This window comes from Ochotona princeps, chromosome 23 (assembly GCF_030435755.1).
Source record: "Ochotona princeps isolate mOchPri1 chromosome 23, mOchPri1.hap1, whole genome shotgun sequence".
Lineage (NCBI taxonomy): Eukaryota > Metazoa > Chordata > Mammalia > Lagomorpha > Ochotonidae > Ochotona > Ochotona princeps.
The window spans coordinates 38,960,347-39,098,211 of NC_080854.1; the positions used below are offsets into that span (position 1 = coordinate 38,960,347).

Consider the following 137,865-nt stretch of genomic DNA (forward strand, 5'->3'; position numbering starts at 1 on the left):
ATTCCTGGACTTAGGGTCCCCTGCAGCATCCCTGCCAGCCTCTGCCCCGGCCCCCACAGCCCTGGACAGATGACCCTACCCTTGAGTCCCAAGAGGAGGGTCCTGGTGTGATCCAGCCCATGCGGGCAGGGCCCTGGCCTCTTCCTGGGTCCTGCACTGGCTGCAGATGGCCCAATTGCCCAGCGAGCTGGACAAGAGCCCTGGAGGCCGCCCAGCCCTTGGCGTTCATACCAGCCCCCCTCTGCCCAGCAGCCTCCTTTGCTCCTGAGGTCAGAGGCTGGGCCCTCCCTGCTCTGCCCAGTCCAGGCCCCTGAACTGGCATACTCCCATGCAGTATGCCTGGTCATGGGCAGGCTGGTCACCATACTTGCCCTCCATGCCAGCATGCAGGGTGGCCAGGCCATGGCCTCCCTCTGTTCAGTGCACCCCGGCCACCTGGCTTTGGAAGCCCTGAGAGTGACCAGGAAGTACAGTCCTGCAGAAGCCAGGGGCCCGGCAGGAGGTCCACCCCCGTGCCCTGGCAGGCCTGCCAGCTGGGTGGCAGGGACTCTCATACCTGGACCGCCAGCCACTGCTTCCGCAGGTACGCGTGAGCAGGGAGCTGGAGCTGGGCAGCCTGGGACTGCCGAGGACTACTGAGGACTGCCAAGGTCTGCCGAGGACTACCGCGCAGGCCATGTGGTTTCCGTATCCTGTGGATGATATCCCTGGAGCAGCACACCCACTCCTAACATGGTCCCCAATACCTCTGTGATGGCCACGCTGGGACCCACAGCCTGGGGAGGCAAGGGGACTCCCTCGTCTGCGGGGGGCCTGGGTGCCGTGCCTGTGGGCTGCAGCTATTTTACCTCCCAGCCACAAGGCCAGCGGTCTGGGTGCCCACACACAGGGCAGCTCTGATGCTGGCCAGCACAGGACAGGCAGTGCCATGATCTCGCCCTGCACCCATCAGCCCTGTCACCCACCCCTGCTCCCCCACAGTGGTGGCTGTCCCTGGGACACTGAGGTGGACAGGCTCCTCCCACATTCTCTGGAAACAGGACCCGCCATGTGGGGTTTACTTCTGGGCATGGTCATGATGCCATTGCTTCCACTGCCTCCCAGGGACCCCCAGGGGATGCCCCTGCTGAGGGGGCATCTTGGATGCGGCCTCCTTTGTCGTTGGTGTGACCACTGTTGTTCGGCTTCAAGAACCCTGGCAGGTCTCTGGCCACCTCCACCGTCCATCAGATGAGCACCTCTGTGCGCCCTGCACCATGGCTCCATCCACCGGGGCAACCATGGTGCCTACAGAGGGGACCCTGTACCCAGCCTGGGATGCCTGTCAGGCTGGGGCAGGGGAGTGGTGTGGGGACAGGCTGGGGCCGGAGGAAATCCCGTGACCCAGAGATCATTAACTTAGTGGGCTGGGCGGGACAGTTATCAGACATCCGACGCCCTCAGGCCCGGATTAGTGAGCCAGGCCCAGCTAAGCCCCGGATCAACTTCCCCGGCCTTGGTCTGCCCCCTGTGTGCAGGTGGGTGGGGAGTCAGGGAGAGGGGTCAGGAACAGAGGGAATAGGAGTGGGAGGGGGTGGGTGGTGGCTTCCAATCCTGACCCTTGACCCTGGCACCAGCAGGTGTTTCTGTGGGAAGTAGGCGCCCCATCAGGTGCTGGCCATTTGAGGCCATGTTCCCAGGGGGGTTTGCTTGGAGCAGTCAGGAGAGCCAAGGGTTGAGGGGGCAGGGTGGGGATTCCCCCCGAGTCCTGCTGGCCATGTGCTGGTCCTTAGTGGAACGCACAGTGCCTCTATCCTCAGGGATGGTGGCAGCGGTTGGCAGTGGTCTTTCCCTGGAAGCCACTGTGCATGTCTGTGTCTTGCTAAGGTGTGGTTAGAAAGTGATGTATTGATGTAGCATACTTGCTACGCACACACATGTACACACGTGTGCAAGTACACACACTCAACAGATGGGGGCCCAGGGCGGCAGCCATGTGGGGGAGGGGTCTTCCTGTCTGTGGACCTGCCCAGCTGCTCCAAAGCGGACGTGGGATTAACCATCAACCCGGCATGGTTCTCGCCAGCCCCAGGAAGCCAGAGCTCTTCCTGGTGGGGCCACACCCCACTGAGCATCCACAGGCACAGCCCACAGCGGCCAAGCCTTCGGGGAGCTCTGGACTTGCTTGGGGTGGGGATGGGCCCCCAGGGATGTGCGTTGGCCTGTACGCTGTCAGAGGGGGCTGCACCTCTTGTCCCCCCCACCTGTGGGTAGGCTATGAGCATGTTCCCAGAGCCTATGTCTGCTCTGTTTCTTTCCATGCTGTGTCTGCACCCCGCATGGGGCGGGGGGAGGTTCCTGGGAATTGGCCACCATTATCACAGACACAGTCACAGCCTGGCAGGAGCGGCTCCTGCTGACTCCCACAGTACAAGCCGCCAGGCAGAGCCCCCAGCCCAGCGTAGGACTCTGACCCTGACAGTGCCATCCCAGCCCGCCCCTGCCCTGGAGTGGCCAGGTGTGGGAGCAGGCACCCTCTGGCTCAGTGTGAGGAGACCCCAGACAGGAATGAGACCCTGAAGTGCAGGGAGAGGGCCAGAGGTCAGCGCCCAGCATTGTCTGCGGGAGCCAGGTTGCAGGCATCTATGGAGGTGCCAGGTGGGGGGCAGGGGCCCTGCTCCCAGAGGCCATCCAGGGTCCATCAGCCCTGCCTACTGGCCACCAAGGCCCCAGGACACAAATCCCACTGCTGGACAGATGGGTCCTGTAGCCCCAGAGTCCCCGTGTGGTGGGGTGGGGGCCAGGCAAGAGGTGGGCGACAATGTTGGGGAGATCCCTGGCCCGGGGAGAAGCTCTGGAGGACATCGAGGGGACCTGAGACCAACAGGCCTGCTGGGCCCAGCAGACTGGAGATTCCCCCTCCTCAGGTCCAGAATTCCCCAGCTCCTCTGTGCAGACATGAGCATGTCCCCGCTCCAGGGAGCCGTGGGTGGGCTGTGAGTGGGTCCCTGACCGCTGAGGGCCCTTGGAGCCATGGCAGGCATCCATGGGTAGCACAAGTGGGCCCTGAGGGCAGAGCAAGAATGAGATTCCAGGAATCCTGGGCTGTACCCCAGCATAGCTGGGAACTGCTGAGTCAGCTGCAACGGCTGCAAAAAGCTGTGGGGCCGATTCCCGGCCAAGCGGCCGGTCAAGGTCAGCAGTGGCCTTGGGAGATCCTCCCTAGGTTCCTGGAGTGGCGGGGAGCCCTCAAGTCCTCTGGCAATGCCCAGGCCCCGGGGGTAAGAGCCCTGTCCCCTCGCCAGCTGTGTAGGACCCTCTCCGCTCAGTCTGCTGGGAATAGGGATAACTGGACTCCCTGTCCCCTTCCCTTTCTGCCTCCCTTCTCTTCCAATTGCTATCCCAGTCGGGTGTGGCCTGCTGTCCCAGTCTGGAACTCTGTCTTCCAGTTCACCTTGGCCCCCGGGGCGAGGCCAGCCCTTCCCCCTGGACCCTTAGTCAGCACCACAGTGCCTGGGGCCTGCCCATGGTGCACAGCTCAGGAAAACAGCCACCCACAGAGCCAAGCTTCTGGGCGGTTGCCAGCCAGCCAGTAAGACCAGGGTGCGGGAACCTACAGAAGGGGACTGGGGCCCCCCACCCTGTTCACAGTGAAGGGCAGAGAGAGGAGAGCCAGCAGAGGGTGCAGCTGAGCTGGCTCCACAGAGCGGCTGACAGAGGCGTAGGGTGGGATACAGTCTGCTGGGAGCTACCAGGCTTCTATGGAAGTAAAGCTGGAGGCAAGCCCTTGGTGAGACCTTGTGGTCCTTGAGGGCCACAGGGTCCCATTCCAGAGTGGAACCTCTTGTGTGTCCCTCAATTCTGAGCCAGGAGAAATCATCAGACATGGAGATGACCCAGTGCAGCACTTGCTGGATGAGCCAGGGGTTGGATGGACAACTGGTGGGTGGATGGGTTGATGCATGGATGAGTGAGTGGATGGGTGCATGGATTGCTGGCTGGCTGGATAGGTGGATGGGTGGATGAGAGACAGGTAGGTTAGTGAATGGGTGGATGGGTGGGTGGATAGGTGGATGAGTGGGTGAGGGACAGGTAGGTTAGTGAATGGGTGGATGGGTGGGTGGGTGGGTGGATGGGTGAGGGACAGGTAGGTTAGTGAATGGGTGGATGGGTGGGTGGATAGGTGGATGAGTGGGTGAGGGACAGGTAGGTTAGTGAATGGGTGGATGGGTGGGTGGATAGGTGGATGAGTGGGTGAGGGACAGGTAGGTTAGTGAATGGGTGGATGGGTGGGTGGGTGGGTGGATGGGTGAGGGACAGGTAGGTTAGTGAATGGGTGGATGGGTGGGTGAGTGGACAGGTAGGTTAGTGAATGGGTGGATGGATGGGTGAGGGACAGGTAGGTTAGTGAATGGGTGGATGGGTGGGTGAGGGACAGGTAGGTTAGTGAATGGGTGGATGGGTGGGTGGGTGGGTGGATGGGTGAGGGACAGGTAGGTTAGTGAATGGGTGGATGGGTGGGTGAGTGGACAGGTAGGTTAGTGAATGGGTGGATGGATGGGTGAGGGACAGGTAGGTTAGTGAATGGGTGGATGGGTGGGTGAGTGGACAGGTAGGTTAGTGAATGGGTGGATGGATGGCTGGATAGGTGGATGGGTGGGTAGGTGGATGGATGGGTGAGTGGACAGGTAGGTTAGTGAATGGGTGGATGGATGGCTGGATAGGTGGATGGGTGGGTAGGTGGATGGATGGGTGAGTGGACAGGTAGGTTAGTGAATGGGTGGATGGGTGGGTGGATAGGTGGATGGGTGGATGGACGGGTGAGTGGATGAGTGGGTGGATGGACGGGTGAGTGGATGAGTGGGTAGTCGGGCGGGTTAGTGACTGGGTAGAGTGGGACACACAGAAATACAGAGCATGTGTGTGCAGAGGCCCTGGGTGGTGACACCAACTTTGTAGCCTGAATGTGGCCTGTGGAGAAGGCAGGTCAGGGCTGCAGACCACCAGCTGTCTGTCCATGCCCTGCTTCCCCACCACCATCTCTGAGGAGGGAACAGTTGGAGTGTCCCCTCTGAGGTGGAGGGGCCGGACAGGCCCTGGTTGAATAGTGTGTCCCTCCCAGGTGCTGGTGTGGCCCCCGCCCCCTCCACCCACCTGCGGGCTCCAGGAGCATGGGCACTACCTTCCTCCCAAGGCCGGCAGTGAAGCAGGATGGTGCCTGCTGGCATGAGGAAAGGACATGGTGGACGAGTGAGTGCAGCCTAGTGGGTGCAGGGCTATGAGGACTGCAGGTCTATGCAGACCCTGGGTGGCCCTAGGCACCAGAGGGGACTTCCTGACCCTGGATGGGGAGCAAAAGGTTGGCTCCATGATCAAGGGCACCCTGTGCAACCCCTGGTGCCCACTGAGCAGAAGGTGCAGCCCTGCACAGAGGGTTTGAGGCATGGACAGAGGACCCGCCAGGGACAGGCAGACGGGCTGCTGCAGTGCAGGGCTTGGTCAACAGGGGGCACTCATGCACCAAGAGCAGGGCCCAGGCTGGGTGGCATTAGCCACCTGTGTGCGCTGGCAGGTGGCTACCAGGTAGGAAACAGGGTGCTGGCAACTACGTTGGCTGCCGCTAAGTTTGCACTGAGGGGTGTGTGCACCAAGGACCCCTGTGCCTGCAAATGCAAGTCAGGACTCCCTGCCCACACTTGGGTTCTTCCTGGGAGCTGTGCCCAGCCCTGGCCCCTCTGTCCTTGGACAGCCCCGGAGTGGCCTCTGTGTCTTGGGGAGGGACGGAGGTGCAGCCCTGGCAGTGAGCCTCAGACAGTTCGCTGGCCTCCGGCCTCTCAGCCTCTCCTTCCACGAGGCTCTGGCCCCACTGCACTCCACACGGGATCCTGGGGCAGAGCTGAGGCCCCTTGCTGGCTCCAATACTGAGTGGTCTGTGGCATCCACACCTGGTTCTCCTATGAGGGTCAGTGAAACGTGAGAGCAAATCTGTGTGTGACTGCGTGTGTCTCCATGTGTGCCTGTGTAGCGCTGTGTGTGGCTGTGTGAGACCACGTGTAGCGCTGTGTCTGGCTCTGTGTGGCTGTGCGGGGGTGTCTGAGTGGCTGTGTGTCTGGAATGGTGTGTCCCTATCTGTGGATGTCACACAGTACAGGAGAGGCAGGGTATTATGTATCTGGCTGGCTGGAGACCTGATGTCCCCATGGACTCAGCGAATCATTCCTGGGCCCAGGACTGCCGCTCAAGCTCCCATCGCATCCCTACGCTGCACCCTCTGGCCTCACTCTTGTGTGCTCCACTTGTGGGAAGGACTGTGCGCCCTGGGCTGCATGGTCCTACTGGTGGGAGTGAGGCCAGGGGGCTCTGGGCCCAAGAGGAAGCCCCCGGCTCATCCTGAACGACAGTCATTGCTCAGGGGGCTGCTACTGCAGGGCGAAGTTCTGCCTGGGGTGGAGGCTCAGGGCACACACTGCCCTGGTCCTGACACCCAGGAAACCTGACTCCATGCACAGCAGGCCTGCCACCTGGCCCAAGTTTCCACATTCACACAGGTGGGGGCCCTCGCCAGAGCTGACCAGGAGGCTGGGAACAGCCATGTGTGGGGTGCAGGACACATAACCTGGGATCTCCCACAACCCTGACCTTACGGCCAATGCCACCTGCAGGTCACAGGGTCACGGCCTGCTCCTACTGCATTGACACAGGGTGGACCTTGTGTGGTTGATGCAGCACCAGGCTCAGAGGCCTCATCAGGCCCTGATCACCCTTCACCCCGGCCTGTGGGACCCTGGATGCTCCCTCCTGTCCTGCCCCTCTGTCCACTGCTCCAGTCCTCAGGGACAGACTTTGGCTGAACCCACCCAAGGTACCTGTTGTGGGAAGGCCAATGGGGGGAGCAGGGACACTGTCTGTGGGACCCTGTGGAACCTGAAGGAGCCTGGAGTGGGCCCCTATAGCCTCAGGATCTAAGCTCCCTTAAAGCCCCAGGGAGCTAAGCTCCCCCATAACTCAGGAGCTGAGACCCCTTGGAGCTCCAGGAGTTAAGGCCCCTCCATGGCCCAGGATCTAAGCCCTCACAACCCCAGGAGCTAAGCCTCCCCCCCACAACCCCAGGAGCTAGGCCCCAGACCCCAGGCAGCCTGGCTCTGAACCTGCCCTTCCCCTTTGGAGAGGGAGCACCCTCCTTGGGCCTCAGTTTCCTCATTTATGAAATGGGACAGTCTGGCCCTTCCAAGGATTCAGCTTGCCTATGAGGGCAGCAGTGCAAGCTGGGCTGACAGCACCTGGCAGAATGCCCCAGCCCCAGGGGACCCTGCCTGCTTAGGCTGAGGAAGACGGGAGGGGTCCCCCAGGCTGAGGCAGGAGGAGGAGGGTCCCCAAGGCTGAGGGGGGGAGGGTCCTAAGGCTGAGGGAGGTGAGAGGAGTCCCCCAGGTTGAGAGAGAAGGAGGGGTCCCCAAGGCTGAGGGAGGAGAAGGAGGGTCCCACAGGCTGAGGGAAAGGAGAGGGTCCCCCAGGCTGAGGGTTAGGAGTGTCCTCCAGGCTGAGGAAGGAGGGGGAGGGTTCCCCAGGCTGAGGGAAGCAGGAGGGTCCTCCAGGCTGAGGGTTAGGAAGGTCTCCCAGGCTGAGAGAGAGGGGGAGGGTCCCACAGGCTGAGGGAAAAGAGAGGGTCCGCCAGGCTGAGAGAGGGGGGAGGGTCCTCCAGGCTGAGAGAGGGGGGAGGGTCCCCCCAGGCTGAGAGAGGGGGGAGGGTCCCCCAGGCTGGGGGGGATGGTCCTCCAGGCTGAGGGTTGGGAGAGTCCCACAGGCTGAGGGAGGAGGGGGATGGTCCCCCAGGTTGAGAAAGGAGGAGGGGTCTCCCAGGCTGAGGGAAGCAGGAGAGTCCCACAGACTGGAAGCAGGGACACAAGGGCAGTCTCAGATCACTCTGGACTGGAAGAACTCCTGCCATACCAGTACACAGTTTTTTACTATTGCCCTGGAACTTCTAGAAAATTCCACAACAGACCAATAGGTATGAAGCTGTGTCTGTGTCCTCAGCACCTGTTAGTGGGGTGCAGGGTCCCCTCTGGCAGCTGTGTGTCCTCAGCACCTGTTAGCGGGGTGCAGGGTCCCCTCTGGCAGCTGCCGGGAAGTGTGCCCAGGCACAAGGCCCTGGGTGAGAAGCCTGTGCTGTGGGTGCATCTTCAGGCACCCTGTGTGCATGGCTGGGGTGTACAGAAGTGACTCCAAGTCCATCCTCAATAGGCACAAACAGCCAGAAAATATGAATGAGTGGGAGGTGGGCGGGGCCGCCCGAGAGCCACCTCCTACCAGGTAGGACCCCCAGAGACCCGGGAGATGTGCAGGTGTCCCCAGCCTTGTGAAGGGAGCAGTGACCATGGAGAACGGACACCTTGGCCTCCACCATAGACCCTTCGAGGCCCCCTACGTGGTGTGGGCTCCTTTCCCAGGCTGCAGGACCCGCAGGGCCGGCCACCTGAAGCATGCTAGCCAGTGGACTCTGGGCTATGCTCCGGCTTCTTCTCTCAGCCAGGACACACGCATGACCAGAACCCGGAGCAGCCATGATGCGCCAGCGGGGAAGTGAGCCAAGGGACGCCACTCAAAACTGACCACGTCATTTTGAAAAATATTTATTTTTTTATTTATTTCAAAGAGTTTCGGGGAGGGTTGAGGAGTCACGAGATGGCTGAAGTCAGGAGCCTGGAGCTTCCTCCGGGTGTCCTACGAGGGTGCAGAGGCCCGAGGACTTGGCCCATCGTCTGCTGCCTTCCCAGTCCTTAAGCTGGGAGCCGGATCGGACGTGGCACACCTGGGACTCGAACCGTGCCCATGCGGGATAGACACGCTACCGAAGCTGGTCCCCGGTCCTAATCGAGGATTCACAAGCGCTTCCATAATTTGCGCCCGTCTAGCACGCGGACGCCAAGGACAGCGATGCCTGGCTTTGTCTTTCCTGGTGCTAGGAAGCGCCCAGAAAGGCGAGCAGGACTGTGTCGACTCTGTGCCCAGCGGCTGCTGCTGACAAGGGCGCGTCTGGGGCCCGGGATCCGCAGCCCTCCTGGGCCTGCCAAGCTCTCCAGGACCGCTGCACCGGCAGCCCACCTGGATGACTCCTAGACCCGCCTGTGGGACGCTGCGGGCACCGCCAGAGCCCCCAGCCACCTGTTCGCAGTCAGTTCTGCTCAAGGCGACCCTGGCGCGGGGCCGGAGGGACCGTCCGCGGCCGCTGGACACAGGCGCGGGGCCCGAGGGACCGTCCGCCGCCACGCTGCCCCGCCCCGCCCCGCCCGCCCGCCCGTGCCGCGCACACCCGCCCGGCGCCCGCAGCCGTCGCGCGCCGAGCCGCGGTCACCATGTCCCTGCGCTTCGTGGTGATGCCCGCGGGGCCCGGCCCCCACGATGCCGACAGCCGGTGCCCCGGGCCGCTCCCGGACCCCGACCCCGGCTTCCACCCGGCCACCGGGCCCGAGCCGCCCGGGATGGACTCCCTGCCCATCTTGCGCTACTGCCGTGAGCCCAGCCGCTACGGTAGGAGCACGGCCGCGTTGTCCCAGGGGCGGGAGGCGGCTGGCAGCGGGCGCCCCTTACCGTGCGTGCTGACCCCAGCCATAAGGGACCCTGCAGCCCCAGCTGGAGGCGGGCAGGACTTGCTGCTTCCTTGCTGCTGAGGCCTTGAATGAGGTGGAGACCCACCTCCGGGGGTCCAGTGCCCCTCCCGTGGGTGGCCGGCCTGGTGTTAGATCAGGACCTCCCGACTTACTTTCCCTCCTCTTCCCTGCTGGGCCTGTTTGCTGGCTCCCCCGTTGTGATGTCCACCCTGGACAGGCACCTGGGGTGGGCAGTGGACTCCTTGACAGAGCTCTGGCTTGATGGTATAGACGTGGAGGCCTGTGGCATGCTCTCCAGGGGACAGGGAATCCAGTGATTCCCATAACCCCCAAATTGAAACAATTCTGTATGGTCTTCCCATGGTCCTCCATGGCCCTTGTGGTCCTGGGTGTCCAGCAGCACTGGTGAGTGTCCTGTAGGACAGGCTGCGTGTCCTGGGCAACGTGGTCTCCACCTTGATCCGTTGAGAGGAAGGCTGGAAGCAGAGCTGAGCTCAGAGTCACTGGCAGGGATGGGGCTGTGTGAGCTACAACTGTTTTGGGCATGGTCGGGTCCACCACCACCCCAGGGCTGGTGTCTGGCAGGCTGAGGGCCCCTCGGGGCTGGTGAGGTCCAACTTCTCCCAGGAAGCAGGTGCCCAGGGACTTGGCCAGACCTGCTGGCCAGATATAGGACACCCAGGTGTGGCCAGCAGGGCCAGGGTCATGGCTGGGCCTCTTGGAGTCCATTAGAGGCCCCTGTGGATGGGGCAGGGAAGAGGAGCAGGTCTCTGCCTCACTCCCTTTCCCCTGCAGTGGGGCATTGCCCTTTTTGACATGAGGGAAGCATGGCCTGAGGACTGGCTGCGCTGACAGGTGATGGGGTTGATGGAGGCAAGGGTCCTGTGAGTCCAAGACCCTTGCCTGGCCCCTCTGTGACAGGTATCCTGGGATGGGGATGGGGGCCTGAGCAACAGCCACCCTTGTGGGCAGCAGAACAGACAGGGCCAGGGCCAGCCTGTCCCTACCCCCTTTTGGCCCTGGGGCAGGCTGCTGCATGACTGGGCTGCCAGATGCTGTCGATAAGGGATGAAAGAGTGGCTGCCACCGAGGTCAATGAAATGGGTGGTTGTGCGCTGTCCTCCCTGTGAGCAGAGGCCGGTCCATTGGTGCTGCCATTAGAGTGGATGGAGCTTAGAAAGCAAACACACATCTCTCCGGGTGCCAAGCCAGTACACTGAGCCATGTGGCCTCTGTCCCCAGCTGACCTTGCGCTCTCGGGCCTGAGTGGGATGATCAAGACAGACTTCGGTTCCCTAGGACAGCGGGGCTGCTGGCCACAGCCTTGAATGGGTCTGTATCCCTCACGCCTGGTGCCTGTTTGTGGGACCCAGCCCCTGTACAGGGCCTCTGACCACCAGCAGCGTGGTGCCTCATCTTGTGGCAACATGTCCAAGTGTGCATGTGTGGAGAGCATATGTGTGCACGTCCATATGTGTGGAGAGAGCCTGTGTGGAGAATGTGTGTGTACACCGGACCAGATGCAGTGGGGGCTCCCTGCTCTGTGAGCCAGGGTCTGTGTGTTCTGCTGGGGGGCCACCCGTCTCCCAGCTGTGGTCAGTTTTGTGGCCTCATCGCCCATGACTGTGGTCCCTGGGGCCCACATGGATGGACTTTGTGCCACCTGCTGTTGACAGTTGCTGGCTGTGGGTGGGAGTGCTTGCCATAGCCTGGTCCATGGAGGGCTGCCATGAGCTCCAAGGAGGCACAGCTACTGAGGTTCCACAGCTATGGCCAGCCTGGTGCCTTGGGGTGCTGGTGGGAGGCCCCAGGGCCCAGATTTACAACAGATGGACAGTCCCCAGGGTGACATCCAGAAAGAGGGGAATGGGTTTGAGGGAGTCACGGCCCCTGCCCCCACCTGCTGACCTGCTGGGAGGGGCAGGCCCAGCACCGCCCTCCTGTGGTCTGCACCCCACCCCAGGAAAAAGCCCGCTCCTCACTCCTTGGCGCCAATGTGGGGGTGCCCTTTTGTTACTTGAGGTGCTCGCTCTTCCGGTCTTGCTGAAGTCAAACTGTCCCTCTCCCCACACACAGCCCCCAGGCTGGACTGTAGTGGGTACCCTGCCATCACAAGAATGAAGCTCCTTTGTGTGTGGCACCCATGTTGTGTGTCTTTGTGTGCTATGTGTGTTGTTGACCTGTGAGTCTATTGTCTTATGTTTATATATGTTGTATGTCTGCGTGACTATGTGTGTTAAATATATCTATGTTGAGGATCTTTTTATCTTGGGTGGCTTGTGTGTGTTGTGTGTGTCTTCACGTAGCTTGTGTGTATATCACTGTGTCACATGTGACTGTACGTCTATGTGTCACGTGTGTTTGCATGTAGTTTGTGTGTAGGTGGCATGTTGTGCCTCCGTGCGCTGTGTGGGTTTTTGCTGCTTGGGAGAAGAGCGCTTGGTTCTCACCTCAGAAATGCAGCTGGAGCCCAGGAGCCGCATTATGGGAGCTGGGAGCCGTCCTCTGGTGCCAGCCCTGGCCCAGCCTGCAGGGACATGGGGACATACCCCTGTGCATTTGCACTCCCACATGTGTGCACAGTGGGCAGCGTCCTCCACAATTCCCAGCAGGCTAGGCAGGCAGAGAGCCCAATGGAACGAGACCCTGGCTCTGGTGTCTGAGCTGCCACTGCCGACTCTGTTTCCCGTGAATATTTTATGCTGTGGCCACTGCCAGAGCCCACATGGGGCAGACACTCCTGTCACCTTGGGCTGCCAGGTCCTTGCCCCCTGTGTGACTGTACATTTTGACTCAGGCCATTGTTGCCACAGTGTCTCTGGTCACAGGTGCTCCCCTCCCAGAAAATTGGTGGTCCTAGGGCGTGGCTGAGGATTCAGGTCTGAGCTGAGGTGGGGGACTGTGTGGGGTTAGGGTCTGTCTATACAGCAGGCAGGTGCCACAGCCTTGCCTGGTGCCTGGTACTCTCCCTAACTCCTGCCTACCCTGTCATGTAGTCTTTGGGTGTCCCTAGGTCCCCAGGAGGCAACCTGAGGCTAAACGGGTCCTCCCTCTCAGCCAGGAACCCCCCCATGTCCTGCCCTTGCTTCCACGCTGAGGTCTTCACTGTGTTCATGTGGGGTGGGGCCAAGGGCCAGACACAAGTGTGTGGATGTAGGTCATAGCTCCAACGTGAGCCATGAGGAGTACATGCCGCTGAAGTTGGAAACACACAGACTGTCTGCAGGGCCAGGATGGGGTGCTGGGACTGGGAGGGTGCTGGGGGCAGGATGGGGTGCTGGAACTGGGATGGGGGTGCTGGGGATGGGATGGGGTGGGTGCTGGGTCTTGGATGAGGTGGGTGCTGGGACTGGGATGGGGGTGCTGGGGATAGAATGTGGGTGCTGGGACTGGGATGAGGTGGGTGCTGGGACTGGGATGGGATGGGTGCTGGGACTGGGATGGGGTGCTGGGACTGGGATGGGGTGCTAGGGATGGGATGAGGTGGGTGCTGGGACTGGGATGGAGGTGCTGGGACTAGGATGGGGTGCTGGGACTGGGATGGGGTGGGTGCTGGGACTGGGATGGGGGTGCTGGATATAGAATATGGGTGCTGGGACTGGGATGGGGTGGGTGCTGGGATGGGGTGGGTGCTGGGACTGTGATGGCATGCTGGGACTGGGATGGGGTTCTGGGGCTGGGATGGAGGTGCTGGTGATAGAATGTGGGTGCTGGGACTGGGATCGGGTGTTGGGGATAGAATGTGGGTGCTGGGACTGGGATGGAGGTGTTGGGGATAGAATGTAGGTGCTGGGACTGGGATGGGGGTGTTGGGGATAGAATGTGGGTCTGGGACTGGGATGGGGTGCTGGGGACTGGGATGGGGTGCTGGGGATAGAATGTGGGTGCTGGGACTGGGATGGGGTGCTGGGGACAGAATGGAGTGCTGGGGACAAATGCAACCCAAACAACCAGTGTTGTGCGCAGGGCTGATATCCCCTCGGCTGCACATCTTTGCCCAAGAGGAGGTCTTCCATCTTAATTACTCTCAGCGCAGAGCGCCACAGGCCTCCGGGAAGGGATATTTTTGTCCAGAAACCTTCCGGTTTCAGATAACACCTCTGTGACCTGCCTGGCCAGAGAGAGGGCGGGCACAGCCGGATGGCTCCTGCACCCGCCTGCCTTTCATGGCACAAAGCACCCACCTGCACCTGGTTACCCCATGGCTGCACCAGGAGTCAAGGGGCAGTTGCACCCCAGCCTCTGCCTTCCAAGCAATAAGAAATTGAGGGGGGGCTGGTGGCCAGACGCAGCTTTTGGAGCCCCTGCCCTGCCTTGAGGCTGCTGCTGTGTTCTCCCTGGAGATCCCATGTGAGTGGGGGACTTGGCCTCAGCTCCCATGGAAGGCAGGTTCTGCCTGCTGTGTGTGGCTCCCTTGGTGGGCAGCTGTTGAGAATCAGTGGGAATTTCCACCATCAATGTGCGTGTGTGGCTGCGTGCATACATGACTGTGTACACACGTGGCTGTTACACCTGATGCCTTGTGTTTGCATGTCATGTGCACACACGTATATGCACTGTATGCCAGGTGTAGGTTGTATACACACACACATATAGGTCTCTTCCATGCGCCCAAGCATTTCCTGCCTTTGTGTGCATCAATTCTGCAGAGAAACCTGCTGGTGTCTCCTTGGCATCAGCACAGGCTAGATTGGTCTGCTGGGCCACAAACCCCCCAGTGCCGCTGGCCCTGCGTCCACCATGGAGGGCCTGGTACAGTGGACAGCCGCTGGCTCCAGGGACCAGGATGAGTGATAGATCCGTTCATGTTCACAACGGTCCTGGCCACGACCTGCTGTAAGCCCTGCCCAGTCCCCTGCCCAGTCTCCTGGTAGCCTCCCAGGCCGCGGATGCAGGACCAGCACCACTGCCAGTGGGCAGGGGTTATTAGGAAACGTCTGGGCCTTGCCCTGAATCCTAACACTCCAGACAGGAGTGGGGACAGAGAGTGACTAGCCACTGTGAATGAGGGATACAGAGAGGAGAGGGACCCTATTTTCCTCCTCCACCCACTGGACACTCCAGTCTGCAGATAGGGCTGCCCTGTCCCAAGAACACAGAGTGAGGTGGCCCCCAGTAGCCCCAAGGGATGTGGCCATGGCCTCACATGGCTCTGGCAGTGAGAAGGTGCCAGGACAAAGGTGGGGCAGTGGCTGAGCCCAGCTAAGGGGCTCAAGGAGTGACTGCCTCAGCACACTGGATCCACAAAGAATAGCTCCCAGCTGCTAAGGGGACACAGGGACCTGGCTACACCTGGGGGCCCTGTCCTGTCCTGGGTGTACAGGGGCCCTGGCTTGTGCTGGGCGTGCAAGGGGGGGACCTGACCGGGTCCTAAGTGTACCGGGGAGACCTGGCTGGGTCCTGGATGTACTGGGGATACCTGACCAGGTTCTGGGTGTACTGGAGGGACCTGGCCAGGTTCTTGATGTACAGAGGGCCAGACCAGGTCCTGGGTATACTGGGGGAACCTGGTCGGGTCCTGGGCATACTGGAAGGGGACATGGTCAGGTCCTGGGTATACTGGGGCTACCTAGCCGCGTTCTAGGTGTACAGGGCAGCCCTGCCTGGACCAAGTCAGTCCCCCCGAGTGTGTACAGAGATCAGCGGGGAGTGGGCTGGGGCAAATAGGTGGCTGTGACAGTGAGTGACCTAGACATGGGGTGACTGTGACAGCCATGGGTATTGTGGTCAGGGTGGGCTGAGCTAGGTCCTGATGGTGCCCTGTGGGAACTCTTACCCAGGCTGTCTCACAGCATTCCTGATCAGCAGTGGGGTTGAGGGATGGTCATTGGGTGGCTCTGCCCTGCATGTCTGTGCCCATGGAGCAGATGGTGGCGTTCCATACCTGGGGGTTGGGGGAGAGGGAGTTAGACAGACTCCAATGCCTCGGGAGATAACTGGCCCCACCTACACCTGATTGGAGGGGTCAGCCTCCACAGCCATGGGGTAGCGACAGGCAGTGTGGGCGTCTACTGCGGTACCCAGAGCCCGTCTTCATCTGGCTCCCTCTGCCACCGTGAGACCTGGGCAGTGCCTCCCTCCCTCATCTGTCTGCGTCAAGCTTGGCCACCTGAGCCCTCCCCAGGTCCCTGGGCTCCCTGTGGCCTCGTGCCTCGTTGCCTGGCGACTGGAGCCTCCCATTTCCCAGGGCGGCCCACAGCAGGGGCAGCGCCACCCTGCTGGCAGCACTGGGTGAGGTGACTGCCAGCTCCTCTCCTGGCTCGGGCTGCGGCGGGTCTGGGCCACAGCCCGTGGGTGATATTTTGGCCAGCGTCCTGTGTCCAGCAGGCCTGGAGGGGCAGGTGCTCTTGCTGGATAGTTTCCAAGGAAGCTTTGGGTCATCAGTCCCACAACCGGGCCCAGGGTGGCCACCTGCATCTGCTCCTCCCACTGCCTGGCTGAAGTTCAGCTTGGGCACTGCCTCCCCTGGACCTTCTATTCTCAAAGACCAGAAGCAGCCTGCTGGCAGAGCACCCGGGCCGGGCCCTGACTTGGTGACCTCAGAGGCTGTCCAGGCTGAGCCTTCCTGAGGCCCATCAGATCTGCCCTGTAGTAAGCCATGTAGGTGCCCAGGGAGGAGTACAGGTGGCCCCCACCAGCCGGTTTCCAAGGTGACAGGCAAGTTGATGCCCAGCTGGTAGGTTTGGGGGCCAGGCAGGACTTGCCCTGAACTCCCTGCCGTGCTGTCCAGGAGTACCACCCCCACCCCTGCCATCCCAGCCTCCAGGGGGTGTGGGGGGTCTACAGGTGCAGTCAGAGGCAGGCCTCCAGCATGGGCCCCGCCCAGTGGCAGGCTGTGCTGGCTCCATGGCCCCTGACAGGTTGGGGACTCAGCAGGTACATGTGAGCGAGTGGTCCCAGGGCCCTCAGAAGCCAGTTGCAGTGTGGACCTGGCTGTGGAACATCTGTGGGAGCCCCCTCTGCCCAGATCCAGAGCAGACAAAACTGCCCTGGAGGGGCCTCAGCCTCACCCTTGTCCGCTGAGGACCTGTCTGGGCTGTTCACCTGCTAGTTCCAGAGCTGCTAACCCGAAGGCACTGCATGGGGGCCGCCCTGACAGTCTGTTCCCACCACTGCCCGCGACCCCTCCCTCTCTTCTGCCTATGCTATAGGATCTCCCATCCTTGCATTAGGGACACGCCCTGGGAGCAGGGAAGCTTCGCACCACCTGCCCCTGCTGTGGCCAGAGCACCCAGGGACTGGAGGCAGGACTTCGGTCATGTCCTTGTGTCCATGCGAAGTTTCTCAGAATTTGCTCCTCTCACATGGACACACCCACTTAGGACACAGCGAGGGGCCAGCATGTGCCCTCTGGGAGCAGCTGGCTCAAAACACCCCAAGGAAGAGTCCAGCTGAACCAGGAAGTGGCCAGGGACGGGCAGGGGAAGGGCAAGGGATGGGCCTGCGGGGTGGAAGGGGAGGCTGAGCACACCTGGCCCTGCCCGGGCTCGTGCTGGCGTTTCCCAGGGGAGCTTGGGCTGGGTGTCCTGCCGCAGCTGCGGACATTGTGAGCTTCCAGAACTTCCCAGCAGGAGGGACCCTGGCCCTCTGTGTCTGCCTGGAGGTTGTCAGAGCCTGGATGAGGCCCCAAGGCTCCTGGTGTCAGAATGGCAGTAGACAGTGAAGCCAGCAGGGGGCGGGAAGAGCCCAGGAGCTGGGTTTGTCCGGCTACCAGGGCCTCCTTGGCCACCTGCTCCTGGCTGGACTTTGGGGCCATGGACCCACCTGGCCTCGCTGCTCTCCCCAGTGCCCTGGGCCCAGCAGCACTAACTTCTGAGCCTGCCACCACCCTAGACTGGTTGGGTCACTGCCCTACCCCAGCCCCCTCTCACTGCCTCCTAGAAGCCGACAGGGGCCCGACCACCACCCTGGCGCTGGGCTTCCCAGGCAAAGGGAGCCCTGGCCACCCACCCCTCCAGCCCCGCCAAGGCTCTAGGGACAGCTTGTCTTCCAGGTCTGGGTTTCTGGAATGTTCTGGGAGGTTGTGGGCTGCTGTGGCCTTGAGGGTGGTGCCTGGGGGGATGTCTGGTGATTTTCAGTGTGTGCTGAACCATGTCCAGGAAGGAAACGATGAGGTGACAGCCATGGCGTGGCGGGTCCCTAAGCTCCCTTGAGGAGGAGGAGCAGAGCCTCTGTCCTGAGCCCCGGCCTCGGGGTCTCCCTGAGGAGGCGGCCCACATTCTGGAAATGATGCCAGTATAGGCCTCCATCTGGGGCAGTGGACACTCGGCTTCCCCTTTGGAAGGTGGGAGACTCAGACCTGGGGGTGTGCCTGTGTACCTGGGCCCACAGTATGCTCTGGGCCAGGAACAGCCAGAGGTGACACTCAGCTGGGTGGCCCTGGAGGTGCTGCCTTGCGCAAGTGCGCTGGGAGCCAGTCAAGTGTCTGTGTGCATGTGTGTGTGTGCATACCTGCTCTCTTGCAGCCCCTCACTGTCCAGGTGTGAGCTAGAGCTCCTTATTTATCCTTCTGTTTGTTTGCCGTTTGTGGGACGACTAGAGGGAGCTCTCGGCCTCCGGGTCCCTCCGCAAGGCCTGTGCTGGCCAGGGCTGGGTCAGTGCATGCCTAGCCATCACTGTTGCTTCTGCGGGCCACACTACAGGAAGCTGGGGCAGTGGGAGCCCAGTGGGCACTGGACCCAAACAGGTGTGAAGGCTGACCCGTGGCCGCTTTGTCACTGGTGGCCGCCATGCTGGTTCTGGCTCAGCACTGAAACGAGGTGGAGGCGGCACTTCCTGGCTCTGGGAAGTGAGTTCTGGAAGCTTCTGTCAACAGAGGAGGAGGAAAGCCTATGTGTGGTTGCCTCCTCAAACCCTGTAGAGGCAAGATGGAAGGGATGGCACCCCCTGTCCTTTGGGTTCCATGTTGGGGTCCAGAGTCTTTGCTTGGACAGCATGGGTCTGAGGTTCCTCTTGACCTGACCCTGACCAGACCCTGACCTACTGTGGCCCTGATCCTCCCCTGAACCTTGACCCTGTCTAGCTCCGGTTGAAGCTCCACCTCGAGACTTTAGGAACTCGAGTCCAGGCTAACACAGCTCAGAGCAGCCTTAAAACAGCCTGCTGTGTGCCATGTGCCGTGTGCCGTCAGCTCTGTGCTGTTTGCTGTGTCCCGTGTGCTGTCTGCCACCTGCCATTTGGTGTCTCATGGCTACAGCATTAAGCGTCTCAGTGGCTGCCATGGCTGCTCTCTGAACCCAATGGAGTCTGGTCTGGCCATGTTCTCCAGCTGGGCTAAGGCTGAGTGTGTTGTGGGGATCTGAGGCCTGACCTGGCAGCTGTGTGTCCCAGAGAGAAGATAAACATCCCTTAGGTCTGGTTTATAAACATTTACTCAGCGGCATGATGAACAGAAAGAGAGAGACAGAGAGACAGAGACGAGAGAGAGGCCTCACACCTGCTGCTCACTCCACAGGCAGTCACAACAGCCAGGGTTGGTCTAGGCCATGGCCAGGGACCAGGAGTCCACCTATCTGGGGTGTGTGGCCCCAGCACCAGGGCCGTAGTCGGCTGCTCTCTGAGGCCATCAGCAGGGAGCGGATGACGAGCAGCATGGCGGGACAGGGCGTTCTCAGGCGTGGGAGGAGAGCTGGTAAAGCCAGCCCTTGCTTTATTTACCAGAAGGAGGCCTTGAATCACCGTGAGGCCTTGTGGCTGGGACTGTAGTGGCAAGGCCACCCAGGGTGCCTGGCTGCTGCCCAGCTCAGGGGGCAGGGAGGGGACCCTTCCTCCCAACCCAGCCTATCCCTCCTCACACAGCCCCTCCCCTGCTAGAAGATGACCTTGACCTTGCCTTGGCCAGCCACTGCCAAGGCCATGTTCATGGCCACCCGGGGTGAGAAAGAAAGGGTACAATGCCCAGCCCACCTCGTTCCCCATGCAGCCGCTATGTAGCTCTGTTTTCCTGCCCCCTTTTGCCCTGCTGCCTGGGAGTGACCTGACCCCCTCAGCTCTTGGGTGTCCCTGCCAAGGGGTGCAGGTCATAAATACTGGGCCCCCTGGCACGGGCTCTCCTGTGACACTGCGCTGGGAGCCGCACTGTGCTTCACCTCATAGACGGACATGACGCAAACATGCCCAAATGGCCCTGCCTGCTGAGTGCTGGGGCCGTGGGTGGCTCTGTGTCCACAGCTCCCTGAAGGTGGTGCTCAGCTTGGTTCCACTCTTGGGTCAGAATGAGCATGCGAGACAGGGGTCCTGGGGCAGCCTGGACACTGCCCAGCAAACACCCCTCTCCCAGTCCTGAGAAGCCAAGACAAATATGCATTTTCAGTTCAGGTTGACAGGCAAGTATGCGGCCATGGCAGTGGCCAGCTCACACTTGATACCCAGCTCACACGTGTTTGGTCACCTGCAGGCGGGAGCAGCCCAGCCTCCCAGGAGTGTCTCCCTGTGCCCCCAGAGGGGGATATGGGGTGCACTCTGTCAGGGTTGCCTGATACCAGGACTTGGGGGACTCAGGCCAGCAGGGTCCCATCTCTCCCCTCTGTGGCTCCTAGAACCTGCTGCCCCAGCCCCCAGAGCTGTGGAGCAGCCTTGGTACGGCCAGGGGTCACTTATCTGAGCAGAGACAGGGACAGTCACGAGATGGGGACGGCCCCAGGGACCAAAGTGGCCTGCTTATCTCCGGGCGCCGCAGCCGCCCCACTGGGTGGTGGTGAAATAGTTCTGTCTGTGTGACACCACCAGGCTGCATGGCAGCACCCAGCCCCCACCTCAGCAGGAGACCTGACTGCTGGGCCAAGTGCAGCTCTGTGCAAGCGTGTGGCTGCCTGTGTGCAAGCATGTGCATGCATAGCTGTGTGTGAACGTTCGCAGCAGCCATGTGCTGCAAATGCCCTTACTCTACTCTGTGTACTTGTGGATTTTAAAGTTTACAGAAAAATACTTCAGTTTTTTTTAGATGTGTTTATTTACTTGAGAGTCAGGATTACAGAGATGGAAGAAGAGGAAAAGATAGTTCATCTTTTTTTAATATTTATATTTAGTTTTATTGGAAAGGCAGATATACAAAGGGGAGGAAAGACAGAGAGGAAGATCTTCTGTCCGATGATTCACTCCCCAAGCGACCGCAACAGCCAGAGCTGTGCCGATCCAAAGCCAGGAGCCAGAAACTCCCCCCAGGTCTCCCACGCGGGAGCAGGGTCCCAAGGCTTTGGGCTGTCCTCGACTGCTTTCCCAGGCCACAAGCAGGGAGCTGGATGGGAAGTGGGGCTGTCGGAATTAGAACCGACACTCATATGGGATCTGGGCGAGCTGAAGGCGAGGACTCTAGCCGCTAAGCTACCGCACCGGGTCCAAGACAGTTCATCTTGTTTCACTCCCTAGATGGCCATGAATCGGGCTGAAGCCTGGGGCCGGGAGCTTCTTCCAGGTCTCCCACATACATGCAGGTGCCCACGGACTTGGACCATCCTTTGCTGCTTACCCAGGTGCAGGCAGAGACCTGGGTCAAAAGTGGAACAGCTGGGACTTGAACCATCCTGCACTGCTGGGCTCTCAGGGAGAAGGGGGCCAAAGCTGGAGTGCCCGCCACAGCCTGCCCCTCACGGACACCCACCATCCCTCCTCCCCCTGTTCCGTGGTGAGGACCCCAGAGGTCCCCTACCCAGGGTCACACTGCTCACTTTTGACCCTGGGCGGAACCTGCCAGGTGGCTTGCAGTGGGCAGGGTAGGCAGTACTCGTGGTGTCTCCTTGAAGCTGGTGGCTTGGGGTCCCAGAGAATGGGAGACAGAGACAGCCTGCACCTCAGGATTCTTTTCTGGAGTCTTCCAGTCTGTGGTCCTGGTCCTGCATAAGGGCCTGGGGGAATCTCACCCACAGCCCAAGTCCCACATAAGGGCCTGGACCTGCCTGTGCCACCTCTCCATCCCACTGGTCCATCCTGCTTGTCGCCACCCCAGGACACCCCCAGGGTTGTGCAGGTCCCCCATTTTATCTGGGAGGCAAAGAGAGCACTCCACTCCAGGCTTACTCCCCAGATGTCCATAGGGCCAGGCCAGACATCTCCCAGTGGGTGGCAGGGACCCATCTCTCTGGCTTCTGTTGGCCCTGCCTTTGGGCTCTGTCCCTTCTGGGCTAGGGGAAGGTACCTCGTGGCCATGCCTCCCTCAGCCCCCAGCACTTCCCCACTGTGAGCGGGAGGAGAAGGCTATGCTGACACCCCCATTTCTGGAAGGGCTTAGAATCCAGTCAGGTCCCTTAGACCCAGGCCTCTGACCCTACCTGTCCCACCCCCTGGAGCCTGGCTCCAGTCCCATCCCACCTACAGTGGGGCTGGCAGCGATGGCAGAAGCCACAGGGCCCCTGCAGCCCTGTGGGAGGCTGGGATGGGGCTCCTCGCTTTGGGCTGGCACCTTGCCTCCCCACCCCCACGAGCTGGAGCTGGCATTTGAAGGGGGAGCTGGCCATGGGAGGGAGATGTCTCTATAGAATGACACATTAGAGTTCTCCTCACTGTCCTGTTCTGCTCTGAGCAGACTATGGGGAAGCAGGCCCTACTGGGCACACGGGGGTGGGGGTGATGGGAGGACCGGGTCAGCAAGGGCTGGAGCACACTTGGGGGCTGATGGGAGGACCAGGTCAGCAGGGGGCCGGAGCACACATGGGGGGTGATGGGAGGACCAGGCCAGCAGGGGGCTGGAGCACTTACTGCTGAGGCACAGGAGAAGCCAATGTGGATTCATGGACAGGTTCTAGCGGAATGCCAGGGCAGGCAGTAAGGCCTCTGCCTTCAGGACAAAGCTACCTTGGAAGAATTTCCCACAGGTGTGGGCAGAATCCTAGGACATGAAACATGAGACTCTGATGACGGACGCTGTGGCCATCCCCCACACTGGACAAGGGAATGGCAGGCTGTTACGGGTCACGCAAGAAGCTTAGGGACCGGTGTGGTGGTGCTGCGGGTTAATCTGCTGTTTGTAGTGCCAGTGTCTCAGAAAGGCACTGGCAGCTCCACATCCCACCCAGCGCCCTGCTAATGGCCTGGGGAAGCAGCGGAAGATGGTTGCAGCCCTTGGGCCCCTGCACCCACCTAGGAGACTGCTGGCCTGGTCCAGCCCTGATTGATATGGGAACTTGGGGAGTGAACCAATGGACAACCTATTCTCTCTGCCCTTCCAACATGTTATTCTTGTAGGAAGATCTGATTGTTGGCTCAAGTGTATGGAGCCCTTAGTTTAGGGAGTGTTGGTGCACCTGTGTGGCCTGGCTGGCCAGTGGCTGAGCAGGGTCAGCGGACTGTAGTGCCCAGGTGCAAGGTGGACGGCCTCTCATCCCAGAGCCTGGAGCTGCTCCTTGCGGCTCTGCCCTGGGGGTAGGAGCAGGGTGAGAAAGCCAGGGTCCCCAGGGGGGCGGGCCGTCCCCTAGCAGGTGTTTGGGCCTGGGGCACTACCTGCAGGGCTGGGTCCCTAACTTCACAGTGCTCCAGGCCTCAGCGAGCACTGCCCCCGACCCAGGGAGACCTCAGCTCGGCCCGGGCAAGCAGCCCGGAGCCGTGGCGCCAGGGCGGAGGGGGCTGGGCGCAGTGCCGGCCGGAGCCGCCGCGGCGGCGCGGGGCGGGAGCGGAGCCCTGGGGTCCGGGCGGGGCCTGCGGGAAGTCGCCCCGCCCCGCACAAACTTTTCCGGGGCCGGTGGGGGCGGGCAGGTGCGTCACGTGGCCGGCGGGGCGGGCGGGGCGGACCCCGCCCCTGCGCGCGAGCCCCCGCCCCTGCGCGCGAGCCCGGGGCGGCGTCGGCGGGAGCGGCGGAGTCGGCGGGGAGCGGCGCAGCCATGCCCACCAGCTTCACGGTGGTGCCCGTGGAGGGCTGTGCCGACGGCGGGGACGCAGCGGCCGAGCGCGCCGACTCGCCCGGGGACCCCGACGGCTCCGGACCCGACGGCTGCAGCCCGGGTGAGCGCGCGCACCTGCCGCCCGGACAAAGACGGAGGCCGGACGCGGCGGCCGGGAGGGAAGCGGCGGTCGGGGCCGAGGGGGCCGAGCCCAACGGGGTGCGAGCGCCTCGTGCCCGCCGGGCCCCGCGCCCACTGCCGCCTGCACCCGAGTTAGTCCGAGGGACAGAGGGCTGCAGCAGGGGAACCTCGGGCGCCCCCCCAACACACACTGCCGCACTTGCTTGGTGGGCAAGTGGGGGCGGAAACAAGTTCTAACTCCAGGGTGGGACCGGGAGGGGGTGTGACGTTGCCATGGGAATGGCCAGGCATGCGGGTCCCAGCTGGAGACCCCGGCTGTGGGGAGGGGTGGCGGGCAGCCCCCGCGAGGGGCGGGGGGTCTGTAGTCCAGCTCCGCCTGCCCCTGACCTTGGGCCTCGCAGACCTCCAGGAGAGGGCGCGGCCCCGCCCCGTCTGGGCAGTCATCCACACTTTCACTTTCTCTGGAGTAGGGTGGGGTCTGGGTGGGCTGGGGGCTCCCAGCCCGTTCCCTCTAACCCCGGTTGGGGGTCCAGTGCCCCCTACCGTGGGAGGGTCATCTTGGGCCTCTGCCTGCACCAGGCCTGGGGCTGTGGACTCCAGGTCACTGCTCCTGGGCAAGGGACAGGTGGGCTGGAGATGGGGTGGGTCTTTCCTGGGGCCACGGGGCTCCGGTGTGCAGGGGCGTCTTGGCCTTTGCCCCCACCCGTGTTCCAGCATCCTTCCTGGCAGGAGCCTCCCAGGTCTCCAGAGGGTGCAGCTGCTCCTCCACAGCCTGACCCCCCAGCCCTCATGCTGCCCGCCCAGGAGGCGGCTTCCCACAGGCCCAGCAGGTGCAAGGAAGGGGGTTGGGGGCCGGCCTGTGCCTGGCCTGCTGGCCCCAGTTCTGGTGCTTCCCTCAGGATCTCAGGGCAGCCAGGTGTGCCATGGCCCAGCAGTGACTTTGGTCGGGCTCTGGGCTTTTTAGAAGGCTAGAGTCGGGATGCCATCCCCTCATAGTCCCTGGCAGAGACTGGCGGCTCCTTGTCCCCAGGGGAGGACCCTGGGAGCCACGGAGTCCAGGCTGGGGTCCCTCGGGTCAAGTGAGACCTGACTGGTGGTCTAGTGGCCTGAGCACCTGGGGAGTCTCCTGCTGACCCAGCCAGGCCGAGCCAAGGGCCCTGGCGCTGCCCAGTGGGTGGGGCCCGAGCTGCTGCACACCCTGGGGCAGGTCAGTCGAGTAGGGCGGGCAGGGCTGTCTGTCAGCACTGGCCCAGGGCTGCTTCCCCATTCCCACGTCCCCAGGTGATGGGACCTGAGGGAGGCATGGGCTGAGCCCTGGAGTGACGGGATCTGGGTGTGAGGTGGGAGGTGTCCTGGCTGGGCCTGACTGACCCACGGGGGGTGTGGGCCCTGGCTGGCAGCTGTGGGCAGGCCCAACCCTCCTGTGGGGCTTCCTCTTGGAGCCTGGGGCCACGAGCTGGGAGGGGTGGTGATGTCCGTGGAGGGGGGCAGGAAGTTGCAGTGGGGCTATGGCCCTGTCCTTGAAGGTGGCCTTGAGTCATGGTGTCACATGGGGACTGTGGTGTGATGTGTGGGCCCCATGTCCTGTGACCGAATCCCATGTTTAAAGACATGGGGGCTGCTGGAAGCTTGGGCCGAGTTGTCTCCCTGGACTGTGGGAGTCCCAGGTTGTCCCTGTGTGAAGCCCTCACATATGTCTAAGTGTGCATAAGCGTGTATGTGTGTATGCACATGTGTGTGTGTGTGCGCATGGGAGTGGGGAGGGCTGGCCTTCTTCAGTAGGGGGAGGGTGCTCCGGTTCGTCTGGTGGCAGCTAACCCGGCCCGGAGCATTTTGGGTAGTGAGCAGCCACCAGGCCCAGCTCTCTGCTCTTCCTAGCCTGCAGCGCTGGTCAGTGTGAGGAGCCCTGGACCCACCTCTGGGGGTTTCCTCTTCTGGAACATTCCCAGGTTCCTGATGCCCACACTGAGTGCCTGGGGCAGTCACCACAGGGCAGGGCTCCATGAGGCGCAGGTATGGAGTCTTTGCTAGTGTTGCTTTGGGAAGCCTGCCAGGGCTCATGGGGAGGGGTCATGCATGGGGGCTTCTTGCTTGGAGAACCCAAGAGGTTGGGAGCCAGATAGGGGGTGGCATCCCTGCCACAGTGTACCCTACTGGCAGCAGGGTCTAAGAGGCCTAGACTGGGATGTGCCCAGGCTCTGGGCTGACTCCCAAGGGGCTGTGCCCAGGCTTGAGGCTCCTGGTCCCAGGGCCACGTTGCCCGCTGCTGTTGCCGACCCCACATTCCTGGGTTGGCGGTGGTGCCAAATCCCTCACCCTTTGTGTCCAGTTGGGAGGTGTGAGTCCTGGCTGCTGGGTGAAGGTCACTGTCCCAGGCTAAGGATTAACCAGAGCCCACAGCAGTGCTGGTCATGACCTCTGGGCTCCCACTACAGCTGGGGGCGGGCTGGGCCAGGCAGGCGCCTGGGAACAACTCTTCAGGTCCCCAGGGAAGGATATCTGACCTGCGGAGGGCAGTGGCTTCTGTCTCCTCCCTGCCGGTGGCTGGATGGGTCAGGGGATAACCTGAGCGGGGGCGGGGCGTGCCTGCCTCCCGGTGCGAGGGTCTGGGTCTGGGAACCCCTTCCTGTACCCCTGCTCACGGGGTCCCCAGTTGGGGACTGGCCATGCTCATGTGTGCTGGCTCAGGGACCAGCCGTGCATGTGTGTGCTGGCCCGGGGACCGGCCGTGCTCGTGCGTCCTGGCGCAGGGACTAACTGTGCATGTGTGTGATGGACCTGTGGGTAAATGTGTGTGTGCTAGCCTGGGGACCGGCCATGCTCGTGCGTGCTGGCCCAGGGACTAACTGTGCATGTGTGTGCTGGACCTGTGGGTAAATGTGTGTGTGCTGGCCTAGGGACTGGCCGTGCTCGTGCGTACTGGCCCAGGGACTAACTGTGCATGTGTGTGCTGGCCTGGGGACCGGCCGTGCTCATGTGTGCTGGCCTGGGGACTGGCCGTGCTTGTCTGTGGTGGGCCTGTGGGTAAATATGTGTGTGCTAGGCCAGGTGCTAACTGTTGACACCTGGTGAAGCCTTTAGTCTCTGTGTCCTGCCCCCCACGGGGATGGAACTCCTGGCTCCTGACTTCTGCTTGGCCCAACCCCACTGTTGTGGGCACAAAAGCCAATGGGTAGAGAACCTGCCTACATGTGCATTACAGACATGCATAGTCAGTCCCAGGTCACTTAGCCTCCACTCCCAAAGAGCACTGAGCCAGCCGAATTGGCAGTGTAGGAAGATGTGTTTTCATAGGAAAGTATGTCCACAAGGCAGGTTTGCTCACTCACAGGCAGCTGTGCCCACAGAAGGAGTGCCCACAAGGCAGGTTTGCTCACTCACAGGCAGCTGTGCCCACAGAAGGAGTGCCCAGGCAGGAGTGCCCACAAGGCAGGAGTGCTCACTCACAGGCAGGAGTGCTCACTCACAGGCAGGAGTGCTCACTCACAGGTAGCTGTGCCCACAGAAGGAGTGTCCACAAGGCAGGTTTGTTCACTGACAGGCAACTGTGCCCACAGAAGGAGTGCCCATAGACAGGTTTGGCATAGACAGCTGTGCCCACTGAAGGAGTGCCCAGGCAGGAGTGCCCACAAGACAGGCTTGCCCACAGGCCAGAGTGCCTACAAAAGGAGTGCCCACAGGGAGGCACGCCCATAGGCAGGTATGTGCACAGGCTGGCATGCCCAGGGGCATGTTTACATCCCAGGGGAGCAGATCTGTCCTGGCCAGAGTCTGGCTGTCACAAGCATGATTGTTGTTGTCAATGACTTACTGTGGGGTGGGAGGTCTCAGGGGAGAGTCTGGGGTGGGGACCTGAGTATCCAGTTCTGGACTGGACATTGTTTGCCTTTGTGGCCTGGCCCCCAGGGCCAGAGCCATTGACGTTTGGGATCTGGGGCTGGGCCAGCCATCTCAGCTGGTGCCAGCTAGGATTCATGACCTGTCCCTGCTCCTGGGTCTGTCACACTGCCCACCTGAGCCCAGACCACCTTGTCCTCAGGGAATAGGGCCATAGGCAGGTCCTGGGAGTGCCAGCCACTTCAGCAGCCGTGCCATCTAGGTTGGCTGGCCTGTGTGTAGCTGTACTTTCCTTTTGTAGTTCTGTCCCTTCTGGTTGGGGTCCTGCCTGCTGGGGGCTTGTGCTCAGGAGGGGTCACATCACCCATGGACCTTGCTCCTTGGCTCTGCCCTCTGGCCACCGCTCCTGCCTGTCACCCTCACACCTCCCCAGACTCCTCCTGGCCCCTGGGCCCCTGCCCCTCCTCAGCTTCCAGCCTCAGGGTGCCATCCCCTCCCGTGTCCTAGCAGCTTTGCCCAGCACCAGACCACAGAGTGGACCAGGGTGTCCGTGGCTTTGGAGTGCAGGCAGTGGAGGTCTGGCATGGCTGCCATGGGCCCTCAGCTAAGTTACCTCTCCTGACAGGTGATGGCGGTGCACGGGAAAGCAGCCCATTCATGGGGGCCGCGGCATTGGATGGGGACAGCCTCCTGGAAGGCAAGAACATGGCCCTTTTCGAGGTAAGTGGCTTCTCCTCAGGGGCAAATGGAGGGGGGACAGGGAGCAGAGCAGTGTGGCCTGAGGGTGACTGGTGGACATCTGCAGGAGGAGATGGACAGCAACCCCATGGTGTCCTCGCTGCTCAACAAGCTGGCCAACTACACCAATCTCAGTCAGGGCGTGGTGGACCACGAGGAGGCTGAGGAAAGCAGGCCACGCGAGTCCAAGGTACCCCTTTCTCTCCACCCCCAGTTGGGCCCTCAGCCCCCATCCTTCCTACTCCCCTGGGCTGGACCCTAGGCCCCTGTACTCCCCCTCCCCCGTGGGCTGGGTCCTTGTCCTCATCCCCTCTCCCCACAGGGCCCTCAGTCCCTAGCCTCCTTTCCTGTGCTTCCTGTCTCCACTCCCCTACCTGTGTGTGGCCTTTTGTGGCCCCTGCCAGGGAGCTCACAGCCGGTATGTGGCCACCTCTGGGCTGTGTGGAGGGGCCTGGAGCCTGTCAGGGTCGCAGCTGCTCGCCTGGCATGGTAGGGGTGGCACAGGGATGCCTAGCGCTTGGCCTGCAGCTCCTCCCTGCAGCTGTGGGACTTGCACATTAGCAGCCATGGGGTGCGTGACCCATGTGCACACTGGCAGGAGGCACACAGGCTTTCGTGACCCGGGCACACACACACACATGTGGGAAGCAGACAGGTCCCTGTGACCCATGCGCACACATTGGCAGGAGGCAGGCAGGCCACGTGACCCAGGCGCACATGTGTGTAGGAGGTGGGCCAGCCTGGCAGGAGGGGGATCGACTGCTCGTTTGCTCGTTTGGGCTAGGGTACCCCCTGAGATCATGGCCGAATCTGGCTGAGCCTTCTGCCTGGCCCTGCAGGAGTGGGCCTAGCCAAGTCCAGGCAGGTCGGCCTTGTGCCGCTTCCTACTGACTTCCTGTACTCTAAGCCAAACTGCACCCAGCCTAGGGTGGTGCCCTTTGTCCTGCTTCCCCCACCATGTCCCAGGGCTGGGCACTGGGTATGGGCAGGCAACAGCCGGACCGCACCCTTTCCTTCGCGGCCTCTGGGCCACCAGCTTACCATGCCCTGTGCCACCTGGATTGGACTGCGTGACCCGGGGCTACCTGCCCCGGCCTCCTCTCACAACCCTGTCCAGGCCTGGCAGGGAGTGTGGTCACAGGAAACGGCACCTCCACTCAATGCCATTTTCTGGCTGGATGGGTGTAGACAGAGAACATACAGCCCTGCCCAGCCTCTGTGTGCTCCCAGCTGCAGCCCCAGCCCTGTCCCCACAGATCCTCTGTGTGCTCCCAGCTGCAGCCCCAGCCCTGTCCCCACAGACCCTCTGTGTGCTCCCAGCTGCAGCCCCAGCCCTGTTCCCACAGGCCCCCTGCATGGGCACCTTCATTGGCGTCTACCTGCCCTGCCTGCAGAACATACTGGGCGTCATCCTCTTCCTGCGTCTCACCTGGATTGTGGGCGCTGCCGGTGTGCTTGAGTCCTTCCTCATCGTGGCCATGTGCTGTACCTGTGTGAGTGCCCCTTCCCCACCGGAGCTGTCCTGGGGGTGGGCCCTAGCCCCCATGTCTTCACAATTCTGCATCGGAGGGGTCGGCAGCAAAACCTACGGAAGGCTGACCCCAGCTCTGGGCACCCCAGCGTCTTCTATCCAGTGCCCTGGCCTGGCTGGGACCTTTATTGGTACACTCAGCCACGTGAAGGCCCAGCTGTTAGTTGAAGCATCACCCGGCAATGGAGATAACAGGAGACGCTGGCCACATGGTCACCTGCCCAACCCCAGGATGCATAGGCTTCCATGGACCAAGGGCAGCCAGCAGAGGTAGCGGCTAGGCCCTGGTGCCTTGGGCAGAGCTGATCTTCCAAGGCCAGTGGATCCCATGTGCCCTGTGCTGGGTGGGGGTGGAGAACCCAGGGCCGGTGTCATCAAACCTCCTGAGGGCCAGGGGCAAGAGTGGCTGGCCTCTGTGGCCTGGTGGAATAGCCTAGGCCCAGCTCCCCCCACCCAGGAAGCTTCTGGAACCCAGATCTGTGCCTTTGCAGACGATGCTGACAGCCGTCTCCATGAGCGCCATCGCCACCAATGGCGTTGTACCAGGTGAGCGTGTGGCTGAGGTTGCCATGAATGCAATCCCTGCAGGAACCCTATCCCTGGGGTACCCAGGAACAGAGTGGGCTTCTGTGCTCATGGCACCTTAAGGAGAGCCTGGCAGAGGCTACCCAGACCTAAGGAGCCTTGGGCCATCCACTGGCTGTGCTACCTCAGCTCCCACACCTGTCCTGCTCCCCTCACTCTCACACCTGCCCTGCTCTCCTTGTTCCCTCACTGGCTGCCTGCCCTCGGATTCAGGACTGCCTGGGAGGTGTGTGTTGGCCCTCAGGCCTGGATGCCCAGCATGGGGTGGGGAAGCTCTGCCCTCACTGGCTGCCCATGAGGATTTTGTCCATGCGAACAGGAGCAGGAGTTCAGATTAAGAACAGAAAGCTGATAATCTACAATGCAGCCTGTAGTTCTTGGCACTGCATACTGGCCTGGAGAGCTGCTGAGAGAGGCAGGCACCCTTGGGACCCCATGGTGCACTCCCTGCCAAGGGCTGCCGGTCAGCAGGCAGGTCCCTGTGGCCCGGTGGACTCCCATGTGACCTGGACATGCTGGTGGTGCCTGCACCTGCTTTTCTTGGGAGCAGATGTCCTCGGAAGGAGGCGTGTTCCCACATGGCTGTGTTAATCAGTGCCCGTGGGAGGGTGTGTGGGTACCTGAGTGCCCAAGGCATGTATGTGTCCCTGACCCTCATTCCATCTGCAGCTGGGGGCTCCTACTACATGATCTCCCGCTCACTGGGGCCCGAATGTGGTGGCGCTGTCGGCCTCTGCTTCTACCTGGGCACAACCTTCGCCGGGGCCATGTACATCCTAGGCACCATTGAGATCTTCCTGGTGAGTGCATGCCCAGGGGCATGCCACACCCCAAAGGCTCCCCCCAAACACACACCAAGAGTCCCAACTTCACCAAGCATGCCCTGAAGGTCCTGACCCCTGGCTGGCACAGGCAGGTAGCTCTGTTTCCTGGGCATGGGCATGGCTAAACCCCCAGATGGGGCTTCCAGAGGCAGAGAGCTGGGGCAATCAGGGCAGTGGGGCGGCTCCTTGACATTGCCCCGGTCGGCCCCATCCCTGCAGACATACATCTCACCAGGCGCAGCCGTGTTCCAAGCATCCACGCCCGAGGGCGAGGCAGCCGCCTTGCTGCACAACATGCGGCTCTACGGATCCTGCACATTGGCCCTCATGGCCGTGGTGGTCTTTGTGGGTGTCAAGTATGTCAACAAGCTGGCCCTGGTCTTCCTGGCCTGCGTTGTGCTATCCATCCTGGCCATCTATGCTGGTGTCATCAAGACAGCCTTTGATCCCCCTGACATCCCGTGAGTGCCCGGGTCCCCTGGGTCCCAAGTCCTCTAGGCCATACAAGGTGGCCACTAGCAGGCACACACATGAGGACAGGAGCACCCACAGGGCATGCAGGAAGCTCCTCCCACCTCATCCCAGCCCTGTCCCTGCAGGGGGAGGAGGAGGTGGTGAGAAAACTCCTGGCTGGCCCCCACCCTGGGCAGCAGGAGTGTTGGGGAGCCCCAGCTTCAGGCCTCCTGCTGCCCTCAGGGTGTGCCTCCTGGGGAACCGCACACTGGCCCGACGCGGCTTCGATGTCTGCGCCAAGACGCACATGGTTGGCAATGGCTCTGCACCCACAGCCCTCTGGGGCCTCTTCTGTAATGGTTCCAGCCAGTCCCTTGCCTGCAACGAGTACTTCGCTCTCAACAACCTCAGCGAGATCCAAGGCATCCCCGGTGTGGCCAGCGGTGTGCTCCTGGGTAAGTGTAGTGAGGGATGTGGTGCCCGCCTGGCCAAGCCCCTGGGATCGCCTTCAACCACAGGCCGGCCTCCTGGGGCACCTGTGCAGGTCAGCAGCTTTGTGGGAACAGGTCCCTTATCTCACTGGGTAAGGTAGGAAGTGGTCAGCGGATTGACAAGTGGCAACTCTTCCTATTCATCCACAGGTTCCCGTCCCGGGCAGGGGGGATTCCAGGGTATAAGTTTGGGTCCCAGGTCCCCAAGGACCCTGTGTTAGGCAAGGGTCATGGAGTGAGATGGAGCAGGACACAGCCAGATCCTGGAGGTGGCTATGTGCAGAGGTGGGGGTTCTTAGAGACACAGAGGTCTGGAAGGCGGTGCCTTGGGCAGGAGAGGCAGCCTGAGTGGGGCAGGTGCAGGCCAGGGTGACCCTTGGGGGAGGAGGTGCCGTGTGCAGTGGAGGCTGGGTTGGGCTTGTTGGGCACGGTTCCAGCTCAGCAGTGCTGTTTCCACAGACAACCTATGGAGCTCCTACTCAGACCGGGGGGCCTTTGTGGAGAAGAAGGGAGTGGCCTCAGTGCCAGCACCTGAGGCCCGCCGGGCTGGGGCGCTGCCCTACGTGCTGTCGGACATTACTACCTACTTCACCATGCTGGTGGGCATCTACTTCCCCTCCGTGACTGGTGAGCACCTGGCACACCTTGTGGCTGCGCCCCTGCCTAGTGGAGCTCCCCACCAGCCCCCAGACTGCAGGGACTTACTCCTTCAGGTCTTGTTCCCACACAGTGGGGTTGTCCCCAAGACCTTGCCCCCCAAGACCACAGGCCCTGGCCCCTGGAGCCCCATCCCAAGGTCTGCCTACAGCAGCATCTCCTCACAGACTGCATCCCATGACCCCTTGGCCTCTGTCCCTGCCCAGCGGGGCTCTCTGTGGCAAATCTCCATGCACAATGGAGTCTCCCCCTATGCCCCACCTTGTATTCCAAGGCCTGGGTGACCATGGCTAGCTGTGACGTCACTGTGTGTCCACAGGCATCATGGCCGGCTCTAACCGGTCCGGAGACCTCAAGGATGCGCAGAAGTCCATCCCCACAGGCACCATCTTGGCCATCGTGACCACATCCTTCATCTGTATCCTTGGGGGGCCGAGGGGTGGGAGGGGAGGGCCATCAGCCCTGACCCCGGGAGGAGAGGGACACCTGGGTCCCTACTTGCTCCCTGACCAGGCTTTTGTGTCATCCTAGTCTGCAGCGTGAGGGGACACCACACGTGTGTGATGGGTGCTACCCTACCATAGGCATCACATGTACTGTTTACCACGACACGTGTGCTTGCTGTGGCTACTGCCTCCTGTATGTGTCCCTCTAGCCATGCCTCCAGGGACCATGAGGGATGGGCAGGAGAACCCTGCTGGTCTCTGTGCCCTTCTGCCCCCTTCTGTCTGCCACTTCCTTGACAGGAGTTACAGACCTGTCCTGCATTGTGTTGTTTGGGGCCTGCATTGAGGGCGTGGTCCTGCGAGACAAGTATGATACTGCCTTGCTCTGCGCCCAGCAATCTTAGCTCTGCCTCCAGCCAGGCCCCACCCCCATGGGCTCCACCTCCTACCAGGCACCACCCCCAGTCTGTTCCACCTCCAGCCAGGCCACACCCCACCCATGCTCGCCCCCACCGTTTTCCTGAGAAAGATCCTGGCTGCCTCTGGCTGACCTCTGCTGCCTGTCTTCCTAGACTTTGGAGCTGGGAGAAGCTTCCGGCAAACCCTGAGACCCATGGGACGCTCACTTCCTCCCCTCCCCATGACCAGGCCTGCCCATTAGGGTCACTGTGGCAGTACCAGGGCCTGGGCTGTCTTGAAGTAGCCTAGGGGAGCAGGACACTGACAGGCTACCCTTTTGTCTGAAGTCCCTGCACTGAGCAGGGCTGGGGAGGGTCTCCTGCGAGGCCCCCTGTACTGACCCTGCCCCCTCTGCAGGTTTGGGGAGGCTCTGCAGGGGAACCTGGTCATTGGTATGCTGGCCTGGCCGTCCCCCTGGGTTATTGTCATCGGCTCCTTCTTCTCCACCTGTGGTGCTGGACTACAGAGCCTGACCGGGGCACCCCGCCTGCTGCAGGCCATTGCCCGAGACGGCATCATTCCCTTCCTGCAGGTGAGTGTGGCCGGGACGGGGAGCGGATCCTTGGGAGGTCGGCGTTCCAGCCACTGGTCAGACCCCCTTCCTGTTTGCTCATGTTATAGGATTCACCCCAACTTGATTCTCGGGGTCTCCCCTTGCTACTGTTACCTGCTCTGACCTGGACTCTGTCCTCCCAGGCCAGGTCCAGGCTTCCTGCCTGGTAGCATGTATCCATAGGAGCGGTTGGCATTATCCCCTGCACATCGCTGAATGTGACAGCAGGGAGCTTCCCAGAAAATTTGGTGTGACTCCAGCAGTAGCCTATGGGCTTCTGGAAAGTTCTTTGCGCCCTAGGGCTGTGGGGAGAGCACTAGGCCATGAGAGTGCCCTTCTACTCTGGGCCATGCTGGCAGATGCAGCTGTAGGGGTGAGGGCCAGGGTAGGCCAGGTCTCTGGGCTCTGGGAGTTGTCAGGGAGGACGGGCCTTGATGGGGCTGGTGGTGGCCTGGGCACACAGGGCAGGGGCCTGGCGAGCACTAGCCCTATGGAGCTTCTTCAGTGTAGACCAGCTTGGCAGCTCCTGCTGTCTTGGTTTCACATGTCCTGGAGTGGACCTGATGCCTCTTGGCTGCCTCCTGCAGGTCTTTGGCCACGGGAAGGCCAACGGGGAGCCCACCTGGGCGCTGTTGCTCACGGCTCTCATCTGTGAGACTGGCATTCTCATTGCATCCCTGGACAGCGTGGCCCCCATCCTCTCCATGTGAGTGGGCACATCTAGCCTTGTCCCGGGGGGCTACTGACCTACATGGGAACCCGAAGCATGGACAGGAGGATAGAGATTTGGGTGGGGGGACAAAGACCAGGGCACAGGGATCTGGAAGGAGAGGCTGGATGCGGGAGGGGCGGGATCTGGCTCATGTGGCCCCCTGACTTGCTAGGTTCTTCCTCATGTGTTATATGTTCGTGAATCTGGCCTGCGCCCTTCAGACCCTCCTGCGAACACCCAACTGGAGGCCACGCTTCAAGTATTACCACTGGTCAGGACCCTCGCGCTCCAAGGCTGGGACGTTCAGGCTTGCTTTGGGATGTGGCCCTAGGGTCCTGACTGGTGGCTGAAGGTCCGGCATCTTGTGTACCCCAGGACCCTGTCATTCCTGGGTATGAGCCTGTGCCTGGCCCTCATGTTCATCTGCTCCTGGTACTATGCTTTGTCAGCCATGCTCATCGCCGGCTGCATCTATAAGTACATTGAGTATCGTGGGTGAGTGAAGCAGGTGTGATGCTCAGGTGGGGGCCTCCTGTGCAGGGGGCAGGACCTGCCAGTCTGGACCTGTGTGAGTTCAGGTTCAGGGATCCCTGGTGGTACCATGATAAAGGCTGAGCGTCCCCTCACCCCCAGGGCTGAGAAGGAGTGGGGTGATGGCATCCGGGGCCTCTCGCTGAATGCCGCCCGCTACGCCCTTCTGCGTGTGGAGCATGGCCCTCCCCACACCAAGAACTGGAGGTGAGCATGACCCGAGCTGAGGCCTGGCCTGAGACCCGCTGGCTCAGGATCCAGGGTGGCCAGCAGTCCAGCAAGGCCAGTGTTCTGTGCTGATTGCTGCCCACCTGCCCCAGGCCCCAGGTGCTGGTGATGCTGACCCTGGATGATGAGCAGGGTGTGACACACCCACGCCTGCTGTCCTTCACCTCCCAACTGAAGGCCGGCAAGGGCCTGACCATCGTGGGCTCCGTGCTGGAGGGGACCTATCTGGATAAGCACGTGGAGGCCCAGCGGGCCGAGGAGGTGAGCAGGGCCTGGTAGGTCAGTTCTCCAAGGTGGGAGAGGATTTGGGTCAGTAGGTGACAGGCAAGAGTCGTTCTGAAGATCTGCATCTGGGAAGGTGGGGGTCATGGGATGCTGCAACCCTGCCCCACGCCCATACCCTGCAGTGTGAGTCATGGTGCTTGTGGCCCCAAGATCGGAGATGGGGGTGATGCCTGCGTTCTGTGATCCTGTGTTCAGTGTCCCTGTGTCTTCCATGTGCACGGTACATAAGCGTGTGCCTGTCCACCCAGCCCGGGTTGTGCCTCTGACCCCCCACCCCACAGAATATCCGGGCGCTGATGGGGGCCGAGAAGATGAAGGGCTTCTGCCAGCTCGTGGTGTCCTGCAGCCTGCGGGATGGCGCCTCGCACCTCATCCAGGCAGCCGGCCTGGGTGGCATGAAGCACAACACAGTGCTCATGGCCTGGCCCGAGACCTGGAAGCAGCCAGACAGCCCCTACTCCTGGAAGTACTTTGTGGGTGGGTGCAGCTGCCAGTGGGGGGCAGGGTGCTGGCGGGCGGGCACGGCCCCAGCCAGTGGGAAAGTCACTGTGGCCCTTCTCTGGCAGAGACGGTCCGGGACACCACGGCGGCCCAACAGGCCCTGCTGGTGGCCAAGAACATTGACCTGTTTCCACACAACCAGGAGCGGCTGGGCGAGGGCAGCATTGACGTGTGGTGGGTGGTGCACGACGGGGGCATGCTCATGCTGCTACCCTTTCTGCTGCGCCAGCACAAAGTAGGTGGGGCCATGGGATGGCGCGAGCCATAGGGAGGCAGGACCACGGGGCGGGGATGGGGCCGCAGGGTACATGGGGAGCAGCTATTGGCCAGTCTGACCCTTCCTTTCCAGGTGTGGCGCAAGTGCCGGATGCGCATCTTCACAGTCGCACAGGTGGATGACAACAGTGTCCAGATGAAGAAGGACCTTCAGACATTCCTGTACCACCTGCGCATAAGCGCTGAGGTGGAGGTGGTGGAGATGGTGCGTGGGGGGTGGGGCGCTCACCAGTGAGGGGAGAGAGCGGAATGCTACATGCGTGCTTAGCTACAGCACCCAGTGCATGGTCGCCTTAGTGCAGTCTAGTGTTGGAGTTGAGTGGTTATGGCTGTTCCGAGTGTCCACGTCGCTGATGGCTCCCATGTGGTCACCTTGGGTGGCCTCTGTGTGGATTGGGTCCTGCCCCAAGAGAAAACTAACACCTGTTGTTGGAGAGTGCAGTCCCTCAAGGCCACTGCCCTGTCCAGCGCCCCAGGCATGGCCACTCTGTCATCTTCAGAGCTGGATATGGGACAGTGCCCAAGAGGATTGGGGGGCAGAGCTAGTGCTGTCCCAGCTGCTGCTCATGCAGGTTCCACCCATAGCTCCTGGGGGCTGCACTGGGTTGGAGGGACAGAGAGCTAGGACATCTGAGCCCTTCGTGCCATCTGGTCAACTGTGCCCAGGGGAGCAGGGGTGGGATGACAGCACCTTTTGTCCCTCTGGGCCCCAGGTGGAGGACATCTGGGGTCAGGGTGGGATGAACACACTTGCTGTCCTCTGGGCCCCAGGTGGAGAACGACATCTCGGCCTTCACCTATGAGAAGACGCTGCTGATGGAGCAGAGGTCACAGATGCTGAAGCAAATGCAGCTGACAAAGGGCGAGCGGCAGAGGGAGGTGAGGGGGCGGGTCAGGATGACCTCCAAGATGACTGCCTGTTCCTCCCTGGGCTCTTAGGGTGCTGCAGCTGTAAATGAGTCCAAATCATTTTCTGTGATGGATCCCAGGGCGGGTGCAGGGACCTCAGGCATCAGTGCGTTGTTCAGAGTTCAGGCAGTGAGTGTGCAGGTGCACAGGTGTGCTGGGGCAACGTGCAGGTGCACAGGTGTGCTGGGACAACGTGCAGGTGCACAGGTGTGCTGATCTGCCCATCCTTTCTTGTCACCAGTGTCCTCTTTGTGCTTGTGGCTTTCAAGCCTGGGCTTGAGAGGAAAGGCAGGGCAGCTGAAGGATCTAGGGCTTTGGTCAATCCCAGTTGTGGGTGTGGAAGCCAAGGCAGGGGCAAGGGTCACGGGGCAGCTGCTGGCCGCTCAACTCTCTGAGCTCTGTGGGGCAGCCTGACCATGGTGGTCATCTTGTCAATCTGGAGCATCCTGGGAGCTGCTGTTCCCGCTGACCTCTGCCAATGTCTGACTTCCAGGCCCAGCTGATCCATGACAGGAACACAGCATCCCATACTGCGGCTGCCTCCAGGGCACAGGCCCCACCCACACCTGACAAGGTGCAGATGACCTGGACCAAGGAGAAGCTGAGTGCGGAGAAGCACAGGCACAGGGATGCCGGTGGGGCGGGCTTCAGGGAGCTCTTCAGCCTGAAGCCGTAAGTGTTGAGGGTCACCAACAAGGGAAGGGCTGGGCGCCAGTAGTCAGCTGGGTTCTTGGCCCTTTCCATTGGGCAACCCCACAGGGATGGGGGCCAAGGCCAGTCAACACGTCCAGGCTTAGTCTGTGTCCTGGCTGCAGATGAGACAGGGATATTCTGTTTGGGGAGGTAGGGTGTCCTGATAGGTGTGGGGGCTATGGCCAACTGAACCTGTGGGCTGTTCCTGGTTCATCCGGGCAGAGGCCAGGCCTCCTGTCAGTGCCTAGCCTTTAGTGGTGGGGCTAGGCAGCCTGGGATTCATAGAACCTGGCAGGGAGGAACCCCATGTAGGGAGGACCCAGGGACCCTGTCAGGCTGTAGGATGGCTTGGGGCACCCAGCCGTGGCCTGCAGACATACGACTTGTTCACACATGCAATAACATACTCTGTGTTTTTCTCCTCAACGCAGAGAATGGGGAAACCTGTAAGTCCACCTGCTGTGTTTAGGCTGCCCTGGACCAGCTTCTTTACATGCCTGCATGTACATGTTTGTGTATACATCTGTGTGTACATGTATGCATGTGCATGGCCACATGCAGACAGAGCTCCTACATGCATCACCTGTTCCCTCCAGAGACTGGAGCCAGACTAGACTCACTGCCTTAGCCACACCCAGGAGCTATGAGCTGATGGTCCAGGGCATTGCTCTGGAGGCAGGTGTGGCCCTTGGGGACAGGAGTAGGGACAGGGGCAGCACCATGGCAAGGACTGTGTTCCTCTTTGCAATCCTGAGGTCATCACACACAAAGACATCATGGAGGCTCTGCTGGGTGGCTAAAGCCAATGGGCAGCGCCTATGATCACAGCACGTCTCCTCAGGGCTTAGTTGCTGGAAAGCCATTAGATGGGATTAGGGCTCACCTCCTGTGTGGACACAGGAGGAAGAGGAGGAGGTGCACACAAGGACACGCATGCACATACAGGTGTGGCACACAGGACTGGCAGTTGGGTCTCCCAGGGGTGGGCTTGCCAGACAGGGTCTGGTGTAGGGCCAGCCATTTGTCAGAAAGTGAACCCAGTGTGGACTGGAAGGTCAGGTCATCCCTCAGTGTGCACTTGGGTGCTTCTCTGCACGTTACCACATGTGTGCACATGTCAGCATATATAGTGTGTGCATGTTTAATATATGTGCAGCTCTAGGGTATATGTGACTTCACTGTTAGTGTGTGTCTTTGTGCCCTTGTCTGTGTGCCTCTGAATATCCATGCATGTCTGTACAGTGTGCATGTCCCCCTTCCTCTGCATGACTTGGGAAAGGCATTACGGGAGTCATGGGTGTGAATTTCTGTGTTGCTATGTGAACCCCACACAGGACTCCATGTTCCCCAAGGATATTTCCTCATAGGCACTCAGGGAAAGGTCGTGGAAACAGATGCTGTTCCCATGAGTGTCCCGGGGTCCTAAGGCCACATGGGTCTGCTTGATCTGTGCCCTTGACAGATGCCTTGCACTAAAACCCAACACTGCCCTGACCCAGGGTTCTGATGCTAGCACTGTCTCTTAGCTCACACCCCTGCAAACACCACAAATTTGTTCCTGGAGGGGACACTTCTCCCTGACACCTTGGACTGAGGTCCACCAGGCAGCTAGAGTCATGGTCGATGGTGGTGCCACATGTTGGGGCCACATCTGCTGTTTTATCAACATAAAGGAGTTGAGAGGCTTACACCTGTGACTGGTGCTAGCTTTGGGGTTGAATGAGGCTCTATGGAGGTAAGAGTGGTCACATGAGGCTCCATGGTGTTGTACGTGGGCTTGTGGGCTCCATGGTGTTGTACGTGGGCTTGTGGGCTCCATGGTGTTGTACGTGGGCTATGGGTTCCATGTTGGGATGCATGCATTTAAGAGGCTCCATGATAGTAAAAATTAAAAATAAATAAATAAAATTAAAGGTTAAAAAAAAAAGAAGCTCCATGATGCTACATGTAGACATGTGGGCTCCTTGGTGGTACATGTGGACTCATGGGCTACAATGTGGCATGTGAGGACTTGTAGGCTCCATGATGGTACGGCTTCATTATGGCACATGTAGGTTCATGGGCTCCATGTCATACGTATGGAATTATGGGCCCCATGGTGGTATGTGTGGAATAGTGGCCTCCATTGTGGTACATGTAGTCTCATGGGCTCCATGATGGGATGCATGTATTCATGAGGCTTCATGGTGGTACCTGTGGACTGGTGAGGCTCCGTGGTGGTATGTGTGGACTGTTGGGCTCCATGGTTAAACGTGTGCACCTTTTGGCTCCATGGTGGAACATGTGAACATGTGGAATCCATGGTGGTATATGTGGACTGTGGCTCCAGTGTGGTACATGTGGACTCATGGGCTCTATTGTATTACATATGGTCTTATGGGCTCCATGGTGGGATGAATACATTCATGAGGCTCCATGATGGTACCTGTGGACTGAAGAAGTTTCATAGTGGTATGTGTGGACTGGTGTGGCTCCATGGTGGTTCATGTGGACTCGTTAGTTCCATAGTAAAACATGTGGACCTGTTGGCTCCATGGTGAAATGTAGAGACTTGTGGTCTCTATGTTGAGATGCATGCATGAGGCTCCATGGTGGTACCTGTGGACTCGTTTGTACCATGGTGGTACATGTGAACTTGTGGGCTCCATAATGGTATGTTTGTACCATGGTGGTACATGTGAACTTGTGGGCTCCATAATGGTATGTTTGTACCATGGTGGTACATGTGAACTTGTGGGCTCCATAATGGTATGTTTGTACCATGGTGGTACATGTGAACTTGTGGGCTCCATAATGGTATGTTTGTACCATGGTGGTACATGTGAACTTGTGGGCTCCATAATGGTATGTTTGGATTCATGAAGCTCCATGGTGGTACTTAATGAGTTCCCTGATCATACATGTTGATTTGTCGACCTTCTTACTGTTCAGCAACTTTGGACATGGAGAAGTTTAAGCCTCTCTCCACCTTGTGCTCTGTACATGCCTGGGCCAATTTACAGTGCCCCCTTGCTGTGGGGCTCTCAGGGACAGCATGAACTCTCCTATCTACCCCTGTAGCATAGAACTGGGGGCAGTGGAAACATGAGCATTGGCCTGGCGCACCGTGTGCCAGAGCTACTTCCTCCAGGTTTGTGAGGGCACAAGAGACCTCTGATGCGGCTGTCAGGCACCATGAGCACATTGCTGAGTGATCTGTGGTAGCTGAGCCTTGACCTCTCTTGAGGCCTGGATAGCATTGGGATATATGAGGAAGCAATGGCGGCATGTACGGTCAAAAACAGGATTGTGGGGGTAGGATCCAGAGCACCTTGACCAGTGGGTAGCTGCTCTCCTCCCTGCATGGCATAGTGGCTATCATGTCATTGCATGTCATGGGAGGTGCCAGGAGGCACCAGTGCAGCTCTGTGCTGATGGATCCTCCTTGGCTGCTGGGTGTGAATGCTGCGTCACTGCTACCCTCCTCTCACAGGGACCATTCCAATGTCCGGCGGATGCACACAGCCGTGAAACTCAATGGTGTGGTCCTCAGCCGATCCCAGGATGCCCAGCTGGTCCTGCTGAACATGCCCGGCCCCCCCAAGAACCGGCAAGGGGATGAGAACTGTATCCTTCTCAGCTGTAGTGCCATTTCTGTCCCTGCTGGGCTCCCTCCCTGTTCTTGGGGTCACTGCCACCTGAGGAACATGGCAGCAGTGGGTGGGCATGTGATCAAGCCCCTACTTTTCTGCCTCTGGGCAGCCAGGTCACAGTGGGCAGCAATCAGATGATATGGGAGGAGCTAGGCAGGGGTGGCAGTAAGTATGCCAGATATGCTCTGTGCCTAAAGGACACCTGGGAGATTGGGTGACAAGTGGCTGTGCCTTGCTCATCCAGCTTGTAGGTCGCCTCTGTCCCAAGTGTGCACCTGGTAATACCACCTACTGCCCTGGACTGTTTGGGGAAGGGGTTCCCCTCATATTGCTAGTCTGCTTGAGCCTCTAGGACACCCTCTGCATCTCCTGCAGGTGTATGTTTAGAGGCTGTCTGGGCACTTGGCTGAGCCTTACATTGGCTGACTACTGGGCCTGGGGAGCAGCTGCTGCCCGTCCCCAGCAAACCTACTCCCATTTGCCCCACTGCCCCAGTCTGCTCCTGGGCTCATGTTGGATCCACAGCAGCTGTTAGGGCCTTAACCCCGCCTACCTAGACATGGAGTTTCTCGAGGTCCTGACTGAGGGGCTGAACAGAGTCCTCTTGGTGAGGGGTGGTGGCCGGGAGGTGATCACCATCTACTCCTGACACAGGACAGTGAACAAGAAGTGACCACCTGCTCCTAACACAGGACAGTGGCCAAGAGGTGGTCACCATCTACTCCTGACAGAATAGCAGCTGGGAGGTGGTCACCGTTCTGCTCCTGACATGGGTCAGTGGACAGGAGGTAACCACCATCTATGCCTGACACAGAACAGAAGCCAGAGGTTGGTCACTATTTACTCCTAATATGGGACAGTGGCCAAGAAGTGGTCACCATCTATTAGCACAGGACAGTGGACAGGAGGTGACCACCATCTACTCCTAACATAGGACAGCAGCCAGGGGTGACCAGCCGTCTACTCCTGACACAGGACAGCAGCCGGGGGTGGTCACTGTCTACTCCTGACACAAAACAGCAGCCAGGGGGTGACCACCATCTGCTCCCAACACAGGACAGTGGCCAGTAAATCAGCGGTCTAGGGAACAGTGTGGGGATACACCTATTGCTTCGTGAGCTGCGCTGGCTACCCTAGTTTCCTGCAGAAGCTGCCAGGGCCTGTGTTTGGGGCTCCTCCCAAGGCACAGTGACTGGGAGTACCCACCCCTCCCCCCATCCATAACACCCATGAAGCACATGTACCTCCTTGTGGCAAAGGTGCAGTGCAACATCCCCACTGGCCTCTGGTCCTGTCCCTGTCTGGGGCACAAGGAACTGTGGACGTCCTGCCTGCACCCCAGTTGCCTAATGGGTCCAAGATCCACACCACCCCATGTGCATGCCACAGCCCGGAGTCAGTGAGCAAGGAGCCTGGCTTTTCACATCCACCGTTGGGTGGGTATGTGAGGCTGTGCCCACCACCTCTGGTGTGCCCCAGCCCAGGACCACCTGAGGCCTCATGCGCATGTGTGTGCTGGAGCCATGGGGCGCCAGCCAAGCCGTGTGCTTAAGGAGAGTCTTCAGGGCCATCCGTGGCAGCCGTGAGCACACGTGTACATCTCAGCCTGTGAAGTGCACATGGCTCACGGCAGCTGTAAGCATGTGTGCAGGAGCTCAGCCTGTCACAGGTGTGTGTCAACCCTCATTACCTAGGACAGGGCCTCCTGGTCCATCCAGGTGTCCTGAGTGTAAACAGTCTGCCCAGTTGTCTTTGGTGTCCACAGTTTCACAGACACCACCAGGCCCCACTGTCAGGTGTCTCTGTGCCAAGGTCCCCACGCCATGCAGGCGTGGAATGGCATGACGGGATGCGGGGCCACACTTGCTGAATGACGTATTTATTTATTTAAGCCCTTGGTGTCCACAGGCCCTGAGGGCATCCATCTGGGCAGCTGTGCTTCCAGGAGTTAGCTGGGCTCCATCCAGCTGCTGGTTGCTTTCTTTCACAATGCCTCATCTTTGTAGGTTTTGTTAGAGAAATAAAGTCCAGGGCATTTGGTGTCTTGAAGAGCTGTGTATCTTGGTCAGTGGTCAGCAGGCATAGGCACAAGATAGACTCACCCCCTCTCTCACACCTGGAGGGGTTTGGTTCAGACCCTTCAGCCAAACCACCTAAGGCTGAAGAATCATTGTCAAAAGCAGCTGTTGGCCTGAGAGCACCATCCTGTACTAAGGAGGCCTGTGGGGTGCGAAGGGGCAGCCTGGATTCAGCATGCTGCCATGGGCAAGCCCTGCCTCACCCCTGCTTGGCTGAATCCTCAGCCATGGAAAGCTTCCGGCAGTACTAGGAGCTCTGTCGATGGTGACAGCAGACACATCCCTGAGACAATGGAATGTGGTGTGGGCCAGGGCCACGCTGCCAAGCTTGGAACCACTGGCTTGGCCACAGGAAATGACCATAAGGTCACAGAATTTGGTCCTTCAAGCCTGGACACCAGGATGGGCAGAGGCCTGAGATGGCCACCCTATTCTATAACCTCAACTCAAAGTGCTGTCCCCCCAGCCTTGAGACTGCTCTGCAGAGTCCAGGAAGGGTGTCTGCCCCCTGCCGCAGCTGCCTGTGGGGCCAGGCCCAAGGCAACACCTTCAGCTGAATGTAAGCACCCCAGTCCCTCTGCCCCTAGGAACGCATCGATGAGAAGATACACTCCAAGAAACGGGGGACATGACTCTGCCTGTAGGAGCCCACCTGGATGCAGGGTGGTTTGGGGGTCCCTAGAGCAAAGCAGGGGACCTACCACACACACTGGCCTCCTGAGATAGCACAGACCTGACACCCCTCTGTCCCACACTGGGGGTGGGTGCTGACCACATGGCTTGGCTGACTTGTGCCTGACTGCTCACATGTGCTGTGCCTGGAGAAGAGCCTCAGTGACCAACTGACCATCCACAAGGTACCCACTGGGATCCAGCTGACCAGAGTCAGGCAGGCCCCTGGCCTGGTTCCACCTGTGTTCCCCAGAACTCTGCCCCACATCCCACATCCTGCTGTGGTCAGCGCTGCCCCTGTGAAGACAACCAAGCACCAAGGAAAGCCGCCCCCCTGCCGCCGACATGGTGACAACCAAGCACCAGGGACCAGAACTCTCAGGCCCCTTCCCCAGCTAGAGCTCACTGGAGCCAGGAACAATGCAGACATGGGTGATATTCCCACATGGCGGTCACACAGCCACCTGTGCACAAGCTTATGTGCACATAGCTTCAAGGAACAGGCACAGCCCTTCTTGCATGTGCCCTGTGTCCCAATGGTGCTGCCTGTTTGGCTGGAGCCAAGCTGCTTGGATAGGTGCTGGTGGAGGATCATGGGCAGTGTGTAGCCCTTGCCCATCAGCATTAGGGGTCAACTCCTGTGCCATTTTATGGCCTATGGTGGCTGCCCTATGTACAGCCTTGAGTGACAAGTGGCCCTCCCTGCCCTACTACTGGTGCCACTTGTAGCCACAGGACGGTGGTGGGGGCTGCAGAAGGTGGGTGCCACCCTTGGGATCGGCAGGTAGCAACTAGGCCTCTCCTAGGATTGCTGTCACCCACCCAGGTCCTTGGGAGACCTGAGGAGTAACTTCTATGGTGGGGGCTGCACATCCAGTACCTAGGTTCTGTTGGTATGTGTGTTTGACTCTTGTGAGGTCTGCATTGCCGGAGACCCTGAGGTCACAGGGCACAGGGATGCTGGGTTAGAGGATGTAAGAGGGTATCAGAAATGAATTTCAGAAGGCATGAAATCTGTGTCCATATGTGGACCCTCAGCATGCAACCATACTACACCTGTGTGCCCCAACACGTGCCTGTACTGCACAACCTGTGTGCCCTCAGCATGTGTATGTCCTGCACACCTGTGCCCTCAGCATATGTATGTCCTGCACACCTGTGCCCTCAGCATGTGTCTGGACCCTGGACCCCAGACCCCAACCCTTCCCCGGGCCTCCTGACCAAGCTCAGGTTCGAGTAACTGCCCAGCAGGCTCTGTGTTGTTATCCTCAGTTTGTCCTCAGGGCCACAGCTAAGTGCTGGCTTCCTGCCTCGCACAGAGTCAGACAGCCCCAGCCATGGCGTGAGCGAGAGACCAGAAGCTAGTGATGCTGGACCCAGGTAGCCAGATGGGGTATAGCCCCAGATACCCACTCGGTAGGGCACAAGGCATATAGAGAAATGCAGGTATATGCACAGTGAGCATGTGGGCGTGTCCACCCCAGGGCATCCTAGCGGTCCCGGAGCCAAGAGGGTCCCCTGACTCAGCAGAGTATAGCCAAGCCTGGTGTGGGCAGTCCCAGGAGGGCCCCATTCCCTCTGGGGGACGCCAGGCAGGGGAATCGAAGGTCCTGGAGTGTGGGGCCATCTTTCAGGCCCAGGGAGCCTGGAAGACAGGGCTCCCAGTTCCCAGACTGCTCCTGGCATAGCAGTGCAGGCCCCACCCAGGCTGGTCAGTCTGGAGGTACGGGGCAGACCCTGCCCCTTTCATCCTGGTAACGGGCATAATCGTGGCTGCTACCAGAAGATGGGCTGTGAGGATAAGGGAATGTGGGTGACACCAAGCACCTGACTTGGCCATACCTGTGGGGGTGGCAAGGGTGCCCTTGCCCAGGGTTCCGAGCAGGTGTTTGTTTTGTTTGGGACTTTGGAATGAGCAGATGACCAAAAATGGGACCCAAGGGTCTTGCAGGCTGGGTGAACCCTGACCACCTGAGGTGCCAGCTGAGCCAGGCGCCCTCACATAAGGCCTGCAGCCTGGATTCTCCTCCAGAGATGGTGGGGAGCCTTGCCACTGGGACCATCCAGGGACCACAGAGACTCAGCCTCTTGGTCAGCTCTTCCTGGTGATGCCCTCCCTGGCCGCACCTGCCTCGGGTGCCAGGCTGGCCCTGGGCATCTCCGTGAGTATTTTCTGTGGTAGAGGGTACCGGCCAGGCTGCCCCTGTGGAACACAGTGGAGCTCTTCAGTTCCCAAGCAGGGCTGAACTAGAGACCACTGTGAGTTGATCATTTCTAGCCCCAAAATGAGTCAGAAGCACACTCATAGAAGCTCAGGAGGCTTTATTCACCAGCCAGCAGACTGTCCCGTACCATTGCAAGTGGAAGAGGGGAGCAGCCCGAGCGGGCACCGCTGTCAGGAGGCTCCAGGCTCACACTGGCATGAAAAACTATCCAATCACCCAGTTGCCATTGAAGTCGGGCCCAAAGGCTATCCAACGAATGAGGCTAACGCTGGCGCAGTGTGACAAAAGGGAAACTGTCTTCTTTCCTCCCAGAGTCACTCTTGGAGTCTTAACTGGATGCAAAAGAACTCCCAAGATCTGAACCGTAAGGGAGATGATAACTGCACCAAAGAGCTGTGTTTTGGCCTGGGTTGTCGGGAAACTTTGAAGCTGCATGCTAATAAGGGGAAGGTCCACCACCTGCAACTCAACTGCCAGGCGCCACCAGGAGAAACCAAACTGTTGACTGTGTTTCTGTATCACCATCATCCTCTGGTGCTCTGGAAGGCCTGTGTCAGTGTGACTGTCAGAGGCTCTGCCAGACAAAAGCAGGATTTCATCCCCATCCTGGAATGTTTTCTTGAGATATATAGTCTCACACTTGCAAGGGACTCCCCTAGACTTGAGGTTGTGACAAGGGTCAAGTTAGGGACACGTCAGAATGTTTCAAGGGGTCCAGCTTGACTACCGCCATTTTCTGTTGTCGGCGTTGCCACAGAGATGGGCAGGGCCAGAGCCAGGAGCATGTGGGAGGGACATTCATGAGGGATGTGGGGTGAGTTCTGGTCTCCGCCAGGCAGGACCCAGCTCCCTGCCAATGCCCACTGGGGAGATGCAGTGGTTGGGTCCTGCTGCCCCTGTGGAGACTGGATGGAGCTGCAGCCCGGCCCAGCTCTGGCCATTGTGGACCTTTGGGGGTGAACTAGCCGAGGTGCTCTCCTTCTGACTCGTCAACACAGAGGTTCCTTGGTTACTCGAGTGAGCCAGGCTGAGAGGCCAACCGCCAGTTACGGACAGCAGCAAATTTTCTTCACGGTCTCCTATGGTTCCCAGGTTTTCCACCATGAGCACGCATGGCTTTGAGCTTCTCTAAAGTGAGGTGCCACCTTTCTTAGTTTGGGACAGTTTGAATAGGTCTTGCTTTCTAATGTGAAGACTTCTGAGCTGCCGGGCATGCACAGCTGCTTACCTCCTCTGGCTACGGCAACACCTCCACAAGCCATGGCCCTTGGAAAGCTGCCTGCTGAGCTGCCAGCTGTTACATTCGCCGACCACCAGGGGAGGAGTAACTCAGCCAAGTATATGAAAAGAATTTAGATGGCCTTTATTTCAGGGAACCACAGTCATGGACTTCCCTTCCCCATGCAGCAGAAAGACAGACATGAAGGAGTGGGCCGCAGAGGACGAAGAGCGCGGAAGAGTCAGGGAAGAGGCCCTTTTAAACTCTCCTTGACACGGAAGCCGAGATGGGGGTCGCCTTGGCCCTTATTGGTGAGGGGATATAGGTCTGTGCCCCTCATTGGTGCAATGGTGGTCTCACAGCCTGAGAAGCCTGCTAGAATTCTGCCATCTGTTCTGGATTTGGTTGGAGGCAAACTCCGCCCTTCTCTAGTTACCATGGTAGCCATCGCCAGCCTCGTGGTCCTAGGGCTCCCCCAGCACCTTGGCAGCCTGGGCACCACCTCTTCCCTACCCCATCCAGGAGGTCAGCTTGGCTCTGGAGCTCTCCGTTCTGTTTCAGGGTGACTGTTGGCAGCCCAGTGGTGTGCTGACTCCTTTGTATTCCGTGTGGTGCGCTGAGCACCAGTGAGCAGACGTTACTCTCAGGTGATAGTAGCGCTCGCACACGACACGCTGCCAGCAGTGGTGGGAGGTCACTCTGGGTGGCAGTGGACAGGGAGGAACATCTCTAACAGCAGGAAGGGAAGGCTGGTCTGGAACAGGGTCTGGACCTGTGTTGTGGCAGGAGGGCTGGGCCGAGTGAGTCCTGCCTCTGTCCCTCAATGCTTGGCCTCTCCAGTGCTGCGTGTGGACCATCCCTCACAGTCAGGGGTCATGTTCTTGCTTTCCTTTCTCAGGGTTCCTTTATCAAAAATGATTTTTTTTCAAAGCTTTATTTCTATTTAAAAGGCAGAGTTGCAGAGAGAAGACACACACCTACAGAGAGAGAGATCTTCCATTTGCTGGTTCACTCCCCAAATGGCCAAAAGGGCTGGAGGTGATTGGAACCCAGGAGTCTTTCTGGGCTTCCAGTGTGGGTACAGGGGCCCAAGGATCCTTTCCCAGACCATAAACATGGAGTTGGATTGGAAATGGAGCAGCTGGGACTAGAAGTGGTACCCATATGTGATGCCAACACTATAGGCAGAGGGCTAGCCTTGTATGCCATGGCACTGCCCCCATTTTTTTCCGGAGGAGTGAATGTAATTGTTTTTTAAAGACTTATTTTTAATTTTCATTACAAAGTCAGATATAGAGAGAGGAGGAGAGACAAAGAGAAAGATCTTCCGTCCGATGATTCACTCCCCAAGTGAGCGCAACAGCCAGTGCTGTGCCGATCCGAAGCCAGGATCTCGGAGCTCTTACAGGTCTCCCACGCGCCTGCAGGGTCCCAAGGCTTTGGGGCGTCCTCAACTGCTTCCCCAGGCCACAAGCAGGGAGCTGGATGGGTAGTGGAGCTGCCGGGATTAGAACCGGTGCCCATATGGGATCCCGGGGCGCATTCAAGGCTAGGACTTTAGCCGCTAGGCCACAGTACCGGGCCCGGTGAATGTAATTTTTTTATTGGAAGACAAACCTGCAACTTGCAATGGATTTGAGGCAAATTGTGCCATAAGTGGATTTTCCTTAAGTGGGTAAACAAAGTTTAAAGAAACAAGTTAACAATAAAAGAAAATGCTTCTGGAACAGGACCATAATGTAAGAGTACCTGCATAATACACCCGTTTTGCAACAGTGTAACTTGTAAATACATACTGTTGACTGCTCATAGTCCACACAGTTACAACTCCACACTTCAACAATAAGCTAACACTTCCTGAAGAAAACCACTTCATGCATAACTCAGATGTTCCCTCATTTGATCAACTCCATCAAAGTTCAGATGTACAGAAGGGCTTAGATATATCCAGAGTAAGCCACATGCAACATGATTAATGTCTTTTTTTTTAAGATTTATTTTTTATTGGAAAGTCAGATATACAGAGAGGAGAAACAGAGAGGAAGATCTGTTGGCTGGTTCACTCCCCAAGTGGCTGCAATGGCCAGAACTGAGCTGATCCGAAGCCAGGAGCTTCTTCCGGGTCTCCCACATGGGTGCAGGGTCCTGAGGCTTTGGGCTGTCCTCTACTGCTTTCCCAGGTCACAAGCAGGGAGCTGGATGGGAAGTGGGGCTGCTGGGACACAAAGCAGTGCCCATATGGGATCCTGGCATGTGTAAGGCGAGGACTTCAGCCACTAGGCTATTGTGCTGGGCCCAACATGATCAATTTCTAAAATAAGGTTTCAGGACAATGACAGTAAGATAAGGGAAGAAAACATGCAGGAATGAAGTCCTAATCACTATAATGCATACATTTTTTTGACAGCAGGGGGAAACCTTTTAAGTTACAAAGAAAAGGCAAACAATTTTGTACAAGACATTTAACACTTGTTCAGTGCCTTTACTTTGCTGTCATCATTCATACAAACTTCCTTGTTTACGTGAGCATCACCATTGCTATCCGCTTCCCTGGTCATTTCATCAACCTCTTCATCTGCCAATTTCTCTCCCAAGTTTGTCCTCATCTGGCGAAGCTCTGCAGCACTAATAAAGCCATTATCGTGCTTACCTGCTCTAATTCCTTCCTCACTGTCTTTCACTTTTCTTGCCATCATTGTCAGAAATCCAGGAAAGTCAACTGTGCCATTACCAAAAACATCCACTTCATTAACCATGTCCTGCAACTCTGCTTCTGTGGGGTTCTGTCCAAGGGACCCCATTCCAGTTCCTCTGTTAGGATGCCATCCCAATCCTTGTCAAAAAGTGAAAAAGCTCCTATGAATTCTGCAATCTGCTCTTCAGTCAGCTGGTCAGCCATGCTGCAAGCCATCCTGGTTCCCTCGCCTCACTCTGATCGTTAAGAATATCCAGGCCCCGGCGGCGTGGCCTAGCAGCTGAAGTCCTTGCCTTGAAAGCCCCGGGATCCCATATGGGCACCGGTTCTAATCCCAGCAGCTCCACTTCCCATCCAGCTCCCTGCTTGTGGCCTGGGAAAGCAGTTGAGGACGGCCCAATGCTTTGGGACACTGCACCTGTGTGGGAGACCTGGAAGAGGTTCCTGGTTCCCGGCTTCGGATCGGTGCGCATCGGCCCGTTGCGGCTCACTTGGGGAGTGAATCATCGGACGGAAGATCTTCCTCTCTGTCTCTCCTCCTCTGTGTATATCTGGCTGTAATAAAATGAATAAATCTTAAAAAAAAAAAAAAAAAGAATATCCAGGCCCAAAATAATGACAGATTGCTTTTATAACCACTTTGCAATGGCCTTGCCAGATGTCAACAAGGTCCTGCTGGCTTTTTAAATGCGATGCTCCCCTTGGGAACAGGCATGTGGGGGAAGGGGCTACCCCCAGGGACAGGTGTGTGAGGTATGGGGCTGCTCCTGGGAACAGGCATGTGGGGGGTGCGGTTATTTGTGGGGAAGGATGAGGGGGATGGGGCTGCCCCTGGGGACAGGCATGTGGGGAATGAGGCTGCTGCATGTGGGGGACGGGGCTACTCCTGGGGACAGGTGTGTGAGGGATGGGGCTGCTCCTGGGGACAGGCATGTGGGGGCTGGAGTTACTTGTGGGGATAGGCATTTGGGGGATGGGGTTGCTCGTGGGGACAGGGATCCCCCTGAGGACAGGCATGTAGGGGACAGGTGTGTAGGGGATGGGGGACAGGTGTGTGAGGGATGGGGCTGCTCCTGGGGACAGGTATGTAGGGGACGGACTCCCACTAGGAACACGTGTATGATGGAAAATTCTTGACCAGCTCTGACCGGCAAGGAACTGGATCCCTGCCCTTTGGTGGACTCCCCACACAGGTCTCCAGGAAATCCAAGCCTGGCTGCATTGCTCATGAGAACAGCTGAGCCAGGAACAGATGGCCTAGTCGGGCACTTGACCCTCCCACCAAGGCCACCAGCCATGGCTGTGCTGTGCCCTGTGGAGCCGGCATAGCACAAGACAGATGTGAATCAAGTGACAGAAGGAAACTTCCAGCAAATACATTTGAAAGAGAAACTTAGAATCAAAATAAGTTCTAAAAACATTCTAATATTCAAGCAGTTCTACAAAAGCAGTAATACACTCTTTAAAAAGTGGACTTTGCATACAAAACATTAATATGAATTTATTTCAGCAAAAAACGGCAGTTTTGACACCCAAAACCAGAGCTGACATGCATGTCTTACTGTGCTAAGGTGGGGCCTGTCATGGAGCTGTGGAAACACCAGTGGCAAAAAGCTCTCCTGGCCCCAAGGATATAGCACACTCTGCATACACACCCACTTGTTGACTGTCCTGAGGCATGGCAACAGGGTGCCCAGGACATCTGCACACCAGCACAAAGCAGCTTTGGCTTCTGGTTTGACAAATATCTGATCTAAAAATGCCACAATTTCTCGTGGACTTTGGGCAGAATCATGCTTCTCTCTTGTCCATAATACCTGCATTAAGCTTCATTAACAAAAACCGATCTTGTTAGCTAGCATTCCGTTGCTTCTTTTCAGAGACAAGTGGAATCAGGATGAGCCCTGATGAGTGAAAGTGACGGGTTGGTGGTCTTGTGGTGTGTATCGTAAACACCACTGCCAGTCCAACCTCTACAGGGCAGGGCAGGTTCCGGAGGTGTGGGGGTGGGCAGTGGTGGCAGCAAGGCCATGACCCTGAAGGGACACTGGGCAGCAAAGCCATGTCTCTCCAAGCTGTTACTCCACTGAAGCTGCCAGTAGGATCCCAGGTTACATGTAGGCTGAAAGCTTCTTTCTCTCTTCAAATTGCTTGTCCACTGCTAGAGACAGGGCCTGCAGGAAGCCCTCGATGGTGACAGTGGGGGCCTGTAGAGCACATGCCATCACTAGGGGTGCCCGGCTCATGTCATGACTGTGTGGCAGTGGACAGCACCAGGAGGCCTCACGAGCCTGATGCAGCTCCACCCACACAGGCACAGATGAGTCCTGTGCTTCACAGAAGGCAAAACCACCACCCGAGGGATGGACTCTCTCAGCCCTGCAGTCAGAAGGTGACCAGTTGTCTGAGGATGGGTTTCCTGACCCCTGCTGAGAGGGAGCATGTGAGTGGGGAAAGATGTGCCGAGAACAGACTTGGACCTCTCAATCAGCCCAGCCGGTCTTCCCGATGACCCACCCCAGGCTCTGCATCCCCACAGCTTCCACTCAGTCCCAGCACCCACGTCACCAGCATTGTGCAGCACAGCCTATCACTGTGGGAACAAACTATGCAAGATGCATTTTGTCTCTTACAGACTCCCCCCCCCCCCCAGCTCCCGGGGACCATCAGGCAGGGTAAGGAGCAGGAGAGGGCCTGATTGCAGGTTGTGTTCTTGTAGCCATATCTGCTGAAGAGGCTGCAGGGAAGTCACAGTGGACACAGCCTGACTCTGCTATCCAACGACCCCGAGAGCCACATCCCCAGCAGGGCCCACGGCAACACACAGTGCCCAGACTCAATGCAAGGACAAGATCTGTGGCTTGGGGGTGAGGGTGGGAACCGCAAGCCAGCAGCTAGGCTGGACTCACCTGGATGTACAGCGCATGAGCCAGGAAGGGCAGTTTCCTCAGGACCCGGCCACTGAGGCCCTCGCTCTTTCTGGGTGAGACAGCCAGGGTGGGGGCATCAGCTTTAGAAACGCCCCTCAGCAGCCAGCCCCACCTGGCCCACAGCTTCTCCCTCTCTTGCAACGCCTGCTGTTTCCTCCTCTTTGTCCTCTGACCCCAGCACATCGCCTGGCCTCAGTGACTGTTTAGGATACCTACATGGGATGTGCTCGACCCCAGCACTGGCCCTGCGGGCATTTGGGGTGCGGTCAACAAGGAGATGGGAGTTGGATCACCCACTTCCAGAATTTTTTTTAAAAAGAGGAAAATGTACTTAATTCTTAGTATATGTGCTGCCGAAGCGAGCACAAAAATGTGCTTTAATTCTTTATGTCATCCCTTCCTTCAGAACACACACATTTCTGAACAGGTTCAGGGCTCTGCCCTCTGCTGCATTTGCCACATGTGATGAGCCCTCTGTCATGTGTGGTGAGGCCTGAACACATGTCCGGCAGTGTCCAGTTCCAGCTGAGCCACACGTGGTGAGCCCTATGCCACGTGTCCTGCGGTGCCTACCTCCAGCTGAGCCACACGTGGTGAGCCCTCTGCCACGTGCCCTGCGGTGCCCACCTCCAAATGAGCCACACATGGTGAGCCCTCTGCCATGTGCCCTGCGGTGCCCACCTCCAAATGAGCCACACATGGTGAGGCCTGAACACATGTCCTGCGGTGCCCACCTCCAGATGAGCCACACGTGGTGAGCCCTCTGCCACGTGCCCTGCGGTGCCCACCTCCAGCTGAGCCACACATGGTGAGCCCTCTGCCACGTGCCCTGCGGTGCCCACCTCCAAATGAGCCACACATGGTGAGGCCTGAACACATGTCCTGCGGTGCCCACCTCCAAATGAGCCACACATAGTGAGGCCTGAACACATGTCCTGCAGTGCCCACCTCCAGATGAGCCACACGTGGTGAGCCCTCTGCCACGTGCCCTGCGGTGCACACCTCCAGATGAGCCACACGTGGTGAGCCCTCTGCCACGTGCCCTGCGGTGCCCACCTCCAGGTGAGCTCTCTGCCAGTCTAACCCAACTTTTGTCATGGCTCTACCTTCCTTGAATGGCTAGGTTGCATCTCTTGCTCTCACAGAAGGCCCAGCATGCTTGTCACCTGTCCTGGGGGAGGCGTGTGCACTTGTGTGCTCACCTCTCTGCTGTATCCACAGCCCTGCCTGTCCTCAGTGAAGGACACCGCCTGCTCACAAAAACGAGGCTCTGGGTACCTTGAAATTTCACTCAGAAGGAGGCTGAGCTTGGACACGTTGTTTTCAATGAAGCCGATCATCTCCAGCTCTCGGAGGGTCAGGAGCTGCTGGCGTGGGTATATGATCTGACACTGGGGAAGACACAGGGTGGCAGTCACAATGGGTCAGGTGACAGAGCTCGTCAGCAAAAGGGACACACAGTACAGTCTGGGCATGGACCATCTCACACGCAGACACAAGGCAGGCCACATGCTCAGCTGCTCTCCACCACATGCTGGTATTCACACACGCCCTCCCAGCATGCGGTGCACACACACACCAGGCGGGCCACACACAGCCACCCTTGGATGGGTCAGCCCCGTGCTGACCCTTGGAGGGCCTCAGTGGAACCACAGACGCTGTGCCAGCATGATGACCCCGTGATCATGCCCTGTGGGATCAGGCAGAGCCATGGGGGGAACAAAGCCACCTTAGCAGCCACTGTGCTCACCATGGCACTGGAGGGCTTGGACACTGCCCAAGTCCCCGTGACACCAGGCTCAACACCTGTAGTGGCTGGTCTTCAGCAAGGAGTACATGCTGGGGCTGGTCAGACTGACCCACATAGCCCCGTGGGTCTTAGCTGCTTACAGTACCATGAACAGGAGTCGGGAATACCTTACCCAGCAGATGGCTCTGGACCGCGCTGGCCAGGGAGCTGTCACCTGCAGACAACAGTCTGAAGGTCGTGGCCATGACACTCAGCTAGAGGACAGGCCCATGAACTACAGCCTTCCATCAAGGACAGCCTGGGTGGGCTGGATCCCAGCTCGGAACCCTGAGACAGCAGTGGATATTTCCTGGGAGCCAGGTCTCCACTGCTTCCTCCCTCAGGAAATCTAGCCAAAGTGGACAGTCATTCCCAAAGCCCATGCTCAGTCAGGAATATGATCTCTCTGGCAGGCGAAATGTCCATGATCCACTCACCTCCCACATCTCGGGGTCTCTAGTAAGGACGCAAGAGCCAAGATAACAGGCCAGTGGGGTCAAGGTCAGCTTTCAGCTCAGCCTATACTTTTCAGTAAACTGGGCCAATGCCCAGACCATGACCCGATTCCAGGACCGGATGAGCTTGTTCTAACTTCCATGCCAAAGAGCCACAGTGACGAAGGTACCTTCATGAGCTCTTCCAAGCAGGAGAGGTAGATTTTAAAGATGGCAGCTGCCGAGGGGGGCCCGATGTACTGCTTGATGTCGGCCCTGTCCACGAAGGCCACATCGATCTTCTCAGTGACGTTGGAAGTGGTCAGGATCACCACGTTGGCGTGCCTGTGGGACCAGGAAGCCCCCATCGCCCAGTGCCTCCATGACGAGTGGGGTAGCAGGAGGCAGCCCATGTCACCAAGCCAGCCACCATGTCCTGACGTGGGCCTATAGGTGGTGGCCTCTGAATTCCCACTGACCCTCCTAATTCAACATGACTGGCCCAAGAAGGCTCTTCTCAGGCCTGGGCTGCTTTGCTGCTTTCTCAGAAGCGCTCCTGACCCCAGCTGGACTCAAGCCCTTCCTCTGTGACCCCAGCAGAGCCCTCTGATGAGAGGCAGAGAGGTGACTCTGCTCTTATTTGCTGTGTGCCTCTCTCTCCAGTGCCTGGTCTGTTCACTATGTCTGGACCCACGGAAGCAGTACAGAGTAGGAGCAGGGCTCTGGCTGGGTGCAGCAATGCCAGCTGGCAGGGCCTAGGTGGAGGGCACAGCTCTGCCAGCCGGGAGCTCCATGTAGGGTCAGCTGCCCCTAAACTCTGGCAAATGCCGGGAGCTCCTTTGTGGAACAGGGGTGAGCAACACATGTGGTGTTGGCAGGTGAGCCTGGGGCTTTTGGCAGGGGCAGCAGAGTTGGCAGTTCAGTGAGCTACAGGCTCTTAGTCCAGGAGAGGGTGGCAGGGGGAGGCAGGTCAGTGAGCTACAGGCTCTTAGCCCAGCACTGACACATGGGGAGGGAGAAAGGGTGGCAGAGGGTGGCAGAGCTGGGACCCACGACCCAGCGGCTGACTTTGTGAGTCACTCCATATGGTACAGACTGGACAGGTCAGTGGGGAAGGCAGGTCCTCCTGTGCCTGGACATGGGAGGCAGAAAAGGTGAGAGAGGCAGCTGCCCCTCCCTGCTCGTATCAGCCCACACCAGCCTCATGATGAGGAGGAAGTCAGTGTCCATCCTGTGACACAACAGCTGGTGGGTGGTGAGGCCATGGGAGGGGACAGGGAATCTGCAAAGGGGCTTCCAGCAAAGCGAGCAGCCCAGAAGTTGTCCTGTGTGCAGTCACAGGTGCATGTGCACGCCTGTGATGGGGACCCCCACAACCACAGCAAGCAGTGCCACAAGGAAGGGCACACAGAGAGACCAGGGGCAAGGTGGGGGACAGGGCTGGGGTGACATGTTATGGAAAGTTCCATACAGACCAACCTGAGTGCTCACGCAAAGCAGGGGTAGGGGAAGCGACAGCAGCCAGGAAGGAGGCTGGCACAGCGGGTAAAGTTGCTGTTTGTGGCCCTACTGTCCCACATGAGTGTTGGTTTGTGTCCTTGTTGCTCTATTTCCCATCCAACTCCCTACTTATGGCCTGAAAAAGCAGTGGAGGATGGCCCAGGTCCCTGGGCCTCTGCACCTACGTGGAAAACCTAGAAGTTCCTGGCTTCTGGCTTCAACTTGGCCATTTGGGAGTGAACCAGTAGCTGGAATATCTTTCTAACTCTTAAAGGGATGTGAGGTAAAACCCAGGCCTGTCCCCTTTCATGTCATTTAGAAGTTCTCTTTCACTCCCACATGAAGACCTGCACGTCAGCGTTACCTTTTAATCTGATCGATCTGGGTTAGGACGGCGTTGACCACGCGAATGGCATCTGAGGGCTCAGTACCTGCCCTGCAGGCATTGCGGGCAGCAGTAAGGCTCTCCACCTGCGGGACAGTCATGGCCAGGGAGGACAGCATCAGGCCCCATGGACAGTGAGTAAGCCCTCTGGGCAGTGAGTGGAGCTCCTGTGGGCAGTGAGTGACCCCCCCCATGGGTAGTGAGTGACACCACTGTGGGCACTGACACACTCATGGCCTGTGACCCCCACTGTGGGCAGTGGGTGACCCCCGCCCATGAGCAGTGAGTTACCCCCATCGTGGGCAGTGACTCTGCTGTGCGCAGTGACCCACCATGGGCAGTAACCCCTCCATGGGTAGTGAATCAAGACTGCAAACCTGTCACCCAGAGCTCAATGCCAAGAGACACTGGGGGAAACCAAATGGATGGGTCAGTGGGCACCAGGCATTCCCAGAGGGCATGAGGGGTTGTCTCTGCAGCACCACTAACAGGAGGTGGTTCAGCCAGCACCCACCTCATCAATCAGCACGAACACCAGAGCTTCTTTGTCATCAATCAAGTCCTGGATCTTCTGGAACATCCTTGTGACCAGTTTGCCACTCTGGAATGACCCATCAGCATAGGCTCACGATAAACACATGCGTCCCGAGTCCCCAAGCCCACCATCTGATGGGGACACCCCAGACCTGAGGAGGGGGTGGGTCAGCCCAGAGGCCAGTCCTAGGATTGGGCCAGTGCCTACCCTCCTCACATCCACCCTGGGCTGACCTCAACGACTAGCACAAGATGAGTCACAGTGCAAAATGGCAGCGTGCCATCCTCCCAGGACTCCTGTCCATACTCATCAATGGACTGATGGACACTCATGGTGTGAACTGGCCACGTGTCGTCCTCCCGGGGCTCCTGTCCACATGTGCTTGGGCACACTCACTAGTAGACTCACAGATGTCAGGTCCTGGGCACAGCCCTTTGGAGGCAAGGGGATTGTGATGAAACCCTGTCCCACGCCCTCAGTCTCCTTTTGAGCACAGTAGCGTGGATGTGTGGGGGCTAAGGGTTGCAGTGTCTTGGTCTGCCGAGGGTGAGGGATAGGACCAAGGGAGGCTGCACTCAGGCCCAGCCAGCAGTCCCTCGGTAACTCACAGGTAGCTCCATCTTCCTCTCCTGCAGCTTCTGGGAAGCGTCTGCCCGCCTGACACACGTATTTGTCCATCTGACACACATCTGACATGCATGTCTATCCACCTGACATGCATGTTTGTCTGTCTTACATGCATGTTTGTCTGTCTTATATGCACCGGCATCTATTTGTCTGACACATATCACATTTTCTGTCTGACAATCATGTTTTCAACTACATAGCTGGCAATTGAGATGATCAGAATTAACATTTAATACTTACTTCAGAAAACCACTTGGAAAAGAGGCTGTGGCTGTTTATTTCAATTAACTGACCATACCGGTACCTAGAAAATAAAACAAGCCAAATTACTTCACAACCATTGTTGTGCATCCCAAGAGGTAGCCCCTGAGCTGCTCGAACACAGCACTGCTTGACCGCCAGAACACTGCACTGCTTGACCGCCAGAACACTGAAGATCACCCAGCAGGCTGACGACTGCTCAGTACACTGGCCAACACCCAGCACACTGGTAACACAATACACTAACCATTGCCCAGCATGCTGACCACCACACAGCACGCTGACCACCACTCAGCATGCTGACTACCACACTGAACACTGCCCAGCATAATGACCACAATGCAGCACACTGGTACCACAGCACACTGACCACAATGTAGCATGCTAACCACCACACAGCACACTGACAACTGCCCAGTACACTGATGACCACGCAATACACCAACAATTGCCCAGCAAACTGACCATTGCCCAGCACAGATAATCACCGCCCAGCATGCTGGTACCATAGTCACTGATGGCCAAGGAACCTCACACACTAGCTCTATAATGGTGAAAACCTAACAGGACACAATAAATTAATAGGCCCAGATCATAGCAGACTAAGTTCTTTCATAATCGTACTTGAATTAAAGAGTAAAAACCTCCATTTTAACCTGCTTTTATTTTCTATTTCCACGTTCACCAATCATTACAGGACTAACACAGCAAGCAAAACAAAATGCAGGAATGGACGAGCCCCTGAAACACACATGTGTGGCCCAGAGCCCTGAGCCTGGGACGCTCAGGACTTGGCATATGGCTTTGGTCCAGCACAGGCAGTGGGTTGCTCACTTCAGACCAAAGTCAAACAGCAATGAGGCACTAGCAGGGAGACTCCAAGTCAGCCAGAGGGCTTCCTACACACCCAGACACCCCATGTACAAAGGAGACGGAGACTGCCTGCCAAACCACTGAGCCAGGGCAAGGGCAGGAAGACAACCTGAACAACAAGGGTTGATAGTCAAGGTGGTGCCCTAACAGGAAGAATTGGTTCCTGTAATAGAAACAATTCTCTCTCTCAAAAGGCCATTTCTCCCATTACAGGTTTAGGAATTGCCTTTGGACATCTTTAAAGCAAATTCGTTTTGTCAAGACAAGGGCTAACTGAAGGACTGGAAACCAGCAGTGCCCTGTGTAAAACCAGATAGAGTCCAAGGAAGGACAGGGACACAGAGCTACTGGAACGGCATATATCAGACTGGCTTTCTACATCCAACAGGGAAATAGCCCTTGGTGAGCTAGTGGACAGCTTGGTGGACGGGGACCACGAGTTGTAGAAGTGAGGGGAGGCATGCAGCCCTGGGGTGGCTGGAGATGCTGGAGCAGTCTGAGAGGGGCAGAACACACAGAGCCCATGTTGGCGACTGCATTAGGAGTGGGCACCCGGGAAGAGCTCAGCTGCAGGCTCATGGCCGAGGGCACCCAGACACTTTGCTAACAAAGAAAACAAACCTCGAGAAGGCCCAACACATGGCAGGACTGAAGCACAAGCAGAACCAACTGTCTAAGGCAGGTAAGAAAGTTCAAACTACAAGGCTCTATGAGGGCAGATACCAGGGCCCGGCAGCCCACCAGACTCAGAAAGCCAACAAGGCAGCCGGTTGACGGGAATGGCAGAGTAGCTGCTCCCGAGGCACCCAGGGAAGGACCACGCACCAGCAGCCTTGAGACCTCCTGGGGCAGAACTCAGCAAAGATGCTGCAGATAATAACCCTGCTCAGGGAGGGACACAGTGACCTGGCCGTGGAGTCTGTCCAACCTGGAGACAGATGCTCTGGGAAGAGGAAGAGGAAGGAGATGAGTCACAGGGACAACGACCAACAACATTCCAAACGTGATGCAAACTAAACCCCAGGAAACAGACGACCCTGGGACAGACCTCACTGGCCCAGAGCCAGCAGGGAAGCTGGGCATCTTCTCAAGTACACACAGACCATCCCCTGGGCCAGGCTACATGGAGCGAGAAGATGAGTCCCAAAGCAGCTTAGGACAACACTGCGTGCCGAGCCACAGGCTGACCTAGATGTATGGGAGCCTTTTATCCACAGGAGATGGTTTTAAGTGGCTTTCTGCACTACAAGTCCCATCCCTGCAGGAGCACATGGCAAGTCACCTGCTTGACAGTCGAATGGTCAATTTCTGGGCTAAGGCTTTGCACAGGGAGGTTTTTCCAGTTCCTGGAGGGCCTGCAATGAGACGCAGCGAACGTTTCCAAGTCATCACGGTGGCAATTTCCTAACGTTTGCATTATCTGCCAAATATAAATGAGAGCCTGCTAATCCACAGTCTGTTGGCAGCTGGAACCGTCAGGGACATATGTCAGGTCCTCTCCTCCTCCAGCAACTCTGGGCTCCACTTGGCTTGCTTCTGGTCTTGGCCCTGGCACAGCACAGCTGCCCCCAGCCCTGCTCAATGCTCACTGATGACTCAGGAGAGTTCCTCCTGGACTTGTCCCTGTCCCATGTCCTGCAGAAGGGCAATGCCCATAGAACTGAGGTGACCAAGGGAGAGTGAATGCCATTTAGCAGAAAACAGAAGACAGGTTCAACTCTGATTTTCTGCAGTTATTTCCATTAGTTGAAGAAGGAAAATGTAACCGATTCTAAATACAAAGTTGTTATTTTAAAAATTCATGTGAGAGGTCTGAGCTGTGGCATAGCAGGTCAAGCTGCTACCTACACTGCTGGCATCCCATCTGGGAAGTGGTTCATGTCCCAGCTGCTTCACTTTTGATCCAGTCCCTCCTACTGGCCTCAGACAGGCAGAGGTGGCGGCCCAAATGTCCATGTGCCTGCCATCCACATGGGAGACCTACACAAAGCTCCTGGCTCCTGGCTTTACCCTTACCCAGTCCCAGCCATTGCAGCCACTTAGGGAGTGAGCCAGTAGATGGAAAATCTCCCTCTTTCAAAATAAATATTAAAATAAAAAAATTAATGATTTATTTTTATTGCAAAGTCACATATACAGAGAGGAGGAGAGACAGAGAGGAAGATCTTCCGTCTGATGATTCACTCCCCAAGTGACTGCAACGGCCGGTGCTGCACTGATCCGAAGCCAGGAGCCAGGAGCTCTTACAGGTCTCCCACGCGCCTGCAGGGTCCCAAGGCTTTGAGCCTTCCTCGACTGCTTCCCCAGGCAACAAGCAGGGAGCTGGATGGGAAGTGGGGCTGCTGGGATTAGAACCAGCATCCATATGGGATCCTGGTGCATGCAAAGCGAGGACTTTAGCCGCTAGGCCACTGCGCCAGGCTAAAAATAAAAAAACTTTAAAAGCTGATACATGCAAACAAATATTCAATTTAAAAAAATTATATATGAGGCAGAGACAGACAGAGCGGCATGAGGCCTCCACCGCTGGTTTACTTCCTAAACGCCTGCAACAGTCAAGGGTAGTCAGGTTGCAGCCAAGATCTCAGAACTCACGTGCAGATTTCCTGTTGGGCAGCAGAGTCAGGTATCCAAGCTGTCCTCTACTGTCTCCCAGGGTGCCCAACAGCAGGAAGCTAGAGCTAGGATCTCAACCAAAGTTCTCCAATAGAGGTAAGTACCCAAACTGCTGGGCCCAATGTCCACCCCACAGTCACACGTCTTGTTAATTAAAACAGCTGCTGGACCTGGCACGATGGCTCAGTGATTAAAGCCTCACTCTGCAATTGTTGGGATCCCATATGGGCACCAGTTCGTGTCCTGGCTGCTCCACTTCTGGCTCCTGGCTTTGGATCAGCTTGGCTCTGGCTACTGCGGCCACTTGGGGAGTGGATGGAAGATCTTCCTCTCCTTTTCTCTGTAAATCTGATCTGCCTTTCCAATTAAAAAAAACTTAAACAAACAAACAAACAAACAAAAATCCCTGCTGATCCATACTCGTCCTGCTAATAGGGGATATCTGCTATTTAAGCTTTTCTCTTTGAGAGCTGCCTGTTTCTTTTTTGAAAGGTAGAGTGATGCACATGGAGAGACAGAGCTCCATCTTGCACTTCCCCATTCACTGCAGCCAAGAAATCTATCTGGGTCACTCACATGGGAGGCAAGAACACAGCAACTTGGACGACCACTGCAGCCTCCCAGGCATGGCAGCCGGAAGCCGAATGGAAAGCCAAGTAAGTGGGACTTGCAGCAGGTGTGCTGACATGGGATCTGTGAGCCCAGTCAGCAGCCTGACTCCCTGTCGCTCAAACTCTTCAGTGGCACAGAAGCAGATTGCTCCGAGCTGCCAACCTCGGGGGGCTCCCCACTTCCTCGTGAGCTTCCCACATAGTGACAGGGAGAAAAGCTCACCGGCATTTTATTTTGAGACGACCAGATAGAACTTTTTCTAAAATGTGGATTTTGCAATTTACCACTCAGAAGGTGAAGTGCTGAGGATATTACAGAGAAGTATCAGACAAATGAGGAAAAGCATTTGGAAAAGTTGGATAATGTAGAGGGTTACAACCACCGTTAGCGGCCAAGGAAGCCCACAGGCACACTCCGGTGTCGCAGGCTGGACGGGTCTCCCAGACGGGCAGCCCTGCAGAAGCCCCAACTCAGAGCACTGCCGGCATTACCATGCAGCAGTACCACCCGGTTCCAGGAGATCAGGTTGCTGTCCACATTCTTGTCTGAGAAGAGTAAGGTTGTCGTCACATAATCCAGGAGCTGACAGAAGGAAAGCAGGTGCAGGTCAGTGCAGCAGCTGGGGCCCCTCAGGGAGAGGGCGCAGACACCACACCTACACAGACCCCACTGCTGAGGCACCTTGGAAGGACAGGGCCATCTGGGCCAGGACTACTTCAAATATAAGAGAACAAAACCATCACTTCCATTCAAACACCCACGCTCAATGGGACCACGAGGGAACAGGGATGCTCTCTTCTAAGTGGGAGCACTTGGGGCAGGCTTGTGACCTCGTCTCGGACAATAGCAAGGGTTCCGTGTCCAGCATCACACCCCCCCGGTGTGAAGGCAGAAGGCCCGCTGACCCCTCCTGACCCCACCCACTTCGCTCCTTCTGCCACTGTGAACCGTGAGAGTCTTCACGATGCTCTCCGGGAGCTCTATGAGAGCAGGTCTACTCTAGGCCATCCCACAGGACACACGTCCAGGATTCCCACACTCCGTGGGTCACGCATCTGGGGAAAAGCAGAACTCACATGTGATTTGACCTCCACATCATAGACCAGGCTGTCCCAGAGCCCATGGAATTCAGCTGTGAGAGAAACAGACTGAACTTGAGGAAAGCGGCTGTGACCATGCCCTGGCTCTTCCCTGAGCTGCTTGCCCACACTGCTTGTGATGGGCTGAGAAATTCATTACAAGGAAAAGCACACTGCCCCCTTCTTCAGATATTAGCTCTTCTCAAAATCTAGGGGATAAAACACGTGTGGTAATATCTGACTTCTGGCCAATGATAATGAAATAAAGAAGATTGCTTCTACACCTTGCCATCAAGCACAGAGTCCTCAGGAGCCACGCTGAGGGCCAGCAGATGGACTCTGTCAGCCTATCCATGTCTAGCTCCTGGGACATGAGGTCTTATCAACCTCCAGCCTCCACCTGTTGGAACACTGGCAGAGCCCTTGGGGTGGCATCAAGAGAAGGGGTGCAACTGGGCACAGATATTTTGACAGTGTCTGCCAGCAACCTTCTGTAAGGAACAATGCCATCCTACACAGGAAATTCCTATGTTCCACTTCTCCATACACCTTTCCCTTCAGGAAAAATCAAACACCTTCTAGAACCCTAGAGACTATATGGGATCAGTGGCCTGATATGGCAATCCTCTGGCACCCCATACCTGCAGGCAGAACCCAGTGGTTTGCTGCGATGATATTTTCTGTCTCTTCTTCTAAATTTTCACTGCTGGGGCCATCCTCATTTAGCTGGAAGATGTGGAGTGCAACAGTACACACACTCAAATCAATGGGCTGTAGAGAAGAGGAGAAACCAGACAAGCTTGTGTACGCTGAAGCATACTGTTTATTCCAGATTGAAGGGGATTCCATGGAATGTCAACATGTGTTCCCAGCTCAGACCAGGCTATTACTTTCTTCCCATGTCAGCCCCACCACAGGGGAGCAGCTGACCTGGCCCTTGGCCCTCTTCCTACAGCTTGGAGACATCTTCTCATTAGCCTTTTAGTGGCTGCGTCACAAGCACTTAAGCAATATCTGATGGGTGCCAAGTTGTCAGCTAGTGCTGGCAGTACCTAACAAGCCTCTGTTCACACACAGCAACAGTACTGCAGGATCATCTGCTAGGACAAACTTGACAGCTCCAGCTACAGCCCGAGAGACCACTACCACCTGTCAGGAGGGCCCAATGCCTTGCGCTGAGCCATCCCCCACCGCAGGACGCAGATGCCCACCCCAGTCTGTCCTGCATCAGAAGGGAGCGGTGATCCAGGATGATGCTGAATTCAGCTAAGGGCACCTATTCCCAAAGGCTGAGTTACTGGGTTACCTGGGAGTCTTTGCCCTTCAAGTCAGTGTCAACAATAGCCACAGATTGTATGTTTCTGCTCAGAAAGGGATCATCGAACTCAGTCCACTTGTAATCACCAAACACAATATTATGTCTGTTGAGTAACTTTCTGACACCCAGCTTTACGTCTTCTTTCTTTGCCGTACTAGGAAAACACACAAACATATGTCAACATTTACACTGAAAAATAAGATTTTTTAAGTTAAATGTTTTCCAAACTTGAGGACACACCAAAGAAAGTGCTGCAGTCAAGAGGGCCAGCTGGGGAGCCACGTGCAGCCACCTCGGCTGTGGCCTTGGGAAGCTGCTCCATCACCCCAAGGCCTCCTATCCAGTGGGGTCACTATGAAGGGGAGGCAAGGTGTTCAAGGTGTTTAGTGCAATACCTAGCCAGTAGCAAACACTCTGCAAGCACAGTAAGGGAGGTCGACAAGGGTCTGCTCCTGTGCGCCTAACACAGAGCTTGACATTCAGGGTGTCATCACCTTCCTGACTGTGTCTGACATGACAACTCCATGCAGTTCCAACAGACTGAGCCACCACAGCCATCCCTCCGGGGACCCTCTGGGGCTCTACACAGTGCAGTGGTGTGGTGCAACTGTGAGCAGCTGCCAGACCCTGCACACACAACTGCACGCAGAAACCAATTGTCCATGTGGTCTGGCCGCTTGTCCCTCTGTAAATGCTCTGAGAAGGCCTGCCTGATCTGCTGGGCACCTCTGCCTTGTCACTGCCCAGCCCCATCTCACAGACTGGGAGCAGGCTGCTGACTTTAAAAGGTGAAGTCCCTACGGATCAGCAACCAAAGCAGCCTCACATTGGGCCAATTCTGGGCTTTCCTGCACTCGATGTGCCTCCAGTCATGGCAGACGGAGGGACTCCCAGCGAGGGCCAAATTGGGGGTCCACTTGGATCAGGTGGGTCCAGGAACCTCAGAGGTCACCTGGGGTGGGGGTCAGTCCCTTAGGGGTCACCTGGGGTGGGGGCCGGGTCCTCCCACAGGGTAAGGCCTGCTTTGGCCGGACATCTCACCTGCCGCCACGCTGGAGCACCTCCACATGAACCGTGGGCACTTCCGCCACGCAGGGCAATGCCTGCTTCAGGTCGCCCACGGCCTCATCCATGGTGTGGCGGAGCAGAGGGTACCTGGCCGGTAGCTCCCCGCCGGAAGCAGACAGGACGCGGCCCAGAGCACAGGGTACAAGGCTGGGGGCAGTGGGGACCCCGCCGGGAAGAGAGGATACGTCTGCGGGAGCAGCGGGGACCCCTCCGGGAGAGGTAGGAACCCCTCCGGGAGCAGTGCTGACCCCGCCGTCTCCACTGCCGCCTCGAACCGTGACCCCACCCGCACTTCGAATCTGCCGCGCGCGTAGCACCTCCCCCTGACCCGGAAGCGCTCGGTGCCCGCGGCGGGCCGGCGGCAGGGTGGGACGGGGCGGGACGGGGCGGGGCGGCTTCCGGCGCGGCACCCCGCGCTCGTTCCCTGGTTGTCTGCGGTGCTCGGCCTCCGCTTTCCCGCGCCCGGGGCCGCCGCCGCCATGGGCAAGAAGCACAAGAAGCACAAGACTGAGTGGCGCTCTTCGTACGAGGGTGAGGCGGCAGCGCTTTGTGACGCGCCCGGGCACGTTCGGGGTGCGGATCCCGGCGCGGGCCGACGGGGTCCCGGCGCCGGCCGAGGGGTCCCCGGCTCGCGCCTCAAGGAGTCCGGCACGCTCCTCAGGAGGGTCCTGGCCCGGACCGAGGGTCCTCCCCGCCCCGCACGCTCTTCAGGGGCTCCCCAGCACATTCCTCAGGAGGGTCCTGGCACGGACCCCGCACCCACCTCAGGGGCGTGGACAGGTCACAAGGGCGTGGGTGGGATCTGGGCTGCGGCTGAGTGGGTTTCTGGCTGGTGAGCGGAGCCGCTGGCACTGGGGCTGAACGGATCCAGGGATCGTGGGTGGACTGGGATTCTGGACACTGGGAATGAGGGTGTCTCCAGCTGGCAGGCGGGGTGTCTAGGCCCAGGGGTGGGTGTGGTCCTTGGAAGGTGGACTGGATCTGTGGTGGGCGAGGGTCCAGGCCCAGGGGTGGGTGTGGTCCTTGGAAGGTGGACTGGATCTATGGTGGGTGAGGGTCCAGGCCCAGGGGTGGGTGTGGTCCTTGGAAGGTGGACTGGATCTATGGTGGGTGAGGGTCCAGGCCCAGGGGTAGGTGTGGTCCTTGGAAGGTGGACTGGATCTATGGTGGGTGAGGGTCCAGGCCCAGGGGTAGGTGTGGTCCTTGGAAGGTGGACTGGATTTGTGGTGGGTGAGGGTCCAAGCCCAGGGGTGGGTGTGGTCCTTGAAAGGTGGACTGGATCTGTGGTGGGTGAGGGTCCAGGCCCAGGGGTGGGTGTGGTCCTTGGAAGATGGACTGGATCTGGGGTGCGGGCGGCGGTCCTGGACCTTTGGATGAGGTGCCATCCTGGCTGGCAAGGATTCCTGGCTACTGCCCCCTTGTGCTTGGCTGCGCCTGGGGAGATCGGGTGCAACTCTGCTTATTCCCTCCCTCCCTGGGGTCCTGTGGCGGCAGGGGCTTGGGACATGGGACTCCTGGGGCCCACCAGGTCTTGTTTTTCTGTCCCAGCCAACTGATGCTGGAGGCTCAGCTACCCCAAAAGCTCATGCAGAGGAAGGACAGGAGGAGCGCCCCATGGTGGTGGGTTTGGCTCCCCTGTTTGCTTGCCGTGGCCTCGGTGAAGCCTTTGTCCATGTCTGTGCAGATTACGCAGACCAGCCCCTGGAGAAGCCTTTGAAGCTGGTCCTTAAGGTTGGGGGGAGTGAAGTGACTGAGCTCTCGGGATCTGGCCACGACTCCAGTTACTACGACGACAGGTCTGACCACGAGCGAGAGAGACACAAAGAAAAGAAGAAGAAAAAGAAGAAGAAGTCAGAGAAGGAAAAGCGTCTTGATGATGAAGAAAGGAGGAAGCGGAAGGTAAGGGTCAGCAGGCCAGGTCCTCCCGCTAGCCTGGCGAGGGGCCTGAGCCTGCCCCTGTGCCAGGCCATCTCATTGTTTGCTGTACTTCTGTGCTGGGGCATCACTCTGGGCTGACAGCGGGTTCTGGGGAGGGAGAGTCAGCCAGAAGGGCCGGCAGAGGCGCGTTGAGCAGCCTCCTGTTTCCCCTCAGGCACTGAGGGGCTGATGGGGCAGGTGCAGCAAAGCCCTGACACTGCTGTGGGATGACGCTGACTCTGCTTCTTCATCTCCTAGGAGGAGAAAAAACGGAAACGAGAAAAAGAACACTGTGACACAGAGGGGGAAGCTGACGACTTTGACCCTGGCAAGAAGGTGGAGGTGGAGGCGCCCCCTGATCGGCCCGTGAGAGCCTGCCGGACGCAGCCAGGTGAGTGTGCACCTTTGCCGAGGCTCTGGAGTGTTGGTGCTTGTCCTTGTGAAGTAGGGAATAACACAAAGAACCCACCACTTGTTGGGGGAGAAAGGGAATGGACATGTTCTCGTTCAGGGCCTCTCCTTTTTGCCTTTGGCCCCTAGAGCAGAGCTTGGTTGATTCTTCAGAAGTGTTTCCTTCCACCTGCAGGGAGCAGTTTGCCTGCTTTGGAAGACTAGTGAGAATGAACTGAACAGCAGGTGGCAGCTGGCAGGGCCTTGGCTGGCTGACCTTGAAGGCCGGGATCAGAGCACATCAGAGGGTGGCTGGGTTGATGTAGCTTGTGAGGGACACCCACTCTAGAAAAGTAGCAACAGCTTTGTCTAGAGGCCAGAATAGGTGGTCTGAAGTGGCTACATGCTGTGACTGGAGGAAGTCAGAGATCTTGGCAACTTGGGTCAGGAGCTGAGCATCGTCTGCCAGGGTTACATGTGGCTTGAATTCTGAGCCAGCATCTTGTGGTTGTGACTGGCTGTGGGCAAGGGTTATCTTCCTAGTGCCCACAGCATGTAGTTCCCAAGGACAGGGAAGCAGGCCTGTGAGCGTCAGGACGGGGCCCGGCTGGAGGAGTCTGTGAGGTGCTTGGCTCCCCTGAGTCCCTTGTGACTCCCAACACATCTTGACCTTGGGTTTGACCAAGGCCCCAAGGGGAGCCCCATTCTTGTGCCCTTTTCACCCAACAGTTTTGTGGGAGTCAAGGCCAGGTCTGATACTTTTGGGGTGTCCCCAGTTCTGACAAATAGCAAATAGTAAACTCTGCAGCCAAACATTCATCACTATTTGCTTTTAATTTCTTACTCATCTTTCACTTGTCAGCTGAGAACGAGAGCACACCGATCCAGCAGCTACTGGAGCACTTCCTCCGGCAGCTCCAGAGGTGAGCATGGGGGCAGGCAAGGTGTGAGCGGTCCTCTGTTCCACTCGGGGTGGCCCAGCATTGTGGGCTGTCAAAGACAGATCAGGGGGCTCCTGACCCATTGGGCATTCACCTGGCAGTGGCAGGTGCTTCAGATATGCATGCCAGGGCTAGGACCAGAGCTTAGTCACCTCTGCTGTGGCCAGCATGCTGTCACGGTCTTAGAAGGCATGTAGTGTAGTTTTTAGTTTTTGAGAAAAGGGTTGTTTGCTTGAAAGGCAGCGTGACAGAATGAGAAGCAGACAGCACAAAGAGAGGTGTCTTCCATCTGCTCTGTCATTCCCTAATGGTTGTTGCAGCCATGCCTGGGTCAGGTGGGAGCAGGAGCCCCAAGCCCTGCCCTGTGTCCCACATGGGGACGGGGTGCAGCACCTGAGCCCCTACACTTGAGACTGGAGGAAGGGGAGCAGCTGTGGTGCAGGGTGATGAAGCCAGCCTCGTCTGCTCTGTCGGGATGGTGGAGGGCGACTGGCCAGTGCGTCCAGTTTTGGGAACTGAGGCTTCCGCTGTGTTGAGTCAAGCTGTCTCGGCTTTCAGGAAGGACCCTCATGGGTTCTTTGCCTTCCCTGTCACGGATGCGATCGCTCCTGGGTACTCCATGATCATCAAACACCCGATGGACTTTGGCACAATGAGAGACAAGATTGTGGCAAATGAGTACAAGTCAGTCACAGAATTCAAGGTAAATTCACTCACTTTCTGGAGTTACTTTGCAGAGTTCTGTGTCTGTTTCCAGTAGACATTTGTTTCCTCTTGCTCCTTCTGCAGCTTCGTGTTCTCTGAGCTTGAGGGTGCTTTACTGAGAGAGTCTAGGAAGTGGTTGGTGTGAGCACTGCTCCTGGTTTGCTCTGGGAGCCTGGCTATGCCTGGCTTGCGTGACAAGTATGTGCTGGAATGAACAAGAGTGTTGGTTCTGGTAGGACCAGTGTGGCCTGGCAAGAGAGTGGAAAGTTTTACAAACATAATTCCTTTTTTCTTTGTAAGATTTAATTATTTGATTAGAAATTCAGACATACAGAGAGGAGAGACAGAGAGGAAGGTCTTCCATCTGTTGATTCACTCCCTAAGTGGCTGCAATGGCCGGAACTGTGCTGATCAGAAACCAGGAGTCAGGAGCCTCCTTCGGGTCTCCCACAAGGGTGTAGGATGCTAAGGCTTTGGGCCATCCTTGACTGCTTTCCCAGGCCACAAGAAGAGAGCTGAATAGGAAGGTGCCAGGATTAGAACCGGAGCCCAATTATTTTAAATAATTCTTGGAGTATCTCAAGTTTTGCTCTTAACTCTGTTTCTTGGTACTGGCTGTGAGAGTTAGAAATTGCTTGTTTCTCTCTTTCTTTTTTTTTAAAGATTTATTTATTTTTATTGGAAAGTCAGATATATACAGAGAGGAGGAGAGACAGACAGGAACATCCTCCATCTTATGATTCGCTCCCCAAGTGACCACAGTGGCCGGTGCTGCACCGATCCGAAGCCAGGAGCCCAGATCCTCTTCTGGATCTCCCATGCAGGTGCAGGGTCCCAAGGCTTTGGGCCGTCCTTGACTGCCTTCTCAGGCCACAAGCAGGGAGCTGGATGGGAAGTGGGACTGCCGGGACTAGAACTGGCACTCATATGGGATCCCGGAGCGTCCAAGGCGAGGACTTTAGCCATTAGGCCACAGCGTCAGACCCAGAAATTGCTTCTTTCTTAAGAAAAATGTTTTGGGGCAAAGTGAATGACAATAGTGCCATTAATAAAAAGATGTTGAGTTTTCCGATGGTTTCCATCCTCTTCAGGAAAGTGGCTCTCCTGTTTCTGTTTATTGCACATACTCTCTGCAGCCTGACAGACCAAATAGAGACTAAGTGAGAAAGCTTTGTAGGAGGGAATCTTGCCAGGCCAGAGTAAGGTCTGTAGCACTGATCCATGCTCCAAGTCCTCTCAGTGTCGTTATAGGCCCTGGTGAGCAGCGCCCAGCCCATATGGGCCCTGACTGAGGGCATGTTGGGGCACATGACGGACATGCGTCTGGGGGGCTGACCCAGGCCTGGGGGCACTGAGGGGCTGGCTCACTGCAGGAGGTGTGTACCGAGGACCTGTTTGTCCTGTCAGTTGTGCAGTGCGGCTGACCTCATGTGGGGCCACATCTTAAGGAAACCATTTGAGGACAAAATATGAAGCTGTGTTCTGTGAAGAGTTAAGGGGTGGAGGACGTCCTCTGCTCCCAACTTTACCCCCCTGCTTCTCCTGGAGGCGTACTAGCTGCTGCCGCTTGGTGCAAGGTGTGTCTCTGTTCCCAACAGGAAGGAGGGAGAGCTTGGGGAAGGCAGGCGCGTGGGAGATCCTTTGCTCTTAGGGAGCATATATGTTGTGCTCAGCGTGGAACTTTGGACTTGGACCAACTCTGCAAGGAGGAATTTTCCGTCTAGTAGAGATCTTAAAAATGGTGGCTTAGCCCAGAGAGCCAGTTTGCTTTCTCCCGGTTTCTGCCTTTCCCTCCTGCTCTGCTATTCATGTGGTGTTTTGGACTTGATTAAGTCCTCATTTTATCTCCAGGCAGATTTCAAACTGATGTGTGACAATGCGATGACGTACAACCGACCAGACACTGTGTACTACAAGCTTGCCAAGAAGATCCTGCATGCCGGCTTCAAGATGATGAGCAAGGTTAGCACCCAGGGAGGGCTGGGCCCAGCAACTCGCACCCCTCCGTCATGGAGTAGACGGCCCTGGCCGCCCTCTCCCTTGTGCTCCTGCTCCTGACCTAGCTGTCCCATCTCATTTAGGCTTGGTGGACAGCTCTGGATCTGTTGTCTCAAGCTGGGGTGTCACTCTCATTGGATTGCAGCCAACCCTGTGGGTCTGTGTACAGGGCTGCCTCTTTGAATGCAGATGGTACACCCTTGTCTGCTGGGGCCATGCTGCCTGCGTCCCGTGTGGGTGAGGTGCAGGACGTGCCGTGCCCTGGCTTTGCGCTGTCTGTTGGCAGCTGGGCAAGGCGAGGCTGTGGCCACCCACCCCACCCCACCGTCACGGCGCGCCAGCTGCGAGGGAGAGGTAAAGCCCTGCTCTGTGCTTTCTGATTCTAGGAGCGGCTGCTAGCTCTGAGGCGCAGCATGTCGTTCATGCAGGACATGGATTTCTCTCAGCAGGCAGCTCTTCTGGGCAGCGGAGAGGCCGCTGTTGAGGAACCTGCTCCCGAGGTTGCACCGGTCCAAGTAGAAACGGCCAAGAGAGCCAGAAAGCCGAGTAGAGAAGTCATGAGGTAACTCCTGTGTACACAGTGCACTTGCCTGGGAGTGAGGGTGGGAGGCCATCTTGTGGCTATGGACACTCATGCCGCTGCTGGTTCGTTAGTCTCCAGGACTGCGTCCAGGTGTCGGGGACACTCGGCAGTATTGAGCTGAGCCTTCGGGCCCAGTGCTTCAGGGGCATAGTTGTGCCTTGCCTGCCCCTCGGGAGGAAGGTGACTGTTGCAGAGGCGATATCACAATGGTCACCCTGGCACCTTACAGTCCACATCTCACACGCTTTCCCAACACTACCTTGCAGCTGGAAGAAGCCACAGACTCCTGCTTATTGCCACATGCCCTCTGAGCCCACTGTGGCCTGGCCTGCTCACATGGCTGGCCCCACAGCTCATCTGCCACTGCCTGTGCAAGCTTTCTGCAGCGTTCACAAGCCCCCACACTCTGGGTATCTGCTGTGCACAGTGCCTGGAGAGGTGTGGCTGTTCAGGTGTAGGGGATCCCACAGCTTTGTGCCATTCCCTCTGGCAGCAGCTGAGGGCCTCCTGGGATCTCCTACCCTTTGCTCCCTCATAGCAGCTGAAATGGAGATTCAGTTACAGATTGTGTCAGTGGTGAATTTTATTATCAAAATTTTATTTTTTACTTACAAGAGTAGAGCAGAAACAGATCTTCCATCTGCTGGTTTACTCCCCAGATGGCCATGTCTGAGCCAGACCAAGAGCTTCATGCTGGTCTTCCATATCAGTGGCAAAGGCCCAGTTCTGTCAGCCATCTGCTACTGCCTGCCCAGGTGTGTTAGCAGGGAGCTAGATGAGAAGCAGAGTAGCTGGAACCCGCCCCCCACCCTCTAGTAGAAGTTGCTATGATCCCAGTGGCTGACTTGGCTTGCTGAGCCACAATGCTAGCCTTTAGCAATGGTTTTAGGGAGCTTTAAGGGAATTGTAAGTCCAGTCCCTCCATTGTTTTTTTCTTAAATATGTGTCCAGTAGGTGGCCACTCTGGTGTGACCTGCGGGGAGTAGGACTTAGGCTGCTGTGGTGGTGGCCAAGGGCAGGACCCAGCTATGTTTGCACTGAATACTCTCTGTAGTAAAGGCTCATATGGCTCTGGGTCACTTCAGTCATAGCTGAGAGGACAAGAGTGCCTTGTGGAAAAGCAGCCAACACTCTGCAATTGCTGTGTGCCACTATGTCCCACCATGCCATTGTGCTGTCCTGAAGCCTGGTTCATGATGTTTGGTGCTAAGACGTTGGCCTGTGCCTAAGTCGTGTATTCAGACAGAGCCTGTTTGCTTTGTGCTTCTATATCTGTTCCCTTGGGGCATGCTGGGCTCAGTGCTGGCCCCACACACACCGACCACAGGAGCAGCCATCCCTTAGGGCACACTGGGCTCAGTGCTGGTCCTACATACACCGACCACTGGAGGAGCCGTCCCTTGGGGCATGCTGAGCTCAGTGCTGGCCCCACGCACGCTGACCACAGGAGTAGCCCTTGGCCGCTTAGCGATGACTTGCCTACTTTATAGTTTTCCACGGGAGGTGGGAGCTGAGTCAGCCTTTGGAATTGAGAACTTCTCCATCACAAGAAGCTAGGGCCACATTGCAGTGTGAGACTGAATCTCTGGGTCATTCCTTGTTGACAGCACCCCAAACTTGTGTTACCAGTGTTGCTGAAGTGTGGTTCTCAACCCATCAGCAGTTTTTGGCACTTTTGTAAAGGTGCCTAAAATGATTCTAAGCATGTACTTCTCCAAGTTTTCCTCTTTTTTAAAGACAAATGAAATTTTTTATCAGTTGAATATGAGAACAGTACTTGGCTTACATCTTCATTTTACTTTGTTTAGAAGTGATGTAAGATGTGTGAGGGGCAGCAGGGCTCTGGGTGTGAGCGTGAGGTGAGACGTGAAGGTTGCAGAACCCTGTGATAGTGTGAAAATGAGGTTAGATGTGTGGGGTACAGTGTTGTGTGTTGGTATGAGAGTAAGGGGAGATGTGTGAGGGTGCAGTCCTCTGCTGATGTGAGAGTGACAACTGTGAAGGGTGCAGTGTGAGAGTAAGGTGAGGTCTGAGTGCAGTGCTGTGTGTTGGTGTGAGTGAGGTGAGACATGTGAGGGGTGACAGGACTGTGCTAAGGAGAGCACTGGGAGAAGCCAGTCCAGGTATACATGTTGGGGAGTGTGTAGTGGGTTCCATCTCGTTTTGTCTTTTTGAACGGTGAGTGCGCTAGCAGGGTGCGCCCCTGTGACATGCTGGTCTTCATTCCTTGCAGCTGCGTGTTTGAGCCTGAAGGTAACGCATGCAGTCTGACAGACAGTACTGCCGAGGAACATGTGCTGGCGCTGGTGGAGCATGCGGCGGACGAGGCTCGCGATAGGATCAACCGCTTCCTTCCTGGTGGCAAGGTAGTGCCCATGTCCTCAGAAGGGTCCTCTTGCCTCAAATCCTTGTGAATATTTCCTCCTGGGATGGGACTGTGGACTTGATTAAGTCTTAAATCAGGGGGCCTGCTGCTGGAATACTGCCAGCATCTAGGCAGGACCCTCTGTGGGCCCAGAGCCGCCCTACAGCCTGGGAAAGCAGGGTGTCCTAGAGTTGGAGCAGCTCCTGTGTCCTTGCTGATTGTTGTTCCTCAGGTCTCCTCACAACACCTGCACGGGAGTTGACCAACCTGTGACCTTCCACTTGATGGAGGCCCTGCTACCCCCTCAGACTCATCCACATCCTTCTCACTTGTGTTTAAGCATCCTCCCTATGACCTGCACCTCCCTGCAGTGATCAGGGATTGCCATGGTCCCATGGACTTGACTGCTGCACCTTCACCTTAGCGCATTCCTCTCTCAGGCCTGCAGAGCAGTGTGTCCACGGGATGTGGTCCCGTCCCCTTTGTGCCTGCAGACTTAGGGCAGCCAGGCTGGCATAGTAACAGCACATGAGCGAAAGTACACTGTCAAGTTGTATTTAACCTCATCTATCTGAGCTCTTGTCATAGAAGACCCTAGTTGCGTTCTGTTTTATATGCTAAGTGTTTGAACTGTACATAAGGTTGCATGTGAGGAAGCTAGAGAACGTGTGATGGACTTGTCAGGTCAAGCAAGCTAGAGTCAGGCCAATGTTGGCTGGCATGTCTGCTCCCTGAACAAGCCTACAGGGAGCTGTACAAGAGCCTGTGGTCTGCCTCATTCTGCTGGACACAGGGCCCTGCCCATAGCCTGTGGCTCTGAAGTGGGCATTTCTCCAAGGGGTCTTGGTACCTTCAAAGGAGAAACCTTGTTTAGAGAGTGTGGTCTGGGCCATCACACTGGAAGAGTGGCATGCACACGCATTCTGTGCACACATTTCTCTTAGAAGGAAAGCTCTATTCGGCTGTGTTCCCATTTGCTCAGAGCTATATTTTCACACTGAGACCCTGGATTCTCCCTCTGCTGCCATGGTGGGCTCCCTGGCCAGGGTGCTGTTGGGCCTCATCTCCCACCTCTCTCAGTGCCTGTTCATCCTGTCTTGACTGTGGCTTCCTATAGGGATGGCTGCACATAAGTATCTTGCCCGTTCCATTCACCTCTGCGTGCAGGCTGGTGATCGTGCTGTCCAGAAGGTCTTCCTCACACACAGCCCCCCACACGTAGATCGCCCTCACCACGTCGCCCTCCTCCTCATCTTCTTATCAAATCTGTGGCTGGGCTGTAGCCTGTGGCATGTGTTTGCTACCAGTTGAATGGACGTGCAGCTTTGGGTTGCAGCTGCCTGCATGGTGCTTGTCAATCTGCACCGTTCGTTTTGCTCAGGCTCATGAACACTGTAACTGCTTGGGTTAGGGTCCTGGCGAGCCCCATATTAGGTTCTAGGGTGCACAATGAGGCCTCTGGCATTGCTCCCGGGGAAACAGCATTTCTGGCTGATGGAGTCTTGTCAGACTTTATTCGTTTCTTCCAGATGGGCTACCTGAAGAAGCTCTGTGATGGAAGCCTGCTCTACAGTGTTGTCAATGCGGCTGAGCCGGATGCTGATGGTGGGTGCCCAGCAGGGTCGCCTTCTGTGTTCACACACCCTTGTGCCCTCTGGTTGCTTTCAGGGACACACAGCATGTATTGTGTGTTCGGATGTCTGCACCCCAGGGAGGTGGCAACATGAGAAACTTCCTACTCTCTGTCCTGGACATGCCTCTGCTCAAGGCGCCTGCCAAGGAGGCATGGCACCAGTCAGGCCTCGGTTAGAGGCTGCTCAGGGCAGCAGCAGGACTTGCTGTCACCCTCCCAGTAAGCTGCCAGGAGCCCTGCAAATTGAACTTGCCGCTATGTCCTCAGTCTGTTTGCTGTGTGATGTCAGCCAGCTAGCTGCCGTCTGGGAACTGGAAGGGCCCGGTTGGCAATCACAGCACAGAAGCTCTCATGATGGATATGTCATGGCTGTAGGAGCTGCTCTTCCCACTTCTCCATCTCCCAGAGAGATCGCCCAAAAGCTTGTCTTTGGCAACCCAGTGAGCATACCTAGTTAACAGTATTCATAGATAGGTAAGGAGATTGGGCTCATCAAGGAAGGCCCATGTTCTGTCACTCCCGGACTGCGTGTTCTGGCCTTGTCCATGCAGTCCTAGAGAAGAGGTGTGTTTTGTTTCCTTTGATGCTCACTGCACACAGAATGTACACTGATTGCTTTGGTTATTAGCTGAAACAAATTGGCAGTGTTTTATGAGTTGATTGATAATTTAGCTTAGGAAGAGAACATTGTACATTGATTAAAACCTTGACTTGGGCCCGGCGGTGTGGCCTGGCGGCTAAAGTCCTCGCCTTGAACGCCCCGGGATCCCATATGGGCGCTGATTCTAATCCCAGCAGCTCCACTTCCCTTCCGGCTCCCTGCTTGTGGCCTGGGAAGGCAGTCGGCCCAATGCTTTGGGACCCTGCACCCATGTGGGGAACCCGGAGGAGGTTCCTGGTTCCTGGGTTCTGATCGGCGCAGCACCAGCCGTTGCAGTCACTTGGGGAGTGAATCATCGGACGGAAGATCTTCCTCTCTGTCTCTCCTCCTCTCTTTATATCTGACTTTGTAATAAAAAATAAATAAATCTTAAAAAAAAAAAACCTTGGCTTGCAGTGCTGGCGTCCCACGTGGATGCGCCTCTGTGTTTTAGCAGCTCTGTTCCCATCCAGCTCCCTGCTGATGGCCTGGAAAAGCAGCTGAGGATGACCCAAATGCTTGGGCTGCTGCTCTCACATGGGAGACCTAGATGAAGCTCTCCTGGCTTTGGGCTGGCCAAGCATCTGGGTCATGAATCATTAAATGAAATATCTCTGTCTCCTTATCTGTTCTTAACTTTTTCAGAATAAATAAATCTTAAAGCGAGAGAGGACATTGAGATTGAGGTTTCTGCTGGGGATTGAGGAGTCCTTACCCAGATTCTATGAGGGGTATGTGCATGAGGAACTGAGCAGCGCAGGTGTGCCATCAGGAGAGGCCAGGGAGGTGAGGCGCGGGTGCTGTCAGAGCACGCAGAGCAAACTTCCTGTCACAGGTGTGAGTACATGCAGGAGTACTTCCTGTCACAGTGTCAAGTGATGCATTTGAAAATATGTAAAGTGTTGGCATGATTGTCAGGTGACTTCGTTATGGCAACTTTGGACAGATTTGAAATGCAGTTAATCTTATGGACAGTGGTTTGCTTTTGCAAATTTATCTTAGATGTCCTTGCTGGAGCCAAGGCTGCCACTCATGGCCTGCCATGTCTGCTGTTGCATGCTGTGCTGAGAAGGGTGTGTGGCAGGGTTGGGGCCGCTGCTCATGGTCTGCCATGTCTGCCGTTGCAGAGGAGGAGACACACCCTGTGGACCTGAGCTCCCTTTCCAGCAAGCTGCTCCCAGGTTTCACCACGCTGGGCTTCAAGGACGAGAGAAGGAACAAAGGTACAGGCAGAGGGCAACCAGGCCTCCCCACAGGCTGCCAGGGAGGTTGCTGACACCGCGGTAACGGAGCTGAGCTGAGCTCCCTTACTGGTGTGTGTCGCTTGCCAGAGCCTTGAGTGTTCTCCCACAAGCTCTTGCTGCCCATAGGACCAGCCCTTACCTCAGGGTCCCCTGCTGGTAATCCAGAAGGAGTTCCATTTCCTCCAGCAGGATGCCACCCCCAGTTTATCCAGGGTTAGGTGCTGCCTAGAGGCTCAGAGAGAAGCCTGCCGATGGTGGACATTTGGCTCTGGCTGCTCTGCATTCGGACTAGGCATTCTGATTGAAATATAAGTATGTCTCTGCATATGTGTGCGCATGTGTATTCCAAGGCTAGAAATGTACAGTAAGCGCTTTGTGGCTCCCATTTTATGTTCAGTATTTCCTTCTGTTTTCCATCCCCTTGGCATTTACGGAAATCTTTGTAATGATTGAAAGTGTCTGTTCCTCCTCCCAGTTTCCACTGTCACTTCCTGTCCCACAACTGTGGTCACGTGTGTGTTTTCCACCTTTGCTGCTGTCAGGTGCTTTCTGGCAATCACCTCACAGCTTTGCTGCAGGCTGGGGCTCACCCCCTAGAAATGGAGCCTTTCCCTGTAGTCTTCATTTTGTGGAGATATAGACAGGGTTATATGAATTCTGCTAGTTCACACAGCAAGCTTTGCCTTGTTGGAGTAGACTTAGAGCTAGAGTTTCACACAGAAGAATGGGATGGGGCCCAGCCATGCGGGCAGGTGCAGGCAGTAAAGCTAAGTGTGCATGCGTGCTGGGTGACCATTTGACACTGTGCCCTTTGCTCTCCTTGTCAGTCACGTTTCTCTCCAGTGCCAGCACTGCTCTCTCCATGCAGAATAACTCGGTGTTTGGGGACTTGAAATCGGATGAGACCGAGCTGCTGTATTCAGCCTACGGGGATGAGACAGGCGTGCAGTGTGCACTCAGGTGAGTGCTGGTCGCATGTCTGCACGTGCATGCGAGTGGCCAGGGCCATCTTGGAACACATGGGAAGAGTCACTGGTGGCAGTGCAGGGGTCATTGCAGTCATCTGTTGTCTGCTGCCACTTGTCTTGCTTTCAAGTGACTCAGTCATCTCTGAGAAGGCAGAGCCCCAGATGGCAGCTAGGAAAGAGAAGTGTAAATGTGAGTACATGTGTGTGAGTGCACTGTGTGAGTATACTTGTATGAGTGTGTGCATATGTGAGTACACATGTGGGGTACATGTGTGTGAGTGCACTGTGTGAGTACACGTGTATGAGTATGCACGTGGGTGAGTACTTGTGTGAGAATACACGTGCATGAATGTGAGTGAATACACATGTGGGTGCATATGTGTGAATGCACTGTATGAGTACACATGTGTGGGTGCACATATGTGTGTGCCTGGAGTTCTGTTTCTGGGTATATTGAGATTGTGTGTGGGTTTTTTTTTTTTTTTTTTAAGATTTTTATTGTTATTGGAAAGCTGGATATACAGAGAGGAGGAGAGACAGAGAGGAAGATCTTCCATCTGATGTTTCACTCCCCAAGTGAGCCGCAACGGGCCGGTGCATGCCGATCCGATGCCGGGAACCAGGAACCTCCTCCGGGTCTCCCACGCGGGTGCAGGGTCCCAAGGCTTTGGGCCGTCCTCAACTGCTTTCCCAGGCCACAAGCAGGGAGCTGGATGGGAAGTGGAGCTGCCGGGATTAGAACCGGCGCCCATATGGGATCCTGGGGCATTCAAGGCGAGGACTTTAGCCGCTAGGCCACGCCGCCGGGCCCGAGATTGTGTGTGTTTAGTCAGAGGTGTGTCCCCAGGTGTATTAAGATGTGTGTGTCTGTGTAAAATCAAAGCAATACGAAGAAGGTATCAGTTCTCCACCCATTCTGTCCCACTGACAGTAGGAACCCATTTATCAGTCTGCTTACATTCTGGAATTCAAAGCTGGTGGATCACGTCTTTGTTCATACAAGTTAGCGAAGTGTATTGTATGTCTATGGCTGTGTACTCTTTGTTTTGGATCCCAGATCCATTTAGAAGAGCCATCGCCTGCTCTTGTAAAGACACCATGTCCGGGAATGTCCAGGGAAGTGTCAGAGTGCCGCCGCCACAGGCTTCTGTCGTGGGGCATGCCGTGGGTCTTGACGGTCACCTTGCAGCGTCTTTCCCCCGATGTCCCCTCCAGCCTGCAGGAGTTTGTGAAGGATGCTGGGAGCTACAGCAAGAAGATGGTGGATGACCTGCTGGACCAGATCACTGGGGGAGACCACTCGAGGATGCTGTTCCAGCTGAAGCAGGTGAGCCCAGCCCTGAGCACCAGGCTTGGCATTCTTCCTCTACTGAGCAGGACTCTGTCCAGGAGAGCTGGGCCACCTGTCCTGGTTGCCATTTGATGCTGCTATCTAAAGGTTCCAGGTCAGCTGCAGGCCTTAGCACAGTGTAAGGCAGGAATACATGGTCACGAGACATCTAGGGACTGCCCCATGCTTGGGAAGAGGCGATGCTGAGCTAGCGCCCTGCGATGGGGTGGTGCTGTCAGTTCACTCTACCTTTTGCTTCAGCTGCTTTCCTGAATACAAACTTGGATCACATTTAAATAATGTTGAATTCAGCTCAGCATCAGCTGGTACTTAGCACTAAAATATGTAACTGAAGAAAACCCAGGTGAAGAAATAAACTTTGAAATAATGGCACTTTGTACGTGAAGGTCATGAGTATGCATTTGTTCCACTGGTTGAAATACCTCATTCCGCAGTGGAGTGCCAGTGCAGGCCGACCCTGCCACCCATTCCAGAGACCAGGTTTCTGTCTCAGGCTGCCAGCCTGGCCTAGGCTGATCTCTAGCCATTACAGGCTTCCCAGAGGTGAGCCAGCTAGCCATACTTTAGCTGCCTCTTCCTCTTAAGAAAAAAAAAAGTGAAAATCATAAATGATTCACAGACATGTCATTATGAACAGAGACCCCAGACTGAGTGGGCTGTCTTGCATGGTGTATACACTCAAGCCCAGGCTGTGGCGACTGAAGGCCTTGCTGCTCCAGCAGCTCAATGGGTAGCACTCTGGAAGCCGACAGCGCAGCCAAGGCCCCAGAGCCCTGGGGACCCTGACGTGTTTTAGGAGGGGTCGCTCACTCCTACCTCCTAGGACTTGAGCAGGTCTCAGGTGCCTTTGCTCCAGCTTGGCCCATCAGATCTGAGTGGTTCTGAGCTGTCAGGTTCGGCTGCAACATCTGACTTTCTGCTGGCATTTATGCCAAGGACAACCTTTTCCCTGTTTGAGACAGAGGATGGACGGGCAAGCTGGCTGTGAAGCCCCCAGCCGACCCTCACCTTGACCCACGAGGCGCCCCTGCATGTGTGCATGTGTGTGTGTGAGAAATCTGAGGGGCTGTCCCTCTGCAAACACTTCTCCCTGTGCTTCTTTGCAGAGGAGAAACATCCGCACGAAGCCTCCAGATGACATGAAGGTGAGTGTGCGAGGGAGGCCGGCCTGCAGTTTCTCTGCAGCCTATATCTGGTGTGGGGGCTGAGATTGTGCCCACTGTGGTGTGGGGGCCAGCGTCATGTCCATCGTAGTGGGTGAGGTGAAGTGACTTGCCCACTTCCACCCCAGCTCAAGGTCCAGGTCTCCCCGCAGTGTCCCTGGTGTGCTGTCCTCAGGGCATGGGGTGACCCTGGCTGCCGAGCTTGTCTGCCAACCACATGATGAGTCCTGTGCCAGGAGCCTGGCAGGTGTGGACATGGATGTGGATTCCTCAGAACATGGAGACCTCACCCCTCAGCCTAACCTGAGGGTAGAAATTATACTCTGAGCACTGACTGGGGGTGCTATGACTTCTGTAGGCTCACCTCCAGGGACTGTAGCTATGCAGAGGGGCTCAGGTTGGGCGTTCCTACAGGGATCCTGGGAACTGTTGTATGGCCTCGTCCCCTTCGGAGTGCGGAGGGGTGGTTGAACAGGTTTTTCTCCGTGTGAATTTGCACCCCATAGCCCCTCAGCTGTTGCATGGACGGGGTGTGGTTTCAGGAGCCCCTGTGGAGGGTGTCTCCTGTTTCTTGCTCGCCCTGTGTTCATGGAAGCTTCATGTCTGTCCTGTTGTCTGCAGGTTGGGGATACACTGGGAGACAACAGTGCCTCCTCCCTGGACTTCACCTCCATGAGGCCATGCCCCGAGGTCTCCCTGGATATCTCCATGCTCGGTACCCTGGGTGAGCCATGTGAGGGACATCTGCCCTCTGCGCATTGTCCTGATGCGCTCAGAGAAGCACTTGGTTCTGCTGAACCATCCCAGCCAGTAGAAGGGAGCCACCAGGCTGTGCCAGGCATAGGAGTGGGCACTGCCTAGGGAGTCAGATCAGCTCTGGGCTAGTGTACTGCAGAGCTGTGTGGTTCTGGGCAGAAACCGTCACCTCAGGTGTCCAGTGTGTCAGCGGTGGAGGAGGGAGAAGCTTTTCTGCTCTTGAGCCTTCTATGAACTGAGTCTGTTAGCAGTTGGGGCATGGGTGGGCACTGCTGGGACCACCCATGCTGGGCTTACCTTGTCTGCAGTGGAACATGAGCTGCACCTGTCCAGCAGGGGCTCTACTGACTAGTGTGTACTTGCCCATTATGAGCTTGGTCAGGAAGATGGATTCTCGGGGTTAGTCAGTGTGAGCTTGTCCAGGAAGATGACTTGAGTTACCTTCCACAGAGGCTGTGTGTTGCAGACCCTCTGCTGGTACTAAGGAGCCAATGAGTTCCTGCGGTGAGGTCTTTGCAGTGCCCCTTCCTCATGTCCCTTTGAGGTAGCCACTCCCCAGGCCCTCTCGTCCTGGGACATGTGGGTGTCTGGTGGGGATGATTCTGGTGGAGCCTGTGGGTGCCCTGCTTCCTGCTGTGGGCGACCCCCTCCACTGCCCTGAGTGCAGTGGAACTCTGCTTCTGCTAAGGAGCTCTTCCAATCACTGATTTATTCCCCAAGGGCCAGGGCTGTGAGACTGGAATCTGGGTCTCCTGTTTGGGTCCCAGGTTTAAACTCAGGATTGAGCACCCAGCACTGCCTCCCAGTGCAGACTACAGGGGGACAATGCACAGAGTTTGCCCAAGGACTCGGGGTGTGGGGCTAGGGTTCCTTCAGGGGTAGTGCTGGCAGTGTTCCAGTGCTCCTACAGTGTGGGAATACTTGATCCCCATTCTTGTTTTGTTAGCACTTCCTTGGTCTTCCCCCCATTGTACTGTGTCAACACTTTGGTTGTAGTGTTGCATGATTTGCCTTTTTCTCATTTGTGGGTGATGTGCAGATATTTGGCCTGGGGTTTGTCACTTGGACCTACCAGGAGCACTGGGACTGCTTCAGCAGGCAGCCCTTTCTTCCTGCTCCAGCTCCACCATGTACAGACCCTTCCCTGTGAACCTTGAACTCCCCTGGGTTCTCCTCTGCTTGGACTCTGGTTGGCTTTTTCCCCATCATCACATCACCAGGCCCTGAGACACAGGGCTGTCTGCTGCCCTCTCAGACCCTTAACTGGGGTCCCTGGCTCTTTCGAGCACCAGAGCTTCTCTGCTGACTCAGGCCGAGTCTGCCCCCTGGCTACTGGCTTGGGCTGCTCCCCTTCAAGGCAGGTGGCCTTCAACTGTGGCTCTCAGGGGACCTGGAGTCCACTGGGCCCTTTCCAGGCATTGTTCGACTGGACCCAAAGCCTTGCTGCTGTCGCACACAGGCAGGCCCCTCATGTCTGCCCTCTTCGGGGACCTGACTTGGAACCCCATCTGGCAGGACAGGAGTGGTTGGTCATGGAAACTCTTGGCATGTCTGGTGCCATCCTCTCAGCCCAGCTAGGGAAGCTGCTATCATGAGAGCGGGTGCAAATCCTGGCTGTCCACTGTGACAGGAGATGGGCTCAGCCAGCCCCTTGTTGGTGGAGCCAGAGCTATGGGCTGTGTAAATGCAACAAGTCTCACGTGGGGCCTGGCTTGTGCTGCCACTGCTTGGAAGCTCCCTGCCCTAGGCCGTACCCGTGCAATAGCCCTGTCCTCTGAGGGCCAGGCCTGACCTGCTGTCCCCTCCCGACCCCAGGAAAAGTGAAGAAGGAGCTGCACCATGATGACGGCCACCTTAGCCTGGACGAGACAACGAAGCTCCTGCAGGACCTGCACGAAGCACAGGCTGAGCGGGGGGGCTCCCGGCCCTCGTCCAACCTCAGCTCCCTGTCCAACGCCTCTGAGCGGGATGCCCACCACCTGGGTGAGTGGCCACGGCCAGGCCTCCACCCCTGGGGGCCAGGTGCAGCTGGCTGTTCTGTTCCTAGTGCCCTTCCTGCAGACCTCAAGGGAGAGCTGCTCACGCAGCTGTGAGCTCCAGATCAGATTGTGGAGACACTTATTTCCATTCCAGATGTGTCCCAGCATCACATGAGGTTGGGTGAGATATCAGGGAGACGTGTGGCCATCCTGGCCAGGGTCCATGCTGGGTATACATGGGATCAGCGCTAAAGGCCTCTGTGTCCTAGAAGGAGAGAGAGAGCCTGTGTCCTGGGAGGAGAGAGCGTGTGAGCCGGCCTGTGTCCTGGGAGGACAGTGTGAGCCGGCATGCGTCCGGAAGCCTTAGCTGTCCTGGGCCTGGGGTCACACACAGACAGCTTTGGGTACAGGGCTGTGCACTGCGAGTTCATCCTGTGTGTGTCAGCCCTGCTTTCCCTACACTCCAGGAAGCCCTTCTCACCTCAGCGTCGGGGAGCAGCCCGATGGGACACACGACCCTTACGAGTTTCTTCAGTCTCCAGAGCCTGCTGCCTCCGCCAAGCATTAGCCTCATCACAGCCTCCAGCTGTCTCATTGGAGAGTTAAGTTGCACACACATTTCTGTCGTGAGACAAAGACTTGCCCACCTTGGTGTGTGGGACTCAACGCCTGGAGTGAACTGTGACCCACCGGGCCTCGTCCATGGGTTCTAGGTGTGACCGGTGCCTTGGGCTACCTGGGGCAGGCAGTGTCTGCACACACATCCACATCGCCCTGGGAGGCTGTCCTTGCGTGTCCCATCACACACTCCCACCACCTGGCAGGCCATGACAGGGCCCCCGGGCCAGTCTGAGGTGGAGTTGTGGCCCTGTTGGGGTTTGCTGAATGAGCTCGCGAAGGGAGTGCACACGGGCCTGTGTGTTGTAGCTGGTACCTGCTGCCCCTCCGTGCAGTGCCATGAGCACAGATAATAAAGAGATGCAAGGAGCACTCGGGGTGTGCCCCCAGGCGCCTGTGCGTGGGGACACCCAAGGCAAGGGCTTCCATCATCCCAGGGTGGGTGCAGGCTGGTGCTCAGTGGGCAACAGGCACGTCTGGCTGGAGCTCTGGGCTGGGGGAGGGTCCTCAGAAAGGTCTGCAGTTGAAGGATCAGAAGCAGCCTTGCCCCTGGAGAAGAAAAGGTATCAGTTACAGAGTCTGGTGGGACTCACGGTGTGGGGCTGGCTTGTGTCTGCTGGAGTATCCCTGGCCTCCCATGCTTGCTCCTTGGGTAGCCAGAAAGTGGACAGTGGACCCCATGTCACTGTGGCAGGACATCTCCAGGGCCCAGAGGGTCTGTGCGGGAGCTGGTGTGTGGACGCGGCCTGGAGTTCCGTGCCTTGCTCCCAAGCACAGCCTATCAGGACAACTCCTGGCTAGGGGCCCGCCCGTGTGCAGTGGTCACACAGGCCTTGGACAGCCCTGCTCAGGACTTGGATTCCCAACCTGGCCTGCTGCTCGGAATGGAAGGAAGGAGCTATCAAGTCACATGGCATAAATTAACTACCACTTGCAGTGGCATGTGCAGCCATCGCCTTTCAAGTTCCTCAGCAATCCACTCTAAAAGGGGAGACCCTTGGGTACTCATCCCCCACCTGAGAACACCTAGCAGTTACCAGTCTCTGGTTCAGCGTCTTGGGCATGGGCATCAGTGGACAGCAGGTGCCTCTTTGTGACTGCGTTGCTGAGCGTGTGTTCATGGGTCATTCCTGTGGTAGCCATGTGGCCGTGGCCACTCCTGAGGGCTGAGGACAGGAAGCAGGGTAGAGGGGGTGGCCCCTGGCGGTGCTGCCAGTGTCCCCCACAGGCCAGCCTGGCAGGGCCTCCTCATACCTTGAGGATGGGAAGAGAAACAGGCCCCCCTGGGGAGCAGAAGACACCTCACAGCTCTTGAAGTGAGTGAAGTACACCACGTGTATGAAGCTGCATGTTCCCCACAGCTGGGCTCCACGTGCCCCCCACAGAGCAGATGTCACTAGACCGGCAGGCTAGAGCAGAGCTGAGCAGGACTCCCATATGACTACACTGGCAGTGCCACCTGGCCCTCTTTGGCCCCAGACACCTAGTGGTGTCATGGCTCCAGTACAAGCCCTCAGGGAGGCCTGGGTGAAGGCTGTTGCCCTGCTCAGCCCCTGGCTGGGCAGCACTTGTCCTTACTGGGAGGGCAGACTGCTTGCTGGCAGCTGAGGCCACAAGACCACTGCAACAGTACCTAAGAACCTGAGTCCCAGTGTCACACCCCATGGATTTGGAGGTGAGGCTGGCATGGGCCTGGACAGCTGTTCCTTAGCTCCTGTCCAGTTCTGCCATCATTTCAGGAGTGGCTGGGCCTGCTTCAGGGAGTTGAGAGCCCAGGGCCTCAAGAGGCAGTAGCTTGCTCTCCAGGGAACCCCTCTGAACCTGGGAAGAGGGAGGGGCATGCCTGACTCCATGCTGCATGCTGGAGTGCATGGGAGGCACCACCTGTGTCTAGTGGTAGGCGGTCTGGAGGACCAGGATTTCCCGTTACCATGGAAACTAAGCTCCCAAACCCAGCTGAGTTCCCTCCCAGCCTGCTGTGATCCCAGGGCCTGGGTGAGACAGTCCACTCAGAGTAAAGTTCTTGGGGGTCCTGGTGCTCTGTCCATTGGCGTTTCCTTGGTCACAAGGTAACCACTCTCCTGGCAACCATGATTAAGGGGCCATCCCAGCTGTCCCTGGCCTCCAGAACACCATGCTGTCTCAGCCCACAGGGACAGCCAGCAACCCTGCCCTATTTGCTGGGGACTGAAATGGGGCTGATCACTTGTACCATCACATGTGAGCCCTTAGGTCACAGATGAGAAATAGGTGGGGCCTGCTGGGGTGTAAGGTCCGTGCCAGCACCCCTGTCCACCTCATGATCCTGCACGTGGGAAACTGCGGTCTGGTGTGCAAGCTCCTCACCTGCTGTGCCCCTTAGGTGGCTGCTGGTCACGGTGTCTGCATACCTCAGCCAAGCCTTGTTCCAGTTTGTTTTAGTGTATGTGCTGCCAACATAAGCAGTTTTATTTCTGTTGGAAAGGCAGATTTAGAGATCAGATCTTCCATCCACTGGTTCACTCCCCAAGTGGCCACAACAACTTGAGCTGAGCTGATTGGAAACGTCCAGATCCACGTGAGTGCGGGGTCCCAAGGCTCTGGACTGTCCTCCACTGCTTTCTTAGTCCATAAGCTGGGAGCTGGAAAGCGAGTGCTGCAGCTGGGACACAAACCAGCAAGCACCCGTATGGGAGGTAGGCGCTTGAAACTGGAGGATTAGCCAGTTGAGCCATTGCACTGGCCCCCTTGTTCCAGTTAATACGGGCCCTCACTTTAATACAGTGTGTATGGTGTGTGTGTGCAGATGTTTCCACAGAATTTCCCAAGGAAAGGAACAGAGCTGCAGGGTAAAATCTGAGTGTTCACTAAGGATTTAGATGTGGGGCAAGGACTGTACCCACAGCAGGGTGCCTGCTGCCCTCTGAGCTCAGCAGGAGTGGCTCTTCCTCCTGGGAAGCCTGTGAGCATGTGTAACCCCTCCCACCAGAACACTGCCCTGAGTTCCAGAGGGGCAGACATGTGCCTTCCCAGCCCTGTGCTCCAGTGCACAGCCTGTCCAGCCCAGTGGCCTTGGGCTTGCTAGTGTCCTGTACATGTTGTCACCATGGCCTCTGAGCAGCAGGCTGCATCCGCCCTGTGGCTCAAGCTTCCAGCAGCTTACATGGAGCAGTGGACAGTGCAGAAGAAACACTGCTGAGGACCAAGTCTGTCCACTGCATGAGCTATTGGCCTCCCTAGGAAGCATTCAGGTAGGATTCCTTGGACCCATATGTAAGAATCAGATTCTTTAACATTGTTACTCATTTGAGAGAGAATGGTAGAGCCCCATCTGCTTTTGAACAACCAGAAGAGGACCAGATCGAAGCCAGGAGCTGGAAATCACCAGGAAGCTGGGATCCAGAGGGGAGCAGTGTCTAGGATCCTGTCCAGCAGAGGGCGCTGACCAGTGTAGGCACAGGCTGATTGCTTTCCCTCTCAGGGTGGTGATGGCAAGTTTTCTATCAAACCAGTTCTGTGAGTCCAGGTGACCACCATCCAGCCCTCCCATGAGGCCCACCCTTCCTGAGTCAGTGCAAGCCACTGCCCAGACCGCGTCGGGCGTTTCCTTGATGCTGGGTTGGGCTCTGTGAGATGCCTGCAGCTCTTTGGAACCTGCTATGCACTTCCCATCCAGTCAGCACTGAGTGACAAGCATTGAACCAGGCCATCTGGAGCAACCTCACCTGAGGTTGGAAGTAGGAGCCCTGGTGTGCTAGACAGTGGTCAGGGACCAGGCTAGATCACAGCTCAAGGCAGAGCTGGGAGTTATGCAACTGGGGAGCTTTTGTGTGTGTTGCTGAGCTGCAGGAGCCCAGGCAGGTGAGACAGGTGTGTGTGTGTGTGTGTGTGTGTGATGCTGAGCTGGGGGAGATGGGACAAGGCTGCTAGCGGGAGTCTGTGCGTTCGTGTCTGGTGTGTATGTTACATGTGCTTATGAGTGTGAGGCATGAATATCTATAGTGTGTGTTACCTGTGTTGTGTATATACAGTTGTGTGTGTTGTAGTACGTGAATGTGTGTGGATGTGCTAAGGTAGATATGGACAGCTTGCCAAGTAAGCCACTCAGTGCCCTTGCAGGCGCTGTCCCAGCCTGACTGCAGAGGAAGCTTCAGCCTCTGATGGAGTTATGGGTGCCTGCTCCTGCTGGGCCTCGCTTCATGGTGCCCAGGTCTCCCTGGAAGAAGCCAAGGCTGCCTTTGCTGTGATGCCCCCTGGGTTCTTGTGACCTCGCAAAGGGAGGGTGGAACTGTGACCTCTCCCTGTGTACCCCTAAATGACTAGCCAAGGGCTAGGGGTTACCAAGGCACAAAGGCGTGCTCACTCAGCTCCAGTGACACCAAGTGAGCCACAGCTGCTGTCCTACCCTACCTCAGTCACAGCTCTTTAGGTCCCATCCAGACCAGACACGCATCTCTGGGTGGGTAGAGCCAGGATGGTCCTCTGGGACATACCCCTGCACCTAGGTTAGTTTCCACCCATCTTGCTCTCCCTAGAAGCACACAGAACCAGAGACATGGACACAATGGCCATGACAAGAGCTGAGAGGAAGCATGTCCATCAGCTGCCCCATGTGGACATGCCCGCATGTGGACAGCTGTGGGCCAGGAGCAAGTCCTTTGTCCCCAGGAGTCTTGGGGTGTAGCTGCTATTCACACCTTGCTGGTGCCAGTTGATGCATGGGTGGGTCCCAAAGCACCAACCTATAGAAGAGGTCATTTGGATCTGCCACACTGGGTCTCCAACATCTGAGCCCACATCAACCCCTGGCAGGCTAGCCGGGGGCCCATCCCGGCTCGTCGCCTGGCGCAGGCTTATAGGCAAGTCTGAGATTCATCTTGTCCACAGGATATACCCTCCTAGTGAGCTGGTCTCTTGTTGCTAGCCCTGCCTTATGCCCCAGTTGGCCTTGGCAATACCTTCCTGGTGGGCTGGTCTCATGTCATTGGCACTGCCTTGTGCCCCAGTTGGCCTTGGCAGTACCCTCCTGGTGGGCTGGTCTCACGACGTTGGCCCTGCCTCGTGCCTCCAGTGCTGGTCCTCCAGCCTCTCTGACTATACAGTGGCTGCCCCAGCCTGGCCAGACCACAGCCTTACGCCTTCTCTGCCTCACAGGATGTCATGTGTGGCAGGAACTCCCAACAGGTCACCCAGGGAGCCAGAGGGGCCCCTGCACTCATTCCAGGTACTCAGCGGGTCGTCCTCATAGTCACAGCCTGCTTTTGTGTTTTCATCTCTTGGCTGCCTCACAGCTGGAAGCCCATTGTTTCCGATGAATTCTTCTTGCATGTCCTGGCGTCAGGTGGGAGACTCGGGCTGTGGCTGGAAGGACACACCCATAGCTCTGTGTATCCTTCCCACGGGTGGGTCCCTGTCTCAGGTGGGAGACCCTCTGGGGACCGGGGCTAGAAGGACGTGCCCTCTGTGCATCTGCCCTGAGCAGGTTACAGCCTGTCTGTCTGGGGCATGAGGCCTCCAGCCGTCTTGTCACAGGACCTCGTTTCAGGAGCACAAGCCGTGGGGACTCTGCTCTGCCTGTGCATCCTGGGCACAGCAGCTTCTGCTCCAGCTGCCAATGCATGGTGACTGCTTCTTCTCGCTGTACCCACTGGCCAAGACCTGCTGAGAAGGGTGGGTGCTGACCCCCAGGGGTCTGCATCTGTAGATGGGAACCTGCCGAGTCTGAAGCAATAGCCAAGGTGAGGATCCTTTGGGCAGTGGGGACATGGGCAGTGGTACGCCAGCCTTTCTGGCAGTGAGCTTGGTCACTGGAGAGAGGACTTAAGCAGACCCCAGCACTGCCCGGCCGTGCGACCCGGCCTCCGTCCTAGAGTCCTATTCCCAGCCGTGGCTATACATGGCACAGCCCACAAGTGCCCATTTGCTTTCGCCCAGGAAGTCCTCTCCAGCAACTGCGGGTTACAGGTGCAGGCAGTGTTCCCACTTGTCCACTCAAGAGCCAGTTCACTGGCAGTGCTGCCAGATGGGGTATCCGATGAGCAGGCTCTCCACGACCCCTCAAAGGCCAGGCACAAGGGTGGTAGCTGAGGCCACAGGTTACCTAGCTGCTCCCTTCTCAATATTCGCTGTGCCTTTAGAGCTGGACACTCTCTGACCTCCTGTAGGCCTAGAAGTCTGACTTTCCATTTTGTATGGAACATGGGCCCAACATCAGCTTAGTCTACTGGGAAAGTGCCAGGACCTGGAGGGATTGACAAGGAGCCATATTACAACTCCTAAACACTACTCAGCTTTTACCCAGTGCTACTGTTTTCTTTGTGCCTTGCTCCAAGGATGCTTACTGGCTGCTGTCTCTACATGATAATATCTCCAGGCCATGTACTTCCCTTGGCCCGTCATAGCTCATAAGCTCCATCCCCTTGTGGAAACCAAACCTCAACAACCTTACCTTTTTACTAATCAGTTCCATGCCACATTCCTCTCCAGCCAGTCCAGTCACACTGTCTCAAGCTCCATCTCCACACCATTTGGTCCATCTTTTCCGTTAAGCCAAATTCCCCCGGATCTTGTCTCCCTGTATTACTAACCCCCCAGCTAACCTTTTGCAGTGAAGCAGAACCCGCTTGGCTTCTCCCGTCCCACTCCAGGAGCAGTCTTTCTCTTGACCATGGTCAGCGTGGCATGATTGCCTCCCTCACGGCAGCTGGTTTGGCTGCAGGGTCCTTGACCTTTCAGGGTCCTCAGCTCAGGAACTCACAGACCGCCTTGAGGCCACCTCTGCATTTTTGGCCTCTCTCTAACACCAGCTAACTACCCTGGCTCAGGTGAGTCTCCAAAACCAGACAGCCCTCACACTTCTCACCATAGAAAAGGAACAGTGTTGCCACTATGCCAGCTAATCAGGGTAGTTCCTCCCTTTCGGAATGCCTTCTACAGTTCACTAGGAGCAATGAAACCCCGATGGGGTGATTCCAGTCCCTGTCATGACCCAAGTTGCCTACTTCCCATCGTACTATTCACCCTCCTCTTCCTCTTTGCTCCTTGCCTTATCTGACTCATTCAAAAAAATTCATCCACACTCAAATGCAAGCAATTTCTAACTAAACCTTTAACCAGCTTCTGTTGTAGGGATACCAGCCCCTTCAGACCTCCCATTCCTCCCCTAACCACTGTGAGACCACTGTAGGGAACACTGCACCCAGGCTCAGCTTGAAGAAGCTACAGAAGAGACCAACGCCCCACTTCCTCCAGATAAGACAAAAGTGGGGTCCAGTGTGGTAGCCTAGCAGCTAAGGACCTCGCATTGTGCACCGGGATCGCATATGGGCATCAATTCTAATCCCGGCAGCCCCACTTCCAATCCAGCTCCCTGCTTGTGGCCTGGGAAAGCAGTTGAGGTCAGCCCAAGGCATTGGGAACCTGCACCTGCGTGGGAGACCCGGAAGAGGCTCCTGGCTCCTGGCTTCAGATTGGCTCAGCTCTGGCCATTATGGCCACTTGGGGAGTAAATCTCTGTCTCTCCTCCTCTCTGTATATCTGACTTTCCAATAAAAAAGGGAGGAATGTGAGGAGTGGGTTGAACATTGGCTCTGGAAACTGATGAAACCCAGTACTGCTGTAAATACTTGTTTCTCTTAGGTAACTTTTGGTTTCAGTTTCCTTTGATTTTCATTTCTGTAAGCCTTGTGCTTTTTAGTTGTCTGCCCAATTTCATTTTCCACCAATCCGCTGTATCTGCTCTCCACCAACCGAAGCTTCTGCGGCCTCATGGCACCGTAACTGAAGGCTCTACCCACCAACCCCTTACAGCCCCCTATCCCTGGCCCTGCCTACCACGTCTGCCAATCCCCGCAGCCCCTACTCCCGCTGTCCACCCCTATGCTGTAAAAGCACATTCCCTTCATTCCTGTCTCTGCTTCTGTTTCTCCATGCCACCATCTCCCTTGTGTGACTTGCTGCGTCTGGCTAACAGTGCCTCAGCACCCCGACCCTGCCCGGTCTGCCTCCGTGATTCAGCATTCTGTTGTTGGGGCAGGTGGATTTCTCTGCTCTCTGGGCCCAAGCTGGCTCTGCATTTCCTGACACCCTCAGGCTTTAGGCCAGCAGCACTGGGCACTGTGCTGTGGCTGCTGGAGGTCCCCAGGGCTTGTGGAAGCTCAGCTGCCAGGACCCCCTGCTGTCTATCACTGTGATTGGCATCCCCTGTTCCATGCAGCTCACTCTGTGTGCCAAGCTCTGAGATCTGATGTCACTTTCTCCACGGTGGCCCTGTGGCCCTGATGAGGTGGAGAGATTTCAGGCTGGACCCAGTCATGTTCAGGGTGAGCCTGCTTCCTGGGGGCTGTCCTGTCCTCTTTCCTTCTCTCAGTGTGGACCTAGGGTGTGCCTCCACACCTCTCCCTGTTTGTTTGCAGAAGACACTGTTGCTAGGGAACACCTGTCATCAGGCATTTCCCACGCAGTGAGTGCCTGCCATTTCCCTTATCTTTGCTTCTTTGCTTGACCCTGGGACCTGGGTGACAGCATTGTGTGTGAAAGTAGACAGCCCTCCTTGTCCACACCAGGCACAGGACAGGGCCTGCCAGGGCACTTGGTGTAGAAGCATCTGTCCATGGGTACTGAGTGCGCCTGGCACCAATCCAACTGCCAAAGCAAGATTATCCACCCAGGCAGGGTGCATGTGTGCAGGGGTCGGCACCGTGTCCATTGCTCCTGGACTCTTGGGGTGTTAGGGGAGGCCTGCTGCCTACACCCACAGGTGTGGGGGTCCAGCCCCCAAGAGTTTGGGCCTGACAAGTGCCACCAGCACCTCCCTTTGGAGCCCAGGGGTCCTGATGACCGGCCATTCCTTAGCGGCAGGGGCCTCAGTCTCTCACCTGCCACCCTGCCCACCTGCCATGTTCACAGGGGAAGAGACCACCTGAGCTGCTTCCTGCGCTTTCCAATGCCCTGCAACCACCAAAACAATGAGGTGCACCTCACTGCTCTCCGCAGGGGCGCACGGTGCCTACCGCCCATGGTGCCTACACCTTATGTCTTCTCCACAGTGGGCTGGGGGTCACACAGGACTCCTCCCAGCACCCAGGGTCACGATTAGTCCTGGACACTTTAGCACCTGTCCCCTATGTCCTTCCATTCCTGGGGACTTTGGTCCCCACGCTGCCACTGACCCTTAGTTGTCTCCCAATTCCCACTTTCAATTGCTCACAGCTCCCCAGCCTCTGGCTTACCCTCCCAGTTCTCTGTGGGATCATCAGACCCTCCTCTGACCAGCCCCTGAGGTCCTGGGCCGCTCCGCACTGCCCTGGACGGTGATCCCTCTGCCCAGACTCTGCAATCTAATAGGCCTGTTTCTTTTTCTTTTAAATATTTTATTTATTGGAAGACAGACCGATGCTGGGAGCCGAGGCCTCCCACCCAGCTTTTGTGTCACTGGGGCACACAGGTGCGAAGAGAGCAACTCCCCAGCTGTATGGCAAGGCCTGGTAGGCATCCCTCCAGCTACTTCCATGCAGTTTCAGGACACTCATTTATCCCTGAGATGTGTTGATGCATCTCACAAGGTCTAGTCTCTGTAACTGATGTGAGCTTAGGCGCTAATGTCATAAACAACATCTGGGTGAGTGGGCCTTTAACAGTGTATGCTGCCTTGGCTGCCCCGTGACCCCTTGACTGGAGGAGCTCAAGGATGTTTGTACTAACAGTGTCAAACATGCTTTCCAGCTGAGTAAGGGATTGTTAAGCCTGTGGTTGTAGTGGGAATTTATGTCTAATGTTTTTTGTTTCTGAACTTTTATGTTTTTTCCTCTGTGATATGTTTTCTCCTCTGATTAGCTGTAGAACGGGAAATGTGGTAGGAGTGTATTACTGATGAATATGCGCTGTCAGCTGAGGAATTTCTGGCTGCAGATCAGAATATGCCCTGCTTTAAGGTGAGACAACTTGCAGACTTACCCTTGGAAACACCCACTTGGCCATGATGTAAAAAGTCTGTGTGAAAGCCAGTGAGTTTTTCTGTATAAATAAAGGGGACAGCTTTCTTGCATTGTCCATTATGATCATGAAATTATAATGGCCCATCTTTTCTCTTTATCTTAAAAAAGTGCAGAGTTCACACATTTTTTGTAAGCTCCAAACTCTGCTGGAGCTGGTCTCTGGCAGACCTGCATGAGGGTTGGGCAGCACCCATGGCTGGTTCATCCCCTGATGGGTAAAGCAGCCTGATCCACTCCAAGATGACATCAGAAGCTCAGTCTGGGGCCCCCACTTGGGGGCCATGTACTCATGCTGTGCTGACTGCTTTCCCAGGTGCATCAGCAGAGAGCTGGGTCAGAGGAGAGCAGCTGGGACACGCACTCATGGGATGCCAGCTATGCCATGGAGCCTGCCCCAGATGGGCCCGTGATCAACAGCCCTTGCTTTGCCTTCGGACACAAGGATAGAGGTCATGTTAGCAACAGGTCACAGTGCAAGGGCAGGCTCAGTCGAGGGAAAGGTGTCATGGGGGCAGGATTCACCCCAGCAGAGGGGCTGTGGAGGCTGGTGGTGGAGACCCCAGAATAAGAGGATAGGGAGGCCTTGGGGTGGGAGGTAGGGGAGGCCCAGTGGTCAGAAGTAGGGTGGGGTTAGAGATTGGGGAAGCCTTGCTCCCAGGCCCTGGAGGAGGAATATGCCGAGCAAGGGGGAGAACTGGTGCCTCACTTATGATCCAGTTGGGCATCTGGCCCAGACTGGGCTAGAGAAGGCATGGCAGTTGGCCACTGGGCGTGTGTGACCCCGAGAGACTGCCCAGGGTACGTCCTTCGTGCTGTGTCCTGGCAGTGTCAGTAGACCCTCGGGGAGTGCTTGCCAGCCTAGCAGGGCTGCCCAGAGCTGCTTGGCACGTGCTGGTCACGTTCAGACAGCATTCAGACAAACCAGGCTGCAGAGCGTGGGACAGAACCAAGTGCTAGCTCACTTGCTCCTTCACCCTCAGGCGCTTGTGGGAAATGGAAATGGGAGCTGAACAAGCCCCCGGATTCCCTCTGGGGAGGGAGGCCTACCAGCCCCTCAGCTCGTAAGGGCTGCCATTGGGCATAGAACATTTCAGAAACTGTACCACCATGTGCTCCCTGCATGGTGCTTAAGACACAGGGAACCTATCCCCTGCTGGAGGTACGGCTGAGGGTGTACAAGGGGGGTACTGGGACAGCGTCAGGTGCTGTGCCCACATGGGGACTTCTTGATGGTCCTTCAGCGAGACCGGAGATCCTGCTCTGGTGCCCCGTGCTGCCCTGGGCTCATGGGGGGCAACCCCCCTATGCACTGCTATCCACTGCTGGGAGGACCATCTCAGTGGGGCCTCACCTTGGGCCACGGGGTCTGGGGCAGGCTCCCTTGCCTGCTGCCAAGGTTGCTGACCTACCCTGGGGAGGTCACAGCAGGCGTGGTGACTAGTTCTGCTTACCACCCTAGAGACAAAAGATGAACACCTATGATTTCGTGATGTGGCACCCGGCAGGAGAACACCAGCTAAGCACACAGAAGAGGGCCAGGAAGAGGTACACTGTGCGTGTGATGCCCACACAGGTACAAGATCCTAGGCAAGGCCCACCTGGGCACTGACATGCTACCAGGTCCTGGAAGCCAAGCCACTGCAACCTGCTGACTTCACTGCCTTGAGTGAGTGTGAGGCCCCAGGACGTAGTGTGTGTCCTCATGTGTGGTCTGTGGCCTGGGGCATGTGGCATGGCTTACCTGTCTGAGCCTTCCTCACAAGACTCTCCCCATGGTCCAACATCAGCTGCCTCCTGACCCCTGGAACACCAAACCACTGACTGCACTTCCACCTAGCTGGGGGGGACGCCTGTGCCCTTCCCAGGTTGCAGAGCCCTCTGTGCCTGTAGAACCGGGAAAGGGCCCTTAAGACACATCCTCAGTGGGTTGCCACTCACTGTTGGTGGGCATCCCATCTGCTCAGTGTGCCCCATCCCAGACACAACTTCTCTGGAGTCCATTGCGGCTCACTTGCAGAGTGAATCATCGGACGGAAGATCTTCCTCTCTGTCTGTCCTCCTCTGTGTATATCTGGCTGTAATAAAATGAATAAAACTTTAAAAAAAAAAAAAAAGCTGTTTCAGGAATTCTACTTCGTCATTACAGAAGCACCACCCGAGTGCCCGTTGCTGTGACAACACTGCCCTCACCCTGTCCATACCCTGCCCATACCTACCTGTTCATCCTGACCACACTGCCCACACTCTGCCCACATCTTGCCTACTCTTTGCCTACACTGCCCACACCCTGCCCACACTGCACACACTGCCCGTGCCCTGCCTCTGTGCATCTGCCTGCATTGTGCACACGAGGGTGTGTAATGACAGCGTTCACAGTCCCATCTCTCTACCCATCAAGCAGAGGTGCAGACAGAGGAAACACAGGGAGAAAATCACGCGGTTCTGCAGCTGAAGACATTGCCAGGCCTGTGGACTTGATCGTTACCAGGTACATGAGACTGCAACAGATGTGTCTACATGGTGAGAAGTGCTGGAAAGTGGAACAAACCTCACAAAAGATGTGTTAAAGTAACGATTACAAAACTTAGTTTTAGACCTAAATAAATTAAGAGACACACGGTGTTCAGAATGTAGTAGTTACAATGAAGGCTCACAAAAGAGCACCACAAAAGCGAACCAGCATGAGTGAGAATTGGCATGAACAGAAATCACAAAACATGAATTCTCCCTTGAAGTTTCAGATTTGGAATTTTGTGAGTTACAGGCGTAAGCCATGGGTCTTTTTCTTTTTTTTTTTTTTAAGATTTATTTTATGCAAAGTCAGATAGGAGGACAGACAGGAAGATCTTCTGTCCGATGATTCACTCCCCAAGTGACTGCAATGGCCGGAGCTGTGCTGATCCAGAAGCCAGGAACTTTCTCTCCCACATGGTTGCAGGGTCCCAAGGCTTTGGGTCACTCTCAACTGCTTTCCCAGGCCACAAGCAGAGTTGGATGGGAAGCGGGCTGCCGCGATTAGAACCGGAGCCCACATGGTATCCTGGAGTGTTCAAGGGGAAGACTTTAGCCACCAAGCCACTGCACCGGGCCCAGGTCTTTACAATCCAAGTAAGCCTGGCTCAACTCCTATCCTGGCCCCGCCCATCCCACTGCCTGGCTGACTCAACCCTGCCACCCCTCCCCCTCCACTGCCCAGCTCAGCTCCAGGTACCCACTCCATAGCCCAGCTCAGGTCCCCTGCACCATGCCCCACACCTGTCACCCTCTGCCCCAGGGGCACTGTTGAGCGTTCAGCCCATGCTTAGTGGTGTTGTGGGAGGATGAGGGCAGTCTTGGTTCTTGCCTCACGCCTGGCAGCATCCACACAGCAGTGAGAGCAGCCAGGAGGGCCCCCCTGGGAGCAGCTTCCTGGTGGCCAGGCACATAATGGCTCACTTTGATTGGTCCATCTCTGAAGTCAAACCTGGATTTAACCAATCGGGGGCGGGGAGAGGAAACAGAATAACAGCTAATCAAAAGGCAGGGATTACAATCCTAACTTTGGCAAAAAACAAACGTAGTTAACTGCCCTAGCTGCCCCAGGCTGACCTCACTGACCTAACTGGCCCAAGGACAGCTAGGAGGGGCAGGCGCAAGGCTGAAGGATGCACAGTGAGATTAGAATCAGCAGTCGCAGTGCCCGCAGCTAACCACAGTGACAGGAATGTACCAAGTGGACCCACAGACACATGTTCGTGTTGACAGTGCACACGGATGCATTCACATCCCAGCAGCCTGCACCTGGTGTAGGCCTGGCTGCACCCTTGGCTACCCAGGCTGCTTGCCCAGGACACCACGCTGCTGCCAGCTGGTGACCAGGCTACAAACACCAAAGAACCTTCAGACACCCCCTCACCCTGGCTGAAAACCCCTGAGGGAGCTCAGGCCCCAGATGCCCACACCTGGCCTCTGTGACACCCCTGTTGCCTGCAGTGGCCAACCAGAACTAGGCTCTGCAGACCCAGGGGACCCTGTCCTCCCTGAGCTCAGGCCCCTCTGCCCCCTGACATCACCTGCTTGGCAAGGCTGGTGCTCCAAGCCATGTGCCTGGTGGGTTGCTGGTCCACCCTGTGCATGCCCTGGCCCCTGTGGTTGCTGTGTATTGGTGGGATTTGGGGTCTCTCCTGTGCACAGGGTGTGGTTGCAGACACTAGAGTACTCCAGAAGGCACAGGGTGCAGACAAGGGCTGAGCGGTCTTGGCTTCCATCTTGGAGGGTTACCCTCAGCTCTCACTGCAGCTGCTGGTTAAAGCCCCCTTTTCCTGCTGTGGGTCAACAGTCTGAGAGACACTGAATGCGGCCCACAGCCACCCTCAGAGCCACCCGTGGCCCGGACCCTGCCTCCACGTGGTGCCCAGATCACACACTCCTGTCCTAAAGTCATGGGGGTGAAGGCCAGCAGTGGACAGAGCCTCCCTGGCTCACATCCACTCAGCAGCTGGCAGCAGTGAAGGAGTGACTGCTGGGGCCCAAAGCAGGTGGGAGGTAGCCCGGGGGTGGGGAGAGTGTCAACCAGCCCCCTTGGGCCTAGCCGCCTCTGGCTCCCAAAAGTTCTGGAGCCAGTTGGCTTCCAGCTGTGTCCTGCTTGGTAGGGGGTGCCCACCCACAGCCACGGAGCAGGGCTGCCAGGAACCTAAAGTAAGCACCCCCACTGCAGGTCTTGCCCAGTGCACTTCTGCAAACCCCCACCCCGTCCTGAATTTCTGGGGCCCCTCACGCTGAGGGCTGGGGAGCAGAGACCCCTGCGAGCTCCGTGGGCTAGACCGGCCGCTGGAGCCCGCAGGATATGAGGAACAGGGCGGGAAAGCGGGAGCTGCGGGACGTCACCCACTGCTGTTCCTTGGCACTGGACCTTCAGTGGGGGTCGTCACGCGTGGCCCCCGCCCGATCCAGGAGGCCGCGGTAGGCTTCCTCTGGTCTCCACACTGTCCTGCGGGACGCCCTTCACCATTCCCGGTACCCCGCACCCGGGAGCGCCCCCCAGGTACGCGCGCAGTCTTCCTGCCCAGGGTTCCCACGCCGCCCTCTGGAGCCGGCCTTATAAGGCAGAGGCGGCGCCTCCCCGCGCCCGCGCGCTCGTGGGCGGGCCCGGGTGCGGAGCCGGCCGGAGAGATGCGGGGGGCGGGCGCGAGGGGCGGGGCCTGGGCGGGGGCGCGGTCGCGCGCGTGCGGGTCGCGGAGGCGCCGCCGCTGCCGTCACCGCGTCCCGAGCTGAGCCGCCCGGCTGCGGGCTGCGCGCTGGCCAGGCCGCGCGCGGGGGCGCGGGGGCGCGAAGGTCCTGAGCTCCGGGAGGTGCAGGCCGCAGAAGGCCAAGAAGGAGCCGCATTTTCAGGAACGCCCGCCGGAGCGCGCAGGTGCACGTAGGTGAGCGAGGTGCGTGGACGCCGCCCCAGTCCCGGGGTCAGCTGCCTGCCAGTGGGCTCCCAGTGTCTCTGGTCTCCCGCGAGTGCGCGTGCGCTCTGCACCGTTCTCCTAGGCTGGAGACACAGACCCCTGCAGGTTCAGCGCTCGATGCTCCTGGGTCCCGGGTCACCTGGTCCTCGCAGGTGACGCGAACCCGGTGTGTCCCGGAACGGTTTCAGGCGTCCGGCGGAGAGACCGAGATAGCCCGAGGCCTGCTTGAGCTCTCGCGCCGCCCGTCCTGCTGGTCTCTGGAACCGGGAAAGTCTTGGTGGGGGGTGGGGAGGGGCCCGCAAGGTGGCGGGGCCGGGGGAGCGGGGTGGGGGCGCCCCGAGACCTGCGGGTGCGCTGGTGCGGGTGCGCGGCCGCTTGGTGCGGGTGAGGCGCTAAGCCCTGCGCGCCCCAGGGCGAGCAGGTGCGGCCCGGAGCTGTCGCTCGCTGTGGTCTGGCTGGTGGTATCTCCGAGGAGGCCGTACGCAGGTGTCTTCACCGCGTGCGAGGCCGCTCGTGTGCGTGGGCAGCTCGTTGCTGTCGCTGCCCCCGCCGAGGCCTGCGCGGCGCCTGCCCCAGAGGCCGACAATTGAAAGCTTCCTTTGGGAGGCGGCGCCGGCTCAGGCGGGGCTGCGGTGGCTGTCTCCCGCGCCGACCTGGACTGAAGCCAGCAGGGCCGCGTCCACCAGCCCGGTCCCCCACGCTCGCCCGGGCAGGTGCGGCGGTGGCGCAGGAAGACCCACGCACTCCCAGCACACCCCTAGGGAGTAAGGGGCGATCGACCTGGCGCCTGTCGCTGCACCCCGCTCAGCGACCTCTTTGGAGGCCCTGACCTCGCGGTCTAGACCAGCTCTGTTTCTGGGCTTGAGGCCCACGTGGCCTGCTGTGAGCCCAGCCCTCTGGCCCCTGGGCGCCCCCTGACCCATTCGGTGAGCCTGAGGCTGAGCTCCTCGCTACCCGCCCCCCCCCCCCCCCCCGCCCCGTGAGTCCCTGGGCAACCCTGCCGGAGTCTCTGGTTTTCACGGGGCGAGATAAGCGGCGCTGCCTGCAACCTGACTCCATCGCCCGTGTTCAGGGGCCTAGATGGGCAAAGGACACTGCCAGGTGGTCCCTCCTGGGGACCCCACAGACGCGGCACCTCCCTCCATCAACCCTGCACACAAAGCCGTGTTCACTGGCTGGACCCTTCACCTGACCCCTAAGCTGACTTCAGCCTCGCCTGGCTCCACCTAGACTCTGGACCCTGCACCTGCTCCCATGCCTGCTGCTCCTGGGGTGCTTGTGCAGGTGGCCTGGCTGGGCAGGCACAGGGAGGGACAGAGAGAGGGGGAGTCGCTCCCCCTCACTCCCACTGCCCACTGCCGTTAGGGCTGACTGGAGCCCAGGGAAGGCTGGGCCTGCGTGCTTGAGGGTCCCAGCTGCTGCAGGAGCTGGGCGGGGTCCAGGGAAGGGGGAGGTCTCAGAAGACACAGCAGCAGTTGCACTGCCCCCAGGCCCTGGCACATTCACGTGCATCAGCCTTGACATGCATGTGACACTCTCACCTCCAGCCATCATAGGTGCTGTTTCCTGGAGCTGGCTCATTTGGGGTGCACTGAGCTTCCTGCTGCTGGCGAAGCTGCCCCTAGGGTGCACAGCTGGGGCCCACCCAGAGCCAGGTGGGGATGGCCCCAGGGGTCAGCCATTCACTCCTTCAGCTGCTGTCCTGTCCCTGGCAGGGAGCACTCAGGGCCTCTCAGCACACACTTCCCTCTACGGCAGGGTGGTCACCTATGTGGCTCTGTTCCTCCTGTGAGCACTTACTGATTGCCCAGTGGCTCTAGAGCCACTTTGTCTGGCCTGGCTTCCAAACTGTCCTCACACTATCTCCATGAGGGGCACTGTCCCCTGTGCTGTCCTTCCTCGACATGAGGATACACCTTGGCCTGGAGTGAGTCTGCCACCTGGCTTGGGCTGGGCTGTGTGTCTCTCCTCTGCCTCCATGCCTTCGTTACCTCTGCCCAGGCCCTTTGCTGAGGTCACCCTGCCTGGGAACCAGGCCATTGCTCCCACTGCCCCCTGTGACCCATGACAGCCCTAGAAAGGAATTGGCTGCCCCAAGGCCCTGCTGCTCCATGGGATTGGGGGGTTCTAGGCAACTATGTGGGGGTCCCAATGCCTGCAGACCCCAGCATCTGGGTGACAATTGAACCTCTTTACTGTCTCAGGCTTGTGTAGGTCAAGGGTTACAGCAGGGACAAACAGGTGTCTCAGAGCCAGATTGGAATCTGTGGGTCTTGGTGGGTATCTGTTGATACCTGTGGGTGCCTGTGGGTATTGGTGGGTATCTGTTGATACCTGTGGGTGTTGGTGGCATTGGTGTCTGTCCATGGGTGCCTGTGGCAGCTACACCTTTTAGCTGGGCCCCAAGGTTGCAGTGTCCCCCACAGGGGGTCTGTGAGTCCTCCTGTTCCTGGTCATCCTGGGAACCAGCAGGGAGTGTTCTGGAGAGTTCTGCCCCCCTTTCCCGGCTTGTAAGGAGTGGGCCTTATTGGGAGACCAGCTGCTTTCTAACCCCAAACCTATGTGTCTGAGGCCCCATGGCCACCTTTAAAATGATCACATTCTCCAATTTCAGGATGAGGGATGGCACCCTGAAGTCACTGGCGGTGGCCCAGACCCAAGTCCCAGCAGGTCCTGGCATCCCCAGCTCCTTGGTCGCAGAGGTGGCCACGTGGGGGGAGAGGCCTGGCGCTGTGGCCTCTGCGATTATGTCAGCGCAGGTGCCTGGGGTGCCGGCACTGCGTCCCACGGCGGCTGGGGCTTCTGCAGACGCAGAAAATGCCGGCTTTGTGCTGGCTGGGGCGTCCCGAGTGCAAAGGAGGGGGCATGGCTGGTGGACGGGGGCTCCCGGTCTCTGGGTGGCCTTTGTTCCCAGGGGCCACTGCCCCGCCTCAGCCTGACGTGGAAGGGCCAACCTCCTAGAGTCTGGGGGTCTCGGGGACCCAGGACCAGGCATGAGGTGGCAGCCAGCGCCGAGGTGACATCGCTCTCCAGCCAAGGCTTTGGTGTAGCCGACCTGCGGCTGTATCACCTCAGCCTCATCCTTCCAGCGTGCCCGGCTCTCAGGTGGGTCAGGGGCTGTTCCCGCCTGGGCTTTCTGCCCCTGCAGCAGCACCCTGGGACCAACAGTGTCCAGGGCTGCCTGTGTGGTCCTCGGGCCCTCCACTCCCCTGCCCTCTGCCGGGCAGCTGAGGGGCCTCCTGGCCAGGGCACCCACCCCTTTAGCCACATCATGACCCCCGGAGGGTCCAGCATGGAAGGAGACCTACCCAGGCTGGACCTCTGCAGGAGACCCTGCATGTCAGGGGCCTAAGACCCCCTACCTACAGGGACTGTCAACTTGGGAGACTGCTTCCTGCTGCAACCTGCCACCCCACACTGGGCTCCCAGCACCCCCAGCTCCTGGTCTCCCCCTCCCCAAGCTCCCTATATCTCCCTAACTCCAAGGTCCCCCTAGTTCCCATCCCTCCAGCCCCAGCAGGGGTGGTGCTCTGCCTCAGGAAGCAGAAGTTTGGGAAAGGAACCCTGGGCCCAGTTAGTCCACTTGCCAGGATAGTCCTGGGAGCCTGGCTGGGGTCTTCAGGGGTGCAGTGGTGGGCCGAGCCCTGCAGCCATAGCCACCTTGGGTCCCCACTGACCTCAAACGAGGCCCCCAACTCTAGCTGGGCAGGAGGGAGACAGGTGTGCTCACCTCCTTCTGGCACATAAGCGTTTGCTAGTATGCTGGTTATCTCTGTGGGGGGGATGAGGAGTGTGCTAGGTGGGGTCCCGGTCAGAGGGTCCCTATGTGGGCTCCGGGGCAGGCAGAGGCTTCAGGTGTTTATACTGTGGGAAGGGATTTCTACAGGACAAAATGGGGACCCCAGCCTGAGTGGGCACCACAAAGGGTCATGGGAGGTATCCTGCCTAGGCCAGGGACCAGTGAGCACCCAGGCTGGCTGTTGACAGCAGCTGGCCCAACCTCCCAGTACTGATGCAGGGGGGGTCTGTGCCACCCGCCAGCCCTCCCAGCCCTGGTTGTGCCACTCACCAGCTTCTCCTCGCCAGCTGTGCCTTCCTCCCCCTGACTGTGCCCCCTCCCAACTCTCGTTTTGACACCCACCAGCTCCTCCCTGTCCCCCACCCCCACACCACTCCACTGTAAGCCCACCTCTCCCCCTACTCCTGCAACATGCAGCTTAGGTAACTAAGAGGTCCCTGCCTCAGCAGCTCCCCCACCCCCTCCTGCTGACTGGCCTTGCCCTGGGCGGTGTCCACATTCTGCTACCCAAGGCAGGCCATGGGTGGGGCACAGAGCTCACCCCTGGGCATTCGTGACACGCCCCACACCCAGGAAGTGGCCCTGCCTCCTTGCTTTGGGGCTCAGTCTCTCCCACTCCTCAAGGCTAAGATTCAGTCCCCCCAAAAACTGGGGGTTGGGAAAGGGGACCTTTGGCATTTGACACTGTTTGGACACTTGGCATCTGTCCAAACCTACTCTCCTGTCCACACACATGCATGTGTGCACACTACACACACAGAGCCTCGTCTGCCACATGGCTGCCTAGTGGCCGCCTCTGCACCCTGTCACTGCTAGGCCAGGGACATGAAGCCTGCTGACCCTACGCCACAGCCCTACCTGCCGTGGGGGGTTTGCAGGCAGAGGACAGAGCTTCCTTCTGAGGTGGACAGAGCTTCCTTCTGAGGCAGACAGAGCCCAACAAGCACTCTGGGCACTTGTGGCACTAGGGCAGGGCCAGGCACCACCCAGGGGCTACAGGATCTGGGCCGTTAGCTGCTGTGCTCACTGGGGCTGCTACAGGGTCTTCAGCATGGCCCTCACTTGTGGGACACAGAAGCATATGGGAAGCCCCTCTCCCTGGCCCACAGACAAGCATCATCTTGGGGTGTCCTCATGATTGGATGCTAGTCCAAGGTGCCACAGGGTGGTCCCACACAGTCATGTATGATGGTCTCCCACATTCCAACACTGCTTGCCTGCCCCCCGAGTCACTCCTGCTACACACACAGCCACTTATGTGCTGCCATACTCTGCTGGGAGCCCTTGAGGCAACCCCTTGTACTTCTGGTCCCGTTCCAGAGAGGCCACACTGTGGTCGTGCCTGAGAGTGGTGCTGGCCATGCGTCCTGTGCCTGGGACAGGACCCAGCTCCCAAGCCGGAGGCCCTGGCCAGGAGCAGCTCCGTGGGGATGGCTACTTCCCAGCGCATAGAGCTGCTCTGGGCTCCCAGCCACCCCACGTCGATGTCCCTGGGTTCCCCTCTGTGGTGGGAGACTCAGCATGAGGCTGGGAGCAGCCTGGATACCCTGGGTGGGAGGGGTGGAGCAGAGGGCATGGCCCTGTTCGCTCCTGGGAAGGGGGCTTGTGTGGCTCCCAGGAGGGCCTGGCCCTGGGATGCAGTGTGCTCAGTTGGCCTCTGTGCTGCGACCCACAGTGATCCAGGTTCCTCCCTTCTTCCTCCCCAGCATCATGGCTGATGGGAAGACCAAGGTTGCCAAGGCTGCCAACAGGACACCCCCCAAATCCCCAGGGGACCCCAATAAGGACAGGGCAGTCAAGAGGCTGTCGCTGGAGTCTGAGGGTGGTGCCGAGGGAGTGGCCGCAGCAGTCCCAGAACTGAGTGCCCTGGAGGAGGCCTTCCGGCGGTTTGCAGTGCACGGAGATACCAGGGCATCTGGGAAGGAGATGCATGGCAAGAACTGGTCCAAGCTGTGCCGGGACTGCCAGGTGATTGATGGGAAGAATGTAACAGTCACTGACGTGGACATCGTCTTCAGCAAGATCAAGTGAGTGTTGTTGGTCCTCAGGGCAGCTCTGTGTAGGGAGAAGGTGGGTGCAGGGGCCTCTATGTCAAGGACAGGCAGAGGGCACCCGTTCCTGCCCACCTCTTGCCCAGTTCTCTGTCCTAAGCACAGGCATGTGCCGTGTTCATGCCCACTGGCACACATGCACACACCTGTGGCTGTACACATGTGCAGGCATGGCTACACACACACGTGTAGGTGTGCTGTGTTCATGGACACACACATAGCTGTGGCTACACATGTGTGCAATGTTCATGGACATGCACACAGCCATGGTTACACACATGTGTGTAGCTGTGTGCTATGTTCCTGCCCATGGGTACACATACACACCTGTGGCCACACATGTACAGGTGCATTGTATTCATGGACATGCACACACACCTGTGGCTACACACATGTGCAAGTGTGCTGTGTTCATGCCCAAGGGCACACACACACCTGTGGCTGTGCAGGTATGCTGTGTCCATCTGGCGACATGTACACACACGTTATATGCTTTATGGCTGTGGCTACCTGGTGCCACCGGACTCTCTGGTCACCACAGCAGAAGGCCAGGTCTCCAAAGGACCATTGGGCACCAGGATGGGAGCTGTGGGATGTGCAGGGTGACCTCTGAGCATGTGGGTCCTCACCCAGCCCCTTGTGTGGTGTCTGGCAAGCCATCCCAAGTGGGTCCCAAATGCTGACTGTCTGGGGATAGGAGACAGAGCCACATTGCAGGTGGTCAGCTGGAATGTGGACTGAACTCTCTGGCCCAGTCCCAGCACTGCCTGCATGCAGTGGCAGCCACAGGCTGGGCAGAATGGGGGCAGGGGCAGCTCATGCTGGGCCTGTCCAGATGCTACCATGTCCCCACATGTAGGACTTGTGTTCCTTCCACACACATAGGATATGCATCCATGCATGTAGGACACATACCTGCACACACAGAACATGTGTCCCCTCCCCCACACACATACAGGACCCCTTTTCCCTATTCCCGACCCGTAGGACTCATGTTTTCACCTGGTCCACCGTGAGGACAGTACTACAGGGGCCTGGACGTGCCAGTTGAGGCCCAGTCTCCATTGCAGGACCTGGGTGGCCATGGCCCAAGGGAGCAGCTGTGGCCTTAGCTGGGAAGGGCTGTGATCTGTCTACCTGTAGGCACTGACCGTATCCAGCCTGGCCCCCGGCCTATGTGCGTTCCGAAAAGGAGGGGGATGGGTGGGTCATGCAGGAAGTAGGGTCGCAGGTACTGTGGAGTCACTGGCCGCCGGCCGTGTCTGTTTTCCAGCCGTTGCCGGGGCTGCATGGGCTGGGCGCCAGCTGGGGCATCTGCAGCCTTTGTTGGGGCCGGTCGTCATGGCCACGGCTGTTTGTTTGGATGTTACCATGAGCCGAGTCCCAAACACATGGGCAGCTGCACACCAGATCAAACCGGAGACCCTGCTGCGGGGAGCCCACACGCATGGGAAGGGCTGCAGGGCCTGGGGACTCAGACCACATGTGTGTGTGTGTGTCTGCCTGTGGGTACCTGCTGCTTCCCGCCTATACCACCAGATCCTGGACAAGGGTCAGTGACCTCACCCTGGCCTGTAGGGAGACCGGGCTGGGTGGAGCCTCCTTGGGCCTTGGCTTATCCTGAGCCCACATGTGCTTTGTCAGCAGGGGGTGTATGGAGTACCTGGGTAGGCTGCTTGGGGCCATGTGCCGGAGCTGACATGCTGGGGGCCGCTGCCAGGGCAAATGAGTCGCCCCAGTCCCAGGCCTCGTCTCCATGGGAGGCACATTGGGTCCTGACCTACCCAGTGTCCCATCCCTGGACCCTCTAGTGCCACTCAGGGCAGCAGAGACAGAGTGGGACCCAGGGTGGGTGGAGGGGTCCATGGGGCCAGCCTGCACTGCAGCTCCATGCTGTCCTCAGCCTAGCAACTGGAGAGGCCCTTCCCCAGCTCCTGTGGGGACAATGTGGTGGGTTCCAGGTCCAGTCCCTATGGGGCATCTAGGTTCTCATGCCCTGGGTTCTGCTTTATAGTCTGCAGATCCTGGAGGACCCCAATAGCCCGATGGGAGGCAGGAACTGAGTGACATTACCTGCTCCTAGGATCAGCCACTTTGTCTGGAGGTGAGGGCCTGGCAGGGCTGGGGGCAGGGAGGGCAACTGTCTAGCCTTCATGGGTGTGGCCTACAGTGGAGCAGCCCCTGCCCTACCCAGGATGATTCACTCTGGTGTTGCCTGTGTTGCCAGAGGCAGCACCCAAGGGATGGCTGGGCAGGAACTTGACCAGTAGATGGGACAGAATTTGAGAGCCCCTGGACAACCCCATTGCATGACCAAGCATGGTGATCAAGGATGTTACTGAGTAACTGGGTGCTCCCATTCCCCTTGGCACCATGCTGGGCATGCAGGACCCCAGCAGGAACCAATGGACAGGGTGCAGGTGACTGTGCAGGTGAGTCCTGTAGGAGGACAATGGACAGGGTGCAGGTGACAGTGAGGTGAGTCCTGTAGGAGGACAATGGACAGGGTGGAGGTGGCAGTGAGGTGAGTCCTGTAGGAGGACAATGGACAGGGTGGAGGTGGCAGTGAGGTGAGTCCTGTAGGAGGACTGTAGGACAGTGGACAGGGTGGAGGTGGCAGTGAGGTGAGTCCTGTAGGAGGACTGTAGGACAGTGGACAGGGTGGAGGTGGCAGTGAGGTGAGTCCTGTAGGAGGACTGTAGGACAGTGGACAGGGTGGAGGTGGCAGTGAGGTGAGCAGTGGAAAGGAGGAGGTGGCTCTCCCGCTGAGTTCTTTTTGGCAGCAGTCAGAGTGCAGGCATGTGTAATCTGTGTTCTCTGGGTGCCAGGGCATATCTGGCCCTCCTCTTTGGTCTTCTTGTTTTGAGAATGAGCCCTTCCTTCCTGGAAGCCTTGGCTTTTGGTTGCCATCAAAGGGTTGCCCAGCCTCAGCACCGCCCAGTACAGGCTGCCCCAGCCATGCCTACTTCAGGCTGTCCCGCCCACTAAAGGCTGCCCAGCCCTCAGCTCCACCCAGTGCAGGCTGCCCCGCTCACACCCCGCCCAGTGAGGGCTGTTCCAGCTATGCCCACTTCAGGCTGCCCCACACACAGCCTTGCCCACTGCAGGCTGCCCAGCCCTCAGCCCTGCCCACTGCAGGCTGCCCAGCTCATAGCCCTGCCCACTGCAGGCTGCCCAGCTCACAGCCCCGCCCACTGCAGGCTGCCCAGCTCAGAATCCCACCCACTGCAAGCTGCCAGCCCACAGCTCTGCCTACCACAGGCTGCTCTCAGAGTCCCAGGTGGGTAACAATGGGGCACAGTGGCAGAGGCCTTCATGGGTGAGTCCAGGCTGCATGGTTGCTTTGCTCGCCCTCATGGACCTTCTCTGCAGGGGAAAAGGTTGCAGGACCATCACCTTTGAGCAGTTCCAGGAAGCCCTTGAGGAGCTGGCCCGCAAGCGCTTCAAGGACAAGAGTGCAGAGGAAGCTGTGCGTGAGGTGCACCGGCTGGTGGAAGGCCGTGCGCCCATCATCTCGGGGGTCACGGTAAGGACTAGGTGGGCTGTGGATTTGGGGTGTGGGGCACAGCGGTGTCTCCTCTGCCCACACCTCGTCCCCTCCTTTCCTCTGCAGAAAGCTGTCTCCTCACCCACCGTGTCCCGACTCACCGATACCACCAAATTTACTGGCTCCCACAAGGAGCGCTTCGACCCATCGGGCAAGGGCAAGGGCAAGGCTGGCCGCGTGGACCTGGTGGACGAGTCAGGCTATGTGCCTGGCTACAAGCACGCAGGCACCTATGATCAGAAAGTGCAGGGGGGCAAGTAAAGCGGCTGCCCCCGCCCCACACCCAGGGTCCTATTGCTGGCCGCGTCGTGTCACCTTCGTTACATTCCTGTGCTCATCTGGGCAGAACTGACGCTTCCCGGAGGTTAAGGGTGGGGTGCCGTGGGGTGCAGCCCCAGAAACCCCACCTCATACCCTGGGCTGGTGCCCCGACTCACCTGTCTCTCTTGCCTGCCTCGTCCAGTGCATCCAAGTTGTCCCTGGGCCCTGCCACCCTGGCCGTTGTCTGCAGGGAATGGCAGTGTTTGTGAGCTGGCAGGTGTGGGGATAAGGGATACACCCGAATGGAGGCCACCCTGACCCTTCAGGAGCTAACACACTAACAGCACAAAGGGACGTGGGCAGTGTCTGACCCCTAAGGCAAAGGTTCTGCAGCCATGGACAGTAGGGCCTGCAGGCACACGTATGTGCACAGCTGCAGGCCAGTCTGTGTGGAAAGACTTGTCCCGTACCCCCAGGGCTGAGTCTTGGGCAGCCAGTTGCTTGGGGCTGGCTCCTCCTGCCCTGGGCCTTGGTCGGTTCCCACCTGGGTGGTTTTTCCCTCTGAATTCACCCCGTCCCGAATCCTGCAGGACACCCCACACCTGAAGCAGGCAGGACCCCAGGGCCAGCAGTGCAGGTTTTCCCACCATGGTGGTTCCTATGGAAACTGTCCATTTATACAGACAGCCACAGCCTCATGTATGCCCTGACAGTGTGAGGGATGCCTCCTCCTGTGAGCTGCTGGGCCACTGCTGATTGTGCAGGGCAGACTGCCACTGCATGTGACACTGCCTGGTCCTCTTATGAGTGGGCACCTGGCCACCACCACCTGAGCAGAGCAGTCCTCTGCATGGACTTCTGCAGGTAGCTCAGGTCAAGCAGGTGACTATGCCTCAAGACCCCTCCCTGGCCGATGCAGTGTTAGTGACCCAACCACAGCCTAGGCCTGGGGAAGAGCCTAGGCACATTGGACCCTGAAGTCACTTCTTTCCTTTCATTCCCACCTCTCTGCCTGTCCTGGTTCCTCCTGGAGCCAACCACCCCTGGGGCATGTGAGGATGCTGGGTCTTGGCGAGAGAACCCAGCCCACAGGCAGGCCCCACCCCAGGCAGCTGACCCAGGTCTAGATGAAACAGCCCTGAGCAGAAGGCTCACCATGTCCAGCTGGAGTGCACATCTTGGGCCAGACCCCACCCTTTCCCCACAATGCATTTTCCTGGCTGCAGCTGTCCCAGGGTTCTGAGGGGAGCAGAGTATGTGTGGTCAGTCCCCTGGTGGCCCACCCCCACACATGCCCACATGGCTCTTAGCGCACAGACCTGAGCAGGCAGCTATTGGTTTCCAGGGCTGCTCTGACCACCTGCTGCAGGTCCCTCAGTGCTGCCATCATGCAGCGGAGTATTTGTGCTGTGTGCATGTCTAACCTGGTCACAACAGCCAAAGCATGAGCAAGTAACCCTTTTGCAGCCTGGGAGATGGGGCCAGGCTGCTCTGCAGGAGTGCAGGAGACACATGGATTCTGTGCTCAGAGCATGTGGATTCCATGGTCAGACTGCGTGGAGCTCATGATGAAAGTGTGTGGATTCTGTGGCCAGAGTTTGTGGACCGTGACCAGAGTGTATGGTTTCTATGCTGGGAGTGTGTGAATTCTATGCTCACAGCATGTGGATTCTGTGCCAGGTGTAGATTCATGTGTGGCAGGGTGGCTCCATGCCTGCTCCACAGCAAGGGCCTCAAACACACTGGAGTACTTCTGCTCTCTCCACGACCCTGTCCCTAAGTCACAACAAATGCAAGTGGTATGGTACCTCCCTGCATGCCTGCTGGCCCCCATCCTGGGCCAGGGCCTCTGCAGCACCTGTTTAAGGTTCCTCGAATGCACAACTGGAGCAGAGGGCTGACGTAGAAGTCAGGGCCCTCAATACCCAAAGCATTTGCCGCTGTCTCTGCCCCCAGAGCCTGCTGTCCTGGGAGGCCATTTCTTCCTACTGCCTGTGCCACATGGACAGCCTGTTGCCTGCCCACATAGTGCAGGGGAACAGGCAGACTGTGAAACTCGGAGCTGAGGTGTCCTCCAGACAACCTCAACAGCGACCGACTACTGAAGCCCGACACTGTGGGGAGCCCTGGCAGGTGCTCTGCCATGCAGAGGGTGCTCCCACTCTCTTCCCAGTGGGACAACCACTGCCGGCCTGGAGCAGGTTCTTTCTGAGAAAGGGAAGCCAGGTCATGCAGAGATGCACTCTAGTTTTGCACTGTTCTGTCAGCGCTGCAAAGCCCTGAGTCTGTCACTTGGTCCTTGTGGCAGGCCCTGTCCGCGTCAGGCATACACCCTCCAGTAGCACTGAGGGTCTCTCCCAGGGTGTGAGGTGTCGTGCCACCAGTTGGACTTGTGCCCGGGTCTCGCTTGCAGCCCTCAGTGAAATAGCTTGTGTCTGCACATCGCTCCTTGTGTTTGCTGCTAGCGCATCGTGTCAACTGGTCAAATGATGTATTAAAGGTGTCACAACCTGGCCCATGTGTTCCTGTGCACGGTCAGGAGGGACTGTGTGTGGCATCACCTGGGCCTAAGGGAGTCTGTCACTGCCTGGCTGGGGGAGGGAACAGCATCTGTCAGGCCTGAAACCGAGACTGGGGTCTGGATCTGGGAAGCCTTGCATGGGGAGAGGGAAGAACAGGGGAGGGGAGGGCCTGTACCCTCTCAGGGGCAGGGAACCTCACTAATGAAGGAAATGCCACATGCACTCAGCCATTGTGGACTAGGACAGACAGAATGGTGTGGAGTGAGCTGGGGTATCAGGAGAGGGAGCAGAACTGTATGAGGTGACAACGTTTCTGCCCAGACCTGTCCTTCCAACACTAATCCCGGAGCCTCCCCTGAAAGGCCACAACACTAGGGACCAATCCCAGAGACACATAACAGGAGGAGCTGCATGGCCCTGTGATGGGTGGGGGCATTGCCAGCTATAGCAAAAACCTATAAACTCTGACTGGACACAGCTTTCTCAGCCACAGGGCTCTACCAGGCCAGAACATCCAGGGAAGGCTGCTACCAAGAGGCCCATGGCAGCAGCTGCCCCTCACCTACCCTATTCCTCCATGACTGGCTCAGGACTGCTTACCAGCTCAAGGCCTCTCGGGGGAGGGAGGGCTGGCAACGTGTGTGGGAGCACAGAAAAGGGCCCATGCAGGGAGGGGCCAGGGAAACTGGACTTACACACAATGACCTTGACCCTTACAACATGCACAAAAGACCCCAAAGAAAGTAACAATTTCTGTAGGGTAACACCGAAAAGCTCTCATGAGTCTGACAGGAGTAAGACTGACAGTGCAGGACCTGGTGTGGTGGCTCAGCTAGCTAAATCCTCACATTGATGCACTGGGATCCCATATGTGTGCTGGTGTGTCCTGGCAGCTCCACTTCCCGTCCAGCCCCCTGCTTTTGGCCTGGGAAAGCGGCAGAGGATGGCCCAAGTTCTTGGGATCCTGCAACTGCATGGGAGACCCAGAGGAGGTTCCTGGCTCCCAGCTTTGAATTAGCTCAGCTCTGGCTACTGCAGCCATTTGGGGAGTGAACCAGGGGATGGAAGATCCTGCTGGCTCTCCTCTCTATAAATCTGATCTTCCTTTCCAATAAAAATAAATATTTAAAAGAAAAAAAAAGTTACCATGCAGCACATGCAGCACTTCAGCAACCACAGGCAGGCAGTGGCCAGCACTCTTGACACAGGCACCGCCAGGGCAGGACTCAGGCTGCAGGGTTGTACCCTCACCTCCAGAGGCCTGGCTGGCCCACAGCTCTTGGGGAGACACTCCCATTGGCCAGTTTGCTATCAGTTGTTATCAAGGGTGTAGGGGAGCTCCCTGATCCTCTCTGGGTATCCCCCCATGGCCTCAGACAGACTAACAGGTTCCACAACAGCACAGTGGCCAAAGACACCAGAAACTGATCCATGTTCAACTTAAAAGCTTTTCTTCATCACAAAGTGACGAGGGAGCAACAGCTATTTGCACACATAATCCCCAATCCCTTGCTATCAGCATTGTATACATAACTGTTGCAAATGGGTAAGGTGAAGCAGCCTTCTCAGAGAACCCTGGGGGAGCAGACACTGCAGGACACGTGGCCCCATGCTCCAAGGCACACAGCAAGATTGGCTGTGGGGCCCAGTGTGGTGGCTCAGTGGCTAAATCCTTGCCTTGCAACCGCCAGGATCTCATTTGGGTGCTGGTTCATGTCCTGGCTGCTTCACTTCCTAGCCGGCTCCCTGCTTGTGGCCTGGGAAAGTAGTTGAGGATGGCCCAAAGCCTCAGGACCCTGCACCTGTGTGGGAGACCTGGAAGAGGTTCCTGGCTCCTGGTTTTGGATTGGCTCAGCTCTGGCCGTTGTGGCCACTTGCCCAAGTGAACCAGCAGACAGATGTTGATGTTTCTGTCTCTTCTTCTCTATGTCAATCTGCCTTTCCACTAAAAATTAAATAAACCTTAAAAAAAAAAAAAAAGACTGGCTATAGAAGGAGGATGCTTATTACAGGACGGCACAGACATGATGTGGGTAGAGCTGTGTAGAGTGCCAAGGCCAGGCCCATGGGCGGCCAGAGACACTGGGGTAATGTCTTGAGCACTGCAAGGAAGACTGGTAAGACAGCAGCTGAAACCGTTCCACATTTGATGAAAAATAGAAGACGACTGAGAAGCTCAACAAAACTAACACAAGATGAACATGATGCAGCCGGCTGATGGCACGCCTGTTCTGCAAGCATCAACACTAAAAGACTCCACACCAGTCACCTGATGCCCAGAGGATGCCACCCTCGCCCTGCATGACCCATTTTCCAGCCAAGTTACACATGCAGGAGCTGCTGAACATGGCCACCAGAGGGACCCATCTTCGCTTGGGAAAAGACACACAGTAAGAGACCTCGCACCTGGTTTCCTTCTCCAACAGCCACACCAGCCACCCAGACCTGGATCTCCATCCATGTCTCCCACATGGTGGCAGTGGCCAGAGTACATCTGCTGCTTCCCAGTGCATTAGCAGGAAGCAGTCCCACCAACGTGGGCCATGGCACCTCAACCAGTGTCTTCACCACCAGGCCCAGCTGCCCGGTGACTCCTAACTCTTTATCTATGATGTGACCTTTATACGCCCTTCCCCTCCCCCTCTCAGTCACACACTCCCTCAGGCTCACTCCTTTAGGCACATACACACACTCCCTCAGCCTCTCATACACACTCTCTCAGGCACACACACACACACATTTCCTCAGGCTCACACACACACACACACACACACATTTCCTCAGGCTCACACACACACACACACACACACACATTTCCTCAGGCACACACACACACACACAAATACACACACACACACAATTTCCTCAGGCTCACACACACACACACACACACATTTCCTCAGGCTCACACACACACACATTTCCTCAGGCTCACACACACACACACACACACACACATTTCCTCAGGCTCACACACACACACATTTCCTCAGGCTCACACACACACACACACACACACACATTTCCTCAGGCACACACACACACAAATACACACACACACACACACTCCCTCAGTCTCTCATACACACTCTCTCAGGCTCACTCACACACACACACACACACTCCCTCAGGCTCACATACATACACACACACACACCTACCTTCAGGCTCATACACACAGACTCCCTCAGACACACACACACACACACATACACACAGTCTCTCTCTCTTTCTCCCCCCCCTCAGGTACACACACACATATACACACACACATTCTGTCTCTCTCTCTCCCTCAGGCTCATACACACAGACTCCCTCAGACACACACACACACATACTCCCTCAGGCACACCCCCTCACACACACACTGTCTCTCTCTCCCCCTCAGGTACACACACACACATACACACATTCTCTCTCTCTCTCTCTCTCTCTCTCCCTCAGGCTCATACACACAGACTCTCTCAGACACACATACTCCCTCAGTCTCTCACACATACTCACTTAGGCTCATGCACCATAACCCTCATCACACACAGCCTCAGTCACACAATACATCCTTACAGTCTGCTCTTGTACACACACATACTAGACCCTTCAGTCTCTCACTCGCTCAGCCTTATATACCCTCACACTCATACCCAGACTCACACACATTACTGTCACATTCACACACAGCATACCCTGTCTCTCACACACACTCCCTCAGCTTCATACACCCTCACACTCACACCTAGCTCACACATGACACCTCTCAGGTTCACACATCATCACCCTCACACTTATCACACACACCCAAATCTCACACACAACACACCCACACACATTCCTCAGATTCGTACACCATCACCCTCATACACCAACACCCTCAGTCTCACATATATCTAGTCTCAAATACACACTCACCCTCAAAAATACAACCCCACTCCTAGTTCACTCTCTCCCCAGACTCACATATATACTTAGCCAGTCTCACACACATATACAAACACAGTATCACACACACACTTTCTCCTCAGGTTAATTCTTCCTAAACCCTGCTTTAAAAATGGTCTTGTTTTTCCTCTCAAGCTAGTATTACCTAAGATGAGAGGTTTCCAATCTGGGAACCTAGTGTCAAATCCTTCACAATACAGCAGGAGGGGAGGCTTGGCTACATAATGTTCTTATGCTCCACCCTTGCCACAAACAGGCACCGTGAGCTTTCCACTCCAATCAGTGCTTCCATCAGGTCTTGGCATGTTTCTATTGCTGTTCACCTACCACAACATACAGCTTGTTTATTCAACAACTCCATGTGAAACACATTATAATTTATAACAAGCCACCAGCCAGCTAACCTTCAGAACGTACTTGTTTATTGAAATAGGCAAAGGCCACTAATGCGTTATCTTAGGGAAGCACAAAAAGCTGAGCTCTAGGCCCTGAAAGCACCGAGTTGCGACGGGTGAGGCTGCTCACCAGGTGAAGGAACATGAGGGTGCATGCCTCTGGCTCAGCAGGACTGGCGGCCACCGGGACTGGCGCTGCACCGCGGGAACAGGGCCATGGTCTTCTTGAGTTCCTGGTAGCTCCAGTGCATCTGCTCCACCTCCGCCCTGTGCTGTGCCCGCGCTTGGCTCAGCTCCTGCAGCAGGTGCTCGTTGGTGCTGACCAGGGAGCTGGACAACGACAGTGAGGCAATGGCTGCCCTCTGCAGCAGTGTCTTGCCTGGCCATGTTGCCTGTTCCCAAGTCCACAGGCCAAGGTCTTTCTGCCAAGTCCAGGTCCACCCACCTGTCCCTGTGGCCCAATCATCCCCTCCCCACTGACCATCACCCAACTGCCCTTGCCTCCCAGGCCCAGCTCCTTATTGCCCCGTGCCGTGGAATTGAAGGTCTATGAGTAACATCTCCACCAGGCACACCGTCCCCATGCTCAGGAAGACACAGCCACACAGCAGCACCCGCTGGGCCTTCATGCCATTGTGCAGTTTCAGAAATGGCAGCATCAGGCCAACTTGAGCACTCCAGGTCCCAGGGTGCCCAGGTATCATCGAAGCACGCACCCCTGTGTCTGTATAAGCTGGCATCAGCCCAAGCAAAGCCAAACTCAATTCTGCACTCACCACAGGTCACCTGTCTTGACAGACCTGCCATGCAGAGGCCCTAGGGCTGCAAAGGGAATGTGTGTAGCAAGCCCATAGTGTCCTGCAGTGGGGCTGCTGACACCCTAACCTGCTGGACACCTGGCCTTGCCCGCCCCTGCCCTGAGCTGTGGACTGCCATCTCCTTCCTTCTGTGTTCTTCACCCACTCCCAGATCCGTGCCCACTTTGGGGAGCCCTGGCCCTTCCACTGTCACCATGATGTTCCAGACACTTGTGGCTTCACTCCCGAAGGCCAGGGCCTGGCTGCACTTGGACTAGACTCGACCCAAACCCACGTGTAGGCATGGCAGCCTCAGAAGTTGGGCAGAGGACCCAGGGCAGCAGCAGGAGCACTGACCATAAGCCAGCCTTCCCTGTGTGCTGCAGTCAGGCAGCCCCCACTGGCCTAGCTTCTGCTGGCTTTGAACCATGAGGCAGCTCTGCTGTGATACTCCGCACTCAGGCCCCTCTCCCTTCCCAGCACGCATCCAGGAACGTAGCTGGGCTTGCGGGCACTGCAGTGAGGACAGGGAACCCCCGCCCCGGACCCTCCTCCCTCCCTTCCCTGCCTACACTGCAGTGACCTCACACCATCCACATCATGTGGTCCGCCCTGCATGTCCCTAGGTTGGGACAGTGTTTCCACAGCGTGCCTGACCTGTGGCTCTCCTGCAGCATGTGTGTGAGCTCCTGGATCTGGTCATAGCGCTCCAGGTGCTGCTTCAGCTCCACCACCTCCTCTGATAGCAGCTTCACACTTGTCTGAAGCCCTGTGGTACAAAGGAGAGTGTGGCCTCTCAGCAGGGCCCACGAGGCAGCTACAACACCTGGTGCTGCCCCCACCCAACCCAAGGAGGGGAGCACATCTACTGATTTACTGGCTTCCCAAACAGAAACGGACACAAATATAGCCACATTCACAGTCGACTGTAAAAGCATCCTGCCAAGGCCAGTCATTGTGTGGAGCAGGCCGGTCACAGGCCTTGTGGGCCATAGAGCCCTCCCAGCAATGTATGACACGTGAGATGATATCCCCTGAAGTCTGCTTCCGCGTCTACCCAACATCAAGGGCATGAAAGGGATTGTGGGAACCAGGTGGTGGCCTCCTGGTTCTAGGCTGGGAGGATGCCCCAGATGCCTGTAATGAAACAGCAAGAGGGTGGGGGCGGAGGCACAGGGGGTTCAGCAGCGGCCTGGGATGCCTGTGTCCCACATCACTGTGCCTGATCCTTGGCTTCCAATCCAGCTTCCTTCCAATACGCCTGGGAGGCAAGCAATGCCTCAAGGACTTAGGGCCCCGCGACCCACATGGGAGACCAGGATGGAATTCCTGGTTCCTGGTTTTGGCCTGATCCAGCCCAACCCTGGCTGATACAGACATCTATGGAGTGAAAGAGCATATGGAGAACCCCCCCCATCTACCCAGTCTCTGTCACTCTTTCAAATAAAAATAAACGTTTATTTAAAAAAGTAACAATATACCCTATTAAAAAACAGTCAATCACTATCCCCCTCCACCACCATCAACATCTTAGCAACCGATTCAAGAGGCAGGGACAGGGCCCGGCGGCGTGGCCTAGCAGCTAAAGTCCTCGCCTTGAATGCTCCGGGATCCCCTATGGGCGCTGGTTCTAATCCTGGCAGCTCCACTTCCCATCCAGCTCCCTGCTTGTGGCCTGGGAAGGCAGTCGAGGATTGCCCAAAGCCTTGGGACCCTGCACCCGCGTGGGAGACCCAGAAGAAGTTCCTGGTTCCCGGCTTCAGATCAGTATAGCACCAGCCGTTGCAGCTCACTTGGGGAGTGAAACATCGGATGGAAGATCTTCCCCTCTGTCTCTGCTCCTCTCTGTATATCTGACTTTGTAATAAAAAATAAATAAATTAAAAAAAAAAAAAAAGAGGCAGGGACAATCTGCTGGCCCCAGCACCTGGTGGTAGGACAGGACCACCTACCCGAAGCCATGGGGCAGGGACTTGTCCATACACCGCCTGCTCGTGCCAGCAGGCAGGGCTGGGGTCTGCACCTTACATAGCCACGTTTTAGACCAGGGCCACAACTAGGTGGCCAGAGGCAATAGGGCCCTCCACTCTGTCCTGCCGAAGGGCAGATGCCCTGAACAAGGTCAGCAAGAATGCCAGGAAAGAAGGCTGGAAGGGCTATGCCATACACAGGCACCTGGACCTAAAACACCAACAAAATTTGAGCAAATGGCAAAAGAGGCCCGGAGGAGTGGGAAGAGGAAAGGAGAGACCAGGCATTGCTTGGATGGCGCAGCTGAGCAGAGGTCAGCCAGGGCAGGGTGCACCCTCCAGCCTGGCCTCACGTGTCCACCCACTGTGGGCATCTCACTCCTGAGCAGCCACACTCCCCCCTACAGACTCACCAGTGATCTGTGAGTTGAGCACTACGGAAGCCTCTGCACTTTCCATTTCTTGCTTCATGCTGAACAAGAGGGACTTCAGGCTGCTGTTCTCCTCCAGAGACTTGTCCAAATGCTGCTTCAAGTCGCCCTATGGACACAGACAACTGACACAGCCATGGCAGGCTCTGCAGTGCTCATGTCAGCCTCCTCCCTGGGAACACAGAGGCCACCAGGAGGCCTTTCTGCCCACACTGCTCTGGCCTGCAGGGATGGGGTGAGAAACCAGCATGCAAAGCCTGGTCATAGAGACCAGACTGAATGATGGAGGACAGCCGGGGGGTAGGGCAGTGTCACTGGGGGTCCAGGGTCTCTGTGGAAGGGTGCTGCTCAGGTTCCTCAATTTGCATACCAGGGATGCCACTGGGCACACCTCACAGGTGAGGGTGACACTTCAGGCCCCTGCTCTTCCAAAGTGCACGGAAAAGGCCATCCCACAACAGAACCTGTGGCCCCACAACTGCAGGGGCACCCATCCACTCCCTTCCAGGTACCAGCACACACACTGACCAGGTGGCCTAAATTGGAAACTTTCCCAGGAAAGCACCGAACTCTGGGACACAGGCACTCAAGTTCAGAAAAGCTCCACTTGCAAGTACCTCCCGCTCACAGCCCTCTAGGCACACGTCCTGCCTCCTGGTAGAAGTTGGTCCCTATGCCTGGGATCATTCCTCTCAGATCCTCCTCCAAGGGCCTCCACACCACCTTCCTCTCCTGCCTGGCCTGGGCTAAGCACAACCTCTTGGTGGACAGCTGTGCTGGGTGTGCTCCCCAGGGGAGGGGGCTGTTGGTCCATGAGCTGCATTCTGGGCTCCCGGGACAGTCCCTCCTGTGGGAGGAGCAGCAGGGGACTGGCCATGGTGCACCTGCCTAGCAGGCTGCGCTCTGGACATGAGGCTAGGAGTGGCTTCCACCTATACAGTGCACTCTGGAGACGCCTTCCCTCCAGGGAACAAACGGGACTGCTGATGAAGCTGTGGGAAGCGCTAGTGTCTCTCCGGAGCACAGCCCTCAAGCGGCGGAGTCCTCCAAGCTCTGGCCTGGGCTCTTTCCCTGTGCTGGTACCAGCCATGGTGGCCCTGGAGAAGCAGGATGAGACGAGGCAGCTGAGCGCTCCAGACATCGGCCAACAGAAAGCTCTGGCTGCCTTCACATGGGCTCGAGACTGTCTTCTATAAAGAGTAGGTCAGGCTGCACAAACAGGGGAAGGGGCAGGTGCTCACGTGGCCACATAAAATGATTCTCGTACAAAGCAGCTGCCAGGCTCTCCTGGACCTGTTGGTTACTGCAAAAGCCAGAAGAGGTCCCAGCTGCTGTTCCCTTGTGCAACCGCTGTGCACTCACCATTGGGTCGTCACTCCCTGCACAGGCTCCCAGGGTCCCAAGCTTTTCCAGATGCAGGAGTAATAGATACAAAGGGCACAGGAAATATGTGTGTTCAGTGAAGGTACAAGTAGCATTTCACATTTTTTTAAAGATTTATTATTGGAAAGTCAAATTTATAGAGAGAAGGAGAGACAGATAGAAATATCTTCTGGCCACTGGTTCGCTCCCCAAGTGGCCACAATGGCTGCAACCAGGAGCCAGGAGCTTCTTCTGGGTCTCCCACATAGGTGCAGGATCTGAAGGCTTTGGGTGATCCTCTACTGCTTTCCTAAGCAACAAGCAGAGAGCTGGAAGGGAAATGAAAGAGCCGGGATGCAAACTTGTACCCATATGGGTTCCTGGTATACACAGGCGAGGTATTTAGCCACTAGGCTACTGTGCTGGACCTGCGTTTCACTGTTTTTGGTATTAAAAATAAAGCCTGTGGGGGATCTCCAAGAGCGTATTATAAAAAGCAAAGATGCCAGCTATTTTTCAAAGCTTAGTCAAAATTTTCTACTCCTGCTTCTCACGCACGAGGTGACTGTGGCTCCAGCATCCTCCACTCCCATCTCTCACGCATGAGGTGACTGTGGCTCCAACATCCTCCACTCCCATCTCTCACACACGAGGTGACTGTGGCTCCAACATCCTCCACTCCCATCTCTCACGCATGAGGTGACTGTGGCTCCAGCATCCTCCACACCTGTCTCTCTTGCATGAGGTGACTGTGGCTCCAACATCCTCCACTCCCGTCTCTCACACACGAGGTGACTGTGGCTCCAACATCCTCCACTCCCGTCTCTCACACACGAGGTGACTGTGGCTCCAACATCCTCCACTCCCATCTCTCACGCATGAGGTGACTGTGGCTCCAGCATCCTCCACACCTGTCTCTCTTGCATGAGGTGACTGTGGCTCCAACATCCTCCACTCCCGTCTCTCACACACGAGGTGACTGTGGCTCCAACATCCTCCACTCCCGTCTCTCACACACGAGGTGACTGTGGCTCCAACATCCTCCACTCCTTTATCTCACATACACAAGTGACTCTGTCAGCCCTGGCTGTCTCAGATCACCAGTCCCATGATGTGACAACTCAGGAGGGCTTAAGCAGCCTCTGTGAGCTGCTGGACAAAGGGCTGCCATGTCAGGGTTCAATGTGGTGGCAGCAACCTCCTCTGCTGCTGAGTCAGACACAGTCCTTCACACAGGATCGAGATGCATAAATAGTAAGATAACAGGGAAGACTTCCAATTATCAGGAAAAGCCCATCGTGACAAACTCTGCAGTCAAGGTCATGAAGAACTCCACGTGCTTATCTATGCTGTTCTTTTCCCTCGACTGTTCAAGTTTATGCCACTTCATACGGCTTCCTTTGTGGTCACCTGCTAGGTGGCCACAGACAAATAACCCAGGGCAAAATTCCCTGCTCTGTGGGTTCAGCTGGCAGCCTCACAGCCTCCTCTCACCCACGACACAACCCACGGGTATCAACTGTCTCATAACTCCAGCCAGCCAAGGCTAGCCTGTGGGTAGCTCAGTGGCAAGCATCCAGCCTGTGGTGATTCCACAGAAGTCTAGGGATGACACAAAAGCTTAGCCTGGATGGGGTCCATCCCATTGTCCTGTCATAGCTGCTATGAAATCAGCCATCAGCCCCTACACAGGCGGCCCCACTCAAGTCCAGTCCTGGGCAGGTGGTAAGAGAGGTAGCATGGGCCTAGGAGGATGGGTTTTAGCCCTACAAGGCAGCAGGGTGCGCAGCGCTCAGGACAGTTAAGGTGGGCCCATGCTATAGCTCCCCACTGAGAGACAAACATGGGGCCTAGCTCACCATCTCCTGCCGCGCTTCATGGAGTTCCGACATCACCTCGCTCATTTTCTGGGCATGCTGCTGCTGCTGCTCGGCAAGATGGTTTTGCAAAGATTTGTTCTCAAGAGTCAGGAAGTTCATATCTTCACTCACACCTGCTGATGTGTCCTGAGCTACTGTCAGCTCGGGAACAGATGACAAGATGTGTCTTGCTTGAGCTAGAAGTAAAAATGAAATGTTACCAGTGCTCGTATGTAAGGGTGAAACAGAAACGTAACACACCCAACATATTTGAGACACACACATGTGTGCCAGACATGAAAGACAAAGGCACTGGGTCAGCTCCACTGGTCTGGAGAACAGGCAGCCTTAGCACAGACTCCGTGTCTGAATAGCTCTGGGTGGGGTCACTGTAACCACACATAGCCCCATGTGACATCCACCACATACACAGCACCCAGCCCAATCCCACTGCCCCAGACCAGTAGGACGAGTGAACTACCCTCCTGTCCAACATGGGCCCTCCCAAGTGATGCCAGGAGGACAAGAGCTCCTGGGGTGTCCTGTCCTGACTCAGCAGGGGCACAGAAGCCATGATACCCCTGAGGGCGAGAGCCCCAGGGCAGCTTGGTATACCACACTCTAGATCCTGTCAGAGAGGCCTGTGGGCTAGTCCCAGCTCCCCTAGGAACACTGTGAGCCACCCCCCCACCAGATGCAGGACAAAGGAGGTGTCTCCAGGGACCCAAGGGCAAGCCAGATGGAAGGAGACTGCAACTGGCCTGGCGCCCACCACTCTCAGAAGCAAACCTGTCAACAGCCTCTCGAGCCCTGCACGCAGTTGTGCACCTGGCTCTGGGTAAGGCACTGCTCACTAGGACAGGCCAGATGCTGACACCAGGACATCATACACGAGTCTATGGGGGTGCAGGGGGCCCATGCAGAGGATCCAACTGCTGACCAACCACACCCATAAAAGGAAGTGGTCTGGTAGCATGAGCCCCTGGGCCCCGACTCACCGAGAAATGCCTCGTTGCTGTGCAGGGACTTGCAGCCGCTCCAGTACCTGTCCACCAGGTCAAGGATGGCTCCCAGGAAGGCTACCTCCAAGGCAGTCCTTGTGCCAGGGGCGGTTGCCAAGTGCACTCTGGGAGACGGCTGAGGGGACAATCACCAATGTGGAGGTCACTCCACATGGCCTTCCAGTCACCTCTCACACCTCCAAGCCTGGGGACCACAGCCCTGAGCCAGGTGAGGGACAGTGTCTTCAGGTCCACCCTCCCCTCCCCCCTTGGAGCAGACTGAAGTACGCAGGGATCATGGTCACTGAGCCCAATCATGGGAACACTTCAACACAGGTCACTGGGCATCCACAAAGGGGCACCCTCACCTCTCTGGCATCATTGGTCCTCTGGGCACGTGGCTCTTCCACTTCCTCCGATGCCTCCGAAAGAGAAAAGGCCCTGCTGCCCCTGCCTTCCGAGGCCTCACTCAGCCTGCTCAGCCCCTCCTCCAGGCAGCTAAGACTCTCCTGGTCCGAAGGGGCCTGGAACCTGCCCCCAGGCATCCGCCACTTCCGGAACTTCTCGGGAGTGGGCAGAACACCAGGGACCTTTGGTGCCGACAAACTCGACTTCTGAGAAGAGGAGGCCAAGTCCCCAACATCCACAGAGTCTGTAACAAGAGAAGGCCCTGCCATACCAGGTCCTCCAGGGCCCAGTGGTCAGGCTTGTGTGCACACAGAGGGCAGCGTGCAAGGTGTCCATCCCCCCGTAGTGAGCCACACATGTCCACTCTCATCATTTGACACAGCCACGCCCAGACGCTGCCAGTGCAGTCTCTGACACTGGAGCAACAGACCCCTATAAGACTATTTAGTTATGTCCTTTCCAAAAAAGGATTTATTTATCTACTTATTTATTTATTGGGAAGGTTGAGGTATGCAGAGAGACAGCAAGAGTGAGACAAAAAATACCTCCACCTGCTGGCTCACTTCCCAAATAGCCACAAAAGGAGCCGGGGCTGGCTGAAGCCAAGAGCTCCATCTGGGTCTCTCATATGGGACAGGGGCCCAGCACTTGGACCATCCTCTGCTGCCTTCCCAGGTGCATTAATCGGGAGCTGGGTGGGAAGCGGAGCAGCCGGGCCTGGAACCAACCCTCCAAAAAGGGATGCTGGCCCTCATACCAAGCTTAATTTCTCTCCATGTTAATTTAAAACGTATAGCTGTCATCATAACCCAGGTCTACGTCTGTAGTGCAAGTGAAGGAGAGGGCAAACAGTGGTGGGGAGAGGCAGAGCAGGCATGTGTACGTATGCATTTGTCTGCCTGTGTGTGCTCATGCAGAAATGTGGCTCCCGAGCAGATCACCAGCTTCCATGTACTCACCCCTCCCTTGAGATATCTCAGCACATTTCCCCAGTCAGCAATCCAAACAGCGAAGGACACACAGTGACAACAGACACGACACCATCTGCTGCTCACAGGGCAGCAGCAGGGGCCACAGGACTACCTGGATGAGGGGTGAAGTGGCCGTGGGGTCCACACACACGGAAGGCCTGGAGAGAGCCGAACTGTGCGGGGAGTTCTCCACAGTGGTGGTCCTGAGGCTGTCTCCCCACACATATCCCTCTGGAGCTGCCTTTCCTCTGGAAAGGTTCCTGGCCCTTCTTCACAGAATCCCCACATTGGTGCTGCGCCAACGGGTCTGACTCTGTTCATTACAAACACATTATCACATGTTGCACTGAACATATCCTCCAGTCACTGACCTCCACTAAGCATACTATCCTTTAGCCCAGGACTGACATGGACAGTGGTGTCAAGAAGTTCCACAGCAGATAGAGCATAGGACACAGGACACAGCCTAGCAGCCACACACCAAAGTGCACAGACAGAGGAGTTGTCAGACGGGTGATCCAGAGATACGTGTAATGCATCAGGCAACAGCAAGCCACACATGTGCACCTGTGTTAGCACAGAGCAAGCCGCGTGTGTGCGTACCTGTGTTAGGACACAGCAAGACATACGTGTGTATCTGTGTTGGGACACAGCAACACACATGTGCACCTGTGTTAGGACACAGCAATACACATGTGTGCACCTGTGTTAGGACACAGCAAGCCAATTATACCTGAGACAGGGGACTTGTCTTTAAAAGCCAGCTCAGTAGCAGCAGGAATAGAATCTCATTAAAACGGGGGGCAGACTTGAGTTGTCTCAAAAAGAAGGCATGCAGATGGAGACCATACTCTGGCTGTCAGGAAAATGCAAATGCTCCCCAACAGGTTCTGCAGGAGGAACCAGGCTGAGGGCCTGACAGGGCACATGTCCACGCTCTGCCTGTACCTGCTGCTGTGCACTGAGAACTCTCAGAAACTCCTTAAGGCATCGGCAGAAACCAAGCCAGATCTTGCAGCGGCCCTCATGGATAGCCTGAACTCAGCCTTCTTGACCCCTGCTGGCTGACATCCAGACTACCTCAGATACTTGTCTCTCCATGAGATCAATAATAGACTCTAGTCCCAAGTGCAGCACTCCCAAGGAGACAGAGATACAGTTGGCCTGGCCTGGCTTCCTCTCCAGTCTGATACAGCCCCAAGTCTTCTATGGATTTTCAGCACTGACAGGCACAAGATGGAGCGTAGGAACCGAGGGAGGGCCCTGGCAGCTGGCTCTGGGGATTGTCACATCTCACAGACCCCACCTGGGACTGTACAAAGGCACATGATACCGAGGACAACTGTCTTGCACAATCCAGGGGATACTCCCACCTACCAAGGCCCACAGAGGTCAAGGTCAGCAAGGCTGCCCTGCAGGCTACAGAGTGACCAAGCAGAGAGAGATGGAGTGGGCTGGCAGAGCCTTCTCTTCCACTACCTCCTCAGTCACCCACCAACCAAGGAGAGAACCCAGCCAGCCAGGTGGCACCTGCTGATGGAGGGAGCCCAGCAGTTCCTCTTCAAGAGGAATCAGCCCCTGTCTCGATGGCTGGATATTATGTCTCCTGGGGACACTGAGGGGCACTCTCAGCTGCTCTCATCAGCTTCATGGGTCCACTCCCCACGTGGGGAACCCCCCCTAGCCCTGGCATTCACCTTCAACCCGATGCTTTACTTCCTACCTCCACGCCCCTCCTCTTCCCTGGTTCCCACTGGACTTGGTTTTCTGTTTTCCTTTGTGCCCACCCTACCAAGTGCTCCACTTCTGCCCTGCCCCAGGGCTCAACCAGTGGTGTCCTGGTGAAGTCCAAAACATGAGGGCCTGAAGAAGACCCTGTCTGCCAAAGTGGGCCTAGGGCGGCTGTGTACACCACACACACCTGGAGTGCTGTGGAGGTCAGTCTCGCGCTCCCTCTGGCTGGAGCTGCTGCTCCGGGGTGGATTGCTCAGGTCCCACTCGCACTCAGCGATGAGGTTCAGGACAGCCTCGTCATCAGCATCCATGACCAAGCACTTCTTGGCAGAGGTATCTGTGCACCGGGCTTGGGAGGGCAGGGATCTGCAAAGGACAGGACAGGCATCAGTCTTGAAGTGTGTGTATGGGGCGAGGGAGGGCGGTGTGCAGCCATTGCTGGCAGGAGGCCCTGCCTCAGGTTGGCAAGGCAGGAGGGTGCACTGAGTGTCCCCTAATCCAGGCAAGTGGGTTCTGCTTATAGCACCCAAGTGTGGGACCAGGGCTGCACCAGGAGAGCAGGGGCCTCAAATACAGCTCAGGCCTGGGGCAGGAGGGTTTTTCATATTGACTCTGCACTCACTCCAGTCAATGCCAGAAAAGACCCCCGAAGTGGAAGCAGTGCTCCCTGCTCCCCAGGGTTGGCAGTGCACAGGTGTCCAGCCCACAGCCCGTCTGAGGGTGCCTCTGACCTTGGAGCTCTTACGGCAGCTGGGAAGCTTTCCCTTGAGTCCACTGAGTCCTCGGAAGCAAAATGCATCTTTGAAGCCTTCCGCTCGCTGTCCCTCACAGGACGATCATCTGAGGGGAAAGGCCACAGGGCCCAGTCGTCCACCTGGGTACAGCCCCTGGCCTCCCCAGTGTTCCTCTGCAACCCCTGTATGTACCCCTAGATCCTCTGACCGGCACCACGGGGAACAGAGGGCACACAGAATTTTTGTGGGAAGGCTCGTCCACCTCTGCTCTAGAAAAATATCCTGAGACATTGAGGCTAAACCTCACCAAGAGGAAAGCAACTGTCCAATTACCCACAACAAGAATGGCAACGTTTCTGGAAAAGCCCAACTTCAGCACTTAGAAGCTGCTGAAGCTGACAACTCAACATAGAATCCAAGTATGGATCTTAACAAGTCACTCCGCTCTTGGGAGGTTGCACTTGACAGTGATCCTGGGGCCCTTCATTGAAGCCCACGGCTATGCTCCCAGGAGACACTGCAAATGTGCGGCCTCTACCCTGGCAATACACCAATCACATGGGTGCACACGGTGTCCTGAGGCAAGCACATAAGAGAGCCCAAGTAGAAACAGCTTACCTGAAATGAAACCGGGGTCACCACTGGACAGGGATGTGGGAGAAAGGGGCCACTGTCCCTGACTCAGACTCTCCCGCCACCACAGACCTGCTGCTTGGACTGCCTGGGACTTCTTCAATCATACTCAGGAACCTGCAGACACCTGGGAAGTCAATTGGGGCCACAGGAGCCTTCTCCCAGGGTCCTCCTCAGGAATTCACTCCCTGCTCACTCCTGTAATTTGGCAAGAAGCTGAGATCTTCCTTCCAGCCTCCTCAGACATACCCAAGATAGGAGGAAACATCAGTCACACACAGCCCTGACCTGTCCCTCACACAGACATAATCTCTCTCTCACACAGCCCTGACTTCTCACACAACCTTGACCTGTCCCTAACACACAGCCCTGACCTCTCTCTCACACAGCCCTGACCTGTCCCTCACACAAGACATGATCTCTCTCTCACACAGCCCTGACTCCTCACACAACCTTGACCTGTCCCTAACACACAGCCCTGACCTCTCTCTCACACAGCCCTGAACTGTCCTTCACACACCATCTTCACCTGTCACTTACACACAAGCAGTACCCACAGAAGTGCCCACTGGCTAGGGCGGAAGAACCCCAGGGTCATGTTTCACACAACCTAGGCCCTGTGCTGACCTCTTCGGAGTCTAGGCTTAGTTCCATCCTGCAGGTATGGCAGGTGCACAGCCCAGTCCGTAGCATTCCAAATCCTTTGTCTCCACGTTACCAAGTTCCTGTACAAACTTCACACCAGCTCCAGCATGGAATACCCATGATGGCTACAGGCTGTCCCCAGGTCGAGCCACAGGTCATTAGAATAATCACCGTGGCCTGCTCTCCCCATGCCACCATCAGGACCTGACACTACAGCACTGCTGAGATTCCCTGGGAGAAAACACATGGCCAAGACTGAAGCTCTGCCCCCAACTCGATTTACTAAATATTCAGCTAAGATGCTCACACCTCCCACACGCATGCTGGGGTACCCCTTCTCCCACATTCCTTCTCATTGACCCTAAACTTTGACTCCTGAGCACCTTCATGTCTGCTCTGTGAATTCCTTCCTAACGTGGCGAAGGATCTGGGCCACAGCCAGACAGTCTCAGCCACATCAGCGTGGCTTTGTACATAGGCCAGCTTACTCCTGCCCCATTCATCTCCTGCTGCTGCTGTTTGCCTAAAATCAACATGTAAATGTCACTTTAAAATCCCTAAGAACCGGAACTGGCCAGAGAATTCCTAGCACAGGAGACGAATGTATTCACCCTTTGCTGGTGGCCTGGCTGTGAATTTGTACGCGGCCGCTTAGGCACCCGGGGTCATGCCAGGGCCTATCCTGGGACACACATCCACCTGCACGCACGGCACTCTTACGGCCCATGTCTACACATGAGCACTCGGGCGAGGCCCCACAGGCCCTGTCCCCCAAGGCAGCTGCCTACAGCACAGGAGCCTGACACTCTTCCCCTACCCAGCTGCTGCAGTCGGGGAAGCATGTGCAACACAAATAGGCGATAATCGGACTCGCTCTTCACCACAGGGTTCAGCCTAAAGTCCACGTCCCGGAGCTCTGTCAGGCAGTGGAGCCGGAAGACTTCAGACAATGAGGAGATTGAATTGTAGTAGAGATTGAGGCTTTCCAGCGCAGTCAGGTACTGAATGCCCTGTTCATAGGAAAACACAGTAGGCGAGCTCACACCTTAAAGATGACACAGCAAACAAGCCATCAACAATGTGGACAACATCCCCATCTATCCACCCAGGACAGGTGTTCAAATCCAGACTCTTCTACCATACCTGCCATATATGGCGTCCAAAGAGCAAGTGTGCCCAGGGCAGTCACAGCTGAGCAATCACGGGTTGTGAGGTCACGGTGCCTGTCCTCGTCCCCTCTCCTTACTTTACTGTCTCCTCAAAATTGGACACTCCCTAGCCTCCTGTGTGCTAAGGAGTTCTGACTTTGCCGTACCATCTTACAAGCAAGAAGTGTCCCACTCAGGTAAGCACACAGAGCCTTAAGGAATGCACACTGCTCTCCAGCGGCCACCCTATGCTGCACAGTGAGCTGTGAGGGCAAGTCTGAGGCGTCACATCCACTGATTCTCACAGCACGGCAGCTTGCAGGTGACTTGCACGTCACTGAATCTGTGTACAATCCCACTGGGCATTTAAAGACTAGGAAGCTGAGGTGTGAGGACAAGTCTAGTACAGACAAATCCAGTCAGATGGGAAGCTGCCTGTGATCCTGGGGGACTGGGACCCCATGTGAGCTGTGGTCTCTGCAAAGACCACACAGGGGCTAGTGTATGGATTTCTCTACAGGCTGTGATGTCACACAGACCACTACCCCACGCCAGAACGAGCACCCACCACTTAACAGCAAGAAGCCTGCCAAGGCAGGACGCAGGGGGCAGGTGGCTAGGCAACTCGTATGGGTGGAGACTGAGGAGATGTGCACCACGGCCCCAGGCCTCTTACTTCACTCCTCTGAGAACTCAATCATGTCCATCAAAGGGCTAGGACATGAGGTGACACACAATGCTGTCACAGAAGTGTGCAGCTTGCATGCATGTTAAGTCCTTCACCTCGAAGTTGGCTTTACCATAAATGTATTCTCTGCCAATTTCGATAGTGGTAAATTTTCTTTCATGAAACAAACCTAAAACTTACCTCCAGACTAACCAAGGAGTTGCGGGAGAGATCCAAAGACCTCAAACCTGTCAACTTCATCAGAGAAGTTCCCAGGTGAGTAATTTTTTCCTGGTAAGTTCCAGGAACAGACAATGACTGAAGCTCAGCTAAGAACAGAAAACAGACACTTCAGTAATTCTTAAATTGAAAATAAATAAAAGCTCAAAATCTTAAAGTGGGTCTGAAGCCCCAAATCCCTACCCTGAACTTGGACCTTCAGTACCTAACCAGGCTCCTCACCCTCTGCACCCACGCATGCTGCCCCATCAGACTGGTGTGCCTCACCAATAGATGGTGAGGTCAGCTGAGCCAGTGCTTCCCTCACCCCAGATGTCCTGAACCTGCCATGGCCAGCACAGACCACAGGATGGACCTGTGGCCCACCTGGCTGTGACTAAGTAGTACCCGTCTTTCTCCCATCAGCAGAAATCAGCAGCCAGCACTGTTGGAAACTGCACCCAGCAGGTGCCTGCATGAGCACAGACAACTTGGAACACAACAATGGCTGTAGACAGGAGACTCAAATAAGAACTCATTACACCGCATAATTACTCATATTTAAAAAGGCAGACAATTAATAACAAAACTAGCAACAACTATAGAGAATTGAACAGGAAACAGAACTCACAGAGGGTACCATGGATGAGTACCAACACCCACACAGGAAGGAGAACTCATAAGGAAGTGGTGGAACTAGATCAAGTTTAGGTACACTAGAATTCTTGTACCCCTGCAAAATAGCAGTGTCTCTTTATTTTTTCTTTAAGATTCATTTATTTTTACTGCAAAGTCAGATATACAGAGAGGAGGAGAGACAGAGAGGAAGATCTTCCATCCGATGATTCACTCCCCAAGTGACTGCAACAGCTGGTGCTGCGCTGATCCAAAGCCAGGAGCTAGGAAATTCCTCCAGGTCTCCCACGAGGGTGCAGGGTTCCAAGGCTTTGGGCCATCCTCAATGGCTTTCCCAGGCCACAAGCAGGGAGCTGGATGGGAAGTGGAGCTGCCAGGATTGGAAATGGAGTCCATATGGGATGCTGGCGCGTTCAAGGCAAGGACTTTAACCATTACGCTATCACGCCGGGCCCATATTTTTAAAATCTATATTTAGAGTCAGAATTAGAGAGGGAGAGACAGAGATTGGTTCTCCAGAATGGCAGTAAGCCTAGGCTGAGCTGGCCCAAAGCCAGGAGCCAGGTCTCCCATCTGCGTGCAGGGTCCAAGGACTTGGGCCATTCTCTACTGCTTCCCAGAGCTGGAGAACAAGTGAAGTTGCAGGGTGCTGGAGCCAAGCTATGTGACTGACTGCAGCAAACAGGGTGCTAAAGCCAAGTCTATGTGACTGACTGCAGCAAGCAGGGTGCTGGAGCCAAGCTATGTGACTGACTGCAGCAAGCAGGGTGCTGGAGCCAAGCTATGTGACTGACTGCAGCAAGCAGGGTGCTGGAGCCAAGCTATGTGACTGACTGCAGCAAGCAGGGTGCTGGAGCCAAGCTATGTGACTGACTGCAGCAAGCAGGGTGCTAAAGCCAAGTCTATGTGACTGACTGCAGCAAGCAGGGTGCTGGAGTCAAGTGTATGTGACTGACTGCAGCAAGCAGGGTGCTGGTGCCGCGGGCGGAGGGTTAGTGTGCCACAGCACTGTGTCAGCCCCAGCGCTACCTGGTTTTGTTTTGTTTTTAAAGATTCATCTATGGGGCCCGGCAGCGTGGCCTAGCGGCTAAAGTCCTCGCCTTGAACGCTCCGGGATCCCATATGGGTGCCGGTTCTAATCCCGGCAGCTCCACTTCCCATCCAGCTCCCTGCTTGTGGCCTGGGAAGGCAGCCGAGGATGGCCCAATGCTTTGGGACCCTGCACCCATGTGGGAGACCCGGAAGAGGTTCCCGGTTCCCGGCTTCAGATCGGCACAGCACCGGCCGTTGCAGCTCACTTGGGGAGTGAATCATCGGATGGAAGATCTTCCTGTCTCTCCTCCTCTATGTATATCCGCCTTTCCAATAAAAATAAATAAAAATTTAAAAAAAAAAAAGATTCATCTAATTGGAAAGGCAGATACACAGAAGGTTAGGAGAAACAGGGTGAAAGATCTTCCATCTGCCTGTCTGCTCCCCAAGTGGCCAAAACGGCCAGACCTGAGCCGATCCAAAGCCAGGAGCCAGAAGCCTCTTCCAGGTTTCCCATGCGGGTGCAGGGTCCCAAGGCTTTGGGCTGTCCTCGACTGTTTTCCCAGGCCACTAGCAGGGAGCTGGATGGGAAGTGGAACAGCAAGGACATGATCTGGTGCCCATATGGGATCCTGGCGGTTGCAAGGCGAGCACTCAGCCACCAGCCTATTGTGCCGGGCCCAGTGCTGTTTTAACTGTCTGCTTGACACACCCACCATCCCAAGAAGCAGCTATCACTCAGCTCTCACATGTGTGCCACCCTCTTCTTCACAAATGGGTGGAAGGATGGAGCATCCTTGCTCCACTGTGGACGCTATCTGACGGACCACTCCAGGTTCCTCTAGGTGGAGAGGTTTACAGTTGAGCAGGAATCTATGTATATTTCTTCAGTTACATAAACGCTGCCCCTATTTTCACACAGCACTAGCTTTCACTTAGTGTTTCTTGTGTGGGAGACAAGAACTTGGACCGCAAATCAACATATTCATTGCCTACATCAGCAACCTAACATCAGTGATGTTCCAGAGACCTAAATAACAAACTGAACTCACAAGGCATGGCTCAAAAAGTTGGACCCCTTGCCTGCCTGCATGGCTCCGACTGGAGCACCTGGCTCACAGGACTGCAGCACCCAGCTAACAGTGGGACTCAGACTGCAGCGCCCAGCTCACAGGCTGCTTGGATTGCAGCACCCAGCTCACAGTGGGACTCAGATTGCAGTTCCCAGCTCACAGGGCAGCTTGGACTGTAGTGTTCAGCTCACAAGGCAGTTTGGACTAGAGTGCCTGGCTCACAGTCCAAGCCGCAGTACCCAGCTCACAGCTTCGCCAGCTGCAGTTAAGGCACTGCAGTGAGCCACCAGACAGCAGACTTATCTCTGGCTCTCTGGAGCTGTTCTAGATTTATAAATACACATGATGGGGAGGGTGTAAGGGAAGCGAAAAGAATAAAAATAACAAACGAGATTTAAAACCAAAAAATACACAGGAGATAAATCAAGCCAAGATCTCTAGCAAGATGAGAGGTGGACTCTCAGGGTCCCCACCAACCTCCAGGGCCTGCACCACCAGCCTCCTAATCTCACTAAAAGAGCAGAGAACTAACGAGCCCCAACTGAGGTGCAAACGTCAGGATATGGGGGCTAGCCTCAGCCGCAAAGGCACCCCAGGGAATTTAACGGTGCTCGGCCCCAGTGGTCAAACTGGATGGGGGTCTTTGAGGGGCCCTGTGAGAAGTAAACCAGTGGGCGGAGCTCCAACAGTGCTTCTTGTACCATTTATAATACATTAATATTTTCTAAGAAGCAAAATTGAGTAACTTAAAAGCTTCAAAACATAAAACTGAGGACCGGAGGATCCTGGCACAATCTTCCAGGAACCAGTCAGATGTGGGTGTGAATTCCACCCGCAGGTGGGACCGACCTGACCCCAACCCCGACACTAACACTAACACCAATCCCAACTCGGGACCGATCCCGACCCTATAATCCTAACCAGGAACCAACCCCAACCCAGACCGACCCTGATCCTAACCTTAACCCAAAACCAACCCAAACCCCAACCCGGGACCAACCCTAACAGGGGACCGACCCCAACCCTAATCCCAACCCTAACCTGGTACCGACTCCACCTCAACCCCGAGCCCAATCCCAACCCAGGACCGACCCCGATTCCAACCCAAACCCTAACCCGGGACCAACCCCAATCCTAACCGGGAACCAACTCCAACCCGGGACCAACCCCACCCCGCATCCGGACCCTACCCTAACCTAGCCCCGAGACGCACGGGCCGGGGACAGGCATCGCAGCGCACAGGTGAAGCCCCGTCCCGGCCCCCGCGCACCCAGGTCGCGGTGAGGCGCCAGGCCGCCCTTTTCCCGGATCTTTTCCTCACACAGAACCAGCCGCGGGACCGACGCCATGTCTTCAAACGGAACGCCGCGCGCCACGCCTGCGCAGTGGGTTGGGCGGGACCAATAAAGCGCAGGGGGAGGGCAAAAGAGAAGGGGCGGGGCTTGCAGAGTGCGTCCAAGCGGAGGGGCGGGGCCTAGGGCCGCCTGTGGAACCTAACGCGGGCTCCCAGCCCAGCGCCCCTGGCTGCATCATTAGCCAACCCTCCCGGGTAGGCAGCAGGAAACCGGTAGGGAGGCGGTGCTGCCTGCTTGGAGACCTCGCCCTTGGGTTCCCCCTCTCGGCCACACCCCAGTGGAGTCCCCTTCTAACATAGGTTGCCTTGTTGCCCCCAGCCCTCTGGGTGTGTTCCCGCTTGGACCACCTGGCTCAGCATGGGGACATCAGGTACGTTTTCCAGGCACCCTGTTTCTCCTCACCTCTCTGCCCGCATCAGGGCCCTCTCCCCTCAACTCTCTGCCGACACCAGGGACCTGCAGTGTAGCTGTCATGTTGTGGGCTTTCTCTTAGGCACTGGTGACAGCTTTTGAACACTCAGCATGTTTAAACAGTCAGATCATGGGGTCCAGTGGGCCCTGTTAGTCATGTCCCAGAACTCAGAGCAGGAGGACTGGGGATGTTGGGGCAAAGGCTGACACATGGCTGGTGAAGGCACCAGTAGTACCGCCTGGGTGTGTGGGCAGCTCAGCAGCAGGCTGCCCCAGTAGGGAAGACAGGTAGGTGGCGCTACACTGCCCCCCATCCCTATTCAGAACTCCTGGGATGTCCCAAGTCTGCACCTTCCTGGGAGTCCTCTAGTTCACCCTTCCCCAGGTGTTGTACAGTGCCTGCCTTGCCCCAATCTGGAGTCTAAGCTCACATCCCCACTGGAGGGGCTCCCCTCAGCTTTCTAGAACCCTGCAGGGAGGCTCCCGGTCCTTCATCTGACCTGTAGACCCACCCAGCCGTAAGGCCAGGGGGCCCTAGGCACACGGGGAGAGACTGTTGTTGCTGGGGTCTGTGCAGTGGGTGTGAATAATGCGAAGGTGTGAAGAGAACAGCTCCCCTGCTTGGCAGGACCCAGGGGAGCTTCCAGCTGTTTGGCAGGGCCTGGCAGATTTCTCTCTGACCACCTTGACACAGTTTCAGCCCTTTGCACATGGACACTCAACCACCCCACTAAGAATTTTGTAATCTATTGAGGCATTGTTTGCCCCATGAGATGGCTTTTGCAACCAACATGAGCTTGAGAGTTAATGTTAT

The 137,865-nt window shown here is 57.2% G+C and overlaps 5 protein-coding genes and 1 pseudogene across 18 annotated transcripts; 3 read left to right on the forward strand and 3 right to left on the reverse strand.

Moving 5' to 3' along the window:
- The first annotated feature begins 23,324 nt into the window (after nt 1–23,324).
- SLC12A7 (solute carrier family 12 member 7) lies at nt 23,325–42,882 on the forward strand. 2 transcript variants are annotated; one of them, XM_004597900.3, is made up of 24 exons: nt 23,326–23,520; nt 28,003–28,097; nt 28,183–28,305; nt 29,462–29,608; nt 30,138–30,192; nt 30,901–31,031; nt 31,275–31,516; nt 31,752–31,963; nt 32,459–32,626; nt 32,976–33,074; nt 33,412–33,469; nt 33,919–34,093; nt 34,702–34,820; nt 34,999–35,097; nt 35,202–35,321; nt 35,460–35,564; nt 35,678–35,846; nt 36,152–36,347; nt 36,437–36,606; nt 36,721–36,852; nt 37,419–37,526; nt 38,050–38,228; nt 41,722–41,855; nt 42,439–42,882. In XM_004597900.3, exons 1-24 carry the CDS (start codon nt 23,400–23,402, stop codon nt 42,528–42,530), a joined length of 3,249 nt encoding a protein of 1,082 aa, XP_004597957.2. In that variant the 5' UTR covers nt 23,326–23,399; the 3' UTR covers nt 42,531–42,882. The 2 variants fall into 2 exon arrangements, with proteins under 2 accessions (XP_058535991.1, XP_004597957.2); XM_058680008.1 differs by lacking the exon at nt 38,050–38,228 and having other exon boundaries at nt 23,325–23,520.
- Nucleotides 42,883–50,557: 7,675 nt separating this feature from the next.
- On the reverse strand, nt 50,558–50,974 carry LOC101531141 (calmodulin-like; annotated as a pseudogene).
- Nucleotides 50,975–52,251: 1,277 nt separating this feature from the next.
- Nucleotides 52,252–67,172, reverse strand: TRIP13 (thyroid hormone receptor interactor 13). Its single transcript, XM_004597901.2, has 13 exons — nt 66,771–67,172; nt 65,718–65,883; nt 65,053–65,182; nt 64,409–64,464; nt 63,824–63,914; nt 61,387–61,459; nt 59,211–59,274; nt 58,323–58,409; nt 57,788–57,894; nt 56,115–56,268; nt 54,979–55,091; nt 53,680–53,749; nt 52,252–52,977 (listed from the first exon to the last, which is right to left on the reverse strand). The coding sequence occupies exons 1-13, from the start codon at nt 66,860–66,862 to the stop codon at nt 52,882–52,884; spliced, it is 1,299 nt and encodes a 432-aa protein (XP_004597958.2). The 5' UTR covers nt 66,863–67,172; the 3' UTR covers nt 52,252–52,881.
- A 7-nt stretch (nt 67,173–67,179) lies between these two features.
- On the forward strand, nt 67,180–86,617 carry BRD9 (bromodomain containing 9). Of its 6 annotated transcripts, none has more exons than XM_058680157.1 (17): nt 67,180–67,328; nt 68,482–68,696; nt 68,973–69,105; nt 69,967–70,027; nt 70,604–70,748; nt 72,602–72,712; nt 73,135–73,310; nt 73,991–74,086; nt 75,565–75,697; nt 77,226–77,301; nt 79,097–79,192; nt 80,041–80,173; nt 81,397–81,508; nt 82,639–82,677; nt 83,317–83,419; nt 85,267–85,434; nt 85,898–86,617. In XM_058680157.1, the coding sequence occupies exons 1-17, from the start codon at nt 67,277–67,279 to the stop codon at nt 85,996–85,998; spliced, it is 1,950 nt and encodes a 649-aa protein (XP_058536140.1). In that variant the 5' UTR covers nt 67,180–67,276; the 3' UTR covers nt 85,999–86,617. The 6 variants fall into 6 exon arrangements, with proteins under 6 accessions (XP_058536140.1, XP_058536141.1, XP_058536142.1 ...); XM_058680158.1 differs by having other exon boundaries at nt 73,195–73,310; XM_058680159.1 differs by having other exon boundaries at nt 73,198–73,310.
- A 14,605-nt stretch (nt 86,618–101,222) lies between these two features.
- On the forward strand, nt 101,223–113,625 carry TPPP (tubulin polymerization promoting protein). 2 transcript variants are annotated; one of them, XM_058680168.1, is made up of 4 exons: nt 101,223–101,433; nt 106,960–107,280; nt 110,677–110,830; nt 110,918–113,625. In XM_058680168.1, the coding sequence occupies exons 2-4, from the start codon at nt 106,964–106,966 to the stop codon at nt 111,110–111,112; spliced, it is 666 nt and encodes a 221-aa protein (XP_058536151.1). In that variant the 5' UTR covers nt 101,223–101,433; nt 106,960–106,963; the 3' UTR covers nt 111,113–113,625. The 2 variants fall into 2 exon arrangements, with proteins under 2 accessions (XP_058536151.1, XP_058536150.1); XM_058680167.1 differs by having other exon boundaries at nt 101,227–101,424.
- A 4,430-nt stretch (nt 113,626–118,055) lies between these two features.
- Nucleotides 118,056–136,686, reverse strand: CEP72 (centrosomal protein 72). 7 transcript variants are annotated; one of them, XM_058680161.1, is made up of 12 exons: nt 136,556–136,686; nt 132,527–132,654; nt 131,328–131,520; nt 129,230–129,338; nt 128,686–128,864; nt 126,877–127,077; nt 125,754–126,055; nt 125,383–125,521; nt 124,385–124,581; nt 121,146–121,272; nt 119,420–119,531; nt 118,056–118,295 (listed from the first exon to the last, which is right to left on the reverse strand). In XM_058680161.1, the coding sequence occupies exons 1-12, from the start codon at nt 136,632–136,634 to the stop codon at nt 118,130–118,132; spliced, it is 1,932 nt and encodes a 643-aa protein (XP_058536144.1). In that variant the 5' UTR covers nt 136,635–136,686; the 3' UTR covers nt 118,056–118,129. The 7 variants fall into 7 exon arrangements, 6 of the variants coding, with proteins under 6 accessions (XP_058536144.1, XP_058536143.1, XP_058536148.1 ...); XM_058680160.1 differs by having other exon boundaries at nt 125,754–126,070; XM_058680163.1 differs by having other exon boundaries at nt 118,057–118,295; nt 125,754–126,037.
- Nucleotides 136,687–137,865: the final 1,179 nt, after the last annotated feature.

Bases quoted from the DNA above. Each gene is read 5' to 3' on its own strand.
- SLC12A7 (XM_004597900.3), top strand. From the start codon at position 23,400: ATGCCCACCAGCTTCACGGTGGTGCCCGTGGAGGGCTGTGCCGACGGC. The intron at 33,470-33,918 runs GTATGATACTGC...CCCCCTCTGCAG, and splicing joins GGCGTGGTCCTGCGAGACAA to GTTTGGGGAGGCTCTGCAGG. The intron at 41,856-42,438 runs GTATCCTTCTCA...CCGCCTACCTAG, and splicing joins CCGGCAAGGGGATGAGAACT to ACATGGAGTTTCTCGAGGTC.
- TRIP13 (XM_004597901.2), bottom strand. From the start codon at position 66,862: ATGGATGAGGCCGTGGGCGACCTGAAGCAGGCATTGCCCTGCGTGGCG. The intron at 56,269-57,787 runs GTAACGCTGACG...CTGGTCCCACAG, and splicing joins CAGATCGATCAGATTAAAAG to GCACGCCAACGTGGTGATCC. The intron at 52,978-53,679 runs GTGAGTCCAGCC...TGTGCTCTACAG, and splicing joins CTCATGCGCTGTACATCCAG to GCCCCCACTGTCACCATCGA.
- BRD9 (XM_058680157.1), top strand. From the start codon at position 67,277: ATGGGCAAGAAGCACAAGAAGCACAAGACTGAGTGGCGCTCTTCGTAC. The intron at 74,087-75,564 runs GTGTGTTAGCAG...CATTCCTTGCAG, and splicing joins ATCTGCTACTGCCTGCCCAG to CTGCGTGTTTGAGCCTGAAG. The intron at 81,509-82,638 runs GTGAGCCCAGCC...GCTTCTTTGCAG, and splicing joins TGCTGTTCCAGCTGAAGCAG to AGGAGAAACATCCGCACGAA.
- TPPP (XM_058680168.1), top strand. From the start codon at position 106,964: ATGGCTGATGGGAAGACCAAGGTTGCCAAGGCTGCCAACAGGACACCC. The intron at 107,281-110,676 runs GTGAGTGTTGTT...CCTTCTCTGCAG, and splicing joins ATCGTCTTCAGCAAGATCAA to GGGAAAAGGTTGCAGGACCA. The intron at 110,831-110,917 runs GTAAGGACTAGG...TTTCCTCTGCAG, and splicing joins CCATCATCTCGGGGGTCACG to AAAGCTGTCTCCTCACCCAC.
- CEP72 (XM_058680160.1), bottom strand. From the start codon at position 136,634: ATGGCGTCGGTCCCGCGGCTGGTTCTGTGTGAGGAAAAGATCCGGGAA. The intron at 126,071-126,876 runs GTAGTCCTGTGG...TGGGCCCTGGAG, and splicing joins CCACTTCACCCCTCATCCAG to GACCTGGTATGGCAGGGCCT. The intron at 124,582-125,382 runs GTGAGTCGGGGC...TTTTACTTCTAG, and splicing joins CAGCAACGAGGCATTTCTCG to CTCAAGCAAGACACATCTTG.